The 144,179-nt window shown below is 39.1% G+C and overlaps 4 protein-coding genes and 1 pseudogene across 16 annotated transcripts in view; 1 reads left to right on the forward strand and 4 right to left on the reverse strand.

Moving 5' to 3' along the window:
• Nucleotides 1–9,155: 9,155 nt before the first annotated feature.
• On the forward strand, nucleotides 9,156–12,982 carry FAM237B (family with sequence similarity 237 member B). 4 transcript variants are annotated; one of them, XM_079786372.1, is made up of 4 exons: nucleotides 9,156–9,456; nucleotides 9,601–9,717; nucleotides 10,898–11,291; nucleotides 11,948–12,982. In XM_079786372.1, the coding sequence occupies exons 3-4, from the start codon at nucleotides 10,901–10,903 to the stop codon at nucleotides 11,980–11,982; spliced, it is 426 nt and encodes a 141-aa protein (XP_079642498.1). In that variant the 5' UTR covers nucleotides 9,156–9,456; nucleotides 9,601–9,717; nucleotides 10,898–10,900; the 3' UTR covers nucleotides 11,983–12,982. The 4 variants fall into 4 exon arrangements, with proteins under 4 accessions (XP_079642498.1, XP_079642495.1, XP_079642496.1 ...); XM_079786369.1 differs by having other exon boundaries at nucleotides 9,336–9,456; nucleotides 9,601–9,681; XM_079786370.1 differs by having other exon boundaries at nucleotides 9,354–9,456; nucleotides 9,605–9,681.
• Nucleotides 12,983–16,518: 3,536 nt separating this feature from the next.
• On the reverse strand, nucleotides 16,519–72,006 carry CFAP69 (cilia and flagella associated protein 69). Of its 4 annotated transcripts, XM_079786309.1 has the most exons (23): nucleotides 71,531–72,006; nucleotides 62,661–62,720; nucleotides 61,047–61,109; nucleotides 58,912–59,021; nucleotides 55,829–55,905; nucleotides 54,110–54,208; nucleotides 49,921–50,070; nucleotides 49,154–49,331; nucleotides 47,181–47,304; nucleotides 44,451–44,499; nucleotides 44,232–44,353; nucleotides 42,457–42,673; nucleotides 39,722–39,886; nucleotides 35,874–35,992; nucleotides 33,513–33,631; nucleotides 30,721–30,802; nucleotides 26,605–26,797; nucleotides 24,106–24,243; nucleotides 23,236–23,312; nucleotides 21,299–21,496; nucleotides 19,311–19,397; nucleotides 17,926–18,030; nucleotides 16,519–17,379 (listed from the first exon to the last, which is right to left on the reverse strand). In XM_079786309.1, the coding sequence occupies exons 1-23, from the start codon at nucleotides 71,708–71,710 to the stop codon at nucleotides 17,212–17,214; spliced, it is 2,880 nt and encodes a 959-aa protein (XP_079642435.1). In that variant the 5' UTR covers nucleotides 71,711–72,006; the 3' UTR covers nucleotides 16,519–17,211. The 4 variants fall into 4 exon arrangements, with proteins under 4 accessions (XP_079642435.1, XP_079642436.1, XP_079642438.1 ...); XM_079786310.1 differs by lacking the exon at nucleotides 24,106–24,243; XM_079786312.1 differs by lacking the exon at nucleotides 21,299–21,496.
• A 3,548-nt stretch (nucleotides 72,007–75,554) lies between these two features.
• STEAP2 (STEAP2 metalloreductase) lies at nucleotides 75,555–100,491 on the reverse strand. Of its 3 annotated transcripts, none has more exons than XM_079785605.1 (7): nucleotides 100,099–100,491; nucleotides 99,806–99,857; nucleotides 88,298–88,422; nucleotides 87,533–88,057; nucleotides 84,507–85,034; nucleotides 82,427–82,591; nucleotides 75,555–80,435 (listed from the first exon to the last, which is right to left on the reverse strand). In XM_079785605.1, the coding sequence occupies exons 4-7, from the start codon at nucleotides 88,022–88,024 to the stop codon at nucleotides 80,148–80,150; spliced, it is 1,473 nt and encodes a 490-aa protein (XP_079641731.1). In that variant the 5' UTR covers nucleotides 88,025–88,057; nucleotides 88,298–88,422; nucleotides 99,806–99,857; nucleotides 100,099–100,491; the 3' UTR covers nucleotides 75,555–80,147. The 3 variants fall into 3 exon arrangements, with proteins under 3 accessions (XP_079641731.1, XP_079641730.1, XP_079641732.1); XM_079785604.1 differs by having other exon boundaries at nucleotides 99,806–99,861; XM_079785606.1 differs by lacking the exon at nucleotides 99,806–99,857.
• A 23,670-nt stretch (nucleotides 100,492–124,161) lies between these two features.
• Nucleotides 124,162–144,179, reverse strand: part of STEAP1 (STEAP family member 1) — a 23,101-nt gene continuing 3,083 nt past the window's right edge. The window contains exons 2-6 of one of the 4 annotated variants that reach the window (XR_013814276.1): nucleotides 142,758–142,866; nucleotides 140,405–140,917; nucleotides 139,651–139,815; nucleotides 136,790–136,958; nucleotides 124,162–124,387 (exon numbers count right to left, since the gene is read on the reverse strand). Coding sequence is in view for 2 of the 4 variants with exons in the window: in XM_079785762.1 (XP_079641888.1) it covers nucleotides 137,251–137,508; nucleotides 139,651–139,815; nucleotides 140,405–140,917; nucleotides 142,758–142,838 (1,017 nt within the window). In the remaining 2 variants the exon portion in view is untranslated. Of the gene's footprint in view, nucleotides 124,388–132,274; nucleotides 132,753–136,001; nucleotides 136,959–137,145; nucleotides 137,509–139,650; nucleotides 139,816–140,404; nucleotides 140,918–142,757; nucleotides 142,867–144,179 lie in introns of those variants that run through there. The other 3 variants (XR_013814277.1, XM_079785763.1, XM_079785762.1) reach the window with 3 other exon arrangements.
• LOC307107823 (small ribosomal subunit protein eS8-like) overlaps nucleotides 144,112–144,179 on the reverse strand; it is a 667-nt pseudogene continuing 599 nt past the window's right edge. The window contains exon 1 of the transcript in view: nucleotides 144,112–144,179. This exon is cut by the window's right edge and continues 599 nt beyond it. The product of the transcript in view is annotated as a small ribosomal subunit protein eS8-like (transcript).

The following is a 144,179-nucleotide window of genomic DNA, read 5'->3' on the forward strand; positions in this document are numbered from 1 at the left end:
TCCAATTGGGAACATTTATGAAGTTGCTTTCTTGGAAGTTCTGTTCTTATATCTTCTTGCCACCTTAATGTTGAAAAGTTTTTTTTTTTAAAGCTGGATACATTGCCATCTCTAACTATTTAGCTAACAACGTCTTATCCTTATAACCCAACAGAATCCATCTGGCTCAGGCCTTGGACTCAGTATATGTTCTCTGAATATTTATTAATTAATTTATTTATTCTTAAGAAAGACAGTAGCTGGATTGCTAACTCCTATGACATATGAATCACCTGAAGTGGGGCATAGAGTTATTCTCACTCATTAGCCTTATAATCCCCAAAAGTAACATCAAATATTCTTTTAGTTTCATGCTATTCAAAATATTGTTACTCTGAGAACCATTATAAATTGGGGTCTTACACTGTACAATTAAATCAAGTGGATTGAACAAATGAGAGCTATATACCAGGTAAGCTCTTCATCTCTCTAAATTAAAATGTAGCATTGTCAAAGTGAGGGCCTTAGGCCATATAATTTTTGTCCTGAAATAAAACCTATGTAAAGAAAAAAGAAGTGGCTTTATCTCATTGTCTTCTTCCTAAGGAATTATGGTTTATTCATTCATCCATTCATATAACAATCACTGAGTAACTAATTTATCTCTCACACACAGCTAGGTGCTAGAAAACTGCCATGATTTTTAGAATTATTAAGCAAGAATAACAAAGCAGAATAGTGGTGCTAATGAAAGAAAGAAGCAAATTTTAATATTTCTGATACCAGAATTCAGTGAGTGGATAAAATTTATTCCTAAAGAACATGAATTTACTTTGCCCTTAATGCATCCTGTTTTTTATAGAAAGGGTATCATTGAAAGGTTACTTTTATAGAAATATTTATAGCAATCCTAAGAATTAGTTGAATCATGTTTGTAAGACCCACATTATCAACCACTTGGTCAAGAGGAATAAAAATATCTTAAATTGCTATACTATGAGTCATTGATTGTTTTCTTTTTTAATATACTTTCTTTTAATCATCTACAGGTATAAGAATGGCAGTGAAATTGTCAGGAAGCCCTTTGATAATGATGCTTCCTGCTTGTTCAAAACAAGAGTGTTCATGCAGCAGGAAAGTCAATAATATGCTCAGGATTCTCATGTACCTAAGCCATTTTCTTTGTTGCTTGTTATTGATACTTCATAAAGCAATAGCCATTTAGAGTAAAATAGAATTCTTAGATTTTTAAAGAATAATTCAAAATAAGAAAATGAATGTTTATATCAGCACATTCATGTACAGTTTGTCTTTAATACTGCCACATCATAAAGTAGACAGCTGGAATATTCTTCTCTAGAAAGAAGCATTGGCAGGCTGCAGTCATTAAGCCTCACCACTGCAGGGGTAAGACAGTTTGCTGTCTCAGCAGGATTCTTGGAGGCCCCTGCACACCTAAATGGGCATGAAGAAGGGATCAGGCAACCCCTACTCCCTGCCCATTGGAGCTGGAGGACCTCAGCAGTCCAATAATTTTGTGATCATTTCTGTAAAAAATACGAATTTGGGTCTGACATCTTACTTTAGGATGAAGCATTTACTTCCTCTTGATATGTTGGCTATAACTTGTCATTCAATGTTCTGAGCTATTTCCTTTTGGGGAAATATGAAATTTGGGACTGGAATTGAAATTGAGTAAAACATGCTCACATTATTTTCTATTCTTTTGGTTTCTCTGCATAATCCCAAACTCTTGTCATTTCTCTTCTTAATTTTAGTTATGGGCAGTTGGAGAAGGTATTAAAATAATTAAAATAAACAACTTTTCTATTATAATAACTGATATGTATTTGTTATCATATCAATTTTTAACATTTGATATTTATTTATTTGGGGATGATTTTCCCACCTCTTTTATCCTTGTTTTAAAATCCCTTCTGAAATGTAAAGGAAGTATTAATCCTTCCAGTAAACCTCTATGAGCCAATCTTGGACTGTGAGAATTGCTCTCATTAGTTTCAAATTTGGACTTCTCTTCACCTACTTTGTAAACTTTCTCCCCAGTAGATAGGAATGATTGTGTCTCTTCATTAAAGAAATCATCTCTCAAATGAAACTTTGTCTTAGAAAACATGTTAATATTGTAATCTTGCCATGTAAGACTTCTGACAGAAAATTCTCTCATAGATACCATTTATCAAAGAAAAGTGGTATCTTATTAGCTGATGAACACTTTGTTAAAAAAGATGAGATATATGATGTATAGAAATTACAGTTCACATAGAAGAAAAACCAATAATGACACCAGTTTTGCATTACTTCCTTCTAAGATATTAAAGTGTTGCAACAAGAAAGCAAATATTTTTTTTATAAAATATTACTGTAAGGATAGATATAAAAGACTGTAGCAGAATTAGATAGTACACAAAATTGAATAATCTTAACCCATTTTATTTATTTGGGCACATAGAAATTGCCACTGAATCAAAACTATGATCTATCCAGCCCCGCATTTTACTACTAATAGTAGCCCAAGTTTATTTTAATAACCCTGGTATGTTAGTGCTGATCATAATATCTAAGAATTTTACACAGATTTGTTGGATGATTGGAACCAGAAAGTTGAGTTTATTGAGTTATTTTGCCCCATCACATGCATGAGTGCAAGTGTGTGTGTATGTGTGTGTGTTTATTGACATTCTGGCTCACCTTGTTCACCCTGTTCACATGGAGCAGCACCCAAACTACAGCTTCTCTAGCTCCCACAAAATGTCTTCCTTTAGCTTTCCAATTCCTTGGCCAGTTAGAGTGGATAGCAAGACAGTAAAAAAATACACACAACTTTTTCTGCAGTTAGCCTGCCTATCAACATAATAAAGGCCATATATGACAAACTTACAGCCAACATCATACTCAATGGTCAAAAACTAAAACCATTTCCCCTAAGAACAGGATCAAGACAGAGATGTCTGCTTTCACCACTCTTATTCAACACTAGAGGCCCAGTGCATGAATTCGTGCATGGGTGGGGTCCCTTGGCCTGGCCGGCAATCTGGGCCAATCGGGGGAGGTTGGCTATGGGAGCACACTGACCACCAGGGGGCAGCTCCTGCATTGAGCATCTGCCCCCTGGTGGTTAGTGCACATCATAGTGACTGGTAGACGGGTCGTTCGGTCAACCAGTCATAGTGGTCACTTAGGCTTTTATGTATATAGATAGTACTGGAAGTCTTAGCCACAGAGATCAGACAAGAAGGAAAAAAATGAAAGACATCCAAATTGTAAAGGAGGAAGTAAAACTCTCATTATTCACAGATGACATGGATATTTTTTTAAGTTATTTTTTAAAATATATCTTTATTGATTACAGAGAGGAAGGGAGAGAAATAGAAACTTCAATGATGAGAGAGAAACATTGATTGGTTGCCTCCTGCACATCCCCCACTGGGGATCAAGCCCGAAACCTAGGCATGTGCCCTTGACCAGAATTGAACCTGGGACCCTTCAGTCCGCAGGCTGACGCTCTATCCACTGAGCCAAACCAGCTAGGGCTGACATGGATATTGTACATAGAAAACCCTAAAGACTCCACCAAAACACTGCTAGATTTAATAATTGAATTTGGCAAAGTAGCAGGATACACAATTAACATCCAGAAATCTATGGCACTTTTATACACCAATAATGAACTCAGAAAGAGAAACTTAAAAAAAAAAATCCCAAATACCATTGCAATAACGAAAAGAAAAGATACCTGGAATAAACTTAACCAAGCAGCTAAAAGACCCATACTTGGAAAACTCTAGGACTTTGAAAAAGGAAATAGAGGAAGATACAAACAAGTGGAAGCATATACAGTGCTCGTGGATTGGAAGAATTAACATAATTAAAATGTTCATATACCCAAAGCAGATTCAATGCAAACCCTATTAAAATATCAGTGGCATAGTTCACAGATCTAGAACAAATATTCCAGAAATTTATATGGAAATAAAATAGACCCTGAATAGCCTCAGCAATCTTGAGAAAGAAGAACGAAGTTTGAGGGATCAAAATACCGTTGAAACTATACTACAAAGCCATTGTAAGAAAAACATCCTGGTACTGGAATAAGAACAGGCATGTAGAACAATGGAATAGAACCGAGACCTCAGAAATTGACCCACACCTTTATGGTCAATTAACATTTGACAAAGGAGGCAAGAGCATAGAATGGAGTAAAGATAGTCTCTTCAACAAATGGTGTTGGGCAAATTGGACAGGTACATACAAAAAAAAAAAAAAAAGGAAATGACCACCAACTTACACCATACACAAGAATAAACTCAAAATGAATAAAAGATTTAAATGTAAGTCACAAAACCATAAAATCTCAGAAGAAAACATAGACAGTAAAATTTCAGATATCCTATGTAGCACTATCTTCACTGATACATCTTCTAGGGAAAGAGAAACAAAGGAAAAAATAAACAAGTGGGAATACATCAAACTAAAAAGCTTCGGCATAGCAAAAGAAACCACCAACAAAATGAAAAGGAAACCCACTGTATGGGAGAACATATTTGCCAATGATACATCTGATAAGGGGTTAATTTCCAAAATATACAAAGAACTCATACAACTCAACACCAGGAAGACAAACAATCCAATTTAGAAATGGGCAAAGGACCTGAATAGACACTTCTCTAAAGAGGTTGTACAGATGGCCAATAGATATGAAAAAATGCTCAACATCACTGATCATCAGAGAGATGCAAATTAAAACAATAATGTGATACTACCTGACACCTGCCAGAATGGCTACTATCAATAAATCAGCAAACAAATGCTGACTACGATATGGAGAAAAGGGCACCCTAGTCCAATGCAGATTGGTGCAGTCATTGTGGTAAACAGTATGGAGTTTCCTCAAAACGTTTAAAATGGGCCCTGGCCTTTGTGGCTTAGTGATTAGAGTGTCAGCCTGTGTGCCAAAGGGTCACCGGGTTCAGTTCCAGGTCAACAGCAGGCACCCGGGTTGTAGATTTAATCCCCCGCTGATGTGTCTCTCTCACATCAATGTTTCTCTCTCTCTTCCCTTCCCTCCCTCTCTTTCCCCCCTCTCTAAAAACCAATGGAAAAATATATACTTGGGAGAGGATTAACAAAAAAAAATAAAAAAAAATTTAAATTATTTTTTAAAATTTTTAAATGGAACTGCCATTTGACCCAGCAACCCCACTTCTGGGAATATATCCTAAGAATCTCAAAACACCAATCAGAAAGGATATATACACCACTATGTTCATAGCAGCATTATTTAAAATAACTAATATCTGGAAACAGCCCACGTGCCCACTGGTATTAAGTAGATAAAAAAAAGCCATGGTACATTTACACAATGGAATACTCTGCAGCTGTCAAAAACAAGGAGTGCTTACCTTTTGAGACAACATGGATGGACCTGGAGATGATTATGCTAAGTGAAATAACAGTTAGAAAAAGACAAATATCACATGATCTCACTCATATGTGGAATCTAATGAACAAAATAAACTGTATGAACAAACAGGTCCAGAGACGTGGATGTGTGGAACAGAATAAGGTGGTTGGAGGGGACCTGGGAAGCGATTAATCAAAGAACATATATGCATAACTTATGGACACTGACAAGACTGTGGGGAAGGCCTGGGGTGGGGTGGGAACTGGGTGGAGGGGGGCAAAGGGAGGTAAAATGGGGGATGTCTGCAATACTGTCAACAATAAATAAAAAAACCACTAAAAATGCAAACAGTATAATGAAGATCCTAGAATAATGATGTTTATGCACTTTCTATGTTTTAGCTAAACTCAAGATAACGGTAAACTAAACCTAAGACAAACCTTTATTTCTTACTTTTCCTAAAAAGTGACAACAAAATATTTTATACCCATGGTCCTTTTGGGCAGGAGTAAGAGATCAATGATCTTTTTTTCAGCTTCTCTCCTGAACTTTTCTTTCTCTCCTATCGCAGAGACAGTATTTTGTTTATCACTGTCTCCTGTGTTCCTGAAAAAATAAATAAATAATGCCTTCTTTCCCTTCGGTTAGTCAGCAGCCAAGGACTGCTTGTTTTCTCTGCGGGGTACTTATTTGTTTCATCTTAGTTTCCTGCTCTTCCCCCCCCCAAGGTCATTGAATCACACTTTGATAAATACCTTCTTATTAAGGTTTACTAGAGGCAATTGCAATCGTAGATGTTTTAAATTAAGGTCTTTCATTATAATGAGTCAGAAAGTCAATGAACTGAACATTTTTTCTTTTGTAGATATTCAGCATTATTAGTCAGTCAGCATGTCCCTGCTCTGTGTGGAGTACTCTTGTGAATTCCGTGTGGTGTGGTGAGGGCAGTATTTCCTGCAGAAGCATGCTGTATAACGGAGAAGTGGGATACACACAAGTAGAACAGAACTGCAACTAAGTGACTGGAAGGCAGGAAGCCTGGGGGCAAATGAATAGCCCACTGCCTGACTAACCCAGGAAATCTTGGGTGTGTCTTGCGGAAAGCTGATAAAACTTCCTAAGTGAAGAGAATTATCATGAATATGAAGTAGAAATCAGCTAAAAATCTTGAGTGCCCATTGTATTGTATGTCAGTCATTAAAAAAAACAAAAAACCATGAACTAAAGATAGTATTTTTATAAATTCATAGGGAAGATCACAGGTTCTCATGGGAAAAAGACAACATAAGTAGATGACAAATACAAATAAGTGCGTAGTAATGTAGTGAAAATGAACACCTAATTGCAGAAGTAAGGCTAAATTAAGTGGAAGGGACTCTGAAATGGGGTCAGGGTCAAAAGTGACGGGGAGAAAGGGAGAATGCTCTCTGATATAACTCAGAGATGAAGTCTAGGGACAATGGGAACATACTGGGAACAGGATGATCATGATAGGATAGGGATGACTATATTGCTTCTGGTGAAGATGATTTTTTAAAAAGCATTCCATTGCATGTATCAATCACATTTTCTTTTAAAATTATCTTTATTGCGGTAACATTGGTTAGTACCATTATATAAGTTTTAGGTATACAAGTCTGTAATACATCGTCTGTATATTGCAGTGTGCTCACCATCCAAAGTCTAGTCACTTCCCCTCTGATAACCATCATACTTGTCTTATCTATGAGTTTGTTGTGTTTGTTGCTTTCTGATTTATATTCCACATATGAGTGAAATCATATGGCTATCATTTTTCATCAGACTTATTTAACTTAGCATGAAATCCTCAAGATCCATCCATGTTGTTGCAAATAGCAATATTTCACCATTTTTTAAGGCTGAGTAGTTTCTATTGTATGTATGTACCACATCCATCGAGGGACACTTAGGTTGTTTCCATGTCTTGGCTATTGTGAATAGTGCTGCAATGAATACAGGGGTACATATATCTTTACAAATAAGTGTTATAGGTAGTAAGATAGACATGAGCAGAGCAAAGAAGATGGGCCAGATACAGAAACTCACCAGGGCAGAAAGCCCTGGATGCCTAGCAATGGGGAAAACTGGGAAAACTAGACTCCCCTCCCCCTGGCCCCAGGGTAACCTTTCCTCCCATGGAAAATTGCTGGTCATGCGGCTTGGACCCCATGACTTTTCATATGGCTACTCATGTGGTTTAGACCCCCCTGACCTTTTCCTCCCTAAAGATAACATCTAGGCCTCAGTTGTATTTCAGCTCCAGGCCCAGAAAAGCCGCAAAACCAGACCAGTGACTCCATGGCTGACCTCAGGACCAGCTGCATTAACTCATGACCCCCTGCCCTGGCCCTGACCAATCAGTGGATACCAGGACCCTGAAAGAGCACCCCTGGAAATCTGATGAATATTCTATGGAGACCCTCCCCTGAGAGCTCCCCTGAGATTTCCACCTGCAAGAGAGACATAAATATGCTCAGGATGAAGGTCCCAGGGGAGCACGCACAGGCCATCCCTTCCCCCTTCTTCCCTCTAAGGAACCCCAGGAGGCTTCCAACCAGGGGAGCAATGGGCAGCAGCAGCTCATCCCAGGTTCACCCCCAGAACCTGTCTCCAAGGCCCCCTTTCTCTGACTTCTCAGTGAGCCAAAGCAGCCCAGCCTAGGCTCTCCTGTTACTTCTTCTGTGCTAAGCCCTTCCTTGTTTCACTGTCCTGAGTATATTTTTGCTGCCACCAATAAATTCTTACTTTGCTACACTTCGTTTCTTGATTCAAATCTTTCCTTCAAGAAGACAAGAACTGAGGTCTTGTCGTTTGGCCTGTAACATAAGCATTTTCAATTTTTTAGGGGTAATTGCCCAGAAGAGGGATGGCTGGGTCAGGTGGTAACTATATTGTTTAAAATATGTTTATATTGATTTCAGAGAGAAGAAGGGAGAGGAAGAGATTAAAAAAAAAAAACCATCAATGATGAAAGGGAATCATCAATCAGCTGCCTCCTGCATAACCCCCATTGGGGATAGAGCTGCAACCCTGGCATGTGTCCTGGAAATTGAACAGTGACCTCCTGGTTCATGGGTCCACGCTCAACCACTGAGCCACATCAGCAGAGCCTATTGTTAATTTTTTGAGGAACCTCCATACTGTTTTCCATAGTGGCTGCACTAATTTACATTCCCACCAGCAGTGTATGATGGTTCCCTTTACTCCACATCCTCTCCAACACTTATTTCTTGTCTTATTGATAATAGCCATTGTAACAGGTGTGAGTGAGAAGGTATCTTATTGTGGCAAAAAGAAGGTGCAGGGGTGAGACTCAAATACACACCATACCTTTAAAAATAGTTATGATAAACTCATGTAGAAGTTTAGATTTAACAGTTGGTCAAGTTAATTAATCCATCTAATTTATTATTATATCCAAAACAAAACCTATCCTAAGCAAATGTTTCCCAAGCCAAGCATTTTTTTTTTTAAATTAAAACAACCTTAAATACACCATGAACGAAAAACTACAGCCAACCAAATGGGAGAAGGTATTTCTAAGTGCTAGCTTTGATAAGGAGCTAATACCCAAGCAGTAAAGTAAAATACATAAAGAACTCCTACAACTCAACAACTTTTGGGAACGTTTTCTCTGGCTAGAACAGGGCGTGGAGGCTGCAGGGTAGAGGGAGGAGACAGCTTGGGTATGTAGACTACTGCCATGGGGTTCTTTTCCAGGAGGGAAAGGAAAAATAAAGTTATATCGGAGAAGGAGGAAGACCCGAGCCGCTGTGATTTGCGGAAACTCGGACAGAGGAGAGGAGGAACGGAGGCGCCGGCGCAGGCGCTGGCCCCCGGGATCTCGGGGCTGGGAAGGTGGGCAAGGGGCGGGCGGGGCCTCCGGGACGCCCCCTCACTCTGTCCCTAGAAAAGGAGCTCGTCCCTGGCTGTGGGCTGAGTCCGGAGCCCCGCGGCAGCAGCGCACCACGGCACCGCTTTTGGAGACCCAGAGCCTCCCAGCCCGGCGCGTGGTGCGGCGGACAGTTCAGCTGGTGAGCTCGGGGCGCCGGGCGAGCGCTAGCAGACCGGCTTCCCGCCTTTCGCCTGCCCCAGGGGTGCGTCCAGCTGGACAGGGGGTGAGGGCTTGCAGGGCTGGGGTTCCTCCCGGGAGAGTTGAGACCTGTTGTCCCTCGGAGGCAGGAGCAGCACGCGTTCCCCTGGAGAGTGCAGCGCACGCAGGACACCGCGCCAGACGCGCGCTGGGACGCGGACGAGAGGTACCCCCTTCCTGCGGGGAGCCCTGCGGCGTCCAGGTGACCCCACCCGGGAGGAGGGCGTGGTCAGGGAGCGTTGCCTGAGAGTGCCGGGGAAAGGTTCTCTCCTGATACCCAGCCCCTCCCTTTTAGATCTTCATAAAGTGGCCACTGTCACTCATCTGTACAAATTCCGACGTTGTGAAACGCCCTTAAGAACCTGAATTCGTTTCATTTGCTTTGTCTCTTCATCCTTTTTTTTGGGGGGGTGGGGGGTGGGGTGGAGGGGGGGCATACAGGGGAAGGAGGTGAGCCTTCTAGATCTGTCTGCACAGCTGCGCTCCTCCACCCTGGCTGTCAAGCTTGTGTCAGGGGCGTTTCCAATGCCAGCCTGAGATGGTAGCTCTGTGGCACTTCAAAGCCAGTTTCAGTCCTTGACTTCCACCGAGGTGTTCTAGGCTGATTTACCGAGCTACCCGTTGGCAGGGAAACTTGTGCAAAGAGCCATTAAGAAATGCCAAGATTTTGCTGAGTATCGTTGGCCTTGCTCCATGCCATATTGGCTTGTATCGCCTTTATTGTCTTGGTGCTGCATGGATGGATGTTAATCGCCATCCAGCTCCTGAACAACCTGGGAGAAACCAGGGACCCACCGGACCCTCCATGCATAACAAATATTTTTCAATGAGTAAAAAGGAAAGAACATTTCAATATCAGTAACTTTGAAACTTAAAACAGTGCTTGAGTGTCCTACACCATTTGGGTAAACTTTTCCCTCATGGTTACACATATAACAGGCTGCATTTAGATCCACTTAGTTGAAATGTGTGTGGTCAAAGTCTTGGCTAGGGAGACAGGAGACCTGAGCCCTTACAGAGCCGTATCCCTGAGAATGTTTCCAATCTGTAAAATGCTTTTTAAGGTTTCTTCCAGCTCTAATAATAAAATGTATCTATGGCATCTTCATAAACATGTATTGGATTTCAGTGGCTCCTGAAGACTGTTTATTAGAATGTTGGTAAACAAGTTGTAATTGTAATATCCTTTCCAAGGATGGTCTGTGAGTCCTCAACTTAGAAGAAAGCCAACAAGTACATAGTAGGCAAATTTAGCTGGATCAAAACCGAATATGTATTATTTAGAATTTTTTTTTAGATTTAAAGAGATCATTAATTTGATAATTTTCTTTTAAAGTTAGCATTATATCTTCTCTCTCACTCTCTCTCTCTTTTCTGTACAGAATATGGACTTTGCCACAAGAAGATGGTTCTGCCTACCACTGGGGTGCATGGTGCTGATCAATTTGATTAATGCCGACTTTGAATTTCAAAAGGGAGTGCTTGCCAGCGCCAGCCCCGGGATCACGGAAGACATTGATCTCCAGTGCTGGAATGCTTGCTCTTTGACTTTGATAGCTTTCAGGGAACTCAAGATAGAGTACAATGTGGATGCTTTGTGGAATTTCATGTTGTTCTTGCAAAAATTCCAGCGGCCTAGATATTACAATGTCTTCTTAAGCATAGCTCAGGATTTCTGGAACATGTATGTAGACTGCTTGCTTTCAAGATCTCATGGAATGGGCAGAAGACAGGTGATGCCTCCTAAGTATAATTTTCCACAGAAGATAACAGGAGGTAATGTAAATGTGTATTTAATAGAATGACAGTTTAGTTTTCTTAAAAATTCAGTACTTAATCATTTTGATTTTTCAAGTTTATCCAACCAACTTGTCATATTTATTCCTCATATGATCAGCTTCGATTTCCATTTTTTACTGATTTTATATTATGTAGAAACCTCAGGAGCTCTGACATATAAATACTTGATTTTATATGACCTTGGAATACACTTTGATAGATCATTAGAATTATTATCTTACTAGTAGCCCTGTACACGAATCCGTGCACCAGTAGGTTGCTGCCACCCTCCTGTAGCTCTCCGCGCCCCTCCCCCCATAGCTTGCTGCCCTGCCCCCTCCTGTAGCTCTCTGCCTCCCACTTGTAGTTCGCTGCCCCACCCTCCTGCTCCTGCAGATCCTTGATCCAGTCGTTAAGCCTCAGGGCTTAACGGATAATTAGCATATTCCTCTCTTATTATATAGGATTTACCCCCATATATATAGTTCATAAGAAAGTCATTTAACACTGTAATTAATCATATTTCATTTGTTGAAATTGTTAGACATTGGACATTGTAAATTAATTTTTTTTAATAGAATTGTTTAAAAGTATGGAATCTTAAGAGTCATATTAGAATAACTATTCACAGTTTCTCCTCTGTAACCTTGTAGGACTGGATTTTACCAAACGTAAATTTTACATTTGAGAGAGAACATGGAAAACATCTCCAGCAAGAGGACACCAACCTGAAAGTTTAACTCTGTCAGTATTAATGAGGTCAAGTATTTCCTGCAGTATTTATCAAAATTGTTATTCCTAATTATTTAATATTGATGGTTGTATTTTTGTTGATGTGTGTAATTGCTTTGTGGCCATTGATGGTCATTTCCATCTTTTCAGGTGATTTGTTTCTTACTTACAAGGCATCTTTATAAAGCATCTTTTAAAAATTCCACTTAAAATGCAAATGTAACATTTTTTTATAAAACACTTAATGGAATAAAATTGTAATCAATTTTATAAGGTATCTTATACATAACTTTGATTTTAAAATTGTGCCAAACTAATGCCAGTATTGTCCTAAAAATATTTAATTTTGATGTAGTGTTCTGTGTGGCTTTGATATGTGCATTTCATCACCGAGCCATCTTATGTATTAACATATGTTGTATTTTCTTGTTTTTGTTATCTTCATTTTTAAAAAGGAATAACAAAACAATAAAGATTTTAAAAAAATAAAATACAAAGGAATAACAAACAGAAAGGCAGTAAGAAACTTTATTTTAGTAAAGTGCAGATTGATGGGATTTGGGTCTTTAGGTGTTAGCTCAGTCATTTTTTATATTTCCTATTTATATCTCACATCTTATTCCAAAAATTATCTGAAGCTTTAAAGAAATATACCAAATAGTAGGGCAACATGAAATAGATGAGGAAATTGGAATGATGGGTAATGAAGACAGGAAACTAATAATATGCAGTTTTAGTTTAGATCAACACATTAAAATGTATGTCATAAAAACCTATACCTTTTCAAAATGACAATGTGGAACCATCTCACACCTGTCAGAATGGCTATCATCAACAAATCAACAAACGACAAGTGTTGGCGAGGATGTGGAGAAAAAGGAACCCTCCTGCACTGCTGGTGGGAATGCAGACTGGTGTAGCCACTGTGGAGAACAGTATGGAGTTTCCTCAAAAAACTGAAAATGGAACTCCCATTTGACCCAGTAATCCCACTCCTAGGGATATATCCTAAGAAACTAGAAACACCAATCAGAAAGGATATATGCACCCCTATGTTCATAGCAGCACAATTCACCATATCTAAGATTTGGAAACAGCCTAGGTGCCCGTCAGCAGATGACTGGATCAGAAAACTATGGTACATCTACACAATGGAATACTATGCTGCCATAAAAAAGAAGGAATTCTTACCATTTGCAGCAACCTGGATGGAATTGGAGAACATTATGCTAAGTGAAATAAGCCAGTCAATGAAAGAAAAATACCACATGATCTCACTCATTTGTGGATAACAGAGAACATTATAAACTGATGAACAAAAAGATAGAGACAGTAAAGCATCAAACAGAAGGTCAAATTACAGCGGGAAGGTTAGGGAGAGGTGGGGGAGATTAGAGATCAACTGAAGGACTTGTATGCATGCATATAAGCATAACCAATGGGCACAAAACATTGGGGGGTTAGGGCATGTATGGGAGTGGGGTGGGGGTGGGGCCAATGTTAAGATATGTACACATACAATACCTTAATAAAAAAATAGAAAAACAAAAAGAATGAGTGTATGCACAAAACACACACACACACACATACACACACACAAACCACAACATAAAAACCCTATACCTTTGATAAAGGGTAGCTGTAAATGTGGCCTGAGTTTTCTACTTTTCTAAGTGAAGAGGGATCAAGAGCTGTTTCAAGATTCACAATGCTGATAAGAAAAACCAAGCAATATGTTTGTGAGAAGCCCAGCTTTTCCTAGGACACTGAGCCAATAGAAATCTGTCCCATAGGGTTTCATAATGGCTGCCAGTGTACAGCACTGCTTTATCGTGACAATGACAGATTCCCCTTAATGCAGGCTGATGCCGGCACACCCAAGTGCAATAAATATAAGCAACGTTAAAAGCAGCAAAAATAATACTGAACAAGTATGCAGCTCTCTGACGGTTTGACTTGATCAAAGAATAAACTTTGAAGTAAGTGAGGGGAACTGACATTCTTTGAGTCATGGACCACTCTGAAAATCTGATAAAGCCATAGACCCTTTACCTGATGTTGTATACACACACACTCATCATTTTGTGTATAATTTCAGTGTACATATGTGTGTATGCCCATAAACCCAAGGTTAAGAACCACTAATATTAAAGAATGAATGGACTGCATAGCTCTCAGGTATCTTTTACAAATATTATTTCATATAACTGAGTTTTATATAATAACTGGTTGCAAAGAATATGAAGTCATAAGTCTAATAAATTCCTATATTAAAAATATTTTTTCTTAAGAAAGGTGGATCCTTAAGCTAAGAAAATCAACTGGTTGGAGGGGAGGGCTTACGTTCTCTTATAAAAATGACCAGACAGATATCCAAGAAGATGCCTAATTCATATTCTGAAGGTAGAGGCACAAGGTCATGGTTTTTCTTAGAAAACAATTCTCTTTTATAACCCATGGGCAAATGTTTGAAGCCAAAAATTCAATGCTATACAGCAAGACAACATAATTTTATTTATTTGCTTACTTACGTACTAGAAGCCCAGTCACAGTACAGAGGAATAACAAATTGTAGCACTTCGGAAGGGGCTGGCCAGATACATAAAGTCTGGAAGGATTAAATAAGAATGATTAAAGAAACTGGATAATTTACCTGAAAAGACTTAGGTTCTTTAGTTTTGTCCTGTGATATAAAATGTACCAGATGAACAAAAGTTATTTGCCTAATTATTCACTGGTTTTCACCCAATATAGGCAGTCACTGGCTAACAGAGTTTAACCATGGAATGAGCTCCCTCATATGTGTCAGTCTATGTGTCAGGATTAAGTCCAAGTGTCAGGATTAAGTCCAAGTGTCAGGATTAAGTCCAAGTAAAAATCTCATTATTGAAGGGTGTTGAAGCCACTTTCATTGGTGCTCACTAAACTGAAGCCACTTTCATTGGTGCTCATCCTTTTTATTCTTTTGACTTTTCTCCCCCACTTAGTTTGCTAAGGTTTCAGTTTGAGCACTTGAATCCTTGTCTCAACTGACTCATGGAAGGAAATACACTGCCCACCTTTTAGTTAGGCTGCCTAGGCGAGGCAGTACATGCCTAGGACTTGGGAGTGGTGTGGGAGCACAGGATGTGAAGAGAGATAGACTTACAGAGTCAGTGACTTTGTGAGACAGACAGACTGATTCACTCACTCACTGAGGGTGGCTGGAATTGTAATAGGCAAACTTGGGTGCAGTCTATGTGTCAGGATTAAGTCCAAGTGTCAGGATTAAGTCCAAGTGTCAGGATTAAGCAACATTCCTATGCCCCACCCACCTACATTTATTCACCTGCTAAATGGATACTAGGTAATCACCTGCCCTATTTTACCTCTCCTCTTCTTGATAGGTAAGATATACACTGAGTGGCCAGATTATTATAATCTCTGAACACATAATAATCTGGCCACTCAGTGTATATCCCATATAATAAAAGGCTAATATGCAAATTGTCCCCTCGACCAGGAGTTAGACCAGCAGGCAGGCCGGCCAACCGCCCATGTCCCCTCCCCCTGGCCAGGCTGGCAGGACCCCACCCATGCATGAATTCATGCACCGGGCCTCCAATACACACACACACACACACACACACACACACACACACACACACACACACTGAGTGGCCAGATTATTATGCGTTCAGAGATCATAATAATCTGGCCACTCAGTGTACATGGCAGATGTCCCTGATTATTTGAATTATAGTCAGTCCTAATCAATCTGGCTATCAAGTCATATTACAGACAAAAATGATATGCAACCAAGAGATACTGATTCTAGTTCTACACATGCTTTATTCATGTAATAGCATTTATGCCTCATCCTATCACTGTTATGGGCCTAGTGGGGTGTTGGAGCCTAATGGGTGATTATTTCTTATCTGACAATGAACGTAGATTCTATGCATGTCTTCCCAACTCTGAATTTAGTAGCATCATGCTGGTAGCTTGGAATTGGTCATAGTGGAGTGCAAATTGGCAAACACTACAAATGAGGGCCCCCGCCCCCATGAAGAGCTGAGTGTACCCTATGGGCCTAGAATCTAGACAAATTCCAGTATGTCTTCCTGTCTAAGAAAACGGGTTATTTTATCTCCCAGCCCTGGTCATAAACTCAACTTTGTGGTTTTCTGGGTGGAATGGGGTTTGATGAGAATGGAGATAGGCTATGGAAACCTCATAATGGCACACAGACACACATACTACTCTACATTCAGCATTAAGGCATCTACCTCCTATTCTTGGGCAAGATACCTCCACCACAAAGGAAAGAAAACACTTTCCCCCTCCCCTTCCCCTTTCCCCACTAAAGAAGAGAAGTAGCATAGAGTTTGCTTTGCATGTTTATATATGAAAAGAAAACCATCTGTTTCTTTATTTTTATTGGTTACCTCATGACTAACATTTGCTTTTTATAACAGAGATAACTTATTTTACTTTGACCAACATATTTGTTGCCAATGTTTTTGTGCCTGGTATTTATATATACTCATGATAGTAATATCCTGAGTTCCTACTCCACTCCATCCATTTGCTTTGGGTGAGGCTGGCAGACTTCTGGCTCTCGGAGTAGGCAGACTCAGATCTGGCCGAAGTCATGGTGAATGGCTCAGGAATGGACAGGCAGCCAGTCAGGGGCCCCAAGATGCAGAGGCAGTTGCAGGACTGTTGAGAGACAGGCATGCACTTTTCTATACTGGACATGAACCTGGGAGAACATAATCCAGGAGCTGCTAGAGAAGGAGAAGATCCTACCCCCAGAGTTTCGGTCCTTAGATCCAACAATGCCAGTAGTCTTAATTACTCCTAATTTTGATAGCTACAGAGTCTATCCATGTTTCTCCCCCCCCCCTCTTTTTGGGGGGCTTAAATCAGGTGTAATAGTTCATATGCAACCAAAAGAGTCTTAACTGATATAATGTTTCACAAATTCAGTTGAAAGAATTAGTAATCTTTCCAAAAAAATTGTTGACCACCCTTCTGATGCTATGTGTTGATATTTTCAATAAAAATAAATTCTATGTGCCTGTTTTTTTATAATATTTTACTAAAATATTTCTTCTAAAATATTTGTTTTATATTTGTATATAAAGACATATTTAACTAAAAATTACATGCAGAATTTATCTCAAAAAGTCTATAGAGCATTTTATGTAGGAACATTCTTTGGATCATCCGCAGGTTTTACTGCTTTCACCCTCTGTAAGGCTCCTCCTCGAACAGGAAGTTTTCTAAGAGCAATATCCGTATCAGCCAGAGGTCCTCCCACCAATCGGGCAGGAGTGCTCTCCACTGCTACTACCCGTCCAGAGAGCACCTAAAAAAGCAAAAGGTAAATAGCTAAGAGTCCATTTAGAAAATATTTCAGTAGGAGAAAAACTCATTCATCCTTTAGCTTATTTTGGAAACAACACAAAATATACATATAAGTAACTGGGAGGCAGCATGACCTATTGGAGAGATAAGGGCTTCAGAGCCAGGCAAATGGGCATGAATTCTACTTCTACTGCTTATTAGCTTTGCAATCAGGGCCAACTTATGTCTAGAAGAGGACATCAGGAACACTGGGTTATGGCATGAATCTATTTGCCAGGCAAAGGAGGCACTGCACATTTTCCGACAAAGAGATGGAGAGCTATCATCTGACCAGTGCTTGCAGCAGTTCCGTGGGAATCCTGGAGGGCTGGGTCTAGTCTGAACCAGCCCTGGGTGAGGGTGGAGGTACCTTAAAGACAAACATGCCTTCACCATATGAAAGTTGAACAGCAAAAAGAAAAAATATGAAACAAATCTCATGGAAATAACACTGTGGGAACTAAATTAGATATCTACTAAGAAAAGTAACGGAGAAAAAAAATCTTACCGTTGTGTTAAGGCCTTTAATATCTGTCTGGTGAAATATTGCATTTGGTGGTCGTTCACCGTATCTAGTGGATGCAATAGCTTTTTCCTGAAGTTTTTTTGCTTTCTGAAGATTTTTAAATTAGAAAGAAAAGAACCTTACTATTAAAGCATTAACTATGATATTTACAATGAAGTATACAGATTATATTTAATTATGTCTGGCTGCTTCTGTTTTATTAGTTAGCACTGGAATCTGCTAATCATTTAGGCTACGAAGATAGTTATTAGCAAGTTGTATCATTTGTACATTGCAGAATATACCGGTAACCTAAAAACATTACTGAGATTTCCAGAAATACAGGTCATATACCAAGAAGTAAAGCAGGTCCTAGAGAAATCAGGCTCAATTTTTAATGCATAATTGAATAAATTACTGAATTTATATCAGGTGATGTGTGTTTTCAAAGTATTTTGCATAAATTAAATACTAATTTAGTACTTAAATGTTTCAAGCATTTAGAATAATATTAGTTATATAATTTGTTGTGGTTACATTCAAGCTCAATATTTGAGGCACTAGAACAGGTGAAATTCAAGGTAACCAATGGTCTGTTCGGAAGAGGCTGATTTTCATTACCAGTATATTTTATAAGTAAAGTTGGGAAGAACTTTCAGTGAAAAGGGGGAGACATGGTACATTGAATAAGTGTGTTCTTAGCTTTGCTCTTGCTACCTTAATAGGTTTCCACTATTTTCGTGGATTAACATAACATGTAACAATTGCATAGCTAGAGGAAGATTTATAACATTATAAAAAGATTTATAGTCTTTTCAAAGTGTTAATGGAAATATGAATAAAGTTAATAAGATTTTGGAAATTCATGGTGCTTCTTGTATATTTCAAGTGAGTAATTAGCATTATAAATGTTTTAATTTTTAGCTTATAGTTGAAGCAGCCTCCAAATGGGTGTTTATCTCAATTTCTCATTTAACCTTTAATATTATGTTTCTTTTGGTGGTCACGGAGGGGAAACATCCTTGGGGGAGAGAATAATATGGACAATGATTTTTCTGTCCTTCACTCCGCTTCTTGCCGAACAGATCAATGAATAAGAAGGCTCAGCAGGGAAGGCAGAAGCTCATTCCTGGCTAACCATCATCTCTTTTACGTAAGCCGGAAACACCACCCTTGCTTCCACTGCTAAGTCCAATAAAACTTGGAGTGGCATCTCTGTAATTGTGAAAATTCAGTTTCAGTGATCATCCTAAATTGCATATGAGGATCTACTAGTGTTAGTATTCTACAAGAAGATGAACAGAAAAAGGCGAATGAATATTTACTCCTGGAAACGGTGTCAGAGTTAGCTATTTGTTGTGGATATCATAACATTTAAAAAATCCTACCTTTAAAGTTTTAGCATTTGATGTTCTAGCCAAGAAGTTTACCCATGATTTATTAGCCAGTTCTCTTTGCTTGTGTGTGGCTTGTATCTGAAATGAGAAAGATAGTTAAGAGTTCCAGTTTCTATGAAAGAATACCAAAGGGATTGAAATCCCTTCTTTTGAAGGAACACCTAGTTTTTGCCAAGGTAAATTTTAAAGTTTAACTAGCAAAAGGATTAGAGTAATCATAAAGTCAACAACTTAAAAATAAAAGTCTTAAAATGAAAAAAAAAATCCTTCTTTCATTGTGTCTAGGGTTTGAACTGCTTTCTCCAAAATGTAGTATAAGTCTTGTTATAAACATACAAAATATAAAAATAATAACAATTGCCCTGGCCAGTGTGGCTTAGTTGGTTGGGCATCGTCCTGCGAGGTTGCTGCTTAGGTTCCCAGTCAGGGCACGTGCTCGGGTTGCAGGCTGGATCCAGAAGGGATCAGACAGGAGGCATCTGATTGATGGTACACTTCAGATAGATGTTTCTCTCTTCTCCCTTCCTCTCTCTCTAAAAATCAATAAACTACTCTTTAAATAAAAACCACCACCATCAATTCACAGCAAGATTGATTGTTTTACATGATTATCACTTGTGAAGATGGATAATAATCCAGAACAAAATATATGAATGACCCAACAACAAATTCACAGGAGAAAATAGGTTCCTGCTGCCACTGATAATAGTTCATCAAAGATTATATTGTAAATATTAGCTCTAATCTTTGCCTGCAGCAAGACAAGCAATTCCGTGAGAGTGCTGAGTTGTGGTGATGCAGCCTAGGGAGGTGACTGCTCACAAACTGGGAAAACTGTCCTCAACACGCCACCCACTAACTATACAGTCAGAGGACATGTGCCCCTGCTTGGTGTAAAATACACTCAGTTTCAATCATGAACCTCAGGGTATTTAATTAAATAACTGCTAAAACAATATAAGTGGGGTCAGAGCCATGAGAACAAATCAGCAATAACCAACGCATCAACCATAGCTAGTCTACAGAGCAGACATTCTGTCACTCCACAGAACTAATGAGGTGGCAGATCTTCCAATAGGGCGACCCCACTTATGAGCGAATAAACAGGGTAACGTGGCAGCATCCACACAATAAAAATTTTTAACAAAATTTTCAAGCAAGGAGGCATCTCAAACAGCAGAATTCATAGGTGGACGCAGTTCCACTAGGCTGAAGCTATAAACTTGAGTAGTTTATGTGAAGGGAGCAGGCAATAGAAAACACTCTGGAAATCACCTTAGAGGGCTTTAAATATTTAATGGTAGTCATACAGGATGGCCAGGGGTAAGTGGACATCTACATCATCTTTGCGTTCTGTGGACAAGTTAATTTAAACAGCCACTTAACCTCTTTGCTCAAAAGCTTCTGATGTGTCCGTTTCCCACCTGTGTAAAGCTTGGAGCACGGCTCATATTTTTCTGATTAGGTGAAGTCAGAGACCCGCCTATCTCTGGACTCACAGAGCGCTCATAGTGCTTAGGCACTGAAGGGAGGATATGCCTGCGGCTGGCACACCAGTAAGGGCTTATCACAGAGTGAGGGGAGAGGGCCCATGTTCTCAGTGAGGCTATATTTGTAGTCACAAAGATACACTGTTGTCAGAATTTGCTAAATGTATACACTCAAGTAGCCAACAATTCTTGGAATTCTGTTTGACATTTCAAAAAAGAGAAGTGTCTTTACCTTTTGAAAGGCAAGCCTGTAGAAATCAAATTATAATGCATAAGATAGCATTGAGTATAGGAATTGAATATCTTAAGCTCTTAACTCCATGGTGTCTTTTAAAAACTGTACAAACACAGTGAAAGTAACAATGAGAGAAAACTACAAATAACTTTAAGTACTGAAACATTCACAAGTAAGGCAAATATATCCTTGGAGGACTTCAACTAGTTTATACAATGAAATTATCTTGTGCCTCAATGGTATCTGTGGCTTACTTTTGCATATACTTTTTGTTCATCTTGCACATCCTGGCGTGCTTGGATTTCAAACATCTCACATTGCAGGGAAGCAACCATCTTTCCAACATTTTCTGAAGCTGTTATAATAGCTTGCAAAACACGTCTATCTGTAGTGACTGGTTTTAACTTTTCTAATTTTATTTCTTCATAAATTTCATTCCATATTTCTCCAATCTGTTATAACAAAGTTTAAGTTTAAAAAAAGTCAAATTAACAAAAAATAAAACATACAATTTTAGGTAATACTTTATTTTGATTGCTGTTCCAAAGTTAACACATACTGAACCAGCTTTTCCTAACTTACACCTCAGGCATGAGTTAAGTGCACTGGAAATGATTTGGAGCACCAGTTACATTTGAGTATCTATAATATATATAAAGAGACAATATGCAAGTTAGGCCAGGACGCCATAACGGGTCACGACCGGACAGGAGGAGTTTGCCCACGATTGTGAGGCCCAGAGAGGAAATGGAGACAGAGACAGGGGGGCCTGCCCGAGCCGGTGCGGCGGCTCAGGCGGCCCTGGAGCAGACACAGGCAGGAGGGCCGGGAGAAGCTTCGAGTCAGGAGTCAGGGGTGGGTCCCCCGCGGCACTGGTCCGGCCTGACTCCCGGGGCGGCTGGCACTGCGCGAGTCCGGTGTGGGTCCCCGCCCCCCGCAGGGTGCCTCCTCGCATGATTTCAATCACATGCTGGGCCTCTAGTTCAGAAATAATTATCAAATGTTTTTCACGGATACAGTATTCATGGGTGAGGCTCCGTTACCTAGGTCTAGTTCATTGCCATCATCCCTGCCCTCTGGTTATACTCACTCTTTTCACAGCTGCAGAAACTGCTGCTTTAGTCTCATCCTCTTGAACTACTGATGTTCTCCTTCCTAAAGCTTTATACTGAAGGACGAATCACGCTGAACTTACAGGTAAATGACCATGGAATTCCTGGGACCCTAGAACCTAGCTACCCTGAGAAACAGGGCCCTGCCCCTCGCCTTCTTGCTAAAGTGGAACTGAATCTCAAGTTCTTAACTCTTATGTTTCTATCAAACTGAGAGTTCCATTGCATATTCTGGGGTTGTTGGAAATTAATGCGCTTGAGTACGTTTAAATTTAAAGAAAAATTTATGTATCCAGCATAGAGATAAAATTCAGTCACCTTTTCATTTGAAAATAGAGGTTTATTCATTTATGACATTCAAACACAGAATACTAGTATTAGTAGAAGAAATGTTTACTTGAAAAGTCTCCCCTGAAACTTCAAAAGCATTTACTTACCAAAAATATAACCAGCAAGGTAAGCAACCTACTATCCTTGAACTGACATTTGATATCACATAAAGTAATGATAAAGAATACTTTAATAAGTATTAATAATTTATTTTAATAAGCAATAACTCATTTAACTCTAGCTCCTAATGATCTATAAAGAAATTATATTTTACACATTCTATTAGGCTTCTGAATAGCTCTATCTCAGTAATAGCCATCTTCTTTTATAAACTCACTAGAGGCCCGGTGCACAAAATTCAGGCACCAATAGGGTCCCCAGGCCTGGCCGGCGATCAGGGCCAATCGGGGCCTTCCGGCTGCTGGCCGGGGCCTTCCTTTGTTCCGCACCATCCCCTGGTGGTCATTGCGTGTACGTCATAGCGGGCGGTCGAATTCCCGGTAGGTCGAACTCCCGAGGGGACAATTTGCCTGCTAGCTTTTTATTATATAGGGTAGTGGATGAAATCTTATCCCACAGAAAATATAGAATCAATTTTTGTTATGTCTTTTGAATAATATCAGATGCAAAATGGAAAATGAAAACTGCACAGTTTGGGTGCCTGCTCACAATTATGAACAGATATTTTATTTCCCAATTGACTTTTTTGCCATCCTAGGTTTTAATAATAAGGTTAAGAAGGTACTCACTTTAAAATCAAGGTATCTATGTATGATACAAAGGGTCACAAAATCTTCAGTAGATAGGCCAGGTAAATTTTCAAAATCTAAATGAAGTTTATATAGAGAGAATTACTTTAACAGAGCACGTGATCCCAACACACACACACACACACACACACACACACACACACACACACACTCTCTCTCTCTCACACACACACACAATTAAAACCATGCAAACAGTAACTTTTGAGTTCATCTTGACTTATGAAAAAGTTACTTCTGTGAGCTTCTGACTTCTCCCTTACGTAGTCATTAAAGAGGAATAGTTTCTGTGCTTTGGTCAGACTATGGTAATTTCCTTTCAGAAGCCAAGGAGTGAGGACTTTTTCCTTGGACAGAAGCAGGGTTTAAAAAAAACGAACCCTCAGGAGATTCAGAATTCTTGTGTTTATCCTAGTTATCTAGACCCGTGGTCGGCAAACCGCAGCTCGCAAGCCACATGTGGCTCTTTGGCCCCTTGAGTGTGGCTCTTCCACAAAATGCCAAGTGCGGGTGCGCATGTACAGTGCGATTGAAACTTCGTGGCCCATGCGCAGAAGTCGGATTTCGGCCTGGGCGAGTCTATTTTGAAGAAGTGGCGTTAGAACACTCAATGGGCCAAAGAGCCGCATGTGGCTCGCGAGCCGCAGTTTGCCGACCACTGATCTAGACTAACTGCCTTGAATTTGATTGATCAGGGTGTAGCCTGGACATTGGGAAAACAATGGAACATGCATTTATCTGTATAAAGGAACTTTTGTTCATCATGTTTGAAAAATGGGCTCCAAAGCAAAAGCAATATACATACTTAGCAAAACAGAAAGGCTCTTGTGAATCTGACGAGTAGCTTCTTACCTAGTTTGCCCAACACAGCATAAATTTTTGCTCTAATGTTTTCTGCAACATCCATAATTGCAATAGTCGGGCAGTTAGCAGGCATTGGCATGATTTTTTGCTCTGCTTGAAAACTAGTAAATAGAGGTTTCCTTGTATCTAATCAATAGATGTCGTGAAAACATAGAATGGACAGATAAAAACAGTAGTAAATTAATACTTAATTTTGAGATTTTAGTCTAGACATCATAAAATGTTTAAAAACATTATAACACAGTAAAATAGTGCTTTTACATGGTTACTCTTTTTAAAAAAACATATATATTTTTATTGATTTCAGAGAGGAAGGGAGAGGTAGAGAGAGATAGAAGCATCAACGATGAGAGAACCATTGATCCACTGCCTCCTGCATGCCCCACACTGGGGATCGAGCCTACAACCCAGGCAGGTGCCAGGACCTGGAATCAAACAGTATGGTTCACAGATTGACGCTCAACCACTGAGCTACGCTGACTGGGCATGGTTACTCTTTTGAAAGCATCAGTAATCAGTGATTTCTTCCCCATTCTGTGGCAAAACTTATAACTTTCATTTTTGTTATTTACGTAAGATATAAACATTTCACAAAATTGCTTTTTAAAAGTGAAATTCTTGCCCTGGCCAGGTGGCTCAGCTGTCTGGAGCATCATCCTATACACCAAAAGGTTGCAAATTCAATTCCTGGTCAGAGCACATTCCTAGGTTGCAGGTTTGATCCCCAATTGGGGCATGTACAAGAGGCAACCAATTGATGTTTCTCTCTCACATCGATGTTTCTCTCCCTTCCTTTCTCTCTAAAAATCAATAAAAAACATATCCTCGGGTGAGGATTCAAAAAATAAAAAGTGTTGCCCTATCCGGTTTGGATCAGCGGATAGAGCGTCGACCTGCGGACTCAAGGGTCCCAGGTTCAATTCTGGTCAAGGGCATGTACCTTGGTTGCAGGCACATATCCAGTAGGGAGTGTTCAGGAGGCAGCTGATCAATGCTTCTCTCTCATCAATGTTTCTAACTCTCTATCCCTCTCCCTTCCTCTCTGTAAAAAAATCAATAAAATATATATTTTTTAAATAAAAAATAAAAAGTGAAACTCTTATGTAATTTTTCTAATTTTGAAATCCAGATTTTGAACAATGTCAATTTAACAATGATGTAATCTCCTTTGCTTTTGTTTTCTATATATGTATTATGATATACAACTATTTTATGATATTATAGATTAAAACTCAAAAATAATAAAATCAGATTAAAGATAAAAATCATCAGAAGTTAAAGAGAGCCCGAGCAGGTTTGGCTCAGTGGATAGAGCATCAGCCCCTGGACTGAAGGATCCCGGGTTCAATTCCAGTAAAGGGCATGGACCTCAGTTGCAGGGTCAATTGGTAATTGATGTGTCTCTCACATTGATGTTTTTCTCTCTCTGTCTCTCCCCCTCCTTCCATTCTCTCTCTAGTATATATATATATATATATATATATATATATATATATATATACACACACACACACACACACACATATAAACATACACACACACACACACACACATATGTATATATGTGTATATATATCTCCTCGGGTGAGGATTAACAAAAAAAACAAGTATTTTCATTTTAAAATAAATAATACTAACAGTTTAGATGAAATCTTAATAAGAATATTCAGAGATTTAGAAAATGTAATGTAGCATTGTAGAATAGATAAATGAACTATAAATTCTAATACTGTAAACTTCATTGACTTAGGATCTAGTAACTAAAATTTATGAAACTTTTCATTTATTTTTATTTAAAAAAGTAAGTTTCTTCACAAAAAAGTAAATTATATAAATATGAAGCAACAACAATGTACAAAATACTATAAAAATTGTTTTTAATCACTCTATTTACATCCCACTTTTTATTGGTAAATGAAATATTACTGAATCTATTTGTAAAAGCAGGTAACCCAAAGAAACTTCTTTAGGAAGTAGTTAATTTTTTTCAAGTTAAAGTAGATTATAAAATAGCATTTCCTGAAAAATTTCTATAAAAATATAAATCTACTATTACTATACTTATAAAATCATTCAGAATTTATTACGGCAAAATGTGCAAACACCTGTGAAAAGAACTTTAAACAAAGGGATGAAAGTCTTTATACGTTCCTAGTATCTTATTTTTTCTTTTTTTAAAATTAAATTTACTGGGCTAACATTACATAAGTTAATAACATTATATAAGTAACTAATAGCATTATATAAGCTTCAAGTTTACAATTCTATAATACATCATTTGCATCTTGCGTGGTGTGCTCACCACCCAAAGTCTAGCCTCCTTCTGTCACCATGTATTTGACCCCCTTTATTCTCTTTATCTTCCCCAACCCCTCTTCCCTCTGGTAACTACCATATTGTTAGCTGTGTCTATTACTTTCCTAATCTTTATAAGATATTTAAAAAATGAATCTAGTTGCTTGTATTAACGATTATAAATACACTCACCAATAATCATCCCGCGCTTATCACGTAGTACTCCTAGTTCTCTTTCTTCCATTCTCCACAATTTAATCAAAAGGCTGGCAGCTGTTTGATCCTTCTTCCCTCGCCAAGCATTGACGTGAACCGGGGTTTTGGGATTATCACAAAATTCAACCATTATTGCAAGTATTAGGCTACAGAATTTTTTTTGGTCCAACTTTTGCAAGGGAACAGAAAAAGAAAAAGTTGCAATAAATATTAAAAACTATTACCTTAAAAAAGGAGAAACATTTGTATTAATCAGTGCTTCTTCTAATTGATTGCCTTATAGAATTGAAACTACTTAAGTATGATCTGTGCTAATTTCCTGTTAAAATAGAAGCCAATTGTAATGAATACATTTTCAAACATTAGGAATTAAAAAGAAGAAAAAGATTAAATGTAATTCTAATGTTGTTACAAACATACATCATGACCTAAAATGAAACTGACTGATTGACGAGGAAAAAGGGAGAGCGCAAAAATAAGTAAAGATGTTTATTTTAGGTGGAGCCAGGTCAGCGGTGCTGTATATAAGTCACTGGAACAATAGGATCTTTCCAATTTACATGCTTTAAGGTATGTAAAGACTCATAACAGCTATAACCTCATTGTTACTAAGAAAAGGAGTGATGATAATTGCAAGTGGTAGTCACATATGAAAATAATTCAAAATGAGGTGTAATTTTGTATTTTGAACATCAGCATCCATAAAAGAGTAAAGAATTTAAGGAAAATTATCAAGCATATTTCCTTTGTTTTGTGAGAACTAGTTTGCAGCAAAGCAAAATGTAGGCAGAGAAAAGTGATCCACAGCAATGGCCTCCACACAGTGATGGTTTCTGTGTGAAATATATTTTACTGATAAACTCTTATAGTGTACCGCTGATAGACTAGCAAAGGAAATGTAACCTGTTGTTCCAATTATAGTAATCATTTCCTCTTTTATTACATGAAGGATAATAACATTTAACTACTTTAGAGAGTTATTATGATAAGTCATATGAGACTGCCTGTCACATAGTAAACTCTCAATAATATTTAACCAGTATTAGCAATTATTATTACACACTGAATAAATATTTTAGCTGATTACATTAAGCAGAACTCTCAATACAATGAATTTTTTATTTCTGTACTTCGCTTTTAGGAGAAGGGCTGAGGTTAATATAAAAACTTCATTAAAAATGTTCGTAGTTGTAATTTAACTTGACTGGTTCAAACTACATTAAGTACCACATTAAGCACAAACGAGTAATTATATTCATAATAATGGAAAACATGTGCATAGTTTCAGAAACATCTAACTAATATTACAATAACATTGTGTGTATATATGAATATAAAGTGTATATACATATGCATGTGCACGTGTAATGCATGCGTACACATATCACTCATCCTCCTCCCAACAGTGCATAAAGTAAGTACTGCTGTTATCTCTGTTTTGAGGAAGTTGTTATCAGAGATGTTAAGTGACTTATCCAAGTTATGCAGCCAACAAGTATTGGCTTCCAGCCTATGCTCACAGTCACTGTACTATATGACCTCTCCTACCGGCCTTTGTACCTTTCCATCAAAGAAACCCTAACGGCAAAGGAGAGTGAACACAAGTGAGAAATGTCTTTGAAGTCTTGTAAATAATTTTAAATATTAATATAAAACTTAAGTATTTAATCTATGGATACATGTTTAATATAACTCCTCACTTCCAAATCTTTAGGAAAAAACAAGATTCCAGGGAGATGAGCCAAATTAATTTTGGGAGGTTGAGAATCCCCTGACACAGCACCACATGCCCCTGAGCATACTTGAACTGTATTCAGAGCAACGTGGTAAGTGGTACATTGTTTAGGACCACATTATACACATATATTCTTCTCTATATGTTCAATTTTCTGAACATCTTAAGGGTTTCTGGTTATGATTCATTCCTGTTTATCAAGGTGGTTATTTTAATAATTATTTTTTATTTTTGTTTGTAATGTTTTATAGCTAATGAATTTGCTCTCTTATCTCTAGTGTCAACTAATTTTCTTTCTTTTATTATTTTTTTTTAACCCTCACCCAAGGATATTTTTTCCATTGATTTTTATAAAAAATGAAAGGGTGGGAGGATGGGTAGAGAAAGGGAGAGAAACATCAATGTGAGAGAGACACATCGATTGGTTGCCTCCTCCTCCCCCATCCCCTTCAACACTCCCCCATCAGGACTGGAGAACCTGCAACCAAGGTATGTGCCCTTGACTGGGAATTGAACCTATAACCCTTTTATCTGCAGGCCAACACTCCAACAACCAAGCCAAACCAGCCAGGGCTAATTTTCTTTTATTTATCATTTTTCCTAGTTGAGTTTTTAATATATATCCTATCTAATAAAGAGGAAATACGCAAATTGACCATCACACCGTAACAAGATGCTGCGCCCACAACAGAGGCAGGGATTCCGTAACACAAGATGGCTGTGCCCACAGCAGAGGCGGGGATCCCATAACACAAGATGGCTGCACCCACAGTGGAGGCTGAGTTCCCATAACAAGCCTTAATGAGCAATCAGCGGGGACCTGAGGCTGCGCCCCCCGGCCCCACCTGGCGGGGCTTGACGGGGGACCTTAGGCTGAGCCCCCTGGCCCGGTCCAGAGGACCTCAGGTTGCGCCCCCTGCTCCAGCACCAGGCCAGGGGAACTGAGGCTGCGCCCCCAACCTGGCAGGGCTTGACGAAGGTGGGGCCAGCTGGGTCTGGATCTAGCCCAATGGGGGTGGGGCCAGCCGGGTCTGGGTCTTGCGTGATTTCAAGGCGCACGTGGGTGGGCGGGGACTTGACTCTGGTTCCCATGGTGTGCCCCAGACTCTGACAGGAGGAAGGTTTTCATATACATTTTACTAATTTTCTTTCATCTCTTAACACTTCTATTATAGAGAAAGGGCAAATAGCAATATTAAAATATTTCCTCTAATTCCCTTTTAAGTGCATGAATTTCGTGCACTGGGTCACTAGTATGTGTGTGTGTGTGTGTGTGTGTGTGTGTGTGTGTACATATATGTATATATACACACATATTTAAAATTGATTTAAAAAAATAAAATTGATTTGAGAGAGAGGAAGGGAGAGGGAGAGAGAGAAACATCAATGATGAGAGAGAATCATATATTTGATTTGCCTCCTGCATGCCCCCTACTGAGGATCCAGCCCATAACCCTGGCATGTGCCATAACTGGGAATTGAATTATGACCTCTTGGTTCATGGGTCAACATTCAACCACTGAGCCACACCAGCTGGTCAAAAAGTATTTTTCAATTACAATTTACATTCAACTCTTTTTCTTTCAGAGAGATGAAAGAACACAAATAATGTTAATATCTCTGCTAAATCAAAATAGTTTGTTTTTCTGTTAATAAAATCAGGCATGGTGGCAATCAACAGTGAGATAGCTAAAACTCTGTGAGGATATCTCCCAAAGTTTTATTAAAACAAAAATCATACTTTTCCCCCTCACATCATCTTGACTGTGAACTCACTCATAACTGAGGCCAGTGGGGGGATACTTTAAGGATAAATGAGGGTCCTTGCCATTCTTCACAGCTGCTAAGTGGCAACCTCTTTCCTGGAAGGTTGCTCACTCCTGCTCATTCTGTAAAATGCTCCATGACACACTAGCTTCTTCACATTCCCTACACATTATACACCGTTCTTTAAAAATGCTGATCTTCACTCCTTTCTCTAATTGGCCCTTAACTTTTAATACTAAGAGATGAAGCTAGAAGTTATTAAACAATTACAGGTTTTGATAGTCTAGCACTTCATATACTGTTTCTTTAAAGATTGCTGGGGAAAATAGCACATAAAACAAATTCTATGTTATCATGGGTTTGGGAACACTGTCCTAAATAAACTGATTTCTTCACTGGAGTGATTTTCAGAGCCTTTAATATGTAAATGAATATTATAAATCTCCAAAAGGGATTTTGCTTAAAACAAACACTTAAATATTTTTGGGGAACATTTAATTACAAAATAATGTTCTGTGGTACTCAGTTTGGGAAGGGTTAATAAAGACATATTTTTTGTTTTGTTTTACAACTGTTATAATCATACTTACTGCCAATAAATCCAAAAGGAGAAAAATGCCTTCCTTTTCAAGAAAGTAATCCTCTAAGGGATAACAAGCCAAGATGCAGCACCTGAAATAAAAAAGGAAGTTATTCGCTGAACAAGGATTTATTGTTTAACTGAATTTGTCCATTTATTGCTATAAAAATTTGTTCAAAGTACTTTTCTTCATTTCCTAAAATCAAGTAATTTTTTCACTTAAAAATTTAACTTTGAAGAGACTTTGCCAGTGTAGTTTAATTTCAACTATTTTAAAACCAAGATCAATTATTTTTCATAACTGCCTATTAGCTTTTCTGTAGATGCAATATGCTCCTTTGCTTTCATGGATATTAATTATTCTTAAAGGTCTCCTCTGGTTTCTCTAGCAACTCTTTCTTTAAAACTTATCCATTTATTATCTCTTTCACAGTGTTGGTATGTCTCATGTAATTTTTAAAAAAGTATATTTTTCTTGATTTCAGAGAGGAAGGGAGAGGGCGAGAGAGATGGAAGCATCAATGATGAGAGAGAATCATTGATTGGCTGCCTCCTGCGCACCCCCTACTGAGGATCTAGCCCACAACCCTAGGCATATGCCCTGACTAGGAATCAAACCTTGAACTACTTGGTGCTCAACCACTGAGCCACACTGACCAGGCTCTTTCTTCTTTTTATTGTAGGCATTTATCATGGTAAACTTCCCTCTTAGTACTGCTTTTTCTGTACTACATAAGTTTTGGTATGTTGTGTGTTCATTTTAGTTTGTCTTGAGAAATTTTCTAATTTCCTTCTTGTTTTTGTCTTTGATCCAATGGTTATTTCAAGAGTTTGATGTTCAATTTGAATTCATTTATGAGTTTTCCTCATTTCCTTTCGTTACTGATTTCTAGTTTTATTTCATTGTAATCAGAAAATATATTTGGAATGATTTTTGTCTTCTTAAATTTATTAAGTCTTGTTTTTATAACCTGGCATGTGATCACTGTAACCTGCATGTGTGCTTATTAAAAAAACTCTGGCCCTAACCAGTTTGGCTCAGTGGATAGAGCATCAGGCCTGCGGACTGAAGGGTCCCAGGTTCGATTCTGGTCAAGGGCATGTACCTTGGTTGCGGGCACATCTCCAGTAGGGGGTGTGCAGGAGGCAGCTGATCTATGTTTCTCTCTCATCAATGTTTCTAACTCTCTATCTCTCTCTCTTCTTTGTAAAAAAAAAAAAAAAAAAAAAAAAAAAAAGCAATAAAATATATTTAAAAACACACACACACACACACCAAAAGACAAAAAACTCGGTCTCAACTCTTAATATTCACTTTTGGCCATCAAATATGTGGGCTCCTCTCCGCCCGCCCCCCCCCCCCCCCCCCATACCAACTGGGTGTCCTACAATTCAATTTAATTCTGACACTATCTACCTGAAATCAGAATCAGAACTCAGAGGTACTGGGGCTCAGTCCCACAAGACTGTACTGCCTCTGGCCCCACCTTGGATTCCAGTCCAGGTTGTTCCTGACCAACCAGCTGTATATTAGATGCGCCACCCTCCTTGGGATGGAAATCTGTTAAAGAGGTTCACAGAACTAAGGAAAACGATGTACTCACTAGATTACTGTTTTGTTATAAAAGCGATGGAAGAGACGCAGCAGGCAAGGGAGGGAGAATCTCCAGGCCCCCTCTCAGAACCTCCGTGTGTTCACAAGCTGCAAGCTCTTTCAGCCTCATAGTTTAGGGTTTGATGTAGCTTCATTATGGAGGCACAACTGGTTAAATCACTGGCCATTAGTGACTAAACTCAATCCCCAGCCTTTCTCCCCTCCCTGGAGGTTGCAGTTGGGGGTGATATTTCCAACTCTCTAATCAATTATATGATTGGTTCCCCTGGAAACCAGTCCCCCATTCTGTGTCTATCTCGGGGCTTTCCAAAAATTATCTTATTAACATGAACTCAGCTGTGGTTGAAAGGGACATGTTATGAATAACAAAATGTTTATTACTCTGGAGATTTTAGAGGAACTGAGAATAAAAGACCAAATATTACAACAGCAGATGCTTCCATTACTCTTATTGACTAGAAAATTACAAGTGTTTCAGAAACTCAGTACTAGGAATTGACCAAATCTATATTTCTTATTATAAATCACAATATCACAGCATTTGAAAAGAATATGTATTCTGCTGCTATTGGTGGAATGTTCTGTATATACCTGTTAGGTACATTTGATCTATAGTTTTGTTTTTGTTTTTACAATGTGTTGCAGTGTGTCTTTCATGAATACCACCCAAATATAACTAAAGAAATATAGTAAGTGTTAATGATATATAAAACTCAAGTAATTTCCTCCAGGACAAAGTCTTGTAAATTACTAGTAATATTAAGAAAAGCAGTATTTTTTACCCTTAGAAATGCTACAAAGTTTGGGAAACAATATTGGTTAGGAAATACATAGTCAATTGGTTTTTAACTCTTTTAAGAAAAGATGAATAAGGAATTCAACAGTCTTCAAGTATAAGAATAATACTAATAGATGCTAGTGTTTTCCCAGACCAGGCTAAAATGGAATGGGTTCAAATCACAAAAACAAGAATTTAAGTTTAGATACAAGAATTGAGTGACAGACAAGATTACCTTGCAAAGACACTGGTAAGTGTGTTTTTGGGACTATTATTAAAAAGAAAAAGGCATTGCGAGAGTTATCTTTCTGGTGTGATTTTGAGGAAAGAAAATTGGCACACATGGCTATAAAGGTAACTTTCTTGTACTGTGATTCCATCTAACTTGGGTACGTACAGTAATACTCACCAAATGCTGTCCAATGTACTAAAAAGAAGTACAGTATAGCCTAATCCACTCTGAAACTTCTTGGGATCTGTTTTTATTACATGAAGAATTATATCCACTCCTTCAGTTCCAAAAATTTCCTAAGAGATTTATTTAAAATTATTTCTTGAAATAAATAAATAATCCCTTTCTTTCCTATTTCATCCTGTCTCCTAAAACTTTTTCTATCAGATAAATACATTGTTAGGAAAATAGTACTTTTAATTCATTTTTTGGTTTCTGAATGTGTACTTACCTGTTCTCAGGAATTTAGGACAAACTATTGTAAAGCTAATCATTTTAAGAGTGGGCATCAATCAATAGTCCAGCTTAATGTTCCTTTATGCTTTTTTTTTTCACTTTCTCTCTCTTTGAGAAAAATAAACCATAAGGCCTGTCCCATGATTTTCTTTCACAATATAAAGAATGTAGTCAATCATCATATCAGATGAATACTAGATAGCAACAAGTAATTTAAGAGTATAAAATTCTATCATGAAAAATTTTCTAACACTCCCAAAAGAGAAACAAATATATAAATGTCAGTTAAAACGTTAATAATTTATATGACATTATCAGTTAATATTTATCCCCTACCAATTACCTTCCTCATTGCCTTGTTGTTCAGTTCTAGTTCCCAATAAGCAAGACTGAGTATTTTTCCAGAAATACAGGAACAGAGTGGCAATATAAGGAGAAGTTGCATCAAAGCTTGGAGCTAAGGATGCATTTGCTGTTCCTGTTCTCTCTCTCTAAAATCCCTCTATTGAAACCTTCATACATTTTTTATTTTTATTTTTGTATTTTTATTGATTTCAGAGACTGGAAAGGAGATGGAGAGAGAGATAGAAACATCAATTATGAGAGATAATCATTTTTTGGCTGCCTCCTGCACACTTCCTACTGGGGATTGAGCCTGCAATCCGGCTATGTGCCCTGACCGGGAATCGAATCTGTGACTGCCTGGTTCATAGGTCGATGCTCAACCACTGAACCACACCAGCCGGGCTATACATTTTTTATTTTCATTTTTCCAATTCTGTCTCTTGTTTTTTAAGTTTTCAATTTCTGAGACTCAGAGTTTGCTATGGAGTTAAAAAAATAAAATAAAAGGGAATTAGCTCTTTTCCCAACTTTTAGTTTTATATTTGAACCTGATTCAAACCCCAAACAGCATTTATACTGGTACAACTCACTTAGGAAAACTATTTACCAGTTTCTTAAAAACATACACTTACTTTATGATCCATCAACTGCACTATTATATATTTACCCAAGAGTCATGAAAGCATTATGTCCACAAAAGACTAGTACAATAATGTTCACTGATGCTTCATATATAATAGTCCCAAATGGAAACAACTAAAGTGTTTTGTTTTGTTTTTATTGACTTTTCACAGAGAGGAAGGGAGAGGGATAGAGAGCCAGAAACATCGATGAGAGAGAGACACCGACCAGCTGCCTCCTACACACCCCCCACCGGGGGATGTGCCCGCAACCAATGCACATGCCCCCGACCGGAATCGAACCTGGGACCCTCCAGTCCGCAGACCGACGCTCTATCCACTGAGCCAAACCGGTTTCGGCTAAAGTGTTTTTTAATAGGGGAATGGAGAAGCAAATTTTTGGTATATTTGTATAATCAAATATTATTCAGCAATATAATTAGCAATACTGATCATGCAACAACATGGATCTTTTTCAGAAATATGATGGCTGGATGACAGGAACCAGATATAAAAAGAGTAAATACTATGATTCCATCATTATAAAATTAAAGAATAGGCAAAACTAAGGGGATAGAAATCAGAATAGTAGTTTCCTGGAGGCAAGTGGGAGTATGGTTGCTAAGGAACATGAATGAATTTTATAGGGAGGTAACAATATTCTATATTTTAATGGGGGTTTTGGTTAAATGAATTTGTCAATATCTATTGAACTATATACTTAAGATCTACACACTTTACTGTATATAATTGTACTATAATTATAAAAAATATTAAATTAAATCTCTATAAGATTAAAGAACACCAACATTTATGGGCACTTAATAAGAAAAAGCTCATAGCGTTAGGTCAGTGGTCAGCAAACTCATTAGTCAACAGAGCCAAATATCAACAGTACAACAACAGAAATTTCTTTTGAGAGCCAAAAACCGACTTCTGCGCATGGGCCACGAAGTTTCAATCTCACTGTACGTGTGCGCCCGCATGTGCTATTTTGTGGAAGAGCCACACTCAAGGGGCCAAAGAGCCGCATGTGGCTTGAGAGCTGCAGTTTGCCAACCACTGCGTTAGGTTATTGGAAGATCTAAACAAAACTTTTATTCACAGGCATACATACCTTCCTGGAATTATCATTTTCACAAAGAGCAGATAAAATAAGTAATATATCAGATTGAATTTCCAAAAGAATGGCCTCTTCCTTGTCATTAATCTTGCTTATTGTATATTTAAATATCCCTGATATAAAATATTAAAGAATGCAAAGTTACTGGACAGTATATTTTTATTTTAATCAATTACTGCTTTGAAATCCTTTCTTATAAAATCTCAGCTAGAATGCATATAAGCATAAAGAATGGACGCAAAACTCTGGGGGGTGAGGGCATGTATGGGTGTGGGGTGGGGGGGGTAATGGTAAGATATGTACACATATAATACCTCAATAAATTATGATTAAATAAAAAAAATCTCAGCTAGAGAAATCATTTTAAAAGGGGCTTTTTTCATTTCATAGTTATCTAGAAGATGTAGACAGGTGATAAGTGGATTCACTGCTCTCTCAATAAATCAGTAGCCCCATCTATATAGAATTTCTAGTACAGAATTAATGGAGTGTCATTAAGACACCCTAACAACCTAATATTTTGCTCAGTAAACAAAACCATTTAAAAATATGCAGTTTCATGAGGTAGAATTGAATGCCTTTGCAAATATATGACCAAAATGCCTGATAATTGCTTGTCTTGTCTCTTCTTCTCATGGCTAACAGGGCCAATTTTAAGCAAAGGTGGAAGACCTCCGTAAGTATTTCTATTTTTGTTACTTATTTCTGCATCCTCTCCTTATGTCTATGTGAAGGAGTCTTCAACAACTTTAGGTAGCAGTATTCTCATGTCCTTTAAAATCTCTCCCTTGTTTCTAATAAAAATTTAAAAAGACTTGAAAATAGCCACTTACTCTGATGCAATAATATTCACAATAAAATTTTGCCTCAAATTTTTTTTCTTCTTAAAGCTCTAAGAGAGAAACAAAAGTCATTTTTTTCTCTGTTAAAGGGGTTCCTGGCATCAGCGGATGGTGTGGAGCCATGTTTGAAAGTAGGACCATGGAAATCACAGCCTATCTCCAGAGTTGGCTCTGAATGAAGGATTCTTGGTCCTGTGAGGATGCATTACTGGTGAGGGATCATCCCATAGGGAGACTAGTGAGCGTGCTGGAGGCCAAGTGCTGGAGGCAGGCCATGGACAGAGCGGCCTATATGCCTTTATCAGCAGCACCTTCTAGAAATCCACGCCTGCTGCCCATAGGTCTGCTTTTCCTTTCTAGGTTATCTCATTCTCCTTCCTATCCGGGTGCAGGCATGTCACTTTCCCTGTTGTCTGAACCACATGTTATATTAACACTGAATTACTTCGTTCCTATTTCAGTATCCTTTAACTCCTCTGTTTGTTCTGTGCCTTTACCCTCTGTTTGTTCTATTCTAAATCATCTGATATATTTCTTGCAGATTCCTCTTCCTAAAACAGCATTATACACATAACTTCCCTAGTGGCTTCTCATGCCTAAAGAGGATGGAGTTCAAACTCTACTATCTCCTATTCAAAACCCTTTCTAGCTTGGCCCCTGACTAGACAGACAATTAAACTTGTCTTCATAAAACTCCGACTCTACTTAAGCTACTTCTGAACACACCATCATGCATATTTTAACACCATGTCTCTGCTCAAATTTTTTACTTTCTTGACACTAGCCTTATACCCCAATTCAATACAGGTTCCTATTAAGATTGCCCAGCCCTCAGAAGAGGTGAAAGGATTAAGAAGTACAAATTGTGGTGAAGGCCTGGGGGCAAGCTAGAAGAGGTCAATGAGGAAAAAGAGGGGGGCATATGTAATACTTTCAACAATAAAGATTTTTAAAAGAGGAAGAACAAATTGGCAGTTACAAAATAGTTATTGGGATGTAAAGTGTAGAATAGGGAATATAGTCAATAATACTGTAATAACTATATATGGGGACAGGTGGGTACTGGAAATATCAGGGGGAACACTTTGTGAAGTATGATTGTTGAACCGCTATGCTGTACACCTGAAACCAATACAGATTGAAAGGGCAACTAATGGATTGGGAGAAAATATTTTTAAATTATATATCTATCTGATTCAGGGTTAATATCCAGAATATATAAAACTCCTAAAACTCAACAACAAAATAAGCAACTGATTTTAAAATTGGCAAAGAACTAACTAGACATTTTTCCAAAGAAGATATACAAATGGTAACAATCTCATGAAAAGATGCTCAACATCAGTAATCATTAGGGAAATGCAAATCAAAACCACAATGAGATACTACCTCACACCCATTAGGATGGCAACTATAAAACAAGTATTGGAAAGGATGTGGAAAAACTGGAAAACTTGTGCACTGTTGGTGGGAATGTATAATGGTGCAGCCACTATAGAAAATAGCATTGCAATTCTTTTAAAAAATTAAAAATATAATTTCCATATGATCCAGTAATTCTACTTCTGGGTATAAATCCAAAATAATTGAAATCAGGGTTTCCGAGAAATATTTGTATACCCATGTTCATAGCAGCATTATTCACAACAGCCAAAAGAGGTGTAAGTAACCCAAGTCTCCATTGAAGGATGGATGGATAAATGAAATGCAGTACATACATATAATGTAATATTATTCATCCTTTAAAAGGGAGTATTTTCTGAGTGTGCTAGTGATGCCAGGTGAGGAAAACTCAACTGGCCTTGCTGGCTTTGAGGAGGATGGGGGAAAGGGACTATGAGCCAAGGAATCAGGTGGCCTCTGAAAGCTGGAGGAGGCAAGGGAACCGATTCTCCTCCAGTGCCTCCAGACAGAAACTAGCCCTGCCAACACCTTGATTTTAGCCTGGTAAGATGTAAGTCAGACTTCTGGATGATAGAATTTTAAGATAATAAATCTCTGTTGTTATAAACCAAAATTTTTTAATTAATAAAAGGGAGGAAATTCTGACACATGTTATAACATGGCTGAAGCTTAAGGTCATTATGCTAAGTGAAACAAGTCAGTCAGAAAAAGACAAATACTATATATTTCACTAATATGAAATACTATAAATTTCACTACAGCAGTCAAATTCAAAGACACAGAAGGTAGAATGGTATATGCCAGGGGCTTGGGAGACTAGCAAATTATTACTTAATGGATACAGAGTTTCAGTTTTACAAGATCAAGAGAGTTCTGGAGATTGGTTGCAAAACAATATGAATGTAATTAACACTAGTGAACTGCACACTTAAAAATGATGAAAATGTTAAATTTAACATTATATATATTTTACAATTTAAACATTTTAAATTAAAAATAAGAATAGTAAAGATAAAAAAGTGAGAGAAAAAGAATTCTTCCTAAAACTTGATTTTATAATCCCCCGAGGGGTCCCAGATTGGAGAGGGTGCAGACCGGGCTGAGGGACACTCTCTCCTTCCCCGCCCCCCACCCCCGTGCACAAATTTCGTGCACCAGGCCTCTAGTACCCTGATATTTCATATGAGAAAAGAATCTCCAATGTACATTTCTGCATGTATCGGTGTTCTGGTATACCAGATGCACTGGAAAATGTAATGTTATCACCTCTTTTAAAATGGCTCAAAAAGGCTTGGCCAGAAAATGATAATCTAATTATCAAAAGAATGAAATATAAAATTGGCCCATTTCAAAAATAAAGATAATCCTAAGTGAAATGGTATTTGAACTGAGAAAACAAATGTTTAAAGCATGAATAATCATGATGTTTCAGTAAAGAAACTGATTTACAGCAATAATATGAAACAAAAAAATCAAGAAAACATTTAGGAGTTTCTCAGCTATAAAAGCAAAATAAATTTGTAGGAAAACATTTTAAACAAAACCTCTAATTTGTAAATATTCTATTTCCATCAGTAACAAGCAAGTTCTGTTTACCTATGAGTTGCTGAATTGTCCCCTTTTCGCAAAGATCCTGATTCACAGTCTCATCCTCAAGATGGATCATAGCTCTCAGGAGTCTTAAAGTGTAACGCAAGTGGGCAAACTTGTTGCCGCGGCCGCCTGTGCCGTGAAAGCTGTTACCGTGACTGAAGAAGCATTCTGTGGAGAAATACTAATGATTTACTTTACATCAAGAAATGTAAAATGTGAACCTTTTCAAATAAATCCAACAACATATCAGACATCTATCTATAAGTTCAAACAGATGCTAAAAATTTTGTTATACTTGTTTTTTACAGAAATAAATATTATGCCTTCCCTCTCCTCCTCCTATTCCCAGAATAGGAATCAGTGCTTTAAACTTTTCTTTAAATGTACTATATTGTATCTTTTGTAACTTGCTTCTGTTACTCAACATTGTTTTAGAAATTATTCAAAGTGTCAAAAGTAGATCTAGATTATTCATTTTAATTGCTTTTAGCATTCATTTTATAAATAAATCACAGTTTTTCAATTCACTAGTACAAACTGCTAAAATGAATATTCTGGTTCATGTCCTCTTACTCCCACTGAGAAGAGTTTTGTCATGTAGAGTATACCTACAATGAATTTTACTGAAGCTTCCAAATTGTTCCCCAAAGTGGTTATATAGATGTAATGTATAAGACTAATAGATTCTTCCCAATCTGTTAAATGTGAAGTGGTAATTCATTATTATATTAATTTGCATTTCTCTGATTACCAATGGGGTTAAGTGTCTTTTAGTGTTTTGTGTGTTTTTTAATTTGACATTTTCTCTGTCACCTGGCAGTCTCTATTCTTTATCTATTTTTCCACCGAGTTATTTTCTTTTTGATATGAAGTTCTTTATGAACCTGGACTCTAACCCTTTATTAGTCACAGGGGTGGCAAATGTCTTCTCTCATTTGTAGATTGCTCCCCTGATTTGTCATAGACATTTTATGTGTCAGTCTTCTCCTGTATAGTTTAATCTCTTCTGGTTTTCCACAGTCTTTTCTACTCTGTTATCATAAAGGTATTTTCCAATGTTTTCTCCTAAGATTTTCACAGTTTAACTTCTCATACTTAGGGCTTTAATTCATTTTGTAATTGATTTTTTTTTTAACATGGTGAAAGGATCTAATTTTTATTTTGCCCCAGCACCATCCTTCTCTCTATGATTGGCAGTATCATCTCTAATAAAGCCAACCTCCTGTATATTCCATTCCATTGGTCTATTCCTGGTCTAGAACCACACAATTTTAATGACTATAGTTTTATGGTAGGTCTTGATAAATAGCAAGGCAAGTCCTCCTTTCTTCTTTATAATTCTCATTCTTCAAAAGGTTCTTTTAGAAGTAGCTTTATGTTTAAAGCTATCTACCAAGTTCAGGATACTCTTCTGATTATTGTGCGTTGGTTAAAAGTGTGGGTTCTGGAGCTGGACTGCCTGCATTAAATCTTGGCTCTGCCACTTACTGTGTGGCCAGGAACAGGTTATTTATTTCCTCTTATTCATTTCTACATATCTGCTAAGCTGGAATGATACTAGTAGCTAGGAGTCCTACATTTGCTGGGAGGACTAAATGAATTAATACTTGTAAGTGCGTAAGGCCTGCAACACAGTAGGTACCAATGACTGTTAGCTGCCAGTCTTCCTCTTGTGAGGCAGCATTTCCTCTCTTGCCTTACCTTCTTTTGTAAACATAAATAAGTCATACTGATATAGTCTTCTGTAAACATAAAGGATAGACAGAAGAGTTGAATTATTTTATTTAACAAGACTAAATTCAATAACTTAGCATATTAAAATCTAGAGAACAAAAAAATAAGCTATAATTTTTTTCCTCTCTCATGGATAAATGAATGACATTACTGATCTAATGAAAATGCTCCATACAAAATTATTTCTAGAGTAAAATTACTTCCAGAAAAGAATATAGTATCTTCCTTATAAATTGTTTTCAAAATGAATGTATGTCTTATTTCCTTTTAAGATTATGAGAATTGAAATAAAATATTCAACAAATTGGGGCCCTGCTAATTTGGTAGACCACATATGGAATCATTACGTCTGACTAGAGATCTGGATTTTAAGCTCCAGAAAGGTAGAGGTTTTATTTATTTTAAGCATAAATGTATCTTTAGCAGCTAAAATGGTATCTGGTACCCAGTAGGCATTCAATAAATATTTGTTAAATGAATAATTAAAATATTGCATGACTTAGCATACTTGTTGGACAGGCCTAATAATACAAATCTTTAAATCAGATTGTAATATAATTTCTTTTACTGGAAGTTGTACATCAACTATAGTTATGACATTTATTAATGTCTAATTTTAAATGAAATCTTTTCTTAAAACATGTAAATACATTAAAATCACAGGAAGAGATTGATATTTTTATTTCTTTTTGCATAATTTTATAACTTTTTCTATGCATATTTTGAGAGTTCAGTTGAAATATGTAGATTAAAATTTTGACAGGAATCTTTTTTGTTTTGTTTTGTTAACCCTTACCCAAGGATATTTTTCCATTGCTTTTTAGAGAGAGTGAAAGGGAGGGGAAAAGACAGCGAGAGAGAGAAACATCGATTGGTTGGAGTGGGAATTGAGCATACAACTGACGTACATAATCGAAGCCAGGACCCTTCAGTCTGAGGGCCGATGTTCTATCCATTGAGCCAAACCGGCTAGGGCTTGACAGGAATGGTTATGGGCCACTCACCTTCACTTTCACACCATTCTAGAAATGCCAGGATCCGAGCATTTCCCTGGCACAACATATACTCTTCTATTAATAAAGGAGCCACTGATGACAAAGTGGCAAGTGCATGCAGTTGTAATTCTTCATACTGTGCTGCAGACCACTCAATTATTTTGTGCTTCTCAGGCTTTTTTACATAGGTAAACAAAGCCAAAACAACTTTGCCATCAATTAATAGCTATGAGAAAGGCAAAAAGTACTTTATTAGACATATAATTAAAACAATTTTATTTATTTAATCTAAGAAAGTTAAATAAAAGATTTCCTCTTTGATGATTTATTGATAATCATTTCAAAATATTTCCTTCCTAAAGATCTCAACCTATGATAATTACCCCAAAAATAAAAATGAAAAACCCCAAACCAAACTCAATAATATAACAGTTGGCTCTGATCTCCAACTCGATTCCCACTCTAACCAATCGATGTTTCTCTCTCTCACTGTCTTTTCCCCTCCCTTCCACTCTTTACATCTATCATTTTAATAGTTATATAATATTCCACTATAATAAACCATATTTTATTGAATATTTTCTATCTGGCACTTCAGAAAATACATGTAAGTTATATATAGCATACACACACACACACACACACATATATGTATCTGTATATATATATATTTGATATAATAAAGTTATAACTATAAAGATATTTTTTCTTTTTCTGAGCATTTTTTAGTATATATATTCCTCAAAGTGGCATTACCGAGAAAATTCTGAGCTCTTTTAATCATCATAATAATCCCCTGAGGTAGGTGTTACACCCAATTTGAAGTAGAGATATGTGGGATTTAGAGAAACTAAACCTAATAGTATTCAAGATCACATAGCTAGAAAGCGACAGCACTGGATTCCATCTGACAGGAGCCTTACCCACTATGCAAACCACCTTTATATTATCATTCAAGATGCTGACAGAATGAATTCCCAGTTTTTTTTTCATGGTAACCCCCTGGAGATTGAATGAGTTTTAGGACTAAAATGAAATTTCACTTAACGTGGGAAATAATTAAACTAATGGGATTGTAAGTAGTACATTTTTTTCTGCCCCTTTACAGTTTATGAAGCCTTCATCTTAATCTCATGAATCAATCTCATAACAGCCTTGTAAGCAGGGCAGGAGTTTTATAATCTTCCTTTTACAGAAGGAGGGACTGAGCTTCAGAAAGTGTAGGTGATTTTGCCAAGACCACATAGCTAGTAGGTGATAAAACAGAAGTAAAATTCAGTCCCAGTGTTCTTCAAATTACATCATGCTGTTATGCAGGTTACAAAGTATTAAGACAAATTCATGGATAATAAGAAACAACGTAAAGACATTAGGTTGGTATGGAGAAGGGCAGGTTCAAAAGCGTTTGAGACTGGCAGCGGATGTTAGCATTCCTCCAGCAGAACCAACCCTTGTTGCTATGGTCAGAGACAGTCTATTTTGCTAGATGGGCCTATGTGGATCTTCTTTCGTTTTATGTTCTCTTATTGAGGAGATCTAAACATGTAAATAAATCTCTAAGTTTCTCCTGCTTTTCTTTGGTTTATGTGGTCTATATTTAGGTAAGTTCACTGTTTATTTACTGATAATCAAAGGAAATTTTGAAAAGGTGAAACTCTAGCCAATAAGAGTTTGTTACTTTCTATGGTAAACATTTTGGCCGATAAAAGATTTTTAGCCATGACTTTTAAAAAGTTATACTACAAGGTGAGTCACTTTGAATATTTGTTTTAATTATGCTTTACCTGTACTGTAGTTAAATCTTTACATAAGATCACAAGTATATTGAACAGCAATTTCTTCAACTCAAAATCTTCATAGGAATTAGAAAGCTTAAGACCTTTTACCAAAGGATTTTCACTTTTAACTGTGCGGGGGGGAAAACAGAAGCAGTAAAATAAAAGCTAAAATGATATAGTAGATTCATCAAGATAATTGTAGGTTGAAAGTTTTATGGTTTTTACCTTCATTAAAGGTTGCAAATAGTATCAAATCCCTGGTAAAGCCACATTCCTAATATAGATACATAAAACAGAGTGGAAAGTAAGTTACAGATGCCCATATTTATCTAATATTCAAGTATCTTTATTAGATTCCCCTTATCATTTATTTGATCGAGCCTGCAACCTGGGCATGTGCCCTGTCCAGGAATCCAATTATGACCTCCTGGTTCATAGGTCGACACTCAACCACTGAGCCATGCTGGCCAGGCAAAAGTAGTTCTTTTCAATAGTTTTTCTTCTTAAACAACCCTGCTCCCACCCTAGTCCCAACCACTGTCGTTACGTCAAAGGTTTAGGCAAAAGATAACCAAACAGTTCCTACTTACCATGAAAAGCCCTGAAGAATGACCAGAATTGCAAACATTTCACTGTGAGGGGGGAACTCACTCCTGACAGAGATATCCCAATTGGACTTTGTATGTCAGGTAGAGTTTATAGGGCAAACCCTGGATTTTTGAGCTTGCAGTTTTACATACCTACCATTTAGAATCAAGATGGTTTCTTTAAAATGTGAAAATGTTATTCCTTTGACTCACATTCAGAAAATTCACATGAATGTTTGCAAGGATGCTAATGAGAACTGACCAAGGCTTCCAGAGAAACATATATGTCCACATACACATTGCAGCCTTGACGAGGAAGCTATGTAGGCCTGCTTTCCCTTTTGCACAGTATGAATTCTATGACTGTTCTCCTATTTGGGATCACTTGATGCCCATTAACTTGGGGTTGTAGCCTTCACTGCCAAATTTCCTTTAAGTACAACTTAGAAAGTATGTGGCTGATATGTGAATATTGTCGGCAAAGATCTCTACGCTAGGATGTCAATCATCCAGTGACTTTTACATTATAAAATATGGGGAAGCTAAGCTTCTGATGTAGCTGAGTAGCTCCTAAAAGACACCCTCTTGCAGGTAACAATTATAAGTTCTAATAAAATATAAAAACAATTATCTGTGACCAAAACCAAACAGATATTGGAGGGGAGTTAGGACTTTGAGGAAGTGGCACTGCCTGAGTTTTCCCTTAAAAAAAAAAAAAAAAAGGCTTTGAAAATAAGCCCAGCCTCTAGTCTGCACCTTGTGGGAATGCTAAATCTCAGGGTAAATTTGCAATCTTAGTGGCTTGAAGAACCAGAGGAAAGGAGCAACCACAGGGCAACCCCTGCCACTGGAAAGTGAAGGGATAAATCCCATAAAAGAAGAGAGCCAGTCCTAGCTGGTTTGGCTCAGTGGATACAGCACCCACCTGTGGACTTGAAGGGTCCCAGGTTTGATTCCAGTCAAGGGCACATGCCCAGGTTGCAGGCTCAATCCTCAGTAGGGGGCGTGCAGGAGGCAGCCAATCAGTGATTCTCTCACATCATTGTTTCTCTCTCCCTCTCTCGCTTCCTCTCTAAAGTCAATAAAAATACATATGAGAAAAGAAGAGAGCCAGGGGAAGGGAACCCCATATTCTGTACATAAAATTCCCCAATCTCTGGCTGATGCCTGAACCATGTAAGGGCAGGGCATACTCCAGCATTTCATGTGAGACTAAAAGAAATGAACTGAGATTGGAGCTGCCATTACTGTTGGGATGAATTTAGCCAAACTAAATGCCTATTAATACAAAACAAATAAACAAAACAAAACACTTTTCAGAGGAATACACAGATGCTCATAATGAATGGAAAGACAGCAACTCTCAGCCAAGAAATATAAATTATAGAAAGGAGCCAAAAGGAAATTTTAAAACTGAAAAAGATAACATCTTAAATAAAAATGTATTGGATGGGATTAACAGCAGAATGGAGATGGCAGGAAAAAAACTAAGTGAATTTAAATACATAGAACAATACAAATTACCCCATCTGAGGGATAGAAAAATAATTGGAAAAAGTGAACAGAGCCTCACAAACCTGTGGGACAATATAAAAAAGTGGACCATACATGTAATCAGAATTCCAAAAGAAGAAGAAAGAATGGGGTTGAACGCACTTGAAAAATAAATGGCCAAAAATTCTTTAAATTTAGTTTAAGACCGAAATTGACATATTCAGGAAGTTTTATGAACCTCAAGTAGGACAAATACAAAGAAAACCATATCTTGGCTTATCAGAGAAAAACTGCTGTAAACCAAAGACAGAGTGAAAATCTTGAAAAACAGCCAGAAAACAGAGGGGGACAATTTGAAATAACGAATACTTCTTATCAGAAACAATGGAGGCCCAAGGGCAGTGGAATAACTTTAAAGTGGTGAAAAAGAAAAACTTTAACCTAGAGTTCTATATTCTGTGAACATAGATTTCAAGAATTAAGGTGAATTAAAGACATTTTCCGATAAAAATAAGACACAAAACAAAACTAAGAGAATATGTTGCCAGCAGCCAGCATTACAAGAAATAGTACAGCAAGTTGTTCAGGTAAAAGAGAAATAATAGCAGCTAAAAACTCATGTCATCAGGAAGGAAAGAAACACATTATACATGGTAAATATGTGAGTAAATTATACAATATGAACACCTCAAGTTCCCAAAGGCAATGGGAAGAAGAACTGGCCGAGTGTGACTATACTGGTGACCAGTCTGACATTACCACAGAACTTGGCATTACAACAAAGTACATAAATATTATGACATAGTTTACTGCTCCCTCCCCACGCTCCCACCCCCATCCACAATCTAAATTAATACAATTTACTCATACTTACAATCATTGGTGCTTCAGGATTTTGAGATATAATTGTAGTGATCACTAATATATCGTTTCTAAGCTGACGATCATAATCACTAAAACCTCTTGTAAACAGATGTTTAAAAACTTCCTTTAAAGTTCTGGAAAGTAAAATCATACTTTTAAAACCATATTCTTATGGAAATATTACTTATGTGTCTATCAACAAAATCTCCTTTTTATATTATATTATTCATTGCAAAGCATTTCTAATCTTTTCTATATTTCCAAATCTGCCTCTAAGTTCCAAAGTATTTCTGATGAACGAAACAGAAGCTGCCCAGAGGGATCTGGGTCATTGAGACGCCTCTGGCCGCATATGCTTTCATCATTAAAGTACAATTAACTTCTGAAAATAAATTTAAATAAAAATAATTTATGTTACAGTCTTGACATTAGATAGAAACAAAATTAGTGGAGAATGAAGTGTTCATATTTAATAATATACAAACCAGTAGTGAGAATCCATCAATCCAATCTATGCATGGTGATCAAAGTGACTGCTCTAAAATTAAGAGTCAATTACATCATTTTCCTTTTTAAACGTACTTAAAGGCTTTTCTTTGTTCTTAGGATAAAGTCCTACCTTCTTACCAAGGCTTATCAGGCCTTTCATGTTACGGTCCCTGATAACATTGTTAGCTTCACCTTTCACTATTCTACATTGAACTTTCTGCTCTCATCCATATTGAATTTCTTTCAGATTTTTTTAATTTGCTAAATTCTATTTTCACTTCTGTTCTCTTGTCTAGGATGCTCTCTGCATGCAGAACTCTCCTGTGTTGCCAATTTGTATTCATTATTCAGATACCAGGTTAGGGTTCATGAGGAAGCATTTAGTAACTCTCCGAGTCTGGGTCAGGTTCCCCGTACAATGCGCAGCTGTTGCTTTGCTTCCTAGGACCCACTTGCCCTTCTTGTGACAACAGTGCCCTCATTTTTATTTAGGCTTCCGTCTTTCCTCACTTTTGGTCTTGTGAGCAGCCTTCAGCCTCCTTTTAGCCAGAGAGCATTCTTTCTCTTTGTCACTAGTAATTCACTCTGGAATGCGCATTGGGCCCACAGGGACTCAATTCGAAGACTTTTCTCTGTGCTTTCCGAAGAGCGCACTCTCTCTCCTGCCTGGTTTGGGGTTCTGATGCTGTGAGCCTAGACTTCCCAGGTCTCCCAGGTAGAGCTTGTGAATAAAGCCAGCACCGTGGAAGACAGGGCAGAGAGATGAAGAAGGCCCAAGCCCTGCTATTTGCCCAACTTTGAATACAGCTGCACATGAAACCAGTTTTACCCTTGACTTTGTAGTTACAATAGCTCATAAATTTCTTACAATTGCTTCAATCAGTTGGGTTGAATGTTCAGTCACTTGCAAACAAAAATGTACTGGTTCACCCTCTCCTGGAAAACACCTTACAATAATGTCTTCCATAGCATTTAGTAGGCTGGCAATGAGTTGCTATTTAATTGTCTGTCTCTCCTAACATAACAAATTCCATGAAAGCAGAGACCATGTCTGTATTGTTTTCAATTGTCTTTCTATGGCCTACTACTGAACTTGGCACAGAGCAAACAATAATTACTTAATAAATAAATGAATGAGTAACTCACAGGCTTGCTCTTATTTTTGCTAATGTTTATTCAGTAATTAGAAGACAATAAGTATTCAAAAATACATTTATTGAATGAACAAATGAAATAGTCCTTTTAAATTTCTAATTTTACTTTATACATATTCAAAGACATAATTTAGTTTTGTTAACAAGCTACTTTAAATTCCTTCCACGTAGGAAAAAAAAAAGCTTGCTATGTGCAGATGCATTTATACAACGGCACAAAAGAGATGTCCTGAAACATGGCCATTACATGAATCAAAGCCCAATGAAACACAAATTCAAACAAAAATGTTAGTTATGTCACAAGGTTAAAAAACATTCCTAGCTAACCACATATACTTACAGCAAACACTCCAAGTTACTAAGTTGTTTTATGATTTCTTCTTTTGACGATTTTTCTAGTAAGTTCCAAAGTATTTCTGATGAACGAAACAGAAGCTGCCCGGAGGGATCTGGGTCGTTGAGGTGAGCACAGATGCCTCTGGCTGCATATGCTTTCATCATTAAAGTACAATTAACTTCTGAAAATGAATAAAAATAATTTATGTTACAGTCTTGACATTAGATAGAAACAAAATTAGTGGAGAATGAAGTGTTCATCTATACTAATAAAAGGGTAATATGCTAATTAGATTGGGAGACCTTCCAGACGACCTTCCGGATGTCCTTCTGGAAAAAGCCACAGTGGCTGCCTGAGGCTCAGGCAAGCCGTGGATGGCAGCTGCGAGCTCAGGCAAGCCGCAGATCGCGGCTGCCCAGCCATCCAGGGCTGGCTCGAGGCTCAGGGAAGCTGGGGATGGTGGCTGCAAGCTCAGGCAAGCCTGGGATGGCGGCTGCCCAGCGGCCTGAGGCTTAGTTAGGGGGTGATCTGGCTGGCAGGGGAGCAGTTAGGGGGTGATCAGGCCAGCAAGGAAGCCATTAGGGGCATCAGGCTGGCAGGCAGAGGTGGTTAGGGGCGATCAGCCAGGCAGGTAGGCAAGTGGTTAGGAGCCAGCGGTCCCAGATTGTGAGAGGGATCCCGGATTGGAGAGGGTTCAGGCCGGGCTGAGGGACACCCCTCCATGCATGAATTTCATGCACTGGTCCCCTAGTATTTAATAATATACAAACCAGAAGTTGAGAGATGTTGCAGAGCTTTAAGGACCCAAAGTTTCTCAACAAGTTGATTTTCAAGCAAGTCCAATGACTGAACCATTGTTTTTGCCAATCCTCCGACTTCAGCCATTTGAATCTTATATGTTGAGCTAGCTTGCTGGTAACCTAAAAACAATTAGTTAATAAATATGTGCAGTTTTTTCACATAGTATCATCTACATTAAGACAAAGGAATGAGTAATTTATCAATAAACAACAATAACAACAACAAAATGTTTAAAAAGTGTATGGCATATTAAAATGGTTAGCAGAGGGATAGGCAAACTTTTTCTATAAAGGGGCAGTAATTTTAGACCTTGTGGGTCATAAGGTTTCTGTTGCAAATACTCAACTCTGCTACCATACCATGAAAACAGGCAAAAACAACATAAAAATAAGTGGGCATGGCTGTGTTCCAATAAAACTTTATTTATAGTGGGCCCTTTTGGCCTGTGGTCCATAGCTTGCTGATCCCACAAATTTGGGGGCATATCTTAAATTCTGAAAAGGAACAATATTTTTTATTTGTCAGTAGATAGGTCTTTCCATAAAGAAAAATGTCATGATTACAGACACTGAATGTTTTCACTGTTCAAGTCAATGCATTACTTCAGTGCTTTCAAGAACCAGCAATTATGTGATGTTGGCAATGAAATAAGATGTAAAATGTAATGCAGTTCTGATAGATGCTAGTGAATATAATGTTAGGGAAGTTTGATTCTTGGTGATGTGTCCCATAAGAATTTCCTTCGTCCTTAGCTTTCATGAGAAATACTACCTCTCCTTTTGACATAATTGCACAGGTGCCTGCCCAACTACATGTGATGAGATTAAATGAACATCAGTGCATGTTTGCTCACCTGAGATGCAGCTATTTTCTCTCTCAGTGATATAACTCACCTACCTCCCTTACTTCTTGACTTTTGAGACCAACTAGATTTCTTGCCATAGTTCTGAGATGTCTCTCAGTTTGTCTTATCTTTCTGAATTTGAGGCCTGACCCTGTTCAAGACCGTCCCTTCCTGTGATGGGTTTGGCATTTAAAAAGTACGAAGCGGAAAACAAAAACTGCCTGTAATTTCACCATCCAGAGATAACAATATTAACACTTCGGTATATTTTCTGCTGACACTTTAATGTATGCATATTACTTTAGCAATATACTATATGTATGCAGAATTGTATATTCTACTGCAGCCACTAAACATTTTATAGTAAGTTTTTCCCCTTGTCACAAATCATGATTTTTACTTGCATAATAGTCTATGGTAGGTACAGACCAAAATGTATACTTTATATCTACTATATCTTTTTCTATTGAGTTTACAATTCTATAAAAAGACATAGTAATATTAAAGCCTTGATTCCTATCTCCTGGGCTATGTCTCTTACAATTGCTCTACTGAGGACTTTTCAGCTGTGACTGCAGATGTCCAGCTGTGCCCATCACTTAAAATCAACTGTGAAACCGTTAGCGAGAGCATGGTCTATGGCTTCTAACGTTCAGAGTCTGATCAAAGTAAGGTCAAGCTCACTTCTTGGCACCTTCACTCCTGTCATATCTCATACACTTCCCTTTCTATCTGAAAGAAGAGTGCTTCTATTTTACCAAGCTTAACCTAAACTTTTGCTCTTAATTCCATCCTCTCACGCTTTCTTTGGGAATTTCACCCTCCCAGCTCCCACTTACTAGCTTCTTGTTCCTCTGCTATAAACTTCACTTTTAGACAAATTAAAAACAACATATTTTTCTTTGATCTTGCTACCAGTTAGGCTGTTCGCCATCTTCCTTCTTCTTCTGATCTTAAAATATAAGTCTGCATTCACTCCCATTGCCTCCACTTTCAGAATGCTCTTTAATCCTGTACTTGCTCTGACCACTTTACCGTATGGTAATAATCTGACAAAGATTAACCACAACTTTCCAGATACCACCTTACCTTGGCCTTTTCATTCCTCGATTACAGAGGACTCTGCAGTATTGGCCACTGAGACCATTTCTTCCTTCATCAAACATTCATTCATTGGCACTCAAGACATGCCTATCTTTGGATTTTCTTCCTCTCTTTAAACCTCCTTTCACTGCCAATTTCTTGGAATTATTTTTTTCCAAAGCTCAGTAGGGACACTCTCCATGATGTTATTCTTGTTCCCTTGCTTTTGGCAAACTCAACCATTCTGATGGCTTCAATTTTCATCTCTATTTGGATAAAATCCAAACCTGTATTTCTGGTCTCTTCTTTTAGTATCTAATGTCTACTATCTACCACATACTTCCACTTGTCTATCTCATCAATAGTGCAAATCTGGCATTTAAAAATATTTTTATTCATTTCTTTACTTCAGATGTCTTCCCATTTTCCCCTAGTTATAGAAGTAATCTTTGTTTTCTACCACGGCATCTTATTTCCACTTATCTTAAGAAACATGTAACTTAAAAAATATAATTTATATCTTCTCTCCCTTCCTAGATTGATTATAAATTATAGAAACTATGAAGGAGGTCCTAAATGACATGGTATCCTCCACAGTGCCAGTGCTTCTTGCTTACCATCACCCAATTCAGTGTGATTCACACAATTAGAAAAGAATAAATAATATTAGCAACACTATTAATTAACATTAACTAATAATAATAATTAAACTAATTTGGGTATGACTTTAAAAATTACATCATAAATATTTAGCATCAGAATTAAAAATATCATGCAAATCTAAAAATTTAAAAAATGTATAAAATTTTAAATTTAAAATTACCAAAGAGCTTGAGACTACCAAAAAAATTTTTGTTTTTGATATAATGCATTTATGATCCCATTCTCTTCCCAAGTTCAAAGAGAAATGGGACAGGATATTCTGTTTTATAAAGACATTAGAGGCCTGGTGCACGAAATTTGTGCACTCAGGGGGTCCCTCAGCCCATTCTGAACCCTCTCATAGTCTGGGAGCCTTTAGGGGTGTCCAACTAACAGTCAGTCAGACATCCTTAGTGCTGCCGCAGAGGCAGGAGAGGCTCCCGCCACCACCGCTGCACTCACCAGCCATGAGCCTGGCTTCTGGCTGAGCGGTGCTCCCCTTGTGGGAGCGCACTGACCACCAGGGGGCAGCTCCTGTGTTGAGCATCTGCCCCCTAGTGGTCAGTGCGCATCATAGCGACTGGTCATTCCACCATTCGGTTGATTTGCATATTAGCCTTTTATTATATAGGACTAGAGGCCTGGTGCACGAAATTCATGCATGGGAGGGGGGGTGTCCCTGAGCTCAGCCTGCACCCTCTCCAATCTGGGACCCCTCGAGGGATGTCCAACTGCCCATTTAGGCCCTCGGGCCTAAATGGGCAGTTGGACATCCCTCTCACAATCCAGTACTGATGGCTCCCAACTGCTCGCCTGCCTGCCTGCCTGATTGCCCCTAACTGCTTCTGCCTGCCAACCTGATCACCCCCTAACTACTTCCCTGCCAGCCTGATTGATGCCTAACTGCTCCCCTGCCAGCCCGATTGCCCCTAACTGCCCTCCCCTGCCAGCCTGGTCCCCCCCAACTGCCCTCCCCTGCCAACCCGGTCACCCCTAACTGCCCTCCCCTGCCAGCCTCATTGCCCCTAACTGCTCTCCCATGCTGATCTGGTGCCCCCCCAACTGCCCTCCCCTGCAGGCCTGGGTCCCCCCAAACTGCCCTCCCCTGCAGGCCTGGTCACCCCTAACTGCCCTCTCCTGCAGGCCTGGTCCTCCCAACTGCTCTCCCCTGCCGGCCTGGGTCCCCCCCAACTGCTCTCCCCTGCAGGCCTGGTCCCCCTCCCCCCCCACTGCCCTCCCTTGTAGGCCTGGTCCCTCCCAACTGCCCTCCCCTGCTGGCCTGATCACCCACAACTGCCCTCCCTTGCAGGCCTGGGTCCCCCGCAACTGTCCTTCCCTGCAGGCCCGGTTGCCCCCAACTTCCCTCCTGTGCCGGCCTGGTCACCCCTAACTGCCCTCCCCTGCAGGCCTGGTCCCTCCCAACTGCCCTCCCCTGCTGGCCATCTTGTGGTGTCCATCTTGTGTCCATATGGGGGCAGTCATCTTTGACCACATGGGGGCAGCCATCTTGGGTTGGAGTGATGGTCAATTTGCATATTACTCTTTTATTAGATAGGATGTTATTACTGAAAGACCATTGAAAACTTCACCTGTAATATGCTTCTTTGGTGGTTCTGCATGATAAAAGTCAACAATACACTTACAAATTTGTATCCTCAATTCAGAACTTGGTATTTTCATTAAGTCACCTGCCAGAAAGATAAATGAATACTATTTAATAACACTGTCATAGTTTATTTGCAAATTTAAGCATAAAGTGTTAGTAATACGATTTTTAAAAATATCCTCATCAGAAAATCAATACAGTATTGTTTATAATAGCCAGGACTTGGAAGCAGCCCAAGTGCTCATGAGTAAATGAGTGGATAAAAAAGCCATGGTACATTTACACAATGGAATACTACTCAGTCAGAAAAAAGAACGAAATCTTACATTTGCAACAGCATGGGTGGACCTGGAGAATAATATGCTAAGTGAAATAAGCCAGAGAAAGATAAGTACCATATGATTTCACTTATATGTGGAATCTAATGAGCAATATAAAGAGAACTCATTTTAAACTGAGTTCATATTGCCCTCAAGTGCAACAGGAGTGTGTTCTGTAGGTGAGCAGTCATCCATCAAAGAGAAAATTGACACAGTAAGAAATGGGCCTTGTATTTATCATACAAATGTATGCCACCACTCTTGGAGGCAACATTTAAAAATAATAAGGGCAATAGCGGCATTTTAAAAATGTTATCAACCAAACCTACACTTTTTATCTGTTATACCATGTCTTCTTTTGGGCTGGCTTTCTATTGTAAATTTCACCATTCAAGTTGCCCATTAGTTTTCAGTCCACCTGCTCCTTAAGGTCACCTTTTCTAACTCCTCGTGTGTATCCTAATTTCTTTGATATTTCACCTACTCTAGACCATAATTTTTCCCAAAATATCGATGATTAGGAACTATAAAACATATTTTGACCTAAAAGTGTTAGTGTCTATGTTAAAAATTAAAAATGGTTTTTACTTATTCCAGTTGAGTCTCTCTCATCTTTCAGTATGGAATATAATACTGGGAACATAACAGTTCAGTAAATACTTATTTTTCATTTGCTGGGCCAATTCTGTATCTTTTGGTTCCCTTATATAAACAAGGACCTAAATTAATAAGTATAAATTTAATGTAGGAATTGTTTTGGGAACATGTTGTTATCTACTCAAGGGCTGAATCAAGGAGCTAGTGTTTGACTGATTTCATTTCCCAGGAAATTATTTTCTTTCTTTAGAAAATCAAGCAATAACCACAAAGCAAAGCCTGCTGTTTTATGTTTTTCATATTTTGAATAGAAAACACAGGTACCTTCATGTTTATGTATATTACGCTAAAGTTCTTAATGTTCCACCATTTTATTATTAGGTTGTTTACCGAACAATTTGGCTTTCAATGATTCTAGTAATTATTAGAGTTCAAAGTTGAAAACATTTTTGGGATTACTGAGAGGGACACATATTTCTAATTTACAAAAAAAGTTAACAAATATTTAATCGCACTAAATAATATCAAGACAAATAAGTACACAGAAGTATCTGCCAGTCCTTATATTTAAGGAACACAGAGTCTTGTTGGTATCATAAAAGATTCAAGGAAAAAAACAATACAAAAATTATCACTAAGCACACTATGATTAATTTTCAACCAGAAAACAAGAGCCTAGATTTGGAGAAGGACTCTTAGTCAAATTTAGTGCAAGAGACATTTCTTTCTTATCAATCAGGCCTGATATATTATAATCCTCTATCTTAAAAAGAATCTTAACTTACCCAGAAGTGCGATTGACTTAGCAGTATCTTCAGCATATGTTATTTCATCTGATACTTTCTTTTTCAAAAATGGCAAGCTTCAATAAGAATAAAGAATGTACAAGTTATGTTTCATAAAGTCCTTAATTGAAGCAACATTTGGACAGTAGGGAAAATTTTATTTTCTAAAAAAATAAAATGAGAATAATATTCTATTCTTTAGCCCTGGGGAACTGATGACTGTCAAAAACATTTTTTGTGTTTCTAACTAACTGAACAATAATAAATAAAATAAAGTAGGCTTATAAAAGTGAAGAGAGGTAGACACAAGGTGCGGGTTAAGAAAGCCATCTTGCAATACTGCATCAATAAAACACTTAAAAATCCTCTTTCTCTCTGAAGGCAAAAAAATAAGGGATTATAGGTGTACTTCCATCAAAATTAGGAAGACATTGGATAATCTGATACAAATCACAGATCCAGGCTTACCTGTATCTTAAAAGCTGTTCAAGGGCTTTTTCTGAAATTTCTGAAACTAGTTAATAGATCAATGGTCTATTTGTTCTTAAAAGGCAATGACCTTTCCCTTATTAACTGGATCAGTTACTGTCCACAAAATAACAGATATATTTTGCGAGATTAAAGTTAACAAATATCTTTAACAATAAAAGGGTAATATGCTAATTAGACCAGACATCTTCCAGATGTCATTCCAGACGTCCTTCCTGACGAAGCCAGGGCTGGAGGGAAGCCAGCCTGGGTCTCGGGTGCCTGTGGGAGGCCCAAGGGAAGCCAGCTCGGGTCCTGGGTACCTGCCAGCACCCGGAGGAGGGAAGCCCGGGTCCCGGGTAACAGAGAGAAGCCGGTGCCGGCAGCCAGGGGAAGGAAGGCCTACTCTTGCACAAATTTTTGTGCATCGGGCCTCTAGTTAATTATATTTGGATCACATTTCACAATTACTATAACCAAAGTTATTTTAAAAAAATATATTTAGAAATAATGAAAGATAAGGCAGTAGAACCTAGGTCATTTGTCTAAATGTCAAAGGAGATATAAAAGTTCTTAAACACAAAGGAAAAACTATGTTGGCATTTTATGAGTTTAAAATTTGAAGCTCCTATACTATTTATTTAAAATATAATATATATATTATATTTTATATGTCCTATATATAGGACTATTAATTAATGCTTTTTAAGAAAAGTTAACCAAATGATTGAAAAACAGCATTTAGAAATATCACATGTGGAGATTTATATATATACACCAGTTGGAATTGAAAGATATTTCAAGGGCAAACTATGAAAAGGAAAATTTTATAAATGCCACAGAAGTTTCTTTCAAGTGTTTGTTAAAATTTGAAACAAATAACATATTAAACTCTAAAAATTAGTTATACTTGTTCTTCAAACTTTTTCCTTTGCTACCAAAGGAAAAAACCTAAAAGATAAAGCATCAGAAGAGTTTTCCACCAAAAAGGGTATGAAAAAAGATAAGCATTATAGTTCTGATGCAATAAGAAAAGCATACTACTCACAGGCCCAAACTGAAAGGCTGTATTTTACTTTCAATGTTTTTATCTCCCCAAAATATCTTGAAAAGTGAGTCAGGTGAGGATGAGGTGTGGAGAAATGCAGGACAAAAGCAGAAATTAGGAAAGTGGGGGGGGGGGGGTAAATAAAATAATGAGAACAATTATGAAAGATGAGGGAAATAAAGAGTGTAAATAAAAAGATTTATCATATTACATATTGAAACAGTCAGTCATAGCTCTCATAGAGAATAAGTCCTTGATGGAGCTCTGTAGGGGCACTGATGCTGAAAGTCATACTTAGGAACCTGGTTTGCTAGAACTTGCACAGCTTCAAAATTTGAAAACCTTTTATGCATATGATCTCACATCAATATCATAATTGCCAATTTGTATATTAAAGTTCCTTGAAAGCACCAGAGTGATTCTTTAGGTCTTTATTTTTCATGGTCTCTATGAAAAAGGAAGGCATGATAAAGGCATTCAATAAATTATTTTTGATTATTTTGTTCAGATATCAAAAAATTAAATGTAATTATAAAAATTTAAATATTATTGCTGCTAAATCTAAAAATGTGAGTTAAAACCTACTAGGTATACAGTCTCACTAATATCATATTTACATATTAAAAGAAACACAGTATTTATTTTTTAAAAAATATATATTTTATTGATTTTTTACAGAGAGGAAGAGAGAGTTAGAAACATCGATCAGCTGCCTCTTGCACACCCCCTACTGATGATGTGCCCGCAACCAAGGTACATGCCCTTGACCGGAATCGAACCTGGGACCCTTGAGTCTGCAGGCCAACGCTCTATCCACTGAGCCAAACCAGTTTCAGCAAGAAACACAGTATTTAAAAAGCTAAATGGGTGGAGAAGTTTCAAAGGTTAAATTATCAGGAAGGTTTATTTCTACTTTAAGAAATCTCCTCTACTATATTTTATTGAAAACTAAAAACAGATATTTTAATGTGTATCTTGATTAGCCACTATGTGGCAGAAAGGAAGCAGAAAATATTCTTGGTTCCCTGAAACGGTTGGAGAAACAACAGCACAGAGGATTGCGTAGATTACTTTTATAATTCTGACCTCTAATTACATTAAAAACATGTATCAAAAATAACTGTTGACATTTTATTCTTTATTCAAATTGGGAAAATCAATTAAACATGAATCAGAACCTAATACATCTTTGAAAGTCAAATTTTCTAAAGAGAGAAGAAAACTAGGCTAAAACTATTAAGCATTGTCTATAAATTGTCTCAAGGATTCTCTAAAGATATTACCATTTGTTGGTTTCATCTCAGATTTATCATTACGATGAGAGCAAGTTATTAGAAAAATTTTTAAAAATATATTTGCAGTTTAATCTCCTGTAGCAAGTGATCTTAGACTACAATAAAATTGACTACCTTTGAAATACCAACTGCTGGTAAGTGACCAAGTGAAGTTTTCTGAGTTCTGCATCATTTTGCTACACCATAATACATAATATCTTTTATAATGCAAAATAAAACATAATAAAATGCTGCACACTAATATAATATAAAGTTAAAGAAAAACAACTTACCCACATAATTTTATGATATTATATGCAGGTTCTAGAAAAAGAGGCTGGTTTTCAATTTTTTTTGCACACAGATTCAGAATTTTAAATATCTGTGCCAAATCCCTTAGGGGCTTTAATATTTTTAGTTAAGAAATAAAATTAAGATTCATATATTTATATTTATTAACATATTCTTTATAAAATTTGTGCCAAGAAAATCTATAGAATTCCTATAATGTTAAATATGGTTGACATTTTAAAAAATATATGTTTTTATTGATATTTTTCTTTTTTTAGAGAGAGGGATAGAGAGATAGAAACATTGATGAGAGAAACATTCTTTGACTGGCTGCCTCCTGCATGCCCCAAACTGGGGATCAAGCTCCCAACCCGAGCATGTGCCCTGACTGGGAATCGAACCATGATCTCTTGGTTCCTAGGTCAATGTTCAACCACTCAGCAACACTGGCTGGGTGACACTATTTTAATTATACTAATTTGAAAGACTAAAGTTAGAACCATATTTTTAAAGAAATATTATTTAAATTTTGTCTCAGTGACCTTTTACTCAAAATATTTTTTCTCCTCTCACGACACCTTTAGAATTTGATTACCAACTACTACACTACTGATTCATTTGAAAAAAATTAACTTAATGGTTCAATCATATCCTTCATCTCCACCCACTCACAGAAAACATTAACTGCTCCAGAATAAGAAACCCAAGCCTACCTTACTTTTCTGCATCACTTTATTAATATTACTGAGATGCATTCTCTTGTTTTTAAGGTTTAAATTGGTTGAGATATTATTTCATTTAAAACTAGTATGAAAGCAAAATGTACTATCTATAGATCTTCAGGTAAAAGCACTTTTTATATTACCCCAACTGGTACATAAACAAATCTCATAGATTTTGTAGCAAGATGACTACAGAAAGTGAGAGTATCTTGTGGCAAAATTATTATATATATGCAAAGATTAAAACAACAACAGCTACCCAACAACAAATTCAGTTCTTAAGCATGAGTTTTGAGACACACGAGTTTCCACATATTCTGTTCAGGGTGGTATATGTAGTGAGGATACTATCTCATGTTTATGTAATGTTTTGCAGATTATCAAGCACTTGCATGTTTTCTCATCTAGTCTTCCTAACAACTTTCATGAGATGCTGTTATGCCTATAGTTTGATAAGCTCATTAACAGCAGAAGTACTCAAGTAAACTGGTAGAAATAAGACTGACGTGGCCCTCCTAACCGTATCCACTGTCTCTTTGTATCTTTAGAACTGCCATTATCTATGCCAGTGGTCGGCAAACTCATTAGTCAATAGGGCCAAATATCAACAGTACAACGATGGAAATTTCTTTTGAGAGCCAAATTTTTTAAACTTAAACTATATAGGTAGGTAGATTGTTATTAACTTAATTAGGATACTCCTAAGCTGGTTTTTGCTAAAAATTCAAGGGGCCGAAGAGCCGCCTGTGGCTCGTGAGCTGCAGTTTGCCGACCACTGATCTATGCAAAGTTAACTGCATTGTACTGTTTTCAATTTTACATTTTCTGATAAATGAAAAATATAATTTTGTAAAAAACACAAAATGTTAGCTATTTTCGGTGGCAGACAGATTGGCCTGTCCAAAGATGTCCACATCCTAATGCCCAGAACTTGTGAAGTTACCTTACGTGGCAAAGGGACTTTTCAGTGAGTAAGTTAAAAATCTTGAGATGAGAAAGTTATCCTAGATTATCCAGATAGATCAATGTAACCACAGGGTCCTTGTAAGGGAAAGAGAGAGGCAGTGGAGAATCAGAGAAGGAAATGCGATGACAGAAGCAGAGGCGAGAGTGATGATACTTTGAGGAAGGGGCCAGGAGCTGAGGAATGCAGGCCACCTCTAGAAGCCAGAGAGGCAAGGAAGTGAGTTGTCCTCCGAGCCTTCAAAAGGAACCAGCCTTGCTACACCTTACCTTTAGCTCAGTGAGGCAGATTTTGGACTTCTGACCTCCAGAAGTATAAGAGAAAATGTTATGTTGTTTTAAGGTACCCTGTGGTAACTTATATTAGCAATAGGAAATGAATACATTTTCTAATAAAAATTTTCCCATTTCAGGATAAATGAAATAAGCATACATATATAAGTAAAGGATACGAATCCATTCTGATAATACTGCACCAATGTCTTGACAGATTTAAGTTGTTCTTCTAAATCATCCTAAAACAAATGATCTGTTTTAGTTCTTTTATGCTATTAAAATTGTTGATATAATTTTTTATTAATATAAAAAGAAAGTAAACATTAAAATTATCAAGGAATTATCCATTAAAATGATAATTCAATTACTGTATCATAATATAAGGACAATAAAATGTTTCCTGAAACATGAAGGTAAAAATAAACTACCATTTAAATTTGATTAGGAAATTGAAAATTAAAACTAGATTACTATAAGAGCAGTAATTGTTTCCAGAAATAATATTAACAACATCAGAAGCATGTTGAGCATTTTTTCTGTGCCAAGCACCATTTAGGAACCATACATGCATGCCAATCTTCAAATCAACCCAATTAGGAAAATACTATTATTATTCCTGTTTTCCAGAATAAAAACCTCAAGCTGAAACACTAAGCAATTTGTCCAAAATCAGACAGATAATAAGTGGTGGTGTTAGGAGTCAAATTTGGCAACCTGACTCAAGAAATTGTAACTTTAACCTCTAAAATATGCCCAGTGTACTGGTTCAAACCAAATAGCTTCAGCCAATTAAAACAAAACAAAACCCTATACAGTGATATCTCTTCATGACTGAATCACTTCTGTTCTTTTAATCTTTAAATTGTTCATAAGAGGCTGTGGCATTTTTTATACCACCCCCCCTTTTTGTCTATAAATAACAACTAGTAGGAGCTATATGTAACTGAATTTTCTTTTTATAAAAATGCACATATATTTACAATTAAAAATGACTTCCACAACAAACATAGCCAGCAAAAGATAAATTCTTATGGAGTCATTTTTATTGTATTTTTTCTTCCATATAAAAATACAGAGACTAAAAAAAATGTTAAAGCAGTGATTAAATTTTGGTGCCTACTAATCACAGGACATTGTTTCGTTTGATCGGCTCTACCACAGTCACTTTCCAATTACTAAGAGCATGCAATCTTCATCTTGTAGTAATTTCATAGTGTGTGCTGGCTTTCAGGCAGTCAGTCAGTTCTTGGGTAATGTCAGGAGAGTGTGGTGTGTGAGCATATATGCATATGTATTTATTATCCTTTTTTCCAATGCTTCAGCTCTCAATTTTGAGTTTTACCTAAAATAATTTCATTTCCATTACATTCTATACAATATTTCTCTCAAAATAAACTACCTATGAGTATTATGAGTATGTATCTCTAACCTGATTTCATATCAGAAAAACTTAAGTAGTACATCATGATACGCTTTTTCTGTCCTTGCTCCCCACATCGTACTTGGTAACAAGCAAATACAGAGGCTAGATGAGTCTTTCTCTACTCTTATGATTCCTTCTGTTTATATTTACCATGGATTTGTCCATTCCACAAAACCAAATGTAGTCACGTCCTCCATCTTCCTTCCCAGGTTAAGTATATTCATACTAAATTTAAACAGTCCTTGAATATTTGAAATGGTTTCAAGAGGAGAGAAATTATATTTATGTTGGGGGGAACACATGTTACCTTTCAGGGGAATCACAGTTTATAAATGATAGAGCAGAAAAATTTTCTCTCAAAGCTTACTTGAGCAGTCTCTTCAAGGAGTTTGATGATACTATTTAGGTCCATAGGCTTTAAAGCACCCTAAAAAATACAACTCTTATTATTCTATATCATGAGAATCAAGAAGTTACATCAAACATACTATTTTCATATTATTTATCCCTTGGCAACTTAAAAATATCCTATGACAAAGAGACAGTGAGGAAAGAATGAGTAGCAGATGAGACATTTTAAGAGTAAAAAAAAAATCTTGGGAGTTAAAAACACACAAACCTCTTGAATTCTAGTATCATGTTATAATCTTAATGTCTAAATTTCACTAGTTCCAAGAGGCCCAAAAGAGCATCTGGAATAATAGCACTTCCACGCTTTTCTTCATCATACATATTACACATCTCATGCATACACAATTCACTGAGTTTGCCTACACAGATACACACAAGACTAACTTCTAACCTAGAGGGAGGAGATCGCCTTTCTGAGCTAGGTATTCCCTCTCAGGTGGTCCCAGCATTCTTACGGTCATCCACATGGGAAAACAGAAACCTCCAAGTTCTACAGCTTTTACATCTTAAATATTTCTTGAGCCCATTTCCTCTTACTGATTATTTGGTTCTCATCTCTCACTCAATTACTTTCTTGCTGTTCTCCCTGCCTCCATTACTCTTGTACTTCCAACAGCCTCCTCCACCCTATGGTAAAAATAATAAAACTCAGATCTGAACACAACCAGTCTGAATCATTCAGTGACTCTCCATGAACACCCCTTACCCCCTCCTCTGTTTTCAATTACGTTGTTACACTCCTATTCCTCTCCTTGGTTAACCCCCATAGAGTGATCCTTCAAGCTACAGCTCAGGTGTCACCTCCCCAAGGGATGGAAAAGGATAGAGCAAATGTCCCTCCTCTGTGCTCCCATAGCACCCGAAGCATATGTCCATTACAATTCCCACCAGTGTTGCTCTAAAATGGTTTACAGGTTTATCCCCCACCACGCCCTGCCCCAAAGTTCACTTGAGGGCAAAGACTTGTTTTCTGGCAACCCGAGCACCAAACACTGGGCCTGGCATAGCAAGTTCATTGTAGGGAGTGGGGAAGGACACAGGAGGTGCCATCATCCAGAGTTTAAGTATTTATGATAATACAGGAGTCCCCAAATTCTAAGTACAGTTTTGGCTATATTTAACTTGGGGGTTAATGCTTCCTTGCATAACATCTTCTTTTTACTTCAAATGTTATATCAAAATTGCTTCCTCCTCTTATATGAGTTTGTTTCCTCTTCCTCTTGTCAGTCCTCCCTTCACACTTACTTCTACTTTAAAATAAGCATTTGAAAAGATGATGTAATGATGATATAAAAAATATACAAAAGGGGGAAAATCCTACTTATTCCTATCATCTAAATACAACCTATGTTATTTTCTGGTTTTAAATATTTTCACATATTTTTTATTTACATGTATAAATGCTTTACATAATTTCACTTAGTATTAACACCATTGTACTTTTGACTTTTAAAGCTATAATGCATACATTTCCATATTTTTACAGGGTCATTATTCCTTTGCCTCTTAAGTCTAGATTTTACTTTCTTTCACAATTACAAACTCATATATTCTGACCTTAAAAAATGTCTTTCAAAAACAATTTTTGAACTTTAAGTCTGCAGAATAAGTATTGGAATGAATTTATTTAACCAAAGTGATTTTATTTAAAAAATTAACAACCCTGAAAGGACACACGTGGAAAGCTGCTGAATAGTCTATTGAGATCTTCCCCTGGGACCTCCCCTAAAATCTCCAGCCTTAAAACCCTTAGGTCAGAGGACCCAGCACCCGCTCAGGAGCACTCCCTCACCTTTCCCCTCCCCCTCCCCCTCCCCTCAGGTGTATCACCTTGACCTTCCTCAGTTCTAAGCAAGGGCCCTTCCTTTGCCGCCATAACTACGTACTTTCCTAAGCCCATTTCATCTTCGGATTACTTCTACCTCTTTGATTTTCCAAATACATGTTCTCTCATAGTCTGAGTCTTGACTCTGAATTTTTCCCTAGTCAGAACTCAAGTACCCAGGTTGCTGAACTCAGGTCCGATCTAACCCCACCTGTCTGATCTAACACCTGGTGCCGTTCTCACACCACCACCAACAGGGTAAGACTTAAATTCAGAAAGAGAGAAGGGAACTCATTAAATACATATTACATGTCACCTCCTGTGTACCAGGCTTTGTGCTGGATGTTGCTGGTGAAGATTGGAGGAAATGGGGAACACTACAGAAAACACCCAACAGACAAGGTCTCTGTCCTCAGGAAGGTAGCACAAAGCCGAGCACATGTTACAGATAAAGCACAGATTATGCATTGGAGACCCCTAAAAATAGGACAGAGAAGTGGAGCTGAGGAACTTGAGGAATGGCAAAGACCTTAAACATCATTTAGTTCAGCGGTTCTGAGGCTAAACATCACTTGAGGGAGCATTTTAAGAGCCCCCGGCTCCACAGTGGAGATGCTATAGAATAGATGTGGGGTAGGGCACATTTTACAGTACAATGTTTGTTTGTGTTTAAAGCTCCTGAGATGGTTGTGATGATCCCTCAGGTTGGGGAATACTCATCTAGTACAGGCTCATTTTTTAGTGACAAGAAGAAAATTCTTAGATGTCCTAAATTAATTTCAGCAGGCAGAAGGGTGGGAGAAAGAGACAGAGAGATTAATCAGTTAACAACTGCAGGGCAAACCAACAAAAAACTGCTTACATTCCTGAGCTTATGTGGAAACCCTGAATTAACTCCCAGGTAGCTATTTCCACGATTATCTAAAGAGAACAGCCAGGCGCCACTGACCACCAGGAGCCTGTGCTTCTTGCTTACACACGAACTTTCCAGGCTGTTGCCCCCAAGCAATCCAAAGGAACAAACACCTCCCTATGGACTATGTACGATCCCAAGACTAGCCCCACTTCACCCTCCCCCCCCCCCCCTTTACCTACAGCCCCTGTAAATTGTTTTCAAACAACTTGTATCTTCCTTCCCCTACGTGAGGTGTAAAGGAGCCCATCAACTCCAGGACCACAGACGTGTTGTCTCCTGCCCTGCTGCATTTGCTGGTTCAGACTTCATGCCCAATGACCTGTGGCTTCTCTGGCCAGCATGTGCTCAATAAACCCTTTCTTTTGGGAAGGCTTCAGCCATGAAAGTTGTGTTTACATTGGAAAAGGGAACAGGTCAAAAGAGGTGAAGTGATTTAATCAATGTAATTATATTAGACTAGAGGCCTGGTGCATGCAAATTCATGCACTGGGGGGGGGGGGGGGCCTCAGCCCGGCCTGCCCCCTCTCACAGTCCGGGAGCCCTCAGGGGCAGGAGGCGACCCAGCGATCAGGGGAAGGCGCCCCCATCACACCTCTGCTGCTGCCACTGCCAGCAGCGCAAGCCTCGGCTGGCCCTGGTTACCTGAGCCTCGGGCGGCCCTGGGTGGCTGGTCAGCTGCCATCTGAGGCTTGCCTGCACCTCAGGCCAGTCCTGGACAGCTGTCGGGCTGAGGGCGGGTCCAGCCGCACCATGCGCCTGCCGCCCCTCTCCCCCTGACTGGGCTGAAAGGACTGTGGGACTCCGGTGGCAGGTGCACTGTGAGCCTGCCAGCCCCCTGGCAGGGTTGAAAGGACTGGGGGCCTCCGGCAGGGCTGAGGGGACTGCGCGCTGCCATCTTGTGGCTATGGGCCCTGCCACCTTTGTGATGGTGTGATGGTCAATTTGCATATTCCCTCTTTATTAGATAGGATGAGGAAAGCAATAGGAGATACTGTTGAATCCCCAAAGAAAGAGAGGTGGACCCTGACTGGTGTGGCTGTTAGTTGAGTGCTGTCCCATGGACTGAAGTGTCCTGGGTTCTATTACCTGTCAGGGCACATGCCCAGGTTGTAGGTTCAGTCCCCATCAATGCTTCGCTCTCACATTGATGTTTCTCCCTCTCTCCCTTTCCCTTCCTCTCTTTCTCACATCAAGAGAAACATTTTTATTTTTTAAGAGAGAGGGGTGGGACTCAGAGGGATGAGGAGGAGGATAAAGTAATAAAGTGGTGTTTACGGAAAACAGACTGGGAAAAGGAGCAAGCCAAAGGGCTGATGAGAAGGATGACACATTAATAGGACTGACTGAGGCACCGTGGTGACAAGGAAGGGAGCAAGCAGTTCTTTTAAAGCCCCATTTGGTGCCCCTTGTTTTTTACCATATCATCTGACCTCTGGTGGAGGGTTGGAATTTTGTTTTGTTGTTATTATTTTGTTTTATAATCCAGATACATATGAAACTATCTCCCACAGCTCTCCAGGAGTTCGTTGCTGTGAAACTCTGCAGCACGGTTCATATCATACTGCAATTATTGTACACGAAGCACAGCTGCTCCAAGTGGGAAATGGGGTCCTCTATTAGCCACAGTCGCAGTTACCAGAAGGGGGACCTGGCCCGGAGTGGGTCTGCCTAGGGTGGGCTGGTAGTGTGTGGGTTCCTGACTTGGTGCAGGAAAGATGTCACAGCACGAGTCCAGGCGATTTGGAGAGCAGGTTTATTACAGCTGGGCACAGTGAAACAAGGAAGGGCCAAGGGTAGAAGCAGCAACAGGAGCCAGCCTTTGCGAGGCTGCTTTGGCTCTCTAAAAACGTGATGGGAAAGGAACGAGCCAAGGTGGGACGGCTCTGACTCGCTGGGAAGTCAGAGAAAAGGGGGCCTTGGGGACAGGTTCGGGGGGTGAGCCCTGCCAAGCTGCCACTGCCCATTGCTCCCCTGGCTGCAAGTCTCCTGGGTCCCTTAGAGGTTGGGAGATGCAGGCCTGTCGGGGAAGTGAAAGGCAGGTGTGCTCTTGGGAAGGAGAGTGCGCACTGGGTCCTTTGTTTTGAGGGTTTTTGAAGGCTGGCAGTTTAGAGGCGGTCTTAGGGGAGCTGTCAATAGAATACTCATCAGCTTTTCCAGGTGTGCCCTTTCTACTGATTGGTCAACACCAGGGCAGGGGGTGTTTAGTTATCACCTGGTTTTGCTGCTCTTCTGAGCCTGGAGCTGAAATACGAGTGAGACCTAGTTATTATCTCTAGGGAGGAAAGGTCAGGGGTCCACACTGAATAACCAGCAATCTGCCAGGGGAGGGAAGGCCCCCTGGGGGCGAGGTCCAGCGCCAGTGCTGCCCATTGCCAAGCGTACCAGGCACGCGGGGCTCAGGCACGCGGGGCTTTCCGCCCTGGTGGCCGTCTGCACCTGGCTGTAAACGCGCAGCCAGTCTGTTCAGCTGTCTCAGTTCCTGAAATCCACTTGCGAGGAGTTTTCTTAGCTCCTTACTCTCCTGCCTCCGCGTCACCTGGAATCCTGTTGGAAAAGCAGATCCAGAGCTCTCCTCCAGATCTGCAGAATCAGAATCTGCATTTTAGTAAGACCCCCAGGTGCTCCAAACGTACATTACAACTTGAGAAGCACTGCTCTAGAGGGTTTCCGATTTTTTAGAATGAGAGGAACAGCATTAAAATAAATAGGAAGCAAAGAGTAAACAATTTGTGATTTCAAGTGTATGATGGAGCTGGCTTAATGAACTAAGGTAGGATCCACACTCTCATTTTTAGCTGCCAGGATACACTGTCTCTCGAGCATAGGCAGAGGAGGAAGTTGCAAATGTGGGATCGTTTGAAAATATCTAGAGATCCAAGAGTCTTTTCTTCTACTGGCTTGAGGCAGAGGTCTAAAACGTTATCTTTTTTCTTCCTTTTTCTTTTTATTGACACTGGGGCCACTCATTCTGCCCTCCCGAATTCTCTGGGACCCTTGTCCCCTCCTCAGTCTCTATTATGGGGATTGACAGACTATTCTCACAGCCATTAGCCACCTCACCTCTACCCTGCATCTTACCAGACACACCCGCTTTACCCAATCTAAAACGTTATCATTTTAGTGATGGCAAAGAGCACTAGGCCCCACTCTGAGTAAAGAAACAGTAATTTGCACTTAACTTCTCCTGGCCTTAGGGTCCTCATGTGTAAAAGCAATCACAAACAAAACCCAAGTGATCATTTCTCCCAGTTCTCTATAAGTTTTTATTCTATTTCATTTCTTTTGGTAGATACTTTTTCTTCAGTCCTTTATAAAATGTTAATACTCCTGAAGTAGCTGTTGTTCAACAAACAGACAAACAAACAAAAGAACCTTGGAGGCTGAAAGCTTTTCTAAAAGTAAGATTTACTGAGCCACATGCCAGCCAAAAAAGGGCCAGGTTCTGGGGAATGAAGTCTAAACCACCAGCAGCGGTGCCAGGGAGAAAAGACAAACATGTCCACCATCCTGCAATTGATGGGCACTTTTATTCTTAACGTTTGGGGAAGAAAGATATAAATTGTTCTGAAAGAATTTACATTGGCTACAGATAAGGGGGTTGGGGAGGTGAAGAGGAGGCAGTTCTATGACAGGTACACAGTCTATAAGTAGGAAATACTACATTTGACAACAGTAAGCGCGGTCTTGAAAGTTCAGGCATACGTGGGATATGGGGGTCTAGTAGTCTGCTAAATAGATGCTTTCAGGAATGTGAGCAGTCTTCTGTTAGCTAGCCCACAGCTGGCTAATGGTTAACGACTCTGGTCTTTTTCTCTCCCTCTCCCAAGGCCTGATGTAATTTAATGTAGTGCATCTCGGAATTTTTCTCTTGTCATTGCTAACAAGGTGGGAACTTTAATTAAATACAAATTGATTTCTTTTTGGATGAGAATCCTGGGCCCTGGAAGGAGAGTAATAAAAGAAAAAGGAACAGGGGAAGGAAGAAAACGTACACACATATACACAGGTATACTTGTTTTGCTTTACTTGATACGCTGTGGACTTATTTTGGCAATGGCCCATTAAAAGTATTTCCTCTTTTTTCTTTTTCTTCTTAACCCATGCTTGCCTGTCTCCCATACCCGTGTCCCCCACCCACTTTTACACCAAGTGAAGGAAGAATGAATGAGAACCGTAAGAGACAAAATTCACCTGCTTCCCAGTTTTGCCCGGTGCTTGGGAGGACAGTGGTAGGGTTGAGCCCCCTTGAAGCCCTGGGAGTGGAGGGCTGCTGTTCCTTAAAAGTCCTTCTTTCCCCAGCCCACAAAAAAGTGGCTGAAACACTTCCACAGAGCTGACAGGGTCAATTCCCCGTTCCTCCTCAAGCAAAAATGCTGTTGCTCCGCAGGTTACTGTGTAAACGTCTGACCGTCCTCAGAGAGTTCAACCCTGGTCCCACAGCAGCAGAGGTCCCCAGTCAACGGGCTACTCCCGCGGAATTCTCCAAGGCCCTAGGATGTGGGCACAGGAGACGAGGCTCCTTACGCAGCCTGAGACTTGTCAAGTCTCAACAGTAATTGCCACAGTGGCCCCAGGCCATTAGTGTGGGTTGGCAGGGCAGGATTCCTCCATAGAATTCACGTTCTAGGGCTTGGCCATGGCTCTCTGGGGGAGGAGCAATGGAACCCTAGCATGCAACAAACGACTTGGAATGTCTACCTACCCCCACTACAGTGGAGACCCACGGGAGCATCTGGAGTGAAACTTCTCAACAGATCAGCTTGAAAGAATTAATTTGTATAGCAAGTAAATTCATAACCAAATATATGCACAATAAATTAGATCAATTACAAGTGACATGATTTCACTCACATGTAGAATCTAATAAGCAAGATAAACTAACAAACAAAATAGACTCATACTGGTGTGTGTGTGGGGTAAGGGCTGTGAAGAGGGGGGATGGAGGGAGATGGGAGATATCTGTAATACTATCAACAATAAAAATATATTTAAAAAAAAGAAATAGATTCATAGATACAGAGAACAGACTGATAGCTGTCAGAGGGGAAGGGGATTGGAGGCTGGGTGAAAAAGGTGAAGGGATTAGGCAAAAACAAACAAACAACTCCTAGATACAGACAACCATATGGTGATTACCAGAGGGAAAGGGGAGTGGGGGGAGGTAAAATAGGGTAAAGTGGGGGGAAATGGTGATAGGAGACTTTACTTGGGGTGGTGATATATTATAGAATTGTACACATGAAACCTATATCATTTTATTAACTAATGTCACCCCAATAAAATCAATGAAATAAAGAGAAAAACCAAAAGAAAAATCAGTTCTATTCTCTGCCAATCCTCCCTGACCCACCCCATAATCAGCTTCAAATTTCACATAAAACGATGCTTCATTTCTAATTTTAACACCAGTTTCCTCTTCTCCCTGTGTACGTTTTAGCAGCAGCAAATTTATTTTTTCATCACCATTTATCCCCTCTATGCCCTCTTCCCCCTCCACCCCACCCCGTCCCCCGCCGCAGTCACCACACTGTTGTCCATGTCCATGAGTTCTCGCTCTCTTTTTTTCTTTTTTGCTCAATCCCCTGACACCCTCCCCCCCGCCCCCCACCCAAATTTAAAGACTGGAGAAAGTATACGCCTCTATCAAGAACATCACTAGATAGCAGGGATCTACTAGTACATAGAGTACACAAGTACAGTGCAGACAAGTGTTCAAATTCATGTTTTTGCTAAGAATGTTTCCTTCCCCCCAGGCCCTTCGTAGTCACACTTTTGTAGGAACAGCGGCAAAGCCTCCCCTGCTCAGTTGGGTGGGACGCTCGCTGGCGAGGACCTGGTGGCCCGAGGCCCCGGGCAGGTTGGTAAGACGACAGCCCAACCCGCTGGCCAGCTGCGCAGTTCCCGGAGGGACCAGCTCATGGATGCCTGGAGGTTGACAGGAACCTCGGCCCCGCGGAATACCCTCGTTTCCACTTGGGCCCCCACTTCGGTCCTGGCTGCCCCCCAACTCGTCCCCGCCTCCAGATCTCAATCGACTCCCTCCACACACACCCCAAACGCCCCAAGCACGTGCACGGGACCCTACCTGAGCGTCCTCGTCCTCCGTCACCACCCCGACCACCGGGATTTGTCGAGGGCTGCCGGACTTGCTCTTGCTGCGCGGCCCCTGGGCCTCGGCCGCTGACGGGGCCTCGGCGGTCGCTGGGGCCTCGGCCGGCGCTGGGGCCTCCGTTGTGGGCGCGGCGGCGACGGCGTGGCGAGGCATGGGGGCTCTTCGGTCCTCCAATGTGCCCGCCGCTGAGGGACTCAGAGACGCCCTGCCGCCGAGAACGGAAGGCCACCGGAGAGCCGCCGGCCCCGCGCCGCCGCCGCAGCCCACCCGGGGACCTCTGTGCGCCCGCCTCCCAGCTGGTTGCTAACACGCCAGCGCGTTGCTAAGGGCGGGGCCAGAGACCTTGGAAGCGCCCGGCTCCTACGGAAGCCCGGGGATCCAAACTACCCCGAACCCTAACCTGCACCTCCGCGCTCAGAATGGCAGGTTTGCTTTGTGCGCTAGACCTGGGCACGTAGCTGTGCAGGTTGCGGGGCGCCGTGCGGCTCCGTTTTGGCAATGTGCGCAGGGCCTTCTTGAGAGTGGGTGGAGGGATGAGGTGTGGATGTGGGATGTGTAAGAGGCACATGATGGACGGATAGTGTTGGAAGTGGAGTTTATCTCACCCCAGAGAAGTGACCCGTGTCACTTACATTTTGCAGCCTACGACCTCTTCTGTACCTGAGTGGTCCTACGAGGCAGTTAAATAAATAAGGCGTTTCCCACAATGTGAGAAGACGTCTGAGTCAAATCATTGGATCTAGAACAAGTTCATCTCGCTTTTCTTGCCTGTTAGACAGCTGTGAGCAGTTTTGTAAAGTGGTGCTTGGCCCATAAGCACTCAGTACATGATCAAGATTACCGTTGTCTTTACTATTACTGGTTACCTACTCACTGAATCCTGAGTAATAGTCTGAGAAGGGTAAAGACTTTTAAGGAAAAGCTTCTCATGATAATCATCATTATAACTTAACCACTCCAAACACCTTGGCTGTGAAAATTTAAGAATCCTTTAAACCTTTTAATCCTTTTTTTTAACCTACAGATATTCTTCAAGATTTAAATGTTTTTATAGCTTCCATAAAATTTAAGGGCTAAAAAATTACACAGAATCTCCATAAAAAAATACATTTCATTTCACTTCTCAGGGTTTCTCTTCTCATTTGTAGAATAAGCAAGTTGATCTAAGGTGCCTTAACCAGTTCAAACACTGAATAACATTTTTGGCTCCACAAATAAAGAGAACTGGGAAAACCAGATTGGGGCTGGCAGTACTTTATGTAAATCAGAGCCAACCCCCAAGCTTCTTTGAAAGAGTCCTGAGCATTTCCGGTCTCTATTTCCTCACCTCAACGCATCCTTCTACGTTCCTCAGCCCAGTTCTCTGAAACTGCTCTGACTGAGGTCCAAGTCTGCAGACACTGTACTTGTCTGTAGTGTTTTACACTGTTGACCACGCTCGCCCTGCTTGAAACTCCTTTGGCTGGGCTTCAGCATTCTTTTTTCTTTTATCTTTACAGTTACCTATTGGTACTTTTGGAGCACCTCTCAGGCCTTACCCCTAGAATGGGGCTCAGCAGGTCTAAGTTTGCTATCACCCACGGAGAGTGCAACGGGTTTGTCAAGTGTATTATTAACATGACCTTAATTGAGTTGCACATTCCGCCGCCTACACTGTATCAAAAGCAGACTGAAACCACTCCGATAAACACAATGGAATACCTAAGACCGAGATGGTGGTGGGGAACTGACCTTTGTTCCATATCTGACCTTACGCAATAGATATTTTATTTCCTCACAGCCTGGAGGCTAGAAGTTCAAGTTCAAGGTGTCCAAGATTGGTTTCCTTCGGAAGCCTCTCTCCTTGCTTGTAGATGGCCCCATTTTGACTTTGTCATCACATGGTCTTCCCTCCATGTTAAACTGCTCTTCTTATAAGGATGCTAGTTAAACTGGATTAGGGGCCACTCATATGACCTCATTTTATCTTAATTACCTCTTTAAAGGCCCTCTCTCCAAGTACAGTCATTCTGAGGTACTAGGGGTTAGAACTTCAACATATGAATCTTAGGAGGATACAAGTCAGCCCGTAACTGATTCCAACATCCTTTGGGTTATAAATGGAATTCGTAGGAAAAAACAGATTCAAGAATAGAATATGCTTATTTAAGGCAATACTGGTATTCTTGCCTATAGGACACTGATATTTCTCCCAGTAGTGATAAATTACTATTTTGATTTAACAATTTATCACTGTGCATTTGACCAATGTAAATCTGTCCCTGGGAGATGCATTTTCTTCAAGGGCTCCAACATATCTGAATTTTGAGCCTGCTTTGTAAAAAAAAATCATTATTTCTTGTTTTATTTTCCATTTGAAGAATCCACTACCAAAACTACTGTGCTATCCTCGGTTCCCTAGAGCCTGCCATAAACAAACCACAACAAACATTCAACTGCTGCCACTTTATTGGGGGGCACTATGTCTGGGAAGCATAGTTAGGAAAAGATGGAAGTGAGGCAGGCAGTGAAGAAGGGAGTACAAATACAGGTGTTATTGAGCTGGCCAAAGCTTTGTAAGTGCAGTTAATGCTTCAGCCTTTTACAATATTTTCCTGGAGGCCTATGGATTATTGCACCTCGGAACAGCCCATCTGGGGGAAAGGAAGGAAGAATTTATCCACCAGTTCCCTCTGGGGCTGCATCTCTTTGGTCAAAGTTCACCCCTCAAGTAGGGTTGCCAGATTTAGCAAATAAATAAATACATATTAAATAATAAATATTCCCATGCAATATTAGTAACAGAATTACATTAAAAAAGATATTTTTTGGCCCTATCCAGTTTGGCTCCATGTATAGAGTGTCGGCTGCAGACTCAAGGGCCAGGCTCAATTCTGGTCCAGGGCACATGCTCAGGTTTCAAGCTTGTTCCCCAGTAGGGGGCGTGCAGGAGGCAGCCAATCAATGATTCCCTCTCATCATTGATGTTTCTATCTCTCTCTTCCTCTCTGAAATCAATAAAAATCTATTTTTTAAAAAAGTTATTTGTTGATTTTCTGAAATTCCAATTTAACTAAGTGTCCTGTGTTTTACTGGCAGTTCTACTCTCAGGACATGAACACCCGTGCGTTGCCAGGCAGCTTCAGGGGAAGCCTGAGTCTCTACGGACACTGTCCGTGGGTTTCTCCTCCTCAGTACAGCAGTGTGGCCGTGGTGGCGATGGTGGTGGTGAAGCAGGGCAGCTCCAAGCCACTGGCCAAGAGGCAAGGCCAGAGGTGCAGGTAGTGATGGGTTGGGTTGGGGCAGGAGGACTGCAGGCATGGCTACATGGATGTGGGGTGATAAATAACAATTTTCTGTAAAGGTGAATCAATATTCATCATCATATCTTGTTAGAATCTGTAGGACCATACTGCACTAGTCACTGGAAATATAGTAGTGAATAGGACAGAGTTCCTGCAATCTGGGAGCTTACAGACTATAGCTTGAATATTGTGTTGAGTCCTGGTTTTAAAAACAAACAAACAACCTTAATGACCCAGACAATGTGGCTCAGTGGTTGAGTGTCAACCGATGAACCAGGAGGTCACAGTTCGATTCACAGTCAGGGCACATGCCTGGGTTAGGGGTTCTATCCACGGTAGGGGTGTGCAGAAGGCAGCTGATCAATGATTCTCTCTCATCATTGATGTTTCTAACTCTCTCTCCTTCTCCCTTCCTCTCTGAAATCAATAAAAACATATTTAAAAAAGAATAAATGCTAGTGAAAAGAAATGTTTAAGAATACCAACTCATTAAATAGATGTTTTTTTAAATTATTACTTTCGCAAAAACAAACAGAACCCCAAGGATTCCAAAACTATTTACATGTATTTTTTGGATACTTCTAAAAAGAAAAAGTGTTAGATGGCCTCCATAAAATATTGGAATTATTATTCAATAAGATAGAAAAATTCATTTATATACATTTCAAAAAAGAAGTTAAAACACATTAAATAGTACTTTTTATTTAGGTGTTTATAAGGCAGATCTATGAGAATGATATAAAAACAAAGCATATAATTTGATAGCAATAATTTGGTGATTACAGAGTTTTAGCAAATATCTATTACACAGTTATAAAGAAGACTATTTTCTAAGCGGATACAAAAATATTTAATCAAAGATGAAGACAAGAAGATGAGTATAATTAATTAACAATGCAAAACCAGTTCTAACATGAACTGCACATTTTCCTTTAAAAACTTTTAAAGGTAAGAATTATTGCATTCTCATTTATTCAAACAGTGTTGAACGGTATCATGACAAAACCTGAAGGCTGGAATGGGTTGATTTTGACTTCATATAAAGAAACCCAAGTTTACAATGTCTGAACTACAGGAAAAGGCAATCCAAGTAATGTAGTAGTCAAGATCTTTTTAGTCTCCAACGTGCCCTCCTTAGGGTGTGGCCTTGGTACTCTTGGATTTGTCAAGGCTCCTGTTATTTCCAGAATTCCCGCAAGACGGAGGAATAAGATAAAGAACACATGCTGGAAGCCTCCCCAGGAAGTCACTCATACATTCCCCAGACATCTCTCTGGACAACACTTACTAGTCACATGGGATCACCAACTGCAAGGGCGGTTGAGGAATTTGATAGACAGCAGCTTTTAAAGAAGCAGGGTAACTAGTCCCTGTTCAGGTTGGTTATCTGAAACACTATGTAAAACCTTTAAAGAAAATTTTAAGAGAATATTTCCTAGAAGTTGGCATTATGGAAATCATACAAAAGCCCCTGCTTCGGTGATTTAACTTAGCCAGGCTAGTCACTGGGAGTATCCATGTAGTCTGCCCTAATTTTGAATGGCTGCATGAATGAAAATTCAATGAGTTGGAAAGCAAAAATCTCAGCGTGCATATGTGTTAGGCTGAACCAAACATTGTTTTGGTATCATATGGGCAGAATTTCTGAATATTAGCATTTTACAATTTTTCACATTAAAAAAAATTAAAGAACTTTTCATTCCTGTAAAATTCACTGTTCAAAGGTACGAACAGATTATGTTTCCACTAAAATTATTACAGTTCCATTTAGAGCCATTACATAGACTGAATACATAGAATGTGTTTTACTGACTTACTGACGTATGAACAATGGAAGGTGGAGCATCTCCTTTTCTTGATGACACATCACAAATATTAATCTTAACCCTGGACCAAGGTGTATTATTTGTAATACACTGGCACTGCTCTAAGTCATGAGTTTACAAAATAATTTCAACACAACATTTTAGGCTGTTTACTTATTTAAAAACAGATTTTATAGACTGACATGGGTTCAGTGTTTATAGTATTCCTAAAGAAATACTTATGAATATAACGTATGGTCCTTTATTTAAAATATCTCATTAAGAAATCTTAAAATTCACAAATAAGCCTCTTTCAGAGGAATTCTCACAACAGAATTTATTATGAAATAGTTTAATGGCAAAAGGCAATTAAAAGAATTAATGTTTTAATCATATTTCATAGAAGATAAACAATACAAAAATATGGATATGATTTATTCTTTAAGCCCTTTTACACAAATAATTTTCATAATCTGACTGTATGAATGAATATACCTTATGTTACTATTATCAAATTAATTTCAAAAGTAAAATACCTTAATCAAGTCAGGATTATGCCAATTTATTAGAAAATAACCAGGTAGTTTAACACTGGAGCTCATTAGCCAATCCCATACATAGCACAAAATAACCATCTCCGATAAATACCTACAAATATAATTTATTTATACATTAAAATATTTTAAAATTTAAATAAAAATCTCTACACGTAGGCAATCTTAGCTAAATTTCTATAAATGCTTTGAAAAATATGTTAGCATGAATATATTCTTATTTAAACATGATCTTAAAAATTATTAATAGCAGAGACATATGACACCTGCACAGAAAATCTAAGTAGCATGATCAGTCCAGGATTATTTTCTTCTTAGGAAATAATTACTTAATTTTTTTGCATAGGTTTAAGACTGGATATATTTTCTACATTCTTATAATTTTTCTCAGGGGCACTTCTCAAAGTACAGATTAGAAAACAAATTCCTATTACTTTAAAGTACCCACCACTTTCTCACATCTAGCAAGAACAGAATTCAGTCCTACTTCTGAGGCCAGAGTAATAAAAAAGTGATTATGAAAAAAAGTGATGAAGAAAATAATCAGGTAGGAAATAGTAAAATAAAGCAATTAAAAGTCAACTGAGTAAAACAATTAAGTCAATATTTTTGCATTTTAGAAAGGCTTTGAAATATTTAGAGTTATAATATACTACCTTTATTCTAAAACTTCAAAACTAATTTTATCTTTGTAAGGGAGAAAAGGAGATACCATTTGAAACAAGTTACATCTTATGTATATATATTTTTAAAAACTGTTTTTTCATATTTCCAAAGTCCCCATTTATCTCTAAGAGTGATTATTTTATTTATAATACATTGGCTACTTAATATATATGTGCAACAATAGACTTCAATAGTCATCTAACTTTTTAAAATATTTAATTGTATTTTCACATGAAATGGTGAGCATTTCATGTGGTCTTAAGACAGTGAAACTTAAGGAACAAGAAAGTATTGAAAATATGCTAATTTCACTAGTCCACTACAATAGTTTATGAGTGCTTACCTTTAAAAGTTATCACCCAACTGAATTCCTACTAAGAACTAACAAGTAAGTAATTATCAAGAGGGGAATACTATAATTAAAATAAAGGAAATGGAGAGCTCAATTAAAAAGTAAAAGGTATTAAACTGACATAATGCATAGTAGGGAAAGAGCCATTGGTGGGAAAGGGAGCCTCCACTAAGTAAATGCCCTTTCATTTTTGGCAGCTGGATTCAGTAGTCCTCAGAGGGTAAGTGTATAAATATTATAATTCCAGAGGAGTGCATATAATTGTATCTTGTCTGCAACGTTTTATTTTAATAGGAAAGAGCATATGGGAAAAAATGTAGGGCATTCTAACCAAAGTTTGAATAAAATGACATTTTAATGTGGAATGTCAGCACTGAAAATTTTTATGAATAATTTGTATGATTATATATCTCCAGAGTAGATTTATAATTGACCACTTACCCTAATAGCCTTCAAGCTTGCAAACTGCTCCCCAATGAATGGTTGAGCAGGCAGGAGGACTTCTCAAGAAGAGAAAAGGAGATGGCCATTTATTAAAATTGCCATGGTCCTATCTCTGCTGGAGTCCCTCACCGTATTGGGAGGCATGTGGACTGCCATGGGTCTCCTGGGTCACGTCCCAGGCAAGATCCTCACTCAAGGTAAGAACTGTGGATTATATCACAATTTGATAACCACAGCTCACTCTCAAGAATGTCAATGCCTTTATACAAAAGAGGAAGCAGAAAGATCGGCATCATGAATGTAATGCATAGAGATGGAGCAGGGGCCATTCAGCCTAGTGGTTAAAATCACAGCCTCTGAAATATGACTGCTGGGGCTTAAATGCTGGCTCTGCCACTATTCCATGACCTTGGGCAAATTACTTAACTTTTTATCCTTCAGTTTTCTCGTATGTAAAATGAGAATGATAGCTACCCCTGTCACAGGACTGTTTTAAGTATTAAACGGGATAATACAAGTAAAGTGCTTAGAACAGTACATGGCATGTTAGAATCCCTCAATGAACTTCTGTAAAATCCTGCACCATAGAGTGTGATGATTGGCTAAAGTGCAACAACATAGATCAGTTGACAAACAACTACCTGTGTGTATAACTAATATTTTCCCTTTAACTAGAAACAATTATACGATTTCCAGGATTGGTACTATATTAGCAAAATCAGTTTTGGAGGCCAACAATTACTGTCTTCTCCCTGACAACATATTCAAATGGAACTGCTTTGTAACAAGATAAGGAAGAAAATCTTTCATGAAGTACACATTATCAGTATATCTTTCATGTCTCCAATGCATTTTTAAATAGAATTTCAGGTTCAATTTGTCTTTTCAGTTTTGTGTTTGTTCACATAATCACATCCATTCACAAAATCAATGACATTCTTCAAATCCTATCTTATGAGAGAAATATAGGAATATAACCATGTACTCTTACCTAGATGCTAATGTAATGCACCCTTTCTTTAAAAATATATGATTATGCATTTCTAATTCTTACACTGGATAATAATTAAAACCTTTGAGCTTCAGAAAAAAACTTATCTATTGAATTATATTAAAACTTAAAATTCTGCTGGTTTGCAAAGAGTTTTTAACATTATATTGTATCTATATTATTAACTATAAATATTTTTGCCTGATTGTGGAATATAGTTTGTTAAAATAACAGTAATGTCACAGTTGTGCAAAACAAAAAAAAACACACACACCTAAATTTTAACAAGTTAACTAGAAAAATCTATACTGACAAAAAATGACATTTGTGAACATGAATTTGAAGACAATTCTACCACTATTTGGCTGAGATCACATTGAACAAGTTTCAGCCCACAGCAATTTGACAGCACACTGGCAACTGAACATACAGGAAGTCATACACATAATGGCGTGAGTAGGAACTCTCATGGCATCAGCGAGCACCATTTATCATCACATGACGGTGACCCTTTCTGGTGAGAAATGAGGAACGGCTCCTCCAACACCTTCTTCTACAAACTGGCTCTTTTCCCAGCCTTTTTTAATTCTCTTCAGCTTTTGGCTTATGCATGGAAGAAGTAAAATGCTCTTACCCAGAATTACAATTGATGGCAAAACAAGAGCGAGAACAAAGTTTGGGGGCGTATAAAACCTGTAGTACTCTCCTTCAAAAGCTCGTTTCCATCCATAAATTAAAACATGGAAAGTGCTTATGAGCAGAGCGACGTAGCCAAGAGTAGACTTCGGATGGAGGAGGAAGAAAAAGAAACAAAGAATAAGAAGCAAAGTATTCAAATTCATAAATAAATCTATTTTATCTTAAATTATTATTGAGCTACTTTTTGTTCTCTACTAAATTAAACAATTTAAGCACTTTCATATATATTTACATCCATACTTTATTTTACACAATTAAAGCCATATTGCATAGTTTAATATTCAAATTATTTCTTTTATTATATGAAGAACTTTTCCCTCATGTCATTGAGAATGAAACATTTAATGCTGTATAATATTCCATTGAATGGATATGCTATGATTTATTTAACCATTCTTTTCGTTGATTATTTACTTTGTTTCCAGCTTTCCTCAACTATATATAATGTCACTCTACGCCCTTTTCTATATTCTGGTTTATTTCCTTAGAACTGATATAAGTGGGATTGCTAGTCAAAACATCTGGCTTTACTTTAAGGTTATTGACAAAAACTGCTAAACTTTTTTATATAGGTTATCCACATTTCTGCCAGTTGTGTATATTAGGAAAAATGAGTGTGTTTATATATATGTATGCATATGTACATGCTAACTGAAGGTAAATATGAAAAACCTTATATATTAACATGTAATATAAATAGCATTTCAAGCATGTGGCTTTATTGACCTTATTAAAAGAGTTAAGAGCACTGCAGTTAAGCAGTTTACAAGTTAAAATCTAAAAGGTCAGCATTCCTGGTTCCCTAAATTATGATGTTCGATTGTTTACTTTGAGAAATACTCTATTATATCAATGCAATATTGCATCTGTAGAATGATGTAACATCTAACTTAACTGGGAAAGGATCAAAACTCTAGCAGAAAACTGTTCTGTCTGCAATTACTCATCTAAATGTATAATAATGATAGTTTGCACCCATCTAGCACCTTTCATCTGAGGCCCTTCTATTTCTTTCCAGGTGTGATTAAACTAGCACTTTGCAAAGTATTCATATTTTTTTTTTCCTTCAAAAGAAGAAAAAAGAATTTAGACCAGGGAAATGCCCTTAATTTGAATGATATTTTTAGATAATGTAAAAAACAAAAAAGCTCAAGTAAATAAAGACTGCCCCGCCCCCCCAAAATTCAGTTTATCACCAAATGTTACTTATTGGCATTATAGTGCTGTAAACCATGTGGATACAGCCAATACTAATTGGGTCTATGTTTGAGTTATATATTTTTAAATATGCAAATGTAGCCCTGGCCTCGTGGCTCGGTTGGTTGGAGTATTGTCCCATACACAGAAAGATGACAGGTCCCATTCCCGGTCAGAGCACATACCCAGGTTGTGGGTTCAATCCATGATTGGGAAGCATGAGGGAGGCAACCAATCAATGTTTCTCTCTCATGTTGATGCTTCTCTCTTTCTTTCTAAAATCAATGAAAGCATGTCCTGATTTTTTAAAAATGCAAATATAAACCCCTTTGTAGACACTCACATACATATGTATATAATTTATATACTAAATACACTAGCAAGTTCATAAGGCTGGTTGCTTGTCATAATCCACTAAGTGAGTTATCTGGTTTGTCACTACTTTAAAATATTCTTTTAAATATTAGACTGACCTCCTCCTCACTTGAATTCAAATTAATGAGATTTTTCTGGACACAGCAGGATGATTCAAAATATAAAATAATTCTTCATTTGGCTAATAACACATTGACTTTTGGCTTCAACTTGTTCTAAGCTCACACATCCCCACCTTCATTTTTTTTTTTTCCTGATTAAAATAACCTTTATCCATAGCATAGCAGGCAGGGCTATCAGTGCTGTAGAATCCTGAACTGGTCCTTCACTTACTAAACCAGGATGGGCCTAAGCTAGCCTCCAACCATATGAGGTCACCACGCTTCCATGCAAAAACACAGCCTCCAGAGGCTCTTTTCATAAGAAACATATTTCAAATTCAACTGTACCTAACATGTAATTCTATGCAGCCCCTTCCCTCACCAAACAAAACCCCACGTACCTGAATAAAACTGAATTCCCTCCAGTTTAAAGCATTGCTCACGGAAGGGATGGAGGTGACTGCCAGGAGGGACAGTAAGCCCAGGCTCATGATGCCAAAGGAGATATACATTTCAATTCTCCAAACTTCTTCCTCATTCCAAGAGTTTTTAATGTCCGCATGAACCTAACAAGAGAGCAAACATGAGTTTCCCTTATTTGGTAGAACATTAACTTTTTCAGCACAGAGTTCACTCCTGGCATAAGAATACATCACGTATGGACATAGTTAAGTTGTATTAATTCAATTTAACAAACTGTTATGGAGAACCTATTACTGGATGGTATTGTTTCAGGCATGGGGAAAAAGAGAATGGAGAGTTAAACAAAGGCAGGACTAGGATTCTCTCTTTCTTTGCATATGTGTGAGAAGAGCGGGTAAACCTGTCTCACATTTGTAACGCATCACAGTTACAGGGACTCCGGTGTTCAAAGACCACGAAATGCCACGTGGTTTGTTCCAGGCGACACAAAGAAGTACTGGCAGTTAGACTTAGTTTTGAGGTACTTTTACAAGTTGGTTTAAACTTGATTGAATTGTTTGGGTACGTTCTGGACTTAGTTCAACTTAGAACCTGGAAAAGGAATTTCTAAACTACTTTTGTATGTTCCTTTCTCACATCAAGAGTATGTGTATGTTGATTTATCTCTTTCTTCTTACCTTCTTTTCCACAGGAAGCTGAGATTTCCCTGAGGATAAAGCCCTACTGAATGCAAATATTTATCCACTTGAATTGCCTCATTATTTAATATGCTTTTCCAACTGTCCATTTGCCTCATTCCTATATAATAACTACATTGATAACGCATATATAATCAAGCAGAGTAAGGGGGGTTGGGAGTCCCGGGGTTGAGTTGGAAGTAGGTAGCAGAATTTAAAATGGTGTTTAATGTAGGCCTCACGGAGGGGTGAGATCTGAGCAAATGACTTGAAGGAGGAAGCTGGGAGAGCTGATATGAAAGTCTCCCTATTCAGTTAAGAGAAGTAGTATTTTTAGGGAAAGAATGACTTAAAAACATTCATGTATTTTTCTTTCCCCAAAAAAATTATTTTAGGTTGAAATTGTTGAAACACATGTAAGTACTAGATGCTCCATACTTGGCCCATGATGCCTTGGCTCCTTATCAAAAGAAAAAGCGTTTACACATTTGTTTTGGTGCCGTGTCCTCGGCTTTCACTGAGAAATGCTACATCCAAGAGCTCCCATGGCACACTTTATTTCACATCCGCTGAGTGGGAGTGATTGGGGAATTCAGTCTAGTCCAGCATTAAGCTCCCTCCCTGAAGCTCTCCTTGCGATGTTCTTGAGCTAAGTGCTAGAAAAGCTTCACCTGAGGAACTGGAATCCTTCCTGCTTTTTGATAACAAAAATCTTGTAAGCGTATGTCTTCTGATATGGACTTCCTATTCTGCTTTATGTTTTCACTGGTTCTATTTTTATTGTATACATTTACTGAGAATTGCCTTAACATTTTGTGGGGCATAGCCAATTACAAAACATTAAAATAATCAACTGTCCAGTACTGAAAGCAATCATTGCAATAAGAACATTAAAAATAAAAGAACAGCCCTGGCCTGTGTGGCTCAGTTGGTAGGAGCTTTGTCGAATACACCAAAAGGTTTGATTCCCAGTCAGGGCACATACCCAGGTTGGGATTCTGGTTGGGGCATGTGCAGGAAACAATCAATCTACATTTCTGCTCACATCAATGCTCTCCCTCTCCCTCTCCCTCTTTCTCTCTCTCTCTCTTTCTCTCTCTCTCTCTTAGTTCTTCTCTCTATAATCAATTTTTTTTAAAAAGAAGGAAAAAACCCTAATCCTTTCTTTCTCTGCTTTTATTCTGCAAAGAAAGGGATGGTTGCAGCTTTCACCATCAATGATTTTGCATTAGCCATGTAACTCTATGCAGAAACATTATTTAAAGAAACAGTACTTTTCCTGCCCTAAATATACCAAGGTATGCAAAGTTGTACCCAATTTTTAATCTTACGGTTAACAAATTACATTAAGCATCAGATAAATAACAAACATGCTCCATACCTGCTGATAAGCCATGTTGAGAAACAAGTATCTCTCTGATCTTCTCATTGGCAAGCAGAGGCTATAGGCAACATGGACCGAAGCGAAGAAAAAACTTAGTAATCCAAGCTGTTTCCTACACTGCAACCAGGTCTCCAACCAAGGTGGAAATCTCCTGTACTTGGTGCCGTAATAAAGTTGGTAAGCAGCTGCCAGGAGACCGGCTAGGTATACCAGGGACAGCAAAGTAATGGCAACGATGGGCAAGGTTTTATTCACAATCTCAATAGGAATCTTGTAGAAGTCACTCTGCTGGTTTCTAGCATAGGGATGTATCACATCTCTGACAAAGGAATAAAGAAAGAAAAATGTGGCCAGGCTTATGGCTACCACTACTGGCCCTCTCCAGAGAGTGAAGAGTTGCAGGGGTAAATTTTCAATCTCCCTGGCTGATGATAATGATCCCACGTCAACGGGAGTAAAATTCAACTGCCGGGCAAGTTCAACAACCTGTTGTCGAGCTTGAATATTGTTGCTGCAAATATAAACCTGCAGCAAAAACAAAAGGCACATCATTACCATTGCTGCTTGTAAAAATGGTGATGATCCCACCCTCCACTTAGTCTGCGGAGCATCACTTGTGATGACCAAGTGATGCAAAAAGTTAAGGAGATAAAGCATTTATTAATTTATTATTTATTAATAGATTACAATAGTGTCATTAAAAATGACCAAGTCCCGTGAGATGACATGAAAAGAAAATGCAGACACATCTAGCTAGAACCTGGATCAGCATGACCTCAGGGGAAGGAAGGCAGGAGGCACAAAGGTTTCTGGATCACGTGGTTGTGAATTCAGGCCTCCCCTGCAGTGGGTGGAGTTTGAGCTGCTGGTTGTGCCCCGCCCCCTCCAGCTCTCTCCCACTGAGAACAGGGTGGGGCTGGCTCGCCAGGCTTTCCAGGATAGTATTTAGTTTTGGGGCGATAGTGGTTGGTGATTCTGCCTAGTAGGGTGATTACAAGCACTGCCTTTTACAGATAATTCAGCAAGAAAGAAGATGGGCGTGCACTCAGGACTGAATTTGCAACTAAAACTTCTAAATTATGTCAAGATGCTGTATTATAAAATGTATCTTTTGGCTCAGAAACCAATTCACCAAGTATCTCTGGAAAAAAACATGGGTTATCTCAAGTACATTATTTCATTAGTCAGAATGAAATTCTTTCATCTTTAAATGATGACAATATACCGGGGGGGAGGGGGAGGAATGGTATATAATTTAAAAAGTAAATCAACTGCCATTTTCTAACACTAAGGTGTTAACTCTATAGGAACACTAATGATGAGATGGGTGGGGTTGGGGGTGGGCTTTCAGACTACCACAACCTCTTAGATATACTACTGCAGGTGAGAATTCAACAAATATTTTCTGAGCACCAAATGCATTGCTAGAGTGAGCCACTATTACTCACAGGTAGGTCCTCTCACCAAGGGCTAGAAAAATATTGCTATTAAGTAATGTTTGGGGAAAACAGACTCCTAAATATATTTATCCCTGAAGATGTTTATATAAGGGCTCTAGAACAGACCACACCAAAACACTGGCATGCTAAACCTATTTACATTATGCTGACAATGTAAAGCTCTTTGCATTGTTAATTTTACTTAATATTAGGCAGATGAGTGACAAAGTCTATACTATTATACACATGTTCATGAACTTCTAAAATGAAGTGGGGAACAATACCTATATAACAAAGAAATAAGGAAAACCATTCTACATTAATTTATTACAGTTGTGACAATGATGAAGTAAACTCTTTTTTTTGTTGGAAAAATCCTATAAATTATAAAATTCTATAATAAACCTAAAAGTATAAATCAAACATTCATAACAAGGCCATGAGTAGTATGAAATACAAATGAAACAATTTCTGTAGCTCCCTTTGAATTAAATCACTGTTCCACAAATTTTTTGTTGTTGTTAAAGAATTAAAATGATCACAAATATGGGCAAAGGGTTAAATTCAGGCTTATCTCTAATTTAGTCTGTATCCATTGCTAAACTTTGGTGGATATGCAAAAGGAAAAAAAGGACTCAGAAATAGCCTTTAGGAAAATTGGAAAATATATATTCTTTTACTAGCCTTCCAAATTAAAGACCCGAAAGTGAATGGCAATCATGACTGACAGGCAGCATACAGTGACATAATACTTGAACTTAATTTCTAAGACTCCTAATCAACTATCTTTATGGACAAAAATAATAAAAATATTTTGTCATCATGCTTAGTTATAATTCAGAATCATGCCTTAAAGGCACACTATTCAAATGTTTACTTATAAAGGCTGTCATTCCACAAAGGCGTGGAGAGAGTTCCCCATCTGCTTTTATTTTCAAGGTGAACTAGACACAACCCCTAGGCTAAAAGAGAACCTAAGAAATCCAATCTGCTTCTATCTTCCCCACATGGATTAAAACCTACACTTTAAAAAAACCACAAACAAACAAACAAACAAAAACATCTGCACTTAAAAATAAAATAAACTGTACTACTGTATTTTAATAAATTCTATGAATAACCTATGTAAAATAAAAAGGTACTCCCCAAGCATTCTTCTTGGGGATCACAGGAAGTAGTATTTCATACAGCGATGGAATACAGCTACCGAACAGCTGCAAGCGAGGAAGAGGGGAGAAGAAAGAAGAGGGAGGAAAGAAGGTTGGGAGGGAAGGAGCGAAGGAAAAGGACATGCTTGCTGTTTGTTTCTTTTTTTGAGGAAGCAAGGAGAGATCAACTCAGTGTGTTCCATTCTTCACCAGCCAACCTTGCCTTTTCTTGGATTAGCTGGTTCTGACAGAAAAGTCCAAGAAAAGATGTGTGCCCCTGCAAGGTCAGAACTTTCAGGTGCTCTTACGTAGTTTTCAAAATGATAATCATTGGGGGGGGGGGGGGTCCGAATTTGGTTTTTAAATGTATGCTATTTGTTTAACTACATAACTACAAAATACCAGATAAACAAGAATAAAATTTAAAAATACACACCTGCCGGCTGGCATCCTTAGGCCCTAACTGAAGGGCCCAGGCTGAGATAACATTAAATCCTTTGACGACCAGTGAGTCCGGGAATAAGGAAGCCAAATACTCAGCATTGGACTCTGGGTATTGGTTTATCCTCATGTTATTGCTCACATCAATGAGGATTTTACCCACGAGCAGATGTCTCAGGTCCCACAGGGAGGTGTAATGTTCTCTATGTATAGCAACAAATATGATATTTGTTTTGGTTAGCACATCCTCATGATGAGTGACATCTACCACGTGAGGAAAAAATTCAGAAGCAAATTTAGGATTTCTACTTCCTATGACCACATGATAGCCACATCGAATAAGTCGAATGGTCAGGGATTTGGCAAAATCCCCACTTCCAATTACACCTACAGTGACCTTCCTTGCATCTTTGATACTATTTATGCCATTGGGCAAAAAAGTATCACTAAGGCTCTTAGGGCTTCCCATCATCGAGATAGATTCCATGGCACAGACTCTTCCAAGATCACCAGGGATATCCTAGGGGAGAGAAAATAAAATGTGCATCAATTACCTCTTACCAAACGGGAATACACTTTTAGACATTATAATACGGCCCTCGTTTGCAGACATAAAATATTTCAGCAAGCTATATAACTTAGAGCACAAGTGAGACACAATTTGCGAGCTAAAAAGGGATCTGAGCATAGAAAAATGAACTGTCACAGAGTTGACATGCTAAAGTGGGGCTGCTCAAATTTCAATGTGCACATGAATCACCTGAGAATCTTGTTAAAACGCTGACTCTGATTCAGCAGTTCTGGAGTGAGGCCCGAGAGTCTGCATTTCTAGTACGGTGAGCTGCTGCCGCTGGTCTTGCAGACCCCTCTTTGAGCAACAGGGCACTAGGGAACAAAAGGAAGAGATGGCTATCTTCACCTAGAACATTTTTAAAAACACAGTTCTAACCTGATTACCCAGTTTCTCAGCAGATCAGAGGCAACAGATCAGAAAAGCTGCTAGTGGTAGAAAGGACTATGATAGGACGTTATAGCACACAGGACAACAGAAGAAGAAAAACCATGAAAATCAAAGGGCCCTGTCCAGGTAGCTCAGCTGGTGAGGGTGTCCTCCTGATACACCAAGGTTGTGGGTTCCATCTCTGGTCAGGACACATATAAGAATCAACCAATGAATGCATACATAAGCGGGATAACAAATCAATCTCTCTCTCTCTCTCTCTCTCTCTCTCTCTCTCTCTCTCTCTCTCTCTCTCTCCATTCCTCTCTTTCTCTAAAATCAATCAATAAATTAAAAAAAAAATCTTTAAATCCAAACTCTCAAGAGTCATTTGGCGTGGTCTATCAACTATCCTATACACCTGACTCTTATTAAATGAGAATAAGATAAATCAACTACTAAAGAATGAACTACTAATGAACCTTGGTACTTATATAATACCTTAAGAAAAACAGGCATAAAAATATAATAAAGAATTAAATATAATTGGCTTCTATCATTCACCCTATATCCTCTAACTCATCATTGACAAAGTTAGCTTCTCAATTATATTAGTAATGTGTTTATGGACTTAAATTAGACAATACTTGTGAAATCTTTCCTTCTTTTATTCATTGGTGGGATAGAATACAACACAATTAGTCTTTCTGGGGAAATTTATCAAATTCTTTAAGTGACTAACATCTGAAATGTTTGAAATAACTTTCTCCAAAATAACAATCAGAATGCCATAAATCAGTGTCACTAATGGGAATGAATGAAAAATACTCTTCCTTTCTCTCCTCATTGCACCATTTCTTTTATGCTAAAAACAGATGTGGATCACTTCAGAGAATGTAATGGATTTTACAGGAAAGGTGGAACGTTTCAAAAACATGTTTTTGAGGTTTGTAGTAAATGAAATTTGAAATTACTGGAGCTAAAAATATTCAACTTTTTATCCTAGAAATGGATCACATACAATGACTCAAAAAAAAAACCCAGTAAATTAATTTTTATTTTTTTAAATATATTTTTTATTGATTTTTTTACAGAGAGGAAGGGAGAGGGAGAGGGAGAGAGAGTTAGAAACATCAATGAGAGAGAAACATCGATCAGCTGCCTCCTGCACACCCCCTACTGGGTATGTACCCGCAACCAAGGTACATGCTCTTGACCAGAATGGAACCTGGGACCCTTGAGTCCGAAGCCCGATGTTCTATCCACTGAGCCAAACCAGTTAGGGCAAATTAATCTTTAGAAAGAAAAAATAATATAACCTAATACTCATTATAGCACATTCTCTGTCAGGTTTGTTGTGCTTTATACATTAACTGATTGAATTCCCACAATCACCACAGGATGCCCATTTTAAAGATGAAGAAATTAACACAAGCAAAGGATAATTTATTTGTTCAAGGTCATAAGAGAGAAAGTGAGGGAGCTAGGATTAGAATCCATGTGCATGCTAAGTTCAGCTAAGGCAGTGGTCGGCAAACACATTAGTCAACAGAGCCAAATATCAACAGTACGATTGAAATTTCTTTTGAGAGCCAAATTTTTTAAACTTAAACGCCACTAACGCCACTTCTTCAAAATAGACTCGCCCAGGCCGTGGTATTTTGTGGAAGAGCCACACTCAAGGGGCCAAAGAGCCGCATGTGGCCCACGAGCCGCAGCTTGCTGACCACGGAGCTAAGGCATGTGTCATTTGGGCAAATGTAAGGAATTTAAGAAAGGGCTTTTTCTTTGGGCATGAGGGAAAAGGGGAAGAGGTGTGCTCATCCTATATAATAAAACCCTAATATGCAAATCGATTGAATGGCGGAATGACCGGCAGAACAACCAGTCACTATGATGCGCACTGACCACCAGGGGGCAGACGCTTAATGCAGAAGCTGCCCCCTGGTGGTCAGTGCGCTCCCACAGGGGGAGCGCCGCTCAGCCAGAAGCCAAGCTCACAGCTGGTGAGCACAGCAGTGGGGGTGGGAGCCTCTCCTGCCTCCACTGTAAGTGGGCGGTAAGGAGCGAGTGTGTGTGTGTGTGTGTGTGTGTGTGTGTGTGTGTGTGTGTGTCCCGGACTGTGAGAGTCCTATACTGCGAGAGGGATGTCTGAGGGGGATTGGGCCTAAGCTGGCAGGTGGACATCCCCAAAGGGGTCCCAGACTGTGAGAGGGCACAGGCCGGGCTGAGGAACTCTCCCCCAACCCCCGCTTAGTGCATGAATTTTGTGCACCGGGCTCTAGTATTAGTATAGTCTTCTTTGGCCATATCATTACTCCTCAGCATTACCTAGTATTCTTAATGTCTCACTCAGATCCTGGGAAAGGAGAAAACTCACTATTTTTAATCTATTACACATGCTTCACTTCACACTTTTCAAGTGAGAAGGGATGGTAATTAGCTGCTTTCCCTGGAGTGATTTCAGGTACCCAGAAGGCCAAGAGGGGGTCAGATGGACCAGGGTAGTACAAAAACATCAAGATCCTCTTGGAGAAGTGGTGGGTTATCTTCACTATTCAGGAGCAGTTAAAAGAACCAAAAGTAATTTAATGAATGATCATTTCATTCTGACAATTCAAGTTGAATTGACCAACTTACCCTTAGTCCTATATAATGTCTAAGGGTAAAAGGGTTACTAAGCTTACACACAGGAACCCAAGTGTCATATACCCTAGTCCTAACTTCTTCTGAGAAGAGATTGTTGCATCTCCCAAAATATAAGAATTGCAAAATCTTGAAATCTATCATGATGATCAAGGTCTTTTCAAACTAAAAGCAAAACAGTATCAGTTATCTGCTAATTTTATAAAGCAAATTCAAGCCCCTTCAGTAAATCAGAATGTGAACAGATAAAAATTCATTAGGACCTAAGGGGCCTCCCACTGTAACATGTATTTTTAAACATATTTACGGGCAAGTGTTCTAACATGTTTGACCCTTATTCACATTATATTTCTATAATGGCAAGTTCTAACTGAACCCTTTAATGGTGTGACTGTAACTATAAATAAAAGTTGGCCTGATAAATGAGACTCTTCGTTATAGTTTTAAGGAATGTAAAAGTATCCACGAGAAAGAGAAAAAAAAAGAACTTGTAAAGGATTTGAGAGATGGGTTATTTGTGTATTGTTGAAAGCTTACAGTACTAAAATATGTGTGCTATTTAATAGTGCACAAGTTTTTCATATATAATATTATCTTATTGAATTCTCAAATGCCTGTGGAGTACATATTATGCCCATCTTAAAGATGGGGAAAGAGACTCAGAATTTTAATGATTTACTTAAGTCAATGCAGTTTGTAGTGATCCAACCAGGATTTAAATACGAGTCTTCCAACCTCGGCTCATTCTAAAACTGCAGGGCAAACATATTTGGGGAGATTTTTAAATTGTTTAGATCTTCAAATGTCGCCTGTAACTATATTCTCTAAAATCAATACTAACCTTAAATAGTTACAATGTGAATCTCAGCTTAGGATAGTTTTATTTTATTTTATTATTATTTCTTTAAAATATATTTTATTGATTTTTTTTTACAGAGAGGAAGGTAGAGGGATAGAGAGCTAGAAACATCGATGAGAGAGAATCATCGACCAGCTGCCTCCTGCACACCCCCCACCGGGGATGTGCCCGCAACCAATGTACATGCCCTTGACCGGAATCGAACCTGGGACCCTTGAGTCCGCAGGCCGATGCTCTATCCACTGAGCCAAACCGGTTTCGGCAGCTAGGATAGTTTTAGATAAATCCAGAGCTATAAGCTTAAGAATTCTAGCTACAAAACAGGTAAAATGCTGAAATAATTGCATATTTTTGGATCAAAACCAAACAAGGAATTAAATTTATTAATACTACAAAACCAAACATGAATGGTTGCTGGGTAACTTTTGAGGAAACCCAGCTAGCAACCCGTTTGTCTTCTGAGGACTCTGCAGAGCGCCTGCTTTTTAGAGGGAAGAAAGAAGAAAGGGCCGAGAAGAGGGCCGGTGTCCTGTGGAACGCATCCATACACAGGCCTAAGAGCGACTCGTTCCCACAAACTATGGGTAACGATCTAGTGCGGACACACGGGGACCAGATCGCATCAATCAACTCGGAATTTGCTAAGCTACCATTTGGCTCACTAGGTTAACCGCTGAGCTGAAGTTAATTAAAACTGTGACATCTGCAAAAAAAAATGGGGTTATAAAAAATGAATAATGTCAATATCTGAAGGAGGTTTACCTTGTATTTACCTTGTATATCTAAAAACCTTACATTGTACATCTCCATTGACAAGAAATGATGGGACTGTAACTGGCAAGACAGACCTACCCTGCTGTGTGACCAGCATGAATTTACGGAGGCCACTGTGTGCTTTGCATAGGAGAGATAAAGGACAAAAGAAGCACGGCGCTTACACTCAGGATTTACATTCTAGTTAGGAAAACACAAGCTGTACGTAGAATTAAAAGCATAAAAAAACACCTCACATCATCATACAATTAAGAACTAGCTTGTACGGTAAGAGCGTATTTGCTCTAAAAAATCAGGGAACAGAAATACCTCATGGTGTTCCCTTACTTTAAGTCATTCATATATATAAAATTATACTTACAAAATCATCTCTAAATTACACAGGGTAGCTCAGTTGGTTAGAGCATCGTCTCGATACCTACCCCAAGGTTGCGGGTTCGATTTCTGGTCAGGGCACATACAAGAAGCAACCAATGAGTGCATCAATAAGAGGAACAACAAATGGATGTTTCTCTTTCTCTCTCTTTCTCCCACTTCCTCTCTCTCTCTCTCTCTAAAATCAATCAATAAAAATGTTTTAAAATAAAAATAAGTTACACAGGGCTGCTTCAAGCCACGTTAATGACAGTGCATTACAGGTTCATTTACGCTTAAGCCTATAAGGACCCTAAGTTAAATTCGCTTTCTGTGACCTTACCTTAAAAGTGTTAGGGCACTGGTTTCCAAATATAAAGTTATCGCTGGTCTACAGTGATTAAAAAGTATATGGAACAATTAAATATCAAAAACATAAAATCTGACTTAAAAATGGGCAGAAGATCTTAATAGACATTTTTTTCATTGTCTATGAAGCCATAGAGATGGCCAACAGGCACATAAAAAGTTGTTCAAGGAAGCGGGGAGGGAGGGAGGAGGGGAAAAAAGTTGTTCAACCTCACAATGAGATACCACTTTATACCCATCAGGATGAGAATTAGCAAAAAGACAAAAAATAACAAGTGTTGGCAAGGATGTGGCGAAAAAGGAACCCTTGTGCACTGCTAGTGGGAATGGACACTGGTGCAGCCACTGTGGAAACAGTATGGAGGTTCTCAAAAAAATTAAAAGCAGAACTATCATAGGGCCCACCAATTATACTTCTGGGTATTTACCTGAAGAAAACAAAAACACTAACTCAAAAAAGAAATGTGCATCCCTCTATTCACTGCAACATTATTCACAACAGCCAAGATATGGAAACAGCCATAAAAAAGAACAAAATCTTGCCATTTGCAACAACATGGATAGACCTGGAAGGTATTATGCTAAGTGAAATGCCGTATGATTTCACTTATATGTGGAACCTAAAAAAATAAAAATAAATCAGTAAAATAAAACAGAAGCAGACTCATACATACAGAGATCAAATTGGTGGTTGCCAGAGGGATGAGGGGTGGGAGGATGGGCAAAATAGGTGAAGGGGTTAAAGAAGTACAAGCTACAAACTGCCAGTTATAAAATAAAGAAACAATAACCTTGTTGCAGATGGTATTGAGATACGGATGCATATGTTTACTGGGTAATGAATACAACTTGTTCTGTGTTGCAGTAAGTCACTTGTAAAAAAAATCTTCTATGAAAGGCCTATGCAAACTCATTTCCCTAATTTCAATGCCATAACACAAAACAGATTACAAATGGCACTAATGTTCACTGAGTGCTATAAACTTTAGGGCTCTCTGGTGATTGACATCAATTTAGAAATGAGGCCACAACCTATGATCATAATGACATTCATCCATCCATCCATCCATCCATCCCCAACCATTCACCAACCCAACATCATCATCGGCCTTATCCACTAAGCATCAGGCTAGGTACTGACACTCCAATTACACAAAACAGGCACTGGCTTCCTATCTAATTATATGTTGAAATCAAGAATGTGGACAACTGAAAAAAAAGCTTTATTGGGGTGTAATTTACACAGCATAAATTTTACCCACTTTAAGTGTATACATTAATAATTCTCAGTAAATTTACAGTTATGCAACCATCACCACAATCCAATTTTAGAACATTTCATCAGCAGTAACTGTTTTTACTCACATTTTAACAAAATTGGCCAACAGTAAGTGCCTCTTTTAAAAAATCCTGCCTCCCTTAATGTTCTGAAAGCCCCATGGGCTTTCATACACACCGCAGAGTGTGACCTGAGTTTTGCTGACTCTGCTTGGTGCTAGGAGAGAAATAGGAGATCCCACCGTTTGGGTGAGTGTACAGGCAGAACTGCAATCTCAGAGCTGCCTCTTCCGTCAAGGAAAAAGGACCTACTAAAGCAGGGGTTCTCAACTTGAGCTGCACAATCGATTGACCGAGGACCTTTATAACATAGTGATACCTAGTCACCACCACCCATCTGCTCAGATTTTTATTTCCTTGGTCTGGAATTCAGCCTGGGCATCAAGATTTTGTTTTAGAGACCATCAGCCAAGATTGAAAACACCTCTACTAAAAGTTTCAGGATTCAACCTAATACTTATTCTGGTATTTGGAGATAACTTATGTGGCTTTTTGATCCTCAATTATGCTCCTTTTTACATTATCGTTTGTGTCAACCAGTCCTCCTTAGCGCCAATTCAATGCCAACAGGAATCCCCAATTTGGGGTTCAGTGAAGAAGGAAACTTTATTCAGTGCAAAACAGCTCATCTGTGATACAGCAAGGCTATGAGGTGGCCCCCAAGGCCAGCACCCTCTCTAGCTAGACCTCTCTACCCTGTTCCCAGCTGGTCAGCTATGTTCCACACCAGTCTGCTTTGCTCTTTGCTGGTCTGCTCCATTCTGTGCCAGTCTGCACTGGCCTGCTCTGCTCTGCTCCAGCCAGAAAACAGACAGTCTTCCGTGGAAAGGGAAAGTGCATTCTCAGAACCAGAGGGGAGCTGACTTATATAGACAGATGTCTCTGCCCTTGGTCCCCTTCGACTCATGCAAATGAGGACTCCAAATCCTCAGTTTGACTGGTCCAAAAGGCACTGTACTGATTGGTCAGAATGGGGCCGCTCTGATTGGTCAGTGAAGAAACTGATGGGGATACAGCTGTGCAGCTCCGATTGCATGAGTCCTATTGGTTGAAATAGGGTTCCAGGAACTGCTTTATAAGGCCTGGCTCAGAAGGCAGAAACACAGGGCAGGCAGGCAGTTCAGTGCACGCTTTCCTCTGAAGTGCAGTTTGCATGAGAGGCCCGTGTGTAAATGGCTGCTAGGCTCTGTTTTGTTTTGTTTTGAATCGTTGTTGTATGTTTGTTTGTTTTTAAAATTTGAACCCAGTCAGCCACGGGGGAGCCTTTTTTAGTAGGTATTTTCTTTCTCAGGGTCCATATTTGTAATCATGAAAAACACTAGTGGGAGAACAATTGTTGCCTTTGAATGGGGGAAGCTGAAGAATTTACATGCAGTCTTTTCCCTTTTTCCACTCAGGCAGTAACAGCATTAGTAGATCCACTCACTATTTTATAATTTTCTCTTCACTTTCCTTAAAATGTGTCACCCCGCCACACAGCATACATTGTTCCTGTTTTTGCATAACATGCAGAATTCAGAATGTTCTAGTGAGGTATCTCTTCCTTCTGTCTGACAAGGGGCTCCTCTTAGTTCTCCAGACACCCTAGGTTCTGCTGACCTGAGCAGACGAGAGTTTCCAAGTGGATTGACTGGCTCTAGAAGAGCGCCTACCAAATTTTAATGTGAATATGATCACCCGGGAATCTTGTTAAAATGCATTCTGGTCCTCCAGTTCTGGAATGAGGCTCGAGGTTCTGTATTTCTCCCAAGCTCCCAGGTGATGCCTGTGGGCCTCACCAGGTGATGCTGTGGTCCATGGGCCACGCTTTGACTAGTCTCGCTATCTTTTCATTTGATGTTTTTCATAGGAAATATAGACTAAATAACTGAGAAGATTACTGTGGTAATTATGGAAGATTTGTTTATGTGATGTCGAGAAGAAAGAACAGGCCTCGGCTTCTGAAATCAACTTGTTTTCTGAGTCTGCTTCCTTTGTAAAATAGAAAACAAAAGCCTCACCGGTGTGGCTCAGTGGTTGAGTGTCTGTCTACCCAAGAACCAGGAGGTCAAGGTTTGATTCCTGGTCAGGGCACATGTCAGGGTTGCAGGTTTGACCTGCAGTAGGGGCTTGCAGAAGGCAGCCAGTCGTGATTCTCTCTCATCATTGATGTGTCTATCTCTCTCTCCCTCTCCCTTCCTCTCTCTGAAATCAATAAAAATATATTTTAAAAATATTTTTTAAAAAGGAAAACAAAGAGGTTGTACTTGACTCCTGCAGTCCTTTCCAACATTAAATTCTTTTGTTTCCAAGTCTTTTTTAAAAAAATATTTAAAATCATTTAGCATTCATATAAGCATAACCAATGGACAAAGACAGTAGGGGGGTGAGGGCATGTGCTGGGGTGTGGGAGCGGCCTGGGAGAGGTCAATGGGGGGAAAAGGAGACATATGCAATACTTTCAACAATAAAGAATTTAAATAAAATAATCCAGATTTTCTCATTTCAATAAATGGTACTATAACCTACAAGTTGCTTAAGTCAAAAATCTGGGAGTCATTCTTGAGTCCTGGCTTTCCCTCACCCTTGACGTACAATCCACATCAACTCCTGTTCTCCAAAATATTTCTTAAATAACCTCTCCACTGACACCAGTTTAATTCAGTCTCTAGCATTTCTCATCCAAACTCTACAAACACTTCCTGATAAAGTCTCTCTCTACGTTCTCCTTTGCCTCTTCCCAAATCATTCTCCACAGAGCAGCTAAGATCATCTTAAAACGAAAATAAGATGATGTCTCTCCCTCCTTAAAATTCAATGGTCTTCTGTGGCACTTAGAACTATAGCTACCTTCCTGACCATCACCTAAAAGGCCCCAAACGAACTCGATAGCCCCTGCACACCTCTCAGTCCCATCCTGCATGACTGTTCTTCCCGACCAGAGGCCCGATGTACGAAATCCATGCAGGCAATGAAAGAAAAATACCACATGATCTCACTCATTTATGGAAAATAACAGAACATTATAACCTGATGAGCAAAAAGATAGACACAGAGGCAGTAAAGCACCGAACAGACTGTCAAATTACAGTGGAAAGACTGGGGAGTGTTGGGGAGAGGGGGAAAGAGATCAATCAAAGGACTTGTATGCATGCATATAAGCACACCAATGGACACAAGACACTGGGGGGGTGGGATGAGGGCCTGCGACAGGGAGTAGGGGAGGCTGGGGGAAGGTCTATGGGGGGAAAAAAAGGAGATATATGTACTACTATATGTAATACTTTAAACAATAAAATAAAATTAAAAAAAAAAAAAAGAGTAGGCCTTTCTTTCCCTGGCTGCCAGCACGGGCTTCCCTTGGCACCTGGGACCAGGGCTTCCCTCGCCGCCCCAGCTTCATCCGGAAGGACGTCCGGTCTAATTAGCATATTATGCTGTTATTATCATAGATGGTCCAGACACAGCATCCTTTTCTAGAAGAAAGAAAAGACCATTCTGGTTCCCATGTGGAGAACTCTTCACATGCTGTTATGTCTCTTGAACAGAATGAGTCACTACAGTTTTGCTTTGTTTTCCTTTCCGCTCTTGTTATGTTTCCTTTGTAATTACCTTATGCCATTGTTTCTTTATTCACTATTATTTCCCCCACCAGACAAAAATCTTCCTGGGGGCAGAACCAGGTTTATCTTGTCCATCACTGCCTCCACAATGCCCGGCACGTAGTAAATAAGAGTCCAATAAATATTCTTTGCTGCTGTATGCATCAAAAAATGTCAGGACCGAAAGATATGTAATAGGTCTCTAGGTAAGATCCCTCTTTTCACTGACCAAGACATGGAGGCCCAAAGCAGGTAATTAATAAGTCAATATCATGGTTATCTGAATGTCATGGTTACTGGCTGAGCACAGAATAAATGTATCGCCTGATGTCCTGAAGGCCTCGTCTTTTAAACTTCCGGTTTGCCTTCTTGATCACCTTTCTAACTCATTTATGATCCTTTCTGTAAACATTTGTTTGCCTTCATCTGTGCTACTTCTTCAGTACTAAAAGGTAATTATGTTCACTCACTACAAGTATATTTTCCATGTCATCACTGCAAGAAAAAGTGACTTAGATATAGCTTTTCATTTCCTTTTTGCACAATTAGCTCAGTTTATCATTATTGATATTGTCTCTTCCCTCAAACCCCAAAAGACTGATTAGCTAAGAGAAAGGAACTGCAAACTGTTTCTAAATATTCTGAAAATTATCTAGGATGGGCATTTTTCTTCTGTAAACAGCTTTTAATTTTTGAAACAACAGAGGGAGAGGTGCAGAGTAAAAAAAAATATACACACCTTAGAGAAAGAAAAAAAATAAATGGAGATGAACACAGCAAAGAAATAATAAAGGTGGAAAAAGTGTGTGGGGGGGTCGGGGGAGAGTGGGGGGATCGCCGAAGTGGTTTGGAGAGAACTAACAAGGTTCCCAGTAGTGGGGCGGCTAACAGGACTGTAATCTAATCAGAGACACGAAGGTGGGGGAAAGGTCAGAAGTTTGTTCCATTTCTCCCCCTTTCACCCATAATGACGAATAATAAACCACGGCCTGAAATAAGGTTTTCTACCTAAAAAATGAACTGCCTGAGGAGGAGTAAAAACTGACACCAATTCTTCCCCTAAAGGGTGGGAGTAATGGAAATCTCCTGACAAAGATTCTCTTGATCTCTCTGCCCTATTTTAAGAGCCAGATTTTTTTAGGGCATCATTTTCAACAAGTTTTGGCTGCGGCTGAACACTGGGCTCCAACATAATTGAGGGCACTTCCAGGCGAGGCCAATTACTTTCTAAACACACCATGGCCTGAACACACCACGGTCACATAACCGGCTAATTAACAAAATGAATACTAGCAATACTCCCTTGTTGGCAAAGCGGTGATGGTATGATTTTTCAATGAAATGCGCTGCACCCGCCCCCAAAGTGGCGGGGAGACAGGCTGTCAGGGAGGCAGGGGCACAGCCTACCTGGGACGAAGTCTCGATCCCGGCCTCCTTCCTTCTGGGCCCAACCTCCGGTCTACCTGGGAGCGAGGGGAGACCCAGAGGAGTAAGGGGAGGAACCGGTGGAACCGACACCGTTCCGGAGCCTTCCCACTCCCCACCCCCAGGTGCGCGATCGGGGACGCCGCCACTCGGGACGGGCTCCCGCGGAGGGCGCGGGATCCGGGGAGGGAGGACCCGGCGCGTGGCGCCCACTGCATCCGGACCCTCCCCTCCGCGGCCGCCGCCTCGCCGCGCGCCCCCTCCGACCCGCTCACCTCCGCGCCCTCCGCGCCGCGCAGGGGCCACCAGCCTGCGGGTCTCCCGCGGCGCCGCCGACTCCCCGGGGGCCCGGGCTCGGGGCCTAGGGGCTGCGCCTCCGGCCGGCGGCTGCGGGGTGGCTGCGCGGCGGCCGCGCTCCCGGCTCCCCGCCTCTCCCGGCTGGATCGCGTGGGGCCGGGAGGAGGCGGAGGGAGGGGGCGGCGGGGGCCGGCCTGGCGGTGACGCACCGCCGGGGGCTGCGCTCCGAGACCGTGCCGAGCGCGATCGGTCCCTGGAGCGCGGACCAAGGGCCCGGCGGGCGGGGAGGGAGAGCGGTGCGGCTCGGGGAGGAGGCGCCGAGTCCGGAGGGGTCACGGGAGGGCGTCGGGGAGAGTCCGGGAGGAGGGCGAGCGCCGAGTGGGGTGAGCCGTGCTCGAACCGCTCCAGTTTTGAGCTCCTCCCCACTCCACTCCCCGACCTCGGAGCAACTGAGCATCTATCCCTGGCCTTGCTCCCCCCCGCCCCCCCCCCAGATTCCTTCTAGATAAATCAAGCCCACTTTTCTGCTCCTCCGCTTTGGGTCGCCTCTCCACTCTCCACCGCTTTTTAGTGCGCCCCTGCCCCCAAATGCCCTCTCCCCACTCCCAGTTCCCCTCCAGAATCCCAGAAACCGCGCTCTCTCTCCCGTCCCCCCCCCCCCCCCCCCCCACACACACACCTCTAACCCATCTTTCGGCTGTGCAGAGTTTGGGGAATAAAATGTTCAGAAATGCCCTTTCGGGAAACGCGTTTTAAAACTCCCTCACAGCCCGCGGACGGGAGATCAGTCTGTTGACTTTGACCCTCGCTCTACCCGGTGCCACGGGAGCGGTGGTGTTGGGGAGAAGAGGGTTAATGAAGCCCGGAGTTAGGAGACCTGGGTTCCCGGTAAAGCCCCTTACACTCCCCGGGCCACAGTGGCCTTGAGTGTTGAGGGGATCTAGGAGCTGTAAGGGCTACCTTTCGTTTGGGGATTCTGGAAATTTCTCCCTGCAGATGACCCAGTAGTCAGGCACCCTTCATCTTTCGTGTAGAAGGTGTCAGTAGAAGAAATAAGAAATTAGAGCAGTGATGGCGAACCTATGGCACGCGTGTCAGCACTGACACGCGTAGCCATTTCTGATGACACGCGGCCGCGTGCCGAGGATGAAACATTTGCTGCTCCTGAGGATGAAACATTTGCGACTAGAGTCTTGGAGTTAGTTTTTTCCTCAAAGTGACACACTACCCGAGTTATGCTCAGTTTTTTGGCGAAGTTTGACACACCAAGCTCAAAAGGTTGCCCATCACTGAATTAGGGTGTTCTCAGATATAAGATCGATTTGCTGAAAACTCTCAAATTTGGGGATTTTTTTTTTTCATACATTAGTAAAGTTCCATTTAAGCAAATTAAGTTTAAAAATTATCCCTCTCTGTGGTTTATTAACCAGGGTGAAAGCCAAGGAGGGGTCTTGGATCGATCACAGGACACTGCACTTTCCCCTCTGAGGCCCATAAACAGGTTAACCTTTGCAAACGCCGCTTTGGAAATACATACTTTGTTTGACTTGACATATGCCCCCTCCCCCACTGCCAAATAGTATTAAGGTTTAGGCATTTAAGGTTTAAAGTTTAGGCATAAGCTAAGCTTTCAGTGATGTGTCAGTGAATGGGGCAATGACAACTGGTAAAATTATTTTTCCATTTTGGTAACTGGAAAAAATTTAAATTTTATATCAATTTTTTATTATTTCACTTCAACACTACTCTCAATTAATGAAATTAGTGTGTTTTTTTTCCTCTGGAGGACACTCATGAATCTTGCAGTTCATGGAAGTATGAAGCTTTAAAAAAAACAATAGCATTTTATATCTTTCACAAATGGTTATTACAAAATATACCGTTTTTAACTCTCCTAGAACCACAAATTATTGTATACAACATGTAAGTAAACCACATATTTTAAATATTTTTAAAAAGCTGTCTTAATGCCCTAGCCTGTTTAGCTCAGTGGATAGAGCCTCGGCCTGTGGACTGAAGGGTCCAGGGTTCGATTCCAGCCAAGGGCATATGCCCGGGTTGCGGGCTCGGTCCCCAGTAGGGGGCGTGCAAGAGGCAGCCAATCAATGATTCTCATCATTTATGTTTCTATTTCTCTCCCTCTCCCTTCCTCTCTGAAATCAATAAAGAAATATATATATTTTTAAGAAAGGTGTCTTAACATGGACTCTGCCTATTCAAAAATAAAATCAAGTAATATGTGAAATTACTGATCCTAAAAGAGAAGCATTGAGTCAATAATTTGCAATTTCCAGAAGGAATATCTGCTTTTCATACGTAAACTATTAAAATAAGAAAATACCCTTGGTGGAAAAACTCATGTAGTGAAATGTGTTCCAAAAATTATTGGTATTGGTGCAAAGCATGACGCCTTTCAGCTCATCCCATGGTAACTATACTTTTTACTACTGCTTTTCAGTTGGAGTTTCTAAGCATAAAAATGATTTACCAAGATTTTTTTCCAGGTCATCACCTGCTCTCTGAGAACGCTCTTCAGTTCCCTGAAGTAGTAATTGATTCCACTGAAGGGCAGTAATAATTTATTAAATGGACCTCTAGTGGCTTAAAGGTATTAACACAAGTTCCTTTTTGGAATTATTCTACAACTTGAGAGTGGTAGTTCCCAAACTGTGTAACTTCCAGCACTAGATGCTCCTCCAGGAATCCATCCACTAGAAAATATTGATTGAACTCCCGCTGAATGCCCTGGCGGGGGCACTAGGCGCAATGGTGAAGAACTCAGATATACCTCCCTGTCCTGATAGAATTTATGGTTTGGTTGGGAAGATAAATTAGTAAACAAAGACAAGTAAGATGTATACAAATTTGAGTACACAAGTAAAATAACTGTAAATCATGGTGAAAATAGACTGAGATAAATAATAATAGAGATTATTTTAGAGGTTATTTTTAGAGATCCACAATGCATATTAATAGATTAAGGGCTTTGAGAATAGCTACAGTAAAGATATTTACGTAACCTATTCCCAATAAAGTCCCAAATTTGTTATGAGCACTGAAACTTTGTGAGCAATGCTTGTTAATAAAATAGAATCATTTTTTTGTAAAACACTGCTTTTTTGAAACCAAATAATTGAATAAACATAAAATTCTGTTAACATTACCTTACATTTGTTTGTCAATCTATATTCAGATATTTTAATAGACTTATAAATATAGATATAATCTCTTTGAAGTAGATTTTGTTTGAAGACAAACATGATATGATCAGATTTACATGTTGATAGACTAACTGTGGCTACAGTGTTAAAAATAGACTGAAGGGACACAAGGGTGGAAGCTGGGAAACCAGGTAGGTAGGTGGCTATTGTAATGATCCTGGGAAGAGGTGATGGTGGTATTGACAAGGATGTTAGGATGGAGTTGGGAGAAATGTAGGATCCTTGATACATTCTAAAGGTAGAACCAATAGAACTTGATGATGGATTGGATGTGGGTCTGAAGAAAGAAGAAAATCAAAGATAATGCCAAGGTTTCAGGCCTAACCAGCGGGAGCAATTGGCATTGCCATTCGGTGAGAAGGGGGGAATTTTGTTTAGATCAGATTAGGAAGGAGGAAATATCAGGAGTTCAGTTTGGGAATGTGACATTAGAGGTGACAAGTGGGAGTTGAGGTTCACGTGTGAGTCTGGGTTCAGGCAGGATGTCTGGCCTAGATATATTAATTTGGTGATTAGTCACATGTAAAATATTTAAACCATGAAATCACCAATGGAGTAAGAGTCGTTATTAATGAATTCTGAGAATTGAGCTTTAGAACATTCCAATGTTTGGTGGTGAGAGAGATAAGGAGTAAAAAGCAAAGGAGATTAAAATGCCACTAAGGAGGTAAGAGAAAGACTGGAATCGTTAAGTGTCCTAGCAGCCAAGTGACACGCTATTTCAAGGAAATGGGAATAATCAGCTGTTTCAAATGCTTTTGTGTGAGTAAGCAGGATGAATAATGAGAAAAAGGTTTAAAAGGTGAAGGTCATTGCTAACTTAACTCCTGGGAGTTGGTTCAGAGAATGGGAGAACAGGGACTGGAGACAACAAGAATAGACAGCTGTTCTTAATAGTTTTGCTGTAAAATGAAGAAATGGGATGGTAGCTGAAGGAGGAAGTAAGGTCCTCAAACAGGAATTTTGTAAGATGGGGGAAAACGGTATACCTATGCTTATAGAAAAGAGCCCATAAAGAACAAAAGGTTGATGATGCAGAATAGAGAGTGAACAACATCACTGAGAAGGCAAGAAAGGATGGGATTTAGTGCATAAACTGGGGGGTTGGGGGAGGTGTTTGGCCTTTGCTAGGAGAATGAACAGTTTATCCTCAATAGAAGAAACGGCACTGTAGATGGGTTCAGATGCAGCCACATGGCCAGATGTCATGAGTGAGCTTGTGGAAGTTCTTCTCTGACTGCTGCTTTTTTTCTCAGTGAAATAGGAAGCAAGATTGCCTGCTGAGAAATAAGGGAAATTTGGGAAAAGAGGAAAAGGCATGAAAAATGGGACAAATAGAAAGCACATAATAAGAAGGTGGAAATACATCTAAATATACCAGTAATCACCGAAACTATGTACAGAATAAACGTTCTAGTCGAAAAGGCAAATATTTCAGACTGGATTGAAACAAACATTTATACTATTTACAAGAGTCAGATGTAAAATGCAAGGACACAGAAAAACTAAAAATCAAAGATTCCAAAGGGGTACCAGGCAAATATCAAGTGAAAGAAAGATGATCAAAATATATTACTACCAGAAACAATATGATTTTAAAGACCTTCATTACATAATGATAAGATATTCGGTTCACCAAGAAGATAAAATAATTCTAAATCTGCATGCCTCTAATAACATAGCCTGGAAACATTATATGACAGAACTACAAGTAGATTTTTAAAAATCTACCACCACAGTAAAAGATTTTAAACACATTTCTTGATAAATTGAAACTTGAGTTGAAATCTTTCCATAAAGTAAAAACATAAACAAAAACACAAAATCAGGCCCAGGAGGCTTTACCGGTCAGTCACTCAAACATTCAAAGAAAATATCAGTCCAGCATAACACGAACTGTTCCAGAGACCAGAATGAGAAAGAATGATTCCCAATTCATTCAGTGAGGTTAATAGCCTTGAGACTAAAATTAGTCAAAAATATTACTAATTTGCTCAAACGCAGGAGCTGCTGAGCTGCAGTGACTTGGCAGCAGTGATTCTTGGGTGACATACCCTGAAACCAGAGAGAAGGGAGCCCGATTCCTCCAGGGGCCTCGAGATTTCACCTTTGGCCGTGGGTTATGTTGTTGCTGGGGCACTGTCGGCCCCGAATCTCGTTTACTGCACACTTGTGTTTGAGTTCACACCCTGTACGACAGCAACTTTGCAGAGTGCTCTCTCACACTCTGGGACCCCTCAGGGAATGTCGGAGAGCCATTTTTAGTCTGATCCCTGCAGGCCAGGCCTAAGGGACTCCACCTGCAGGAAGGACCCTGCTCACTCTGAAGAAGCCAGGGAGGGACTGCAAGAGGTTGGCTCCAGGGCGTGTCTGGCCCATCTCACTCAGTCACAACCCGCTGGCCACCTTATAATTAATTTCCTTTCAATGTGCACCAATTCATGCACCGGGCCACTAGTGAATATATAAAAGTCAATTTATCTATACAGCAGCAATAAGCAGTTAAATAATGCAATTAGGGAAGATACCAAGATAACATAGCAACCCAAAGTACCAAGTAACTACTTAATATATCCAACAGAAGCTATGCCAACTGCTAATGAAGAAAAATAAAAATCATATGGTAAAAGTATTAAAGGCTATCCAAATGAACATAATGATCTTCCATAATCTTGGAGAAGACTCAGTATTGTGAAAATGCAACTCTCCCCAAATATATGTATAAGTTTAGTGTGATTCCAAAGGGTTCCCCAACAGGATTTTTCATGCACATAGACACATTAATTCTAAAATTGACATGAAAGAGCCAGAGGTCAAGAACAGTCATGAATTTCCCGAGAAGAACAACAATATAAGATGATTTGCCCTTCCAGATATCAAGGTTGTGAACATTGCAAAGCGCAGGGTTAGACAAACAGACCAAGGGAATAGAATAGAGATCCTCAAAAGGGACCCATGCATAGAAGAGAAACTTGATTTAAAACAGAGTGGTGGGAAGGAAGAGCTATTGTTTATGTTAATTTATGAAAAATCATTTTTATGTAAAAAAAAACTGTACTTTACCCACAGAAATCAATTCTGGGAAAATAAAAGACTATGAAAGGAAAGCTTGAAAACATAGGCAAACATCTTTAAAGAAGAAAACAGAGGCAAAATGTTTTTATTTTTTAAGATAGATCTGTTTAATAAGATACACATGCAAGGATATGAACAAAAGAGGAAAAGATTTATCCATTTGATGCTAAAATTAAAACTCCTCACAATGAAAAGGAACCACAGAGGGACTAAAAAATACTAGTCATTTTGTAAAAAGATATTTTCTTTATGTGTAAGTAAATGATTAGTATCCAAAAATAAAAGCTATACAAATTAAAAAGAGTGGAAAGCCAGCTATAATGAGGAAGGGCACTTAGCAGCCTCTGACACTAATATTTTACTTCTTACGCTGGATGTCTGCTAGTGTGCATTTCATTATTATTATATTGTGAATATTATATAATTTAAAACATATATTATAATGCAATAAAAATCTATTTAAAATGACTTAAGGCCCAGCCAGTATGGCTTAGTGGTTGAGCATCGACCTATGAACCAGAAGGTCATGGTTCGATTCCTGGTCAGGGCACATGCCTGGGTTGTGGGGCTCATTCCCCACTGTAGAGCGTGCAGGAGGCTGCTGACTGATGATTCTCTCTCATCACTGAGGTTTCAATCTCTCTCTTCTCTCCCTTCCTCTCTGAAATCAATAAAAATATATACTAAAAAAAAAAAAAAAAGAAGAAAGAGAGAAAATGACTTAAAAATAAAAGAAATATATTGACTTTATTAATTGAAAGGTCCAGTAGTAAAGAGAGCTTCAGGTGTGGTTTGAAGCGGAGTCCACCCCTGTGGCTGGGGAAGAGGTCGTCTTCAGAGTGAATGAACTGCATTGGGGAAGGTTGAATACCAGAATGAGGAACCTCTGAAGGAGGAACGGTCTAGGCGGGGAAAAAAACAGCAAATGTTCACAGCCACAGCACATAAAACGGGAACCATAAATAATTCAGTTGGCATTTCTCATCTATGACCAACTTTTTAAATCCTTGTTTTTCCTGTTTGGCTTTTGCTCGCCTGGATTTCTAGCTGTAATGGTACTTAAGAGGCATAATGATTCTATAATATCCCTCAATTATTTTGTACTCATAACATTCCAACTTATGCTCTAATTTTTTACTAGAAAGATATTTTGATTCAATAATAAGCACGTATAAGTATGGTGGCATTCTGACTGAGAATAGTGTTAAAAATTTGTTAAAATAGTGACTTACGTGCTTGTGTTCCGGATGTTTCTACAGCTTATAATAGGATCATATTGACTTTTAATATAATTGCAACTTTTGTTTATTTGATCTTATTATTTACATTAATTTTTCATATTTTTCCAATTTTATTTTATTTTATTTTTTTTTTTTTTTAAAGCTTTTTTTTTTTTTTTTTTTTTTTTATATTTTATTGATTTTTGACAGAGAGGAAGAGAGAGGGATAGAGAGTTAGAAACATCGATGAGAGAGAAACATCGATCAGCTGCCTCTTGCACACCCCCTACTGGGGATGTGCCCGCAACCAAGGTACATGCCCTTGACCGGAATCGAACCTGGGACCCTTGAGTCCGCAGGCCGACGCTCTATCCACTGAGCCAAACCGGTTTCGGCATATTTTTCCAATTTTAAAAATGTTGTTATAATAAACAAATTTATCAAGCTAATTATTATCAGAGTTGATAATTTCGTTCAAATAATTATGGAAGTCTTTAAATTGAAAATTTCCCTTTTAAAGTCCCTAAGTTATTTAAAAAATTATTCTTGATAGTAATCTCTCAGAGCCTTAAGGCTTAAACAGATTAAATGCTATGTAATTTTATGTTTTCTTCATGACTCAGGGTCATTAGTAATGTAAATTACTTTGTTATAATTACAATAATTTTAGATGCAAGTAGCTATTAGTTATTTGCTTCTATACATAAGGGGACTACTCTTACTGGTAAGTGTAATTTTTTTAAATGTTTTTTTTTTCTTTTGTCTCTACTCTCAGCATGAGCTTTAACTTTCTGATGCTATTAATATGCCAGCACCTAGTAGTAAAACTCTTCTAAGTTGTTGCATCAAAAGTGCTATAAACTGATAAACTAATCAAAAGTTTCATATAATCCTGTCAAAAGTATCAGTAAGTAGGGTTTGAATAAAGTTCTCACTACGAATAGTATCTGAATTTTAAGCAAAGGTATTTTTTATATTCCTTTTAAATCACAACAGCTTTTAAATTCTTGCTTATAATTTTCTTTCTTACTAAGTTTCCAGTTATATTTTACATAGTTAAAATTTCTAAGAAATTTTGCTAAACAATGAATATGGATTGTTTTATAATCAGGGAAAAGCACTGAATGTGAATCAAAGTGCTGAGTTATCTCAGTTATGTAGTATTATTCAAACGTTTCATGGTTCAACCACTATAATGTTTGAATAACTGCTTCCTCCTCATAATGCTGACATGGAGCTTTATTAATTCCTTTATAAGCTATCTGTGATTTTTATTAAAAATGACTTTTTATTGTCTATCTTTTTTTTCCCAAAAATTATTTTAATGATTTGGTTATTTCTCATTTTTATATTAAAATACTATTTTGCAGATGCTCTAAAACTTTCAAAAATTTCCATTGTCTATAGTATACAACACAGACTATTAAAACTCTTCTCTAGTTTACAGTATTTCCAAATTACCTAGCTTTTTTACTTATCATGGCCCCATGTAAGCTCTCTTCTTACATCCTATTGGCCGAGAATATGTCATCTATAGTCCTCTCTCCTGGTGGGACTCTACTAAATGATTCACCTCTAGTAAGTGATCCACTGGTTAGATCCCTATCCTTTATGAAAACTTTCTTGAGTTCTTCCAGCCCACACAAAACTCCCTCTTCTCTAATTATGCAAGGCACTTATTATCCTTCTTATTGACATAGAGCATGCATACTGTTTTGTAATGCTAATCTTTCAAAGTATCCTTTGGATGATTTTGCATATCTGTAACACATACCACAGTGTTTATCCAGACAGTGTCTTTATCTAGAACAGTGTCTTAGTAGATACTTGGTGAGGATGCATTGATGGGTACGTTCATTTCATTTAGAGTACACGCCAAGTCTACCTGGGAGAGCTCTCGTTCCTTCATGGAGTCGTGAGGGTTTCCTTTTGGCGAGACATCTTTGCAGGCAGAAATACTCTGGGCACACATTTCTACGAGGAAACCAAAATAGAGACTGCAAGCCAAATTTCAAGTAATTCTGGCCAAAGACATAAACAGCCAAATTCTTTCAGAAATAGATTCTTAGAAGCAATCTGCATCGACTGTACTTTGGTACAAAAAGGCTCATTTAAAAGTGATAAAGCAGTAAGTAGTGAATCTAATTGTTGTAGGTAGCTTTTTAGAACTGGAGTACCTTTCTAATTACTGAACAGCCCTTCCTCTAGTGTGGGCTTTGGTTAAAGCTAGTGTGTTGAAGAAATTTTTTAAAAATACATGTGAGTGTCATTGTATAGTGTTAGAGTCAGTGGATACTGAGCAATTTCCATTAATGTGCACATTGGTCAGAAAGTAGAATTTCTAAACTGGATTAAAGATATTTATATCTATAAATTACCCAAAGGTGTAACATCAAAATCAAATGAATAAATGTTTATTAATTGCAAGCTAAGTTTTACTTGGGATGAAAAGAAATACAAGCCATAATCTTTGCCTTTAAGAAGTTTGCAGTCTGCCTGGCTGGATGGCTCAGTTGGTTGGAGCATTGTCCTGTATATAAAAAAAATTGCATGTTTGATTCCCAGTTAGGGCTCATACCTAGTTTGCAGGTTCAACCCCTGGATAGGGCATGTATGGGAGGCAACTGATTGATGTTTCTGTCTTACATTGATGTTTCTCTCTCTCTCCCCTTTTCTCTCTCTCTAAAAAAATCAATAAACATATCCTTGGGTGAGGAATAAAAGAAAAAAAGTTTGCCATCTGGATAAGTCAATACAAGTAGATAATATGTGTAATTTATTGAAATATGAATTCTTCATAGAATAAAACAGTACATCATACTTATCAAAGAATGATACAATAAAAATATTATCATGAGAGAGGAGAGTGGAGTTCCTTTGGGCTGGGATGACTATAGAAAGTTATATGAAAGTAAGTTGTACTTTGAATAACAAAAGAAGAAAGAAAAACACATTCTTGGAGAGTAAAAAAATGTCAACAGTGTAAAAGCCATGGAACCAAAGCCATTTTGGAGAAGAGTGAGTAAATTGGTTTGTCAGGGAGGTGAAAAATTGTAAGTTAGATTAGGAAAGGAGTTTAGGATCAGATTGTGGAAATGAGTGAAGGCCTAGGTTAAAGGACTTATTTTGTAAGCAGTGAAAGGTTATTCGGGCAAGATTTTGATCAAAGAAAAGTCTTAATCCAAGTTGAGCTTTAGGAAGATTAATTTGTTGGCATATGCCATTTGAAAAGGAAGGCAAAGAGACAGGATAAGGACATTTAGAGGACTAATAAAGCAGTCGAAGTGCGAGGTAGAACAGAGGACATGTGTAATTTTTCTGCTCAGCATTCTCTCCTTTCTGATTCAGTGGTTCCGGTGGACATGACATGATCACCCCTCAAGAACCACAGCTAGGCACCTGGCCCTGATCTGCTCAATAAAGCAATCCATTCCTCTGGTCATACTTATTGGTTCATGGATGGGCATATGATGTAAACTGAGCCAATTAGGTCATATCTTTCTGCTAGACCTATCAGGAAAGAACCCTCTTCTTCAGGGATTCTAACATTGTCACTGGTCCTCTTTACTGTCACATTGTGCAGTAGGCAGCATCCAAGATGGTCCTCAATGTGCCCTCCTGATATTCCTGGCCTTGTAAAATTTCCCCCATATTGTATTAGGGTTGGCCTCTATGATGAGTAAGTAGCATGCAGCAGAAAAGATGGTATGTATAAGCTCTATGGTAGGGATAGAAGTTACAGATTAAAAAATGGAATCTTTATAGCTTGGTAATTGATTGGAACTTTAGATGTAAGGGAAGACAATTTTTGAGTTTGACAAAATGGTTATATCATTAACTGATGTAACAATGTTGGGAAGGAGTGTTTGTTGTTTTGTTATGGGAGATGCATAGGAAAAGATAATATGCAATTTATTTTGAGGTTGAGGCTCTGGATAGCAGTATTAGGAACAATGGCTGGTGTTTACAAAAAGGAAATAGACTGTCTCAAAAAAGAAGTCACTTCTCTGTCACTGTATGATCCTTTATGGAGGATGTTGGAGATTGGATTTATGATAATATGGCATTTAAAATCACTTCCAAGTAAGTGATTTCATCTCTACTAGTTCACACACACACACACACACACACACACACACACACACACACTCAAATGAAGAATTTTAAAAAAAAATAAGTGGAGGCAATAGCCATAATCCCTCCTACCATAGAGCTCTTCCCTGGTTTCTCCTGGTTTCTCACTTGTTGCCTTCGGTGAATTATAATCTCCATTGGAGCATACCCAGTTATTAGACAGGCTGGAACCAGGATCAGGGGACTTGTGCAAATTACTTCAGCTCTACTTTTACTTGACTCTATGCTGAATAAAACTGGCCATCTCACAAAATACTCAGGAAATCAGACAAAACCAAAAGGTAATCTAACAGACCCATAAGCCTTCTTTCTTTTATTTTCTTTTTAAGGTTTTTTTTTTAATTTTGAAGATCTTTTTATAAATTTTATTTTTATTGTTGAAAGTATTACAGATGTCTTCCTTTTTTCCCATTGACCCCCTCCACTCTTCCCCTGCCCCCATCTATCTTCTTTGCATTAGAAATTATTTTATGCCCTGCAATGTCTTTCCTATTTTGTGCCATATCCTTAAGTTCCCTTTTTCCTTAATTTTCTTTTTTATAAAAGTTAACATCTATTTATTGTTTCTGGAAAAAAAAATTATCCTTTTCTTTAACATAATCCTGAAGTAGAAACAAACAAACACTGGTTTTCTTCAAAGAAAATTAAACAGAAATGTAGACCAAGAAAGTTACACTAGATCAGTGGTCGCAAACTCATTAGTCAACAGAGCCAAATATCAACAGTACAACGATTGAAATTTCTTTTGAGAGCCAAATTTTTTAAACTTAAACTTCTTCTAACGCCACTTCTTCAAAATAGACACGCCCAGGCGGTGGTATTTTGTGGAAGAGACACACTCAAGGGGCCAAAGAGCCGCATGTGGCTCGCGAGCCGCAGTTTGCCAACCACGGCTCTAGATAATTGCTAAGATTCCTTTCAGCTCATAAATTTAGTAAATGTAGCTAAAAAAAAACAACAACAACAGTAAATCCTAAGTATTTTGTATTCAGTACCACTAAATTCTTTTAGTAATAGTTAAGAATAATTTAATAATACAATTATACAAGTTATGTTTTTAAATACTTTTTCATTAAATTGTAAAATTCTGGGAACATTTAAAAGGAATTTATGGACTTGAAAAAGTTAACACGCTTCTCTATTAGGTATCATTCATAGGAAGCCAAATCTTGATATTCAATAGGGTTTGTGCAATACAGCAAACAAGGAAGTGAGAAAATGCAAAGAGAACAGATCCATCAGATTCTTGCCTCTGTCTTCTGCCTCCCTTCGCCCCACATCCTAATTTTGTTGAGATTTTTCTTTTAAGTCTGAAAAAAAAAAAATCTCATCTGCTTGCATAATTTGGTAGATGACTGCCTTAGAGATGTACTGTTTACCTTCCCTACATCAAGCTGAAAATGTTAATGATAAAATAGAGCCTTTCTTTGAAAATATTTGTTTTGGTAAGTGTGAAAGGATTAGCAAAAGCAATGATACTTTTAGTGATTTTTCTAAAACCACACAAGAGAAATTTTCATCACTGAAACACTTAAAATATTAAGGTTTTCTTAACGTCTGAGAACATCAAAAAGACCAAACTGATTTAATACTTACTCATCAATTGTTTGATGCAAGTAGAATTCCCGGTCCGTGAATTCTAATGACACTGCATCTGGCTAAAGGAGCTATTTGATTTTTAAATTCTTTTTGCACAAATATATGCAAACCAAGAGAGTATCGTGGGACAGTTGGCTTCATAATTTTCCTTTCATTATGCTGTATTTTTCTCTGTCCCTTACTCCAACCTCCCTCCTTTTGTTGACAGTTCATCTTACCATAAGCTATTATAATACAGAAGATATAATCTTTCAGGATAAAGGCCAAATGCCAAAACAGGAGGCAGAATTTGGCAGTGTTCTGGATTTTCTTAAAGACAATGTTCATCCTTCTTCCTTTATCCCCTTAGAAGTGAGAAATAAATCTCACCGGCTTTTATAGAACAAACTTAGCTCTCAGTGAACAAAGTGTTCTTTTTTCTTTAGTCACTTCAGGGAGAAGGTTCCTGAACATTCATTGTACAAGATTGTTTTAAAAAATATTTAGCTTTTTCTCTTAATATGACAAGTGCTTATACTAGTATAATTTAATAATAAAATTCCAGTTTTCATGTTGTGACTCTAGTGGCCCTAGTTTAAAATTGTATATTAGTTGCCAAGGAGAAAAGAGGATTGTATATTGGAATTGTTTAATTATACAGGCTTGGTGTATTTCCCACTCATTTTATTTTTTTCTTCCAGAAAGTTGTCTGGAAGACAACTCCTCTATCGGTGATATTGCACAAATGTAATGAAAACCTAAAATAATTTTGGTTTTCACTGACCTCTTATGAATTAGTCACAGTTTCTGTCTTATTCTCTGAAAAGAATAAACAGATTTTTCCAAGAACAAGTATGAAGAACAAAATGTGTTTTGGGATTGACTAATAGAGATAAGAAAAGTGTAAAAAACTGGTCTATTTTTTTCGAAGGACTATTATGAAGAAGGAAATGTGGTGTGAGATTGATTATAGAGATAATAAGAAAAGAGGATAAAAAAAACTGGTCTATATTAAAACAGTTGTTGACTGTAAAGAAAATTTAGAGAGACTAGATTATTCTTGAATAAAATAAAGACTATTTTATTCTGTAACCTATGTAATATAGATTTAGGAAACTCTAGTAAGTATTAAAAACTTGGACATTAATTGGCTATTTTGTATTTGAATTTCAAGTTTTTAAATAACATTGAATAAATTTCACATTAGTTTTTTTTTTTTTTGTAGATTAAAAACAATTTTTAAAAAGAAGAAATGGTGTCTCTCAATTTGAAAGCATATATCAATCACTATCTTGACTAGTCCATGGGATTTTAATAATTACTCTGAGGTTGCTTTTGGAACTATTGCTGGAGTTATTGCTTAAATTTTATTCACCAAGTCCGGGATCTGAGAACCGACATGGGTCAGGAAGTCATGGTGGTGACTAATGGAGGCATCAGACATTTTGTCTTCTGTCTCAATAGAAGGGAGAATTTTGCCACAAAGTATTAGCGGGCATTGAACAAAGCCAGGATGTGGCTTTTCAAGGGACTGCTTTCCCAGCACTGTTACACCTCAGCCTTCTGGTAACATGAAGCAACCTCAGATTCACTGCCTCCTGACTGTGAGCTTGTTAGGCCAGCACTGAGGATTTCTGCAAAGGACAAGGAGGTTTGCTCTGTTTTGAATCTCTAGACTCTTCGCCAACCCTTTCAAGGGCACACATGCATATCATAGCCTTCATCACAAAGGAGACCAAGCACAAGGATGTAGGAGGATCAGGGCTAAGCTCTCAGGGTGACATGGTGCAAAGTCATGAGCTGGGGGTGTCAGACCTTGATCTGCCACCTACAAGTGTGTGACTGGAACAGTCTTCTCTCCTTGGCCTCAGCGTCACCTGTAAAATGAGACTTCGTGGGGGACTTATGATAAGAACTTATGCACATAATCAGAATTTACAAAAATCATGTTGGGTTACCTATATGTAGACATTAGAATGTGATCTTATAAACTCTGTCTCCTGTGAGAAACAAATGTCAGAACAATTATATATGAAAAGTTGGGCGAAGGAGCATGAATACTTTGGCATGAGTTCATTTATAGTGGGGACCAGAATTATAATTGCCTCGTTCCTGTCAGAACAAGAGGCCTTCTGAGGAAAGTGATAATTTTAGTATCCTTAGCTCCTTATTAATGACATCCCCTCTAGCAATACCATCAACTGCCTAGCTTTTTTCTAGTAAGGCAAATTTTAGGAATGTGCACAACCACTCACTCTCTCCTCCATTACATACAATCTAGATACTTTTTCCCTAAAGTAAATAGTCTGGGTTTTTTCTCTATGGAAGTTTTTGGGATTTTTCTCCTTATCTCCGGTGGCCTGAAATTTCACCAGGATAGTATAGGTGTGGATTTCTGCTCTCCCCCACCCCCTAATTCATCTTAGGGAGCCCTTTGATCTGAAATCTAGTGTCTTTCTCTAGCTCTACAAAATTTTCTTTTATTTTCTCATTTTATTGCTTCCATTCCATCTTTCTGAAACTTGCATGAGAGGTATTTGAAATCATCTAGATCTCTTTTCCATGTCCTTTGACTTTTCTTTAATGTTTCTCCTTTTCTTTTGGACTGCATTTTGGATTCATTCCTTACTTTAGTCTTCTGGTTCTGTACGTTAATCTGTAGCTCTGCATATTCTGGAATTCAGTTCCTTCATTAATATATTTCTTTTTGAATCTGGAGTGTAACGAGCTAACAATTACAACATCTTGGTTCATAGCTCAGTGCTATCATTTGTCCATGTAAGAATGTTGTTTCACTCATTTGCTTTTAAAAATTTCATTCCTGATTTGCATTTCCATTCTTCCCATCACTGTTTTTTCCCCCCAAAGATGTTTGATATACATTCTTTTTTTAAAAAATATTATTTTTACATTTTTTAAATTGATTTTGGAGAGTGGAAAAGAGAGGGAGCGAGATAAAAACATCAATGATGAAAGAGAATCATTGATGGGCTGCTTCCCACATGCCCCCTACTGGGGATGGAGCTTGCAACCTGAGCATGTGCCCTAACCCAGAATTGAACCGTGACTTCCTGGTTCATGGGTCGATGCTCAACCACTGAGCATACTGGCCAGGCTCATATACATTCTTAAACCTGCATTTATTCTAAGCTTTGAACAAAGAAAAGTTATTCTAAAGTGCCACTAGACATCTTTTTTAATGGGGATACATAAAAGAGAAAGTTTATGGTACAAAACCAGCAATAGTCAACAAATTGAGGGCACATAAATACTGAATGAAATGATTCTTGATGTTTGCAATTCCATTACTTTGCGTTACTACCAGTGCCTGGACCAGAATGGTCATCAGTTTGAAAACATGCATTGACAAAAAAATTTTATTTATGTAGATTCTTTTAAATTTTGAAAATGAACTGTATGTTAATAAACACTGACTTTATAATCATTCAAAGTGTGCATAGATTTTTTTGGGACACCCTCTATACATATATTTTATTACATTTTTCTTCTTTCTGTTATGGGGCGACCCGCAAGAGACGACCACCAGAGACAGAGATTAAAATTTATGAGCCTTTATTAAGCTGGCCAGCGACTACAGTTGCAGCACTTCACCGCGGTAAAGGCCGAACTGCAGTGCAGACCACAGGTGTTACAGCAAATTTATACTCAGAATCCACAAGAGGGAGTTAGGACAGTGACAATGACAACCCAAAGGTGACAAAAGTTATTTCAGCCGTTTCCAAGAAACTCAGGGCACAGGTGCAATGCCTGGGCACGCTTGGCCAGAGCTTGAACCGCCACCTCCCTCCAAACTCCAACCGACCCATTGTTCAGTGACCTACCCTACCTCCCTCTGTCCCAAAGCATCCTGCGTCCAGGCAATGGAGGAGCTGTGCAATGTTTGCAGCCCAGAACACTTTCCCCCCTTACAAAACACATCTCTAATACTTGGGCCATAAATGAGAGTTCCCACGCCCAACTCCTTGGGTTTGATAATTTGCTAGAATGGCTCATAAAAAAGGAAACACTTTGTTATGTTTACTGGCTTATTATAAAGGATATATTAAAAGATGTGAGTGAACAGCCAGATACAGAGACACACATGGCAAGGTCCAGCAGTGTCCCAAGCACAGGAGCTTCTGTCCTTGGGGAACGGGGTGTGCTACCCTCCCAGCATGTAGATGTGTTCACCAACCCAGAAGCTCTCTGAACCCCGTATTGTTCAGATTTTTATGAAGGCTTCATCACATAGGCGTGATCAGTCATTAATTCCATTTCTAGTTCCTTCCCCTTCTCTGGAGAATTGAGGGGAAGCCTGAAACGTCCAAGCTTGTAATCCTGGCTTTGTGTTTCTGGTGACCAGCCTTGATCCAGGAATCCACCAAGAGTCACCTCTCTAGAACAAAAGACACTCCCATTACCCAGGAAATTCCAAAGGATTTAGGAGATCAGTGTCAGACCTTCCTATCAGGAAATTACAAGGATCTTTGGAGCTCTGTGTCAGGAATCAGGGTCAAAGACTAAAAGGTAGAACAAAAGATGCTTGTGGTACCACTAATGATATGGTTTTAGGAACTTTGTGCCAGGAACTGGGGGTAGAAATCAATGTATATGTTATTATTTCTGTAAGATGCTATCACTCTTTATAAATTTTTAAAAATTTAATTACTGAAAAGAAAAACACAAACAAAAGCAGTTTACCCATTTCTACCACCCCCCACCCACAACTCTTGCAACAACTAATCTATTCTCTGAATCTGTGAGCTTGTTTCTTGCTGTTGTTGTTTTAGATTCCACATTTAAGAGAGATCATACAGTATTTGTCTTTCTCTGTCTGACTTATTTCACTTAGCATAGTGCCCTCAAGATCCATCCATCCATGCTTTTGCAAATGGCAAGATTTCATTCTTTTTTTTTTAAAATATATTTTATTGATTTTTTACAGAGAGGAAGAGAGAGGGATAGAGAGCTAGAAACATTGATGAGAGAGAAACATCGATCAGCTGCCTCTTGCACACCCCCTACTGGGGATGTGCCCGCAACCAAGGTACATGCCCTTGACCGGAATCGAACCCGGGACCCTTGAGTCCGCAGGCCGACGCTCTATCCACTGAGCCAAACCGGTTTCGGCAAGATTTCATTCTTTTGATGGCTGAATAATATCCAATTTTTTTCTCTCTATCTATCTCTATCTCTATCTCTTTTTTTTAATTTAATAAATCTTTATTGTTCAGATTATTAAAATTGTTCCTCATTTTCCCCCCCATAGCTTCCCTCCACCCGGTTCACACCCCACCCGCTGCCCTTACCTCCCCCGCCACTGTCCTCATTCATAGGTATACGATTTTTGTCCAGTCTCTTCCCACACCTCCCACACTCTTTCCCCCCTCGAGAATTGTCAGTCCACTCCCTTTCTATGCCCCTGATTCTATTATATTCAGCAGTTTATTCTGTTCATCAGATTTTTTATTTACTTGATTTTTAGATTCACTTGTTGATAGACATGTATTTGTTGTTCATAATTTTTACCATTTTCTTCTTCCTCTTCTTAAAGAATACCTTTCAGCATTTCATATAATTCTGGTTTGGTGGTGATGAATTCCTTTAGCTTTTTCTTATCTGTGAAGCTCTTTATCTGCCCTTCAATTCTGAATGATAGCTTTGCTGGGTAGAATAATCTTGGTTGTAGGTTCCTGCTATTCATCACTTGGAATATTTCTTGCCACTCCCATCTGGCCTGCATAGTTTCTGTTGAGAAATCAGCTGACAGTCGTATAGGTGCTCCCTTGTAGGTAACTAACTGTTTTTCTCTTGCTGCTTTTAATATTCTCTCTTTGTCTTTTGTCCTGGGCATTTTAATTATGATGTGTCTTGGTGTGGTCTTCTTTGGATTCCTTTTGTTTGGGGTTCTGTGCGCTTCCTGGACTTGTAAGTCTATTTCTTTCTCCAGGTGGGGGAAGTTTTCAGTCATTATTTCTTCAAATAGGTTTTCAGTATCTTGCTCTCTCTCTTCTTCTGGCACCCCTATAATTCTGATGTTGGTATGCTTGAGGTTGTCTCAGAGGCTCCTTACACTATCTTCAACTTTTTGGATTTTTTTTTTCTTTTTGCTTTTCTGGCTGAGTGTCTTTTGCTTCTTTGTATTTCAAATCTTTGACTTGATTCTTGTGGTCCTCTAGTCTGCTATTAGGTCTCTGTATAATATTTTTTATTTCAGTCAGTGTATATTTAATTTCTAGTTGGTCCTTTTTCATATCCTCGAGGGTCTCACTAAATTTATCGACCTTTTCTAGGAAATTCTTGAAAAACCTTATAACCATGGCTTTGAACTCTATATCCAGTCCTTTGCTTTCCTCCATTTCTTTAATTTGTCATCTGTTTCTTTGTCTTCGCATTTTTGCTGCTTCCCTGAGTTGATAGAGTGGCTTTGTGTGGTAGGTGTCCTATAGGGCCCAGTGGCTCGGCCTCCCCAGTTACCTGAGGTGGACACTCTTGGTGCACCCCTTTGTGGACTGTGTGCTCAGCCTGTTGTAGTTAAATCTTGAATGTTGTTGGTATCACTGGGAGGAATTGACCTCCAGGCCAATTGGCTGTGAGGATCAGCTGTGTCTAAGCTGGGAGAACTTCTGTGCTGGAGACAGCCTTATGAGACAAGACTTTCAAAATTGCAAAAGCCTCTGTGCTCAGCTTGGATGGGGCGGAGTTTCAGGGAGGAGCAGACAGCCTTGGCTTCCCATAAGCCCTGCCCTATGAGGCCCCTGGGTCTCAGTGTCCCTCAGTAATCGCTGCAAGTACCTCTGAGAGAAAGCTGGCCTCGAGTTTCACCCACTGCCAGACAGTCCAGTTTCTCCCCAAATGAGTCAGGGTTCCCAAAACTTGCCCGGAACTGGAGTTCAGTGCTGTTGGGAGCTTTTGTCTCCTTCCTGCTTTAGAAAGCCAGCTGCACACTCAGCTTCTCTGTGCACGCGTGTGTGTGCGCCTCTGGACCTCTGCCTTCTGCAGCTCCCGAGTCTGAGTGTGCTTTCCCTTTTCCTGACAGTCCATATTCCCCCCGAATGAGTCTGGTTTCCCAGCGTTTCACCTGGGACTGGGGTTCAGTGCAGCTGGGAGCTTCTGTCTCCCTCCCACTTTAGAAAGCCAGCCGCGCACTCAGCCGCCTGTGCACACAGCTGCCCGTTCTCTCCACGTGCGTGTCTCTATACCTCAGCCTTTTGCAGTTCCTCTGAGTCTCAGTGTGCTTTCCTCTTTTCTTCTTGTTGTAGAATTTCCACTAAGCCAGCTTTCCTGTGGTTCTGGATGGTGTCCATTTTGTCTTTTAGTTGTAGTTTTGATATTGTTGTATGAGGCAGCAGTTTAGTTGTTTACCTATGCCGCCATCTTGGTTTCTCCTCTATCTCTATCTCTATCTCTATCTCTATCTCTATCTCTATCTCTATCTCTATCTCTATCTCTATCTCATCTCTCTATCTCCCTATCTCTATCTCTACACATTTTTATCTATACTAGAGGCCCAGTGCACAGGTGGGGTCCCTAGGCCTGGCCAGCATTCAGGGCTGATTGGGGCTGGGCTAATGGGGACTGGGCCGACCTGGGCCTGCCAGCCGGGGGAAGGGATGGGAGGGACTACGGGAGGTTAGCCACTGGCCCCCTGAGGAGGGAGCCAGCCCTCGGCCTCCCTGGGAAAGGGTCCACGTCCGCTCCCACCCACTCCCAGTTCCCTGTCCCAGCCTGAGGCCTGAAGGCCCCAGTGGGGTCAGGAGAGGAGACAATGGTCGCTGGGCTGGATGCTGATACCAGGTTGGTGCCCACCACCATGTGGTTCCCCACATCCCCCATCCTCCTCCCCTCTCATAATGACTGGTCATTTGGTCATAGCGGTCGCTTAGGCATATATATATATATATATATATATATATATATATATATATATATATATATATATATATATCACCTCTCTCTATATAATTTCTTTATCCACTCATCCATCTATGGCACTTAGTTTGTTTCTATATCATGGCTATTATATACTTTCAAATTAGTGTTGATGTTTTCTTTAGATAAATACCCAGAAATAGAATTGCTGGATCATATAGCAGTTCTATTTTTAATATTTTGAGTTAACATCCATATTGTTTTCCCATAAAAATAAAAATAAAAAAATAAATAAATAAATAAAACATATTGTTTCTATAGTGTTTGCAACAATTTACATTCTTACCAAGTGTGCACAAGGGCTCCTTTTTCCCCACATTCTCACCAACACTTGTTATTTATCTGTTTGTTAATAGCTACTCTAAGAAGTATGAGGTAATCTCTCATTCTGGTTTTGATTTTCATTTTCCCGATAATTAATGATGTTGTTCATCTTTTAATGTAACTGCTAGTCACATGTATGGCCTCCTTGGAAAATGTGTCTATTCAGATCCTCTATCCATTTTTAAATCAGATTATTTGTGGGTTTTTTTCCTATTGTATGAGTTCTTTGTATATTTTGGATATTACTCCCTTATCAGATATGATTTGCAAATATTTTCTCCCATTCAGTAACTTGCCTTTTCATTTTCTTGAGAGTTTCCTTTGCTATGCAGAAGCTCTTTGTCTGATGTAGTCCCACTTGTTTATCTTTGCTTCTGTTGCATCTGCTTTTGGTGTGAGATTCAAGAGTAAGAATAAAAATAATTTTATTTGGTTGTACAAGGTTGCAGAGAAGAAAAGCTTAAAAGGTAAACACCATCAAAAAAGCCATTTAAAAAGACCTATGTCAAGGAGCCTACCTTCTATGTTTTCTTCTAGGATTTTTAGGTATCTTACTATTAACTTTATGATAGAGCCTCCAATACTTTAATGAAAAATAACAGCATCAGAGATAATAACAGTCAACATTATGGAGTGCCAGGCACTGTGTTAAAAGCTTTCCATGCATTATCTCATTCAATGCTGGCAATAATTGTTTTAAGTCCCAAGAATGTCTCTCCAAATATATTAAACTTATTTTAAGGTCTTATTCTGTTGCCTCCATTAATAGGTTTCAGTTGTTTTGTTATTTGAGTCAGATGATCCTTTGTAATGGTATAAATTTTCCTCAAACATTTGGTTTTTATTGTTGGTGAGGTCTATTTCCTTGACCAAATGACAATACCTGTTTACTTGTCTGTTAATGCATTTCTCCTTCTGGTGATAAACAAGGAACACAATGGATTGGGTGGTCCAGAGGGCTGGTGTATTAGTTTCCCAGGGCTTCCTTAACAAAATGCTGCAATCTGGGTAGCTTTACACAACAGAAATTCATTCTCTCACAGTCGTGGAGGCTAAAGGTTCAAAATCAAGATGTTGGCAAGGCCACACAATCTACAAAACCCCTAGGGAAGGATCCTTCTGTGCTTCTCTCAGCTTCCAGCAGCCCTGGGCATTGTTTGGCTGCATAATTCTAATCTCTGCTTGTGGTTTCCCATTGTCATCTTTCCTCTGTGTCTGTGTGTCTCTGTGGCCTCACGTGCTGTTTTCCTCTCTATGTCTTTTCCCTATTCTTTTTTTGTTAAATACATTTTTATTCATTTCAGAGAGGAAGGGAGAGGGAGAGATAGATAGAAACATCAATGATGAGAGAGAATCATTGATGGGCTGACTCCTGCACCCTCACCTCCTCCCTCTCACCCCCCACTGGGGAACAAACCCACAACCCGGGCATGTGTCCTGACCGGGAATCAACTGTGACCTCCTGAGCCACACCAGCTGGGCTCTTCCCTCTTCTTATGAGGACACCAGTCATATTGGATTAAAGGCTATACTCCATCTTAACTAATTATATCAGCAATGACCTATTTTAAAGTAAGGTTGCATACTGTGGTTCTAGGGGTTGGGACCTCAACGTATCTCTTTTGTGGATATAATTTAACTGATTACAGTAAGTACTAGACCACCGAATAAAAGAGAACTTCTCATCCTTACCTTGTACATCGTCCTGCATCTCTGGTCCCAGAAGCTACTCTGGGAGTCTTCAATTCCAGAGCTCCCACCTTAGAGACCTTACTAGTACATGTCAGTTTATCCTGGGGCAAGTGCTCAAGTCAGGATGCCCTTTTCTTTCTGTCCTCTTCTATCATTGGCATTCTTGCTGGACTCTGCTTCTTAGGTCCAAACACTGAAGCCAGGAAACTTTCCCAAAACCTTTTAGCTTTGTTTATAAATAAAGCCTGCAGACAGCTGTTCAGATCTTTGGGTGAAAGAGTCACTGGCCAGATCTTCTGAGTAATCCTTTAATGAGTCATCCAATGATTTCTCCAGGACTGAGTTGGTTTGGTTAATCTGGAGCATAACAGTTATCCAGGGTTTTCTTAGGAAGCTTTGCAATAGCTTTTATTTGGATCTTGTGTTGCAGTTTCTTTGTTCATCTGATCTCATCTTCTCCCTCCCCACTCCCCCAAATAGTTTTCATGTACTGAAATTTTCTCAAGTTTTCTGGTCCACTGATGCCACCTTTTCCTGTTTTTCAGTCCATTATGGATCCTTCTTTAGCCATAGCTTTTCTTTAATGTCAGTGGCATTTGGTGGAGAGGAAATAGATATATGTGCTGCTCTGCCATAATTATACTAGAGGCCCGATGCATGAAGATTTGTGCGAGAATAGGCCTTCCTTCCCCTAACTGCCAGCACCGCCTTCACTCTGGCCAGAGCTGGCTTTTCGCCTTCCCACGCTGCCCAGAGGCCTGGAGCGGCTGGGGTGGTGCCCTGCCCCCAGCTGTGTATGCAAATTAACCCACCAGCTTTGTTGGGTGAATTTGCATATTCACTCCTGATTGGCTGGTGGGCGTCACGAAAGATACAGTCAATTAGCATGTTGCTCTTTTATTAGTGTAGATGGTACTAGAGGCCTGGTGCATGAAATTCATGTACAGGTAGGGTTCCTAGGCCTGGTCGGTGATCAGGGTGGATAGGGGCCTTCCGGCTGCAGGCCCGGGCCTTCCTTCATTCCATGCCACCCCTGGTAGCCAGCACATGTCATAGCAAGCAATCGAACTCCCGGTCTCTCAGTCAAACTCCTGAGGGGACAATTTGCATATTAGTCTTTTATATATATAGATAAGGTGTTGATTTAAAATAGGTGTCATCAAGCTTTTTCTGCAAAGGGCCAGATAGTAAGTATTATAGGCTTTGTGGGCATAAGATTTCTGTTGCAGCTACTCAATACTGCAAAAGCAGCCATAAACAATATGTAAATAAATGGAAGTGGCTATGTTTCAATAAAACTTTACTTACAAAACTAGGCAATGGATCAGGTTTTATGTACCCCTAACACCAGTGGATCTCAAATATATTATGCAGCAGGATCTCAGAAAATACTTAATAAAACACATTGCTCTCATCACCTCCAGTTTCTTACTCAATAGATTTGGGGTGGGGATTCCAAAATTTTAATTTTTATTAAACTCCCAGGTGATGCTGATACTACTGGTTTGTGGACCACACCTTGAGAACCACTCATCTAAATAATTTTGTTTCCTAAACACTACTGTCTCAACTATTTATTGATGATACAACCGTGTTCCTTATTTGTTTATTTGTTCATCATCCATCCATTCAACAAGTATTTATTGAATTTCTACTATGTGTCAGGCTCTGTTCTCAGTCATGAGAATATTGTCATGAATAAGACAAAGTGTCTGTTTTCATGAGTGGGGGAACCAGACAAACACAAGTATACCTATAAAATATCTAATGTTGGATGAAATGATAATTATATAAATAAAGCCAAGGAAAAGGCGAGAGAACTATTTTAGACAGGATAGTCAGGGAAGGCCACTTTGAAGAGATGACATCTCAATATATGTAGTGATGTAGGAGCTAATTAGGGGAAAGGTAGATCATTCCAGGAAGAGGAAATAGCAAGTATGAAGGCCCTAATGTGAGAATGAGTTTGTGTTTGAGGAAAAATAAGGAGATCATTGTAGTTTGACTGAGGTAAAGACTAGCAGGATTTCAGTTCAGAAAAGTGGGCAGGGTGTAGAGATTTGCAGTCCATGATAAAGAGTTTGCATTTTATTTTATGGGAAGACATTGGGGAATTTTGTGCAGAGGAGTGACATGACAGCATTTACATTTTTGAAGTATCACATGGTTTCTGGGTAGAAAATATTCTAAGTGTGTGGTGGCAGCAGGGGTTGAGGATGAGAGTAGGAGCAGAAAGATCAGTTGGAGGATTTCAAAAATTCTGGAGAAGGACTATCGTGTCTTGGACCAAGATTATTTTAGTGTTGAGACACTGTTGGGTGCAGAATACATTCTGTAGAATTTGTTGAAAACTTAGATGTGGTGTATGAGGTAAAGAGCAGTATCAGCTATAACTCCTGAGTGTCTGTCTTGAGCTGGGTGGGGATGGGAAGGAAATTAAGGTTTTACCTTTAGAATTTTATGTTTGAGATATTTTTTAGACATCCAAATGTACTTGTCAAAAAGGCAGTTAGATGTCATAAGCTGGTGTCCAGGTGAAAGGTCAAGGCTCAAGATAAAAGACAAATTTGGGACCTGTCAACACACTTTTGATGTTTTATGTCTCAAGGAGATCACCTACATTGTGGGTGTAGATAGAGAAAAGAAGGGCACCACACTTACTAACTTTGAGATGACGGGAAAAGGAAGAGGAACCAGCAAAAGAAACAGAGAAAGCAGGAAGGAGAGTACGGTTTCTCAGAAGCCAAGTAAAGAAAATGTTTCCAGAAAGAGAGAGTCATCAAAGTTGTCAAATGTTACTGGGTAAGCAAGATGTGGACTGAAACTTAATCACTTGGTGATCTTTTTTTTTTTTTTAAATATATTTTATTGATTTTTTACAGAGAAGAAGGGAGAGGGATAGTCAGAAACATCGATTAGCTGCCTCCTGCACACCTCCCACCGGGGATGTGCCCGCAACCAAGGCACGTGTCCCCAACCGGAACCAAACCCAGGACCCTTCAGTCCGCAGGCCGACGTTCTATCCACTGAGCCAAACCGGTTTCGGCTCACTTGGTGATCTTGCTAAGAGCAGATGCAGTGGGAAAGTGAGAGTTAAAGCTGTTCAGAATAGAAGAGGAAACAATGGCAAAAGAGGACATAGAGATGTGAACATAGTCAACTCCCTCTAGGGATTTTTGCTTCTGGTAATGTTTGTCTAAATTATATGTACCTATCCTAAGAACAAGTAGAACAACAAGAGTAATTATAAAAACTGCGTGAAGGTATTGGATAGCTAACAAAATGGTGAAGAATAATAAGTTTTGGAAGAAGAAAGAAACCCAGAGGGGTAAATCCAGCACCAAGGTCTACTTTTGCATTAAGAGAAAAGCTACCTGAGAGGTTGGGAATCTGAACAGCACCTTTAATAATGTAAAAAGACTAATAGGATAAAATATGTAATCCAGAGTACGCCCGGGGGAATCTCCACCAGATTTAGAGTTGGAATCGCCAAAAACTAACTCTTAGGAATAAGAGTGAGTCAGAAGTAGTTCAAATCTGGCAGAAACTGAAGCTGAGCTCCAAATAAACTCAATCCTTAATATTAACTCAAGGAAAGCTCACATTGTTAGTGCCCCTAACTGCTTTCCAGAAGAAAACACAAATTCTCTTTAGAGTAAGACAACATCATCTTAGGTCTCAAATTATTTCTACAGTGTCTTAATATATATAGTTGTGCACTCAATAAAATAACCAGTCATAGTGGGAGACAAAATGATAACAAGTGAAAGCCAAGGGGGGGAAAAACCCTTAAAAATAGAAACAGGCTAACAGGAGTAGGTAACAGACTTATCTTTAAGATTATTATTTTGCTCAAGGAAATTTAGGACAGATTAGGCAATTTTACAAAAAATTGGAACTATGAAAAACAAATTGAAATTCTAAAATTGAATTTACCTGATAACTGAAATTAAAAACTCAATAAATGGGTTTAATAACTGATTAGACACTATTGAAGAGAGAATTAGTGACCTAGGTTCTAGGGGATAGGTAAAGTGATCACCAGAATGAATTATAGAGAAAAATAAGGAATAAAACATGCAAAGAGAAGTTATAAAATAGGAGATGTAGTGAAGACACCTAGCATCACTAAGTGGACTCCTGGAAAAAGCAGAAGAGAGAAAATGGGACATAAGCAATATTTGAAAAGATAAGGATAGAATTTTCCAGGTCTGTGACAAATAACAAACCAAAGATTCAAAAAGTACTACAAACCACAACTAAGGTAACTAAAAGGGAAACCACAGTTTGTCAATTACAGCAAATGTACTGATAATTAAGACAAAAAGGGAAAAAATTATAAACTAGCCATAGGAAGCTCAAGAAACAATAGTCAGAATGAGATTTCTCTTCTTTCATCAGAAATAATGGAACTTTTTTTGCAACATTCTGAAAATAACTGTCAACCTAGATTTCAAAATATCTAAAAATGTATCCTTTCTTAATGAAGATTAAATAAAGATATTTTCAGACCAAAACTTGTGGGAAAAAAATGTTTTTCCCCAGCAGGCATGCACTATGCATTGAAAGAAATACTGAAGATTTTTTTCAGGTAATCCTGTCTAATAAAAGAGTAATATGCAAATTAACCACCACTCTGCTACACATCAAAGCCACGCCCACCAGCCACGCCCACCAGCCAATCAGGAGCCAGTATGCAAATTAACCCAACCAAGATGGATGCGGCCACAGAGAGAGCTGGAGGGAGGCTTGGGTTTCCCCAGCGATGGAGGAAGCCAAGCTTTCCGCACACCCTGGCTGGCCCAGGCCTCCGCTTAAGGCTACAAAGTTTCAATTATAGAAGATAAATAAATCCTAGATACCAGGGCCTCCGCTTGGGTCACAGGGGGGCGTGGCCAGCCTGCAAACCACCACAGGCCCCTCGCCCAGGCTGCCCTATGCCCCAAGGGAACCCCCACCCTGATCCAGGACACCATTCAGGGCAAACTAGCTGGCCCCCACCCATGCACCAGGCCTGTATCCTATCTAATAAAAGAGTAATATGCAGATTGACCATCACTCCAACACACAAGATGGCTGCCCCAATGTGGTCAAAGATCCTGCCCCCATGTGGACACAAGATGGCCAGCAGGGGAGGGCAGTTGGGAGGGACCAGGCCTGTAAGGGAGGGCAGTTGTGGGCGATCAGGCCTGCAAGGGAGGGCAGTTGAGGGTGATCAAGCCTTCAGGGGAGGGCAGTTAGGGGTGACCAGGCTGGCAGAGGAAGAAAGTTGGGGGCAAACAGGCTGGCAGGGGAGCAGTTAGACATCAATCAGGCTGGCAGGGAGTGGCTAGGGAGTGATCAGGCTGGCAGGCAGAAGTGGTTAGGGGCAATCAGGAAGGCAGGCAGGCAAGCAGTTGGGAGCCAGCAGTCCTGGATTGTGAGAGGGATGTCCGACTGCCCGTTTAGGCCCACCAGGATCGGGCCTAAACGGGCAGTCGGACATCCCTCGAGGGGTCCCACATTGGAGAGGGTGCAGGCTGGGCTGAGGGACACCCCCCCTTCCCGTGCATGAATTTCATGCACCGGGCCTCTAGTGGAGAAGTAAAACCAGATGGAAGGTGGGAGATTCAGGGGAAAATAAAGAGAGCCAAAAGGGGAAATGTATATAAATCTAAAATATTATACAAAACAGTACTTATAATTCCTGTTGGATCTAAATATATATAGAATTAAAATACACAACAATAATATCAAGATAAATGAAGTTAAAATGGTGTGTTTCTTACATTGTATAAGAGCAGGTAAAAGTGCTAATTAAAATTAGGCTTGGTTAAGTCATTGATGATACAATCTCTGGAGTAACTTCTAAAAGTAGTAAAAATATATAATTGTTTTGAGATAAAAACTAGAGTAATAAATAATCTCAAAAAACTGAAAGAGCAATATAATAAAGAAATAATGAACATAGAACTGGTGAGAAAATAGGAAGCAAATACTAACCAAAATAAAGCTGAATAGAAAAATTAATATCAAAGTAGGCAAATATTTTGAGGAATTTTGTTTGAAAGGTTTGTAGAGAAATAGGCCAAGAACTGGAGGGGGACATTAATTCAATTTATTTTTTAATACTGTGACCTAATGGAAATAACACAGGAAAGACATACACAATTTAAGAGTAAAGCTTTTTGAATAGAAAAGGGATGGGATTTAGTGCTGAAACAGAAGAGTTGGTCTTAGGGATGGGACAATACTTTTTTTTTAAATTAAAATAAGCAAAGGATAAAGGTACCAGATTCATGTACATTTATAGATAGATTTGTAGGCGAGAAGACGAGACAGTTCTCTTCTGATTACATCTGTTTCCTAAGGAAAATCTACTAGTTGAGTGTAGGAGAGGTTATTATTGGTTTGAACAGAAGGAAGGTGTAATATAGCAGTTTTAATAAGTGAAAAAATACAATTACCTTGGAAATATACAAAGAATAGGCAGCATCGAGAGTCCACTTAATCTTTGCAATCATTAATTTAAAGTGAGGCTAGTCAGTGTGGCAGTCAGGTGTGTTTTTCCAGCTAAGTTCATGTTCTTCAGCGAAGATGCAGAGTAGGTGGAGTTGGATATGTGTTCAGGTAAAGCAAGCATAGTTTCTTTTTATCAGTGCTACACTTCCCTTGCCCTCTTTTGTATGTATTGGTAGTGAGTTGGTGCGGGACTGTAATGCTGGTTGTGCTGAAAAGCACCTCCCAGCAAACCCTGTCTGACCCCACAGCTGGCTGTGCTCTGAAATTGGAATGAGGACTATTTAGCACTTTTGGTTCTCAGCTATTGGCCTAGTTGGCAAACGTGAGAAAATAGGAAAGAACCCATTTCGAACTTCACAGCATCAACACATCTGTCTGCAGAGATAGACCATGCAGATGCACGTAGATTCTATTCTCTCTTGTGGGATTTCAGCTCTAGGGCCTGGGAGGATAAGTCATTCACTTTACCTGTGGGTTATATCAGTATCCCCCTTTCTGTCATCAATGTCTCCCCCTGTTAGCAACTTTGAGTAGGTTTCTGTGCCTTGAAAATAAGCAATCCTTGACAATAAGATCACTTTCCTCATCTGTATAAATGAGGAGGGGTTTTCAAATTATGCACCTTGAAGCCCAAGTTGTCACAGGGACTTGTGAGTAGGATGGAGGAAATAACAAAAAGGCACAAACAGCTCCTGGTCCTGCTAGCCCACTTCTCCTCTGACCCCTAGTACATGTAGCGTTCTTGTTAGGGATTTCACTCAAAAAGTTTCTATTTAAAAAAAATGAATGTAAACCCTACTTTTCCCGCTCTTATCCTCTCTAATAAAATGGTAATATGCAAATTAACCATCACTCCGCTACATAAGCCACGCTCACCAGCCAAGCCATGCCCACCAGCCAATCAGGGCGAGTATGCAAATTAACCCCAATCCAAGATGGCTACAGCCACAGAGAGCAAGGTTTCCCAGGTAACAGAGCAAGCCAAGCTTTCCATAGCCGTTGCAGGCCTAAGCCTCCACTCAAGCTACAAAGTTTCAATTATAGAAGGTAAACAAATTCAAACAAATGGTGGCAGAATGGAGCTTGAGAGAGCAGGCCAGGGTTGCTGGCGGCAACAGGGGAAGCAAAGCTTTCCACACACCCTGGCCGGGCTCACCCGCTTAAGGCTACAAAGTTTCAATTGTAGAAGGTGAATTAACTGCCACAGAGATGGCTGCCACCCCGAGGGAGCAGCAGGCTTGGCTCCGCTCCAGGCTACAAAGTTTCAATTGTAGAAGGAAAATAAATTCCAGATACCAGGGCCTCCCCTTGGGTTGCCAGGGGGCGTGGCCGGCCTGCAAACCACCACAGGCCCCTCGCTCAGGCTGCTCCATGCCCCAAGGGAACCCCACCCGGATCTGGGACACCCTTCAGGGCAAACCAGCTGGCCCCCACCTGTGCACCAGGCCTCTATCCTATCTAATAAAAGAGTAATATACAGATTGGTCATCACTGCAACACACAATATAGCTGCCCCCATGTGGTCAAAGATCCTGCCCCCATGTGGACACAAGATGGCCACCACAAGATGGCCAGCAGGAGAGGGCAGTTGGGAGGCACCCGGCCTGCAAGGGAGGGCAGTTGAGAGGGACCAGGCTTGCAAGGGAGGGCAGTTGGAGGTGATCAACCCTGCAGGAGAGGGCAGTTAGGGGTGACCAGGCCAGCAGAGGAGGGAAGTTGGGGCAAACAGGCTGGCAGGGGAGCAGTTAAGCATCAACCAGGCTGGCAGCGGAGTGGTTAGGGGATGATCAGGCTGGCAGGCAGAAGCGGTTAGGGGCAATCAGGAAGGCAGGCAGGCAAGCAGTTTGGAGCCAGCAGTCCTGGATTGTGAGAAGGATGTCCGACTGCCCTCCAGAAGTCCCAGATTGGAGAGGGTACAGGCTGGGCTGAGGGACAACCCCCTGCCGTGCACGAATTTCGTGCACCGGGCTTCTAGTATTGTATAATCCCATGGCATAGATTCATTTATATTTGTTTTTAGTGATAGTACAACTTTAAGTTATAAGATGAGGGTAGGTCTGAAATCATTGCCCAGGTCATATGTCGAGGCACGTGTCAGTCATTATGATATGGTCATTATAACCCCCTAGCTATCTTCCTGGTTCTCTGACTCTCAGAAGACCTTGTTGAGTTGGTCACTCAGGTCCAGTTGAGGTGCAGAAGTCGTAATGCTTCTAAGATCAACAGCTTCCGCTCCGATACAATTTTGGCACCTATGTTTCCTTCCCTTCTTCTCTCTCTTCAATGTTGTTTAGAAATACAGCCATTTTGTTGAGGGAGCCTCATTTCAATGGGGTCATGCCTTGGGCGAGGGATTCACAAACTCATGTGATCTCATCAGTTCAACAATTTTATTTATAGCTGTGTGGACTGGCAACTTGTTCTTGGCACAGTTCCAATGGGCATCCATTAGTAATTCTGGGGCTGTCACATACTCACCAGCCATAAATGTGAGTGAGGCCTGACCAGATGAAAAAGTGGAATTAGCTGAGAAGAAGAAGGTACTGAACTTTAGCCTCAGGTCATGTGTGATGGTCACAAGTCAGTGATTTATTAATTTATTCAATTATAGGTCTATTTTCAATAAATAGGAGATCAAATAATTTATTACTTTTTCAAAGGGTCTCTTGATAAAATCTGGAAAAATTGGCATGAAGAAAGAGGACTTCCAGTTAACTGAGTGAAACTTAACATTAAATCCAAACTGGAATTCTAACTAACACTTTTACTTTGAAGATTGGGTTTAGGAAAAGGAGCTACTACATCTTGTTCATTTTCTTGGAAGAAAATACCAGGCTTAATTTTATCAATGAAAATTACATATTTTTCTTATTCATTTGTATGCTTAATTTTACAGATCCCATGCTTACTAGGCCACAACTTCTTACAGGCTTCCTCAGACATGTGGGCTACCATCTGAAAATCAGAGCAAAATCATTAATTTCTTTTTTATTGTCTTAAACAACATTAAATGTGACTCATTATTAAAATAGAAAAAGGACATCATTTTAACAGGTTTTTTTTTTTTTTAAAAAAAAAACCACACACAACAAAGATAATAAGATTCCTATAGAGGAAATGCTTAAAGAAAATAAACCCCAGGCAGACTTCCTTTTGAGCAGAAAACGAAGCTGTGTGTGTGGAAGGAAGGTATTTGATTCCTGGCCAGTGGTCATTCTCGGGGCTATTCTTTGTGTTCCAGGGAGACTGTGTGACTGTCCTCCACAATTGCCGTAATTGTATCAGAAGTTTTATTTTAAAAAAATCATCTTATCAAAAGGGCAAATGCCCTAACCAGTTTGGCTCAGTGGATAGAGCATCAGCCTGCGGACTGAAGGGTCCCAGGTTCAATTCCGGTCAAGGGCATGTACCTTGGTTGCAGGCACATCCCCAGTAGGGGGTGTGCAGGAGGCAGCTGATTGACTTTTCTCTCTCATCAATGTTTCTAACTCTCTATTCCCTCTCCCTTCCTCTCTGTAAAAAATCAATAATATATATATATGTATATATATGTATATATATATATATATATATATATATATATATATATATATATATTCTTTTAAAAAAACGGGCAAAGAAGTACCTTCATTTTTCTTCCCACTGCCCTAAACCTTAGTATGTCCTTCACAGTTCCATTTGTGCATGCTGAAACAAAAACCTCACACTGCATCCCTTAGCAACTGAGATTATTGTAAACAGCATACAATGTACAGAACACAGATCTGTTTTTGTTAAAAAATTTTGTTGTGGTGAAAAATATCTGCTGCTCCTGTAGGAATCCCTATCCTATTTAATGCCATTTCTTTAAGTCATGCAAGCTAACAGAATCCTAGAAGTTCCTTTCTAAATGCCTTTTTCTCCTTCACTCCTCATATTCTATTGTTCATGAATTCATGGAACTTCTTTCTTCTATCATATTGCATTGGCTCTACTTTTTTATCCATACTCTCTGCCATGACCTCCATTTAATAACTTGTTTCTGTCCTGGGACATTGCATTGTCTCCGGAGATAGTCTTTCAGCCTTCCAATTTGCTTTCACCTTGGCTCCCATCAAACCCATCCGGCCAGCGAGGGAAAGAGGATGTGGGAGGTTGGCTGGCTGGCTTTGCCCCCGATCAGGGTGGGGGGGAGCGACCAGGGCCAGTGCCGGCCAGGGGGAGGGGCCACAGGAGGTTGGGGGGGCTGTGCCCCCATTGGACTGGTTGGCTGCTGCAGTGTTCCGCTGTTCCGGTTGCTTGGCTTTTATATATGTAGATATAGATAATGATTTTGTTGATCTATTTGGCCTGCATCTATGACCAATCTAGTATTTCCTTCACATTCTCGTGGCTAAGACTCTAATCCTTCCAATGCATTTCATCCCATCATTTTATAACTCCATGTTGCTCACTATGGTACGTATTTTTCTATTCTATCTAAAGGACTCCTACTTATTCTTTAACTAGATGCCCAGTGCATGAAATTTGTGCATGGGGGGAACCTCAGCCCGACCTGCACCCCCTTGCAATCTGGGACCCCTTGGGGGATGTCCGACTGCCAGTTTAGGCCCAATCCAGGGATTGGGCCTAAACTGGCAGTCGGACATCCCTCTTACAATCTGAGAACACTGGCTCTTAACTGCTCGCCTGCCTGCCTGATCGCCTGCCTGCCCCATCACTCGCCTAACTGCCTCTGCTTGTCTGTCCCATCACCCCTAACTGCTCTGCTTGCCTGCCTAATCACCCCTAACCACTCTGCCTGCCTGATCGCCCCTAACTGCTCACCTGCCTGCCTGATCATCCCTACCCATCTCTGCCTTGGCCCCCGCCACCATGGCTTCATCCGGAAGGACGTCTGGAATGATGTCCAGAAGGTTGTTCAGCTGCCTGGTCTAATTAGCATATTATGCTTTTATTATTATAGATACCCAGCTCAAATAGTTCTTTTTTTGGATCTTACAAACTTCCTTACTTTGCCCTTAAAAACAGAACTGGTCTTTTTCTTCCTTAGTGATACCAGTAAGCCTAGAATACATTACTGTGCTAAAATTGTCTTCTCTTAGACCTGTGAATAGGGACTAGGTCATTTTTATCTTGATACTAGAGGCCCAATGCACGAAATTCATGCAAGCGGCTTGGCCCTGGCAGCTGGGGTGGCTTGTCTTGGCCCGCACAGGCCTGGCTTCATCTGGAAGGTCGTTTGGCTGTCCGGTCTAATTAGCATATTATGCTTTTATTATTATAGATATCCTCTGTTTAGCACTGGGACTGGTATATGGGAGATAGTCTATAAATATTCATTGAGTAAAACTAAATCCAAGCTTATAGCAAAAAAATATATTTTTTAAGACTTTTGTTTTCTTCTGCTTATAAAAATACTATACAACCAATGTAAAAAAGTCAGAAAAGATGCAAACAGTAGATGGTCTATTTTTCAAATTGAATCTCTAAGTTTTGTGCTTTATTTCCAAGACCTTTGTAAGCCTATTTTCTCTTATTCCTGGGAATTATCCAAGGGGTTTATTCTGTTTCAGAATAGGCCTGTTGCTGTTTATTACAATGGCTAACAGAGAAAGGACTCAGCTGTTGTCCTGGACAACTTCATCGAAGTGCCACTTCAGGTTGGAATCTTGTTCCCAAGCCGCAGTCTCTATGACGCCTTGGTAACAGGAAGGTTGAAACATTATTTCTTCCTCTCACTACTGGAGATGCTGACACTTTGCCATCTTGCAATGCAGTCGAGAGTGCAGGTACTCAACTGCTATATCACAGGGCTGGTTTATTATGGTAGTACATGTGTCAACTTAAGTGGTTCCATAGAATTGTCTCCTTGCTGGATCTGGTTTGCACTCCTAGAGCCCTAGATTCCTTTTTCTCTTGTGGTGAATTATTTTTCAAGGTCACTATTGTCTGCTCTGTTTCTTTTCTTTTCTTTTTTCTTTTTTAAAATATATTTTATTGATTTTTTACAGAGAGGAAAGGAGAGGGATAGAGAGTTAGAAACATTGATGAGAGAGAAACATTGATCAGCTGCCTCCTGCATACCCTTCTACTGGGGATGTGCCCGCAACCAAGGTACATGCCCTTGACCGGAATCGAACCTGGGACCCTTCAGTCCACAGGCTGACGCTCTATCCACTGAGCCAAACCGGTTACGGCTGCTCTGTTTCTAATTGTCCTACTCTCAACTCCTTTCTTCACTACCTGCAGACAAGTCTCTGCATATCTGAGCCCCAATCGTGCATATAATTCAAATTTATAATCCAGTTTTCTTAGCCTATCCTTTGTAATAGAACAAAAAAATAAATAAAAAACTGAACTCCACTCAATGAATATACTAATTGTTTTTCCTAATTTGTACCATTAGCTCTATTAGTCCTAATTAATAATTTACCCATATAACAGAGAAGGTTTGTGGTTAATTTTGCTAATTATGAAAAACCTCTGAAGGATGTTGGGTTAGAGTGTGATAGTAGACGTACGTTTTTCTCCTTGGAGAACTGATTCATGGTCTGCTTTTGCCAGTGCATTATGGTAAGTTCAACTGAATGGTACATAACTTGAATAGAAAAAATGGAATTGACTTTTTCTTCTGGATAGCCTGGGTTTTACTTTGCCTGGCTGTGTATGTTATTATTCTGTTGCTTTACTTGTGTAGACATAGTCTGTGTGTTTTTGAGGTAGGTGTTCCATGAATCACACCCAGTTACAGGAAAATGAAAGTTCTTTAACAACAATCACAACACTGTATATACCTGTGTGGTAGATTCACATTTTTTATGGCTCGTGCTACCTTTTAATGAGTAGCGAGTACTGGTATTATTAATTACTAAAGGCCCGGTGCATGAATTCATGCACAGGTGGGGTCCCTCGGGGTGGCCTGCGGAGATCAGGCCCCAGCTGGTTCCCCCAGCCTCGCAGCCCCACAGCCCTGCCTGGTACCCTGCTTTGGCCTGGTGCCGCCCTCTCACCTGCTTCATCATCCTGCCGTGGTCCCACTCTTGTCGGGGCCCATCGGGCTGGCAGTGCCTCCATTGCTGCCAGCTGCCAGTGCTGCATCGCTGACGCCTGCCATGTTCCATGCCATCCCCTGGTGGTCAGCGCACGTCATAGCAAGTGGTTGAACTCCTGGTGGAACGACTGCCCAAAGGGATGATTTGCATATTAGGCTTTTATTATATAGGATAATGCTATGTAGTCTGGCAAATCAGATGTGATTATTCAACTTTACTGAACATAGAGAATGCACTGAGATTATTTTATTTCTTGCTTTGAATAAACTCTGAAATGATATACACATATTTTAAACTCATCACTCAGAAACAGAGATAGATTAAGACTCTCAGTGGTCATTTTTATTAAGCAAATACAAATTGGAAATGTTTATGATGAAATATATCAAATTTGAACAAAAATGTTGTAAACAGTAATTCTACAACTGGGAAGACATCTCAATCTTGTTAAGTTTGGTGACATCTTCCCAACCATGTCTAATCTTCAGTATCTTCTTTCTCAAGCATGGCAGGAATAGTATAGCTTTACATACCAGGACAACAATTGGAAGGAAAACAGCTATCATAAAACTTGGAGGTGTATACCACACAAATTGTTTTATATCGACCCATTTATTCCAGGCAAAAATCAATGCATGTATTGTGCCCAGTAGAAGGGCAACAATTCCTAGCTTGCTCTGCAAAAGAAAAAAAAAAATTATCTTGGTGAAGACTGGTTCCAAAAGTTTTTCCATCTTACTTAATCTGGATCTGGTCTGTGGCTTGGAAATTCTTTCATTCATCTGCAATGGTTTTCCTATTACATTTCTTAATGTCCACTCACACCTTCCCATTCTTTCTAACATGTCCCTACATTACCCCTACTTTTGGGTAATGCTTCTGTCTCCAGGCTATTTAAATTAAGAAACTTCACAACCCTCTTCCTTTCTGTCTCAGCCAGTCAATAACACCGTCTTCCCTTCCTCCACACTTTGTTCATCTCTCTTAGGACACTTATTTTGGGATGGTTTGTCTCTTGTGCATTCACCTTAATTCTGCCTATCAAGAGACATCTAAAACCAGGGGCCCTCTTACTCATCACAGGACCCTTACAGAAGCAACACAGTGATTTGTGCATTTTAGGTGCTCAGCAAAGAGTGGTGGGTTGACTGAAGATTAGTGCAAAAATCATTTCGACCTCAGTGATCTTTATTAATTGCGAAGGCAACCAAAGTGATTGACTTTGATTTTGATATCTGAATACTGAAACAAATGACCTTGGCCTATGTTTAAAAAATCAAACATTCTGATAAAGTGGGAAAATACCAACAATCATTTTAATGTTTGAACAAAACATAGAGATATGAAGATGTGGAGAAAAAATTCAGCTAGCATTAGGATACTTGGCACCATCCCAATAAAGTTGCTTAAAAATAGTCGTTCACTTAAATAATTTTACAGCATCCCGACGATAGCTCTTCTAGATAACTTTTGACTTCTATTCACTTACTGGAAATGGCCATTAGCCTGCCAGGAGAAATCCAGCTCACAATTATTGAGCAGTAAGTATCCTTAAGCCCCAATGAATATAATCAAATGGTTAAGTTTCTATTTTCAGATATAAATCTCCAACATAAGTTGGAGAATAATCAGTTCTTGCACTGTAAATGAGAAGTTTCTAGGTTATTAATTGAAAAATACATGTGACTTGTTGAAGATTAATTTTACCAAATGTGTATTATGTACTTATTATGAAGTAGGCGTTGTGTACGTAGTGTAGTGAAATGGGCTTAGTCGTCAGGACTCAGTGCTTGAATTCCTGATTCCATCTGAACAGTGGTGTTCAGCATGTGTGTGGCAGGCAGAGCAACGTAAGAAGAAAGTTATTTAATGAGGAGCAGAGAACTCCAATGGATATCAGGCTGAACCTACAAAATCAACAAATACTGCACTTGGAAAACATGGCACCCTATCTAAGCCACAGTGGAGTGACTCAGATGGAGACACACTTTTCAGCCTAATCCGATGTCTTGATAAAGTGTTTGTGGGAGTATATGTATGACCATGTACAAAGGATAGTAGGGAATGTCTGATTTTGTGGGAATTTACAAAGATGTCTACCCATACAAGGTAAAGCTATATAATTTTAAAAAATCTTGGCAGTGCTTATGGCTTAATTAATTTTAGTCCTTTGAATCCTGTCTGACATAAATCCCCTTGTGAATTCTGGCACATAGCTCTTTTTATGGTGTAATCTACTACTAGGAGATTAACCTCAGTAAATCTAAAATGGTTTGAATTCCAAGAATATTGAGAAGCTTCAAGTGAGTAAGCTACATAAAATTTAACTTGGAAAAAGCAGCATTTAAAATTAGGTATTAGAATACCTTTGGTAGATATAACTCCATATTTCAAGGAGAGATGCTTTTTTATGGATAGTACAAAGCTATGTAACTTAAAAGGGATGAATAAAATTAGGTGCTAGGCAAGAGAATATTTTTATTTTTGGGGGGAAGTAAAATAAAACCCATAAATATTAAATTTCTAAAATATCACATTTAAAATTATTAGATGGAGAGCTGTCTAACACATTTCAAATGTTAGAAATATTTCTCTTTGAGTAATGCCTTTTATCTATGTCTAGAAAACACTTCTATTTAGCAGCAATAGGGAAAAATTATAGGAGAGCACAGTATTAATGGGAACAAGTGGTAGGATCTTGGCTACTGGCAAACCATTTGTTATATTTTATGGGGTAAAGTCCGTATACTTGATCATGTTTATAAGCACAAAAAGATTGACCTCTCTGAGGGAACAGAAGCATTTTATGCATCATTTACCTGGATATAGTGAAATTCTCTCCATGTCAAAGAGTCACTCACAGATGGAATAGATGTCACAGCCAACAGAGCCAGGATTGCAAGTGCCACGATTCCCAGAGACACATAAATTTCCATTCTCCAAACATCATGCTCAATCCAGGCATCTTCTTTCTTTTGTTGGACCTACCGGAGGGTGAGAAGGGGAATGAGTGTAAAGAGCACGTAGTTCCCGCACATGAGCCCCCTTCTACGCTCACTCTGACTGCTGTGGAGGGCCCGTTAACTGGGGGCCTCTACACAGTTATGACTCGTTTTTGCATTCCTCTGAAAGAAATGACATGGGAACTGTTCATCACTTTCTTGAATGCAACATTGATGTAACTGTTTTATTTACATAATAATTTTGGTTAGAACTGTAACGTGCATGCACACGTGGTAAATAAAACAGAAAATAAGGAAAATGAGCATTAAAAGTAATCTCGTGAGGGTGGTAGAAAATGGAAATGTGGCTGTGTCCATGAACACAGTACTTGTTTATGTTGTTAAAGTTGTAGTTTAAATTTTCAGCTTAAAATAAATTCCTCGATGTAAAACTATACAACCAAGCCCCAATATAAAGGGTTAATAATAAAACATTTTAAAATGCTGATTAGTTTCTCAGCACAGGGTTTCAACAGGGGTTTGAGGTGTTGATATTACCACGACAAAGAGTTAGTCTGTTAGGTGACTTAGACTTTTTGGTTTAGTGATATCGTCAATCTCATCATCCTACCTGTTGATACGCCCAGTTCAGCAACTTGTACCTGTAGGATCGCCTCATTGGATAGGATAAACTGTAAATTGCATGCAGGATAGCAAAAAAGAAACTGAGCAGCCCAAATTGCTTTCTTGTTAACATCCACCTATCCAACCAATGTGGAAACTTCTTATACTTGGTTCCATTATGAAGCTGTACAGCTGCTGCTATCACACCTGGCAAATATACCAGGGCCAAGAGGGTGATGGAAACCACTGGCAAGACTTTGTTGATGACCAGGATTGGAATTTTATAAAAACACTGCTGATGGGAAGTTACGAGAGGGTGAATTACTTCCCTCAGAAGAGTGTAGAGAAAAGCCAGAGATGATAGGACAGCAGCAATTTTAATTGGTAAGCGCCATTCTGGGAAGAGCTCCTGTTTGTGCTGAAGCTTTTGGGGACAGTCAAATTCATCAAAATGGGTTGTTTGGTCCAAGTGCAAAAGCACAGATCTTTTCAGCATGCTGGTCTCTCCTGAGTTCTTACTCTATGAAGAAAAGAAATAAAACATCTTAAAATTTAAACAACGTATTTCCTTAAACGAATTATTTATTGCTCATGGTGCTTTTCAGTTAAAATGGACATTCAGAACCTTGCTTTTGGATACTGGTTTTAGTTGAAGAGATGGCATAGTCTATGTGGCACTGATTAAAGGTGCAGGTAGCTACTTTGGGGTTCTCTATTAATTTCTGTTACTCATTTTTCAAAATAAACACATGCTTCAGATATCTTCAGTAAAGCTTAGGCCATGTGCTTCTGTCTTGAAGGCATAAAAGGATGCAATAATGCAACTGGGAAACTAAAATTGAAAACAAAAAAACATCCAGTAATCTTTGGTAAAAAATAATAACAGTTGTAAATTGTAACAGTTGTGTGTATTTTAAAATATTTTTATTGATTGCTGGGCAACTCTTGGCAAAAGACTGAAGAGTGAATTCTTCATTAATTCAAGTGCAGGAGATTAGGACTAATATGGTCATTACTATTAGAAAAAAATTTATAATTTCTGTCACAGTAGTCTTAAACCTTGATTTTATATTTCTAAACTATCTCATTGGTGCATGTAATGACCGGCAAATAGTCTATTAGAAGTACAAAGGCTATATAAGTAGTTAAATCCCACAGGGATTATCTATTTCCTGAGAAAGTTATACTTCTTTACTCATTTGTATTTCTAGTTAGTCAACAATTCCAAAGAAGGTTACATTGAATACTCTGTCATTTCCACAATTGACTGATATATCAGCAAATTAAAAAAAACACACACAAAACTCAAAGTGAGAAATTATATCCGTGTTTCTTTATTGTGTTACTTATGAATAAATTTACTTTCTCACCCAATATATATTACTCATTTCTTATAGCTCTATATGTAGAACCATAGCATTTTAATGCTCGAAATATTAGTGATTAACTTGCTCTCATTTCCTCATGTTATTCATGGTAACTTTACTTCACACAGCTCTCTATAATTTTTGGTGTTTAAAAATGACCTCTCACCATTTGACTTTTACTTCCTGTAATAAATCACTGTTACATCAATGTCTTTTCCAGTTACTCCAGTTAGAAGGGCGTTGAGCAGGATATAGCATCTGTCATCTCTTCATATTAAAATAATCTAAGTACAATCAACTGAGACCAATTTTCAGGTTAAGGGTGAAGAGTTATGGAACAGGAAGTAGAGCAGTTAACTTAGTGTGCTTATAATACCTTATTTTGCTTATTAAAATAATTAAGGCAAAATAAATAATTTCTATTAAAACTGCAGTTGAGATCATTTAGTAAGGTAAAAAGAGTTTAAAACAAAAAATTTCCACCACTTTTTCAGTTGATATAATGTAGTCAGAAACATTTTATCTTGAGGTGGGGAAAAGTGGGACCAGTGGTTCTTATTCTAAAATTGAATGCATTTGGTTAAACGGTGAATCATTAATTAACTTGATGATCTCTTGGTAAGCTGCCATGGTGCCCATTAAAAAATGCATGCTTGCACAACTGTCATATGGGCACTGGCGATTCTTTTGAAACATTTAGACTATTGAATGTTAGAAAACATTGGAAGGGCTTTGGAGATGATATGGTCTGACTCGCTCACTTTACAGATAGACCGAGACCCAGGATTTTCAGTGAGTCATTCAAGGTTATTCAGCTAAGTGCATGGCAGTCAGTCAAGGTACAGTTTCTCTCCTATATGTCACTGACCTGCACCCATCACAGTATCAGTGAAGGCATCAGCAGGCGAGGGTGCAAAATCACTTTTACAGCACCATGAGATATAGAATAGCATTTGAGTTATGTTTATGGATTTTAATTAGTTATTATTTTACCAAATAATCATCTTCTTCTAGACTTCTCCTAGGCTTCATTTTCCAAAGTTCTTGGTTTGTGATGTTTTGTTGAATTTCCATTAATTCAATAAAATATTGCTTCAGCCACCTATGGAAATAAAAACAATTATCTTCTTCAAGTCTATGCTCTTTAGGACATTGACAGGGTGATATGAGCAGTGTCCTCATATGAGGACAACAGTGGCAGATAAAATATGATTAAAATACAGTTAGTGACTGATTTACACGTTAAACTTCACATTACAATCTCCACCCAGGGCCCTTGTGCCAAGAGAAACTGCTTCACTTTGTCCAACTAGCGGTACAATGCATGATCTAGGTGTCTCTATGAAATTCAAATGGTTGGACGTTGCCTTTTGTTTAGGGGAATTTAACTCCAGATGCTCATTTAGAGGGATGCCAACTCCCCTCAAAGGTAAATAGAATTAGGAATGCATTTTTTTCTGAGGGTACTAATGTTCTCAATGGAAGCTGGAGTTTGCTGGTATAAGATTATACCCCAGGAAGTTGTATTTTTTGGGGTTGACACTAGAATTTGAAGTAATAATTAAATGATTTCATGGGCAAATTTTTTTGCGTTTCAGACAACGAATAAAATGGACACTCTTGGTAAGATGAACCCTGATAGTGGCATAAAGGACTGAAAGGTGATATTTTCAGAGTAACAGGCTGGTTTTTGTTGGTAAAACATAAATTGCTGGTATTTCCATTGGGGTTATTGAGTTGTGTTCAATCACTGACATGCCCCCTATCCTGGTCAACCCTGTGGAAACTAATTTTGTCCAACTTCCTACCCTATAAAGGAATGTTTTCCTTAACACCCAACAGAACTTCATTCAGGCTTGGTGTAACATTTTTTAGGAAAGAGAAACATATAATGTCACAATATTATTCATTGTTTTTGTTTGTTCTAAATGTATTTCCAGAAGAATACATCTCCGATTTGTACAGTTGTGAAATTCAATGAGTAAAGCAGATTAGATATACAATAATTTGACTGAGAGAAAACAATCCAAATGTTTCTGAATTTTAGAGCACCTGCAATACTTCATTAAATGGAAAGTTGTTGCCAGGAATAGTTTAAAATACTTAAAACACTCCCCAACTTTTAAAGGTTTGATCTTCACAAAGAATGAAGAAGAGCCATCTTTACATAATTCTATCATTTGCCTTGGTTGAAGGGCTCGGAGAACATTTTTCCATATATTACTTTTTTTGAAATTTCACAATATTCATGCTAAGGATATTTGTTTTGATCTGTCCGCCTTGACTGGAATCGAACTCGGGACCCTTGAGGCCACTGGCTGAAGCTCTACCCACTGAGCCAAATCAGCTAGCTCCCCCTCCCCCTTTTTTCTGGAGTAAACACCTTTATTACATGAGCTAAGGTAGGAGGGAAGA

This window comes from Cnephaeus nilssonii (genome assembly GCF_951640355.1).
Source record: "Cnephaeus nilssonii genome assembly, chromosome: 12".
In the NCBI taxonomy this organism is placed as follows: Eukaryota; Metazoa; Chordata; class Mammalia; order Chiroptera; family Vespertilionidae; genus Cnephaeus; species Cnephaeus nilssonii.

Bases quoted from the DNA above. Each gene is read 5' to 3' on its own strand.
- FAM237B (XM_079786372.1), top strand. From the start codon at position 10,901: ATGGACTTTGCCACAAGAAGATGGTTCTGCCTACCACTGGGGTGCATG. The intron at 11,292-11,947 runs GTAATGTAAATG...GTAACCTTGTAG, and splicing joins TCCACAGAAGATAACAGGAG to GACTGGATTTTACCAAACGT.
- CFAP69 (XM_079786309.1), bottom strand. From the start codon at position 71,710: ATGCCTCGCCACGCCGTCGCCGCCGCGCCCACAACGGAGGCCCCAGCG. The intron at 39,887-42,456 runs GTGAGTGGCCCA...ATTTCTCCACAG, and splicing joins AGAATGGTGTGAAAGTGAAG to AATGCTTCTTCAGTCACGGT. The intron at 21,497-23,235 runs GTGAGTACCTTC...TTGTTATAACAG, and splicing joins ATAGATACCTTGATTTTAAA to ATTGGAGAAATATGGAATGA.
- STEAP2 (XM_079785606.1), bottom strand. From the start codon at position 88,024: ATGGAATCTATCTCGATGATGGGAAGCCCTAAGAGCCTTAGTGATACT. The intron at 85,035-87,532 runs GTGTGTATTTTT...TTTTTGCTGCAG, and splicing joins CTAAGGATGCCAGCCGGCAG to GTTTATATTTGCAGCAACAA. The intron at 82,592-84,506 runs GTATGGAGCATG...CTCTCTTGTTAG, and splicing joins TCAACATGGCTTATCAGCAG to GTTCATGCGGACATTAAAAA.